Consider the following 101,347-nt stretch of genomic DNA (forward strand, 5'->3'; position numbering starts at 1 on the left):
TGTGACGACTTGTTTGTGCAGCGAAGTGTGTGTGTGTGTTCATAAGTGTTACACACTAATGAGAAACAGCATGTTGTGTGTCAGGCGGTGATTAGTCTGCTGCATGCTTATTAGTGTGTGTGTGTGTGTGTGTGTGTCTCCCGCAGGCCCCGGCCCCACCCCTCCTCACCGCGGCCCCCCCGACAGCGCTCAGCAGGTCCAGCGGCTGATGGAACAGGAGCTGAGGAAGGAGAAAGCCAAACTCGGAGGCAGCAACAACAACAAGGGCTACGTGTTCACGCTCATGCCGCTGTACGCCGTCGGGGTCGGGCTGTTCGCCGCGTACAAGTTCCTCAAGGTCACCGCAATGTCATTCAGCATCATCATCATCATCATCAGTAATAATAAATACTAATAGTGATGAATAAACACAGAGAGTGGTGACTGTGTGTGTGTGTGTGTGTGTGTGTGTGTGTGTGTGTGTATGTGTGTGTATACAGATAAAGTCTGCAGACGACACACGCGCTCAGAAAGAGAGAACCGCCCGAGGACTCCGCAAATCTGAGGAGACAGGTGTGTGTGTGTGTGTGTGTGTGTGTGTGGATAGTAAACTGTGTGTGTGTGTGTGTGTATTTATGTATGTGTATATATGTGTGTGTGTGTAGAGAATCAGCTGAATGAGCTGGAACAGCGTTTGGCTCAGACGGAGAAAATGCTGAACTCCATCCTCACACAGCTCGACCCTCTGACTAACTGGTAAGTACACACACACACACACCCCTACAAGTGTGTGAGCACTAAGTGTTGATGTTATTGGTGTGTGTGTGTGTGTGTGTGTGTGTGTGTGTGTGTGTGAAGTGTGAAGTCTGTAGCGATGGAGCAGAAGAACGAGATCATGACTCAGCTGCAGTGTATCCGACACCTGATGAAGAAACGGGGGATGCAGCATGCACCAACAGGTACACACACACACAAAATTAAATCAATTAGTACACCATATGTGTGTGTGTGTGTGTGTGTGTGTGTGTGTGTGTGCTACAACGATTCAGAGCTCATGAATCACTGAATTGAATCTGATGTCTCATAAATGAATCAAATGTAACGGCGATTCAGTGAATTTCAGAGGGTGTCAGATCCGTTAGTCGAGTCCAGTGTGAGTCGAGTCTGACTCGGTTGCCTCGACCAGTTGTCGCTGTGGAACTGTAGAGGTGTTGTGTTGTGTGAGAGCTCTAACTGTAAATCAGGTTATTATTCCACCAAATACTGATTTATTAATGTTATTTAGCCAAAGCATTAACACCAAGTGTTTACAAATGATTTGCATTTAGTTTGATTTGAGTTATTAAAGTTCTGCAATTACAGCATGATCTCGGGAAAGGAAAGGGTTTCTGTTCTTTTTCTGTATTTTTTAAAAGCGCATGCTGTTGTTAGTTTTCACATGACGTTTATAAAATCTGAGTGAGGATCATCAGGTCGTGTTTATATTCGATTGGTTCATACCGAGGGAAGAAACGCTGAATATCAAGCGAATATCGAACATGATCCAACTTTATTGCAGTTAGCATTAGCTCCAAGATAGCAGTTTAGATCAGAGAGGCAACATAACACGTTCAGATGGGGGACTCCAGCACTGTGACTGTCATACACACTGACTGTACCAGCCAGTTCTCCACAACATTACACTCATCAGAATACCATGTGGTTTATGGAGAAGTGATTAGTGCTCCACAGACCGGACGCCTCTACTGTACGTCCTCCCTCAGACGCCTTATATCTGGAATTAAACTATTTACAAATATATATTCTATAGTACTGAAGTTTCACTGCATCTCACACACACACACACACACACACACCAATTTTTCACCTCAGATTCAACTTTAATCAGCTTAGATTAATAGAATAATGTGTGTGTGTGTGTGTGTGTGTGTGTGTGTGTGTGTGTGTTTGTGTGTGTGTGTGTGAGAGAGAGAGAGAGAGAGACTTTGTGTTTGCACTCTGTTTTTTGTGTTTTATACACTCTGTTGTGTGTGTGTGTGTGTGTGCGTGATCACAGACACACACATCCCCTCTGATTGGTCGAGGTGTCTGCCCCGCTTCCTGTTTGTGCTTTTCAGAGGCATCATGTGAGCGTAACCTTGACAACCTGATCGAGTCGCTGAGCGCCATGGAAACCCACGGCACGGAAACGAGCACCAAACCACAGACGGCAGGAGAGAGAGACGGGGGAGAGGAGAGCGACTTCAGAATGCCGTCTCTGGAGGAGGAGCATGGGGACAGAGTGGGCGGGGCTATAGAACATGGCAAGGACAGAATGGGGATGGAGGAGGAGCATGATGGTGTAATGGGAGTGGCCACAGAGGATGAGGAGTTGTATAACGAGGGGCAGGAGGAAGGAGACTCGGGTGAAGAAGAAGGAGTGGCTACGATGCGTCCAGACGACTTGGGGACGGGGCTTCGCAGACGCAACAGACAGGATTAGACATTTCTGTCTTTATTTATAAACGATTAATTTATTGGATATGACTTGCTTGTGCAGTTTTTATTTTTATCATCTTTGATCTTTTGAGGGACACAGTGCTTTGATGAAGCAGAGGCCAGCCACGTAGCATGCCGGAGCGAGCTGTACGATAAACCCTAAAACATCCCTTTATTTCTCTTCACACTCACTATTTCACAGAACATTAGTCATTTTATTGCACTTTACTACTTTATTGTTTCAGCGTAATTGGTTTCACCAGGCTCACTGCGCACTCATCTCTACAAGGAAGTCAAGGATGAGAAAGTGGGTGTGGCTTAGGATGCGTCAGGGTAGATGAGAATGGGTGTGGCCTGTAATTGTCTGCATTATTTGTAGGCAGACTTCAGGTAGATTTATATTTATTGGTCCAATCGAGTCTCAGCATTTTTGTCTCAGGTTTTGTTTCAGAGTCGGGTGTATGAGAGCCGGTAACATTTAAAGAACGTGTGCGTGTGGCTGTGATGTGGAAAGAGCATGCAGATATAATGGAGTCATGACTGGGCGTGGTCAGGAGGTGTTGTGGGCGGGGCTTCATGACACCTTCCTGACAGAACATCAGCTTTGAGTTATTTATTCTGTTGTTTCTTTCTTTTCACTGTAACCTTTGACCCATTCTATTACCTTTTCACATCTCACTTCATGAATCAAAGAATTTAAATCGCCAATGTTTCTGACGTCTCGTATCGAGCTTGTTTTGCTAATTAGCGACGTATGCATGTGTAGTGTGAGCACTGCATGTCTGTTTTATGCATGTAAGTGAATTACAATCATGAGACAAAACGATTAGCAGCCTTGTTGCTAGCGCTACCTCATCACGTTCTTATTTTAGAAAACGCATGCTAAAGAACACGGATGTGTCTCATTATGAATTAGATATTTGTGTTTTGATTATTTATACACAAACTCTCCTCAGTGTTTGTAGTTGTGATGAGTGTGTGAACGCGCACTCAATGCTAAACTGTTTTAGCATCGCTAATCACCTTACTGTGTAACAGATCAGAACGTTAGCGTAATTAATACACATTTCTTTTACTCCCTGAATCCTGTGATGCGAACACTAAATTTAATGACTAATGTTGTTGTCATACGTTAGCTAGCTTGTGTGTTTTTTTTTCTTTCTTAATATTGGCTAGCTATTTTTCTTATTGTACTAAACTTCACTAGATGGATTTTGGGGAGTATGGTCATTAGCTAGATTTTTCCTAGCTAGTTTAGGTTGGAATGTTTTCACTTAACGATAGCTCATTGCATTTTTCTTTGGGGATTTTAGCTAATGTTTGCTAGCTGTGCTTTATTCTCCTGTTAGCATTAATCATACTCATGGTGTAATTTAACATAAATAATCTGTGAGAATGAGCTGTGAGATCAGAAGATAATAATCCTACAACGTTGTGTTGTTACACACAGAACCATGTATTTTTTTACTGACTTTTTTTTCTGTCTGGAGTGGTTTTATTTTTATTCATTTTTTTAGATGACTGGGGCCTTAAATAAAATAAAATTAGAATCAGAAAGAGTTTTATTGCCAAGTGCGCTTGCACGTACAAGGAATTTGTTTTAGTGACAGAGCTTCCAAACCAAAAAACAAATGACTGACAAAGCACACGACACACACACACAGAAAAAAAAAAGATACTTTTTTAAATAAGTTATATAAATATCTGAAATCTGTGGTATTATACAGTATATTGCACTGTGGTACTGTACACAATATTGCACATATATTTATTGACAGAATGAACTGTTCATGAGGGAGATTGCCTGGGGGAAAAACTGTTCTTGTGTCTGACTGTCCTGGTATTTGGTGCTCTGTAGCATCGACTCGACGGCAAAAGTTCTAATGGAAGGTGGCCTGGGTGTGAGGGGTCCAAAGTGATATTCCGAGCCCTTTTCCTTACTCTGGATATATACAGTTCTTGCGGCGTGGGGAGGGGGTGCCAATAATTGTTTCAGCAGTCCGAACCGTCCTTCGTAGTCTTCTGATGTCTGCTTTTGTAGCTGAGCCAAACCGGACAGTTACTGAAGTGCACAGGACGGATTCAATGACGGCTGAGTGAAACTGTGTGAGCAGCTCCTGTGGCAGGTTGAACTTCTTCAGCTAGAGAAGGAAATACAACCTCTGGTGGGCCTTTTTAACAATGGAGTCAATGTGAATGTCCCACTTCAGGTCCTGAGAGATGGTCGTGCTCAGGAACCGGAATGACTCCACTGTTGTAACAGTGCTGTTCATGATGGTGAGTGGGGGAAGTGCAGGTGGGTTCCTCCTGAAGTCCACAATCATCTCCACTGTTTTGAGCGTGTTCAGCTCCAGGTTGTTGTGACTGCACCAGACTGCTCGACCTCACTTCTGTATGTAGACTCGTCACCGTCCTGGATGAGGCCGATGATTGTAAATCATTAAAGAAATGGAGCTTCATTTTTTTGTTTTCTTAAACATGTGACAGAACTCTTTGTGTAGTTCTATGCTGTGCAACAGTTAAGCAGTTTTTAGGGGCCTCAAAGGTGCTGTACCTGATCTTGCGGGGCTGTACTTACCCCTGTAGGGCCATTCACAACACTGAGGGGCCGTAGCTGACATTGAGGTGCTGTATGAGACATTGAGAAGCCAATTCTGAGCAGCCATACTTAACCCTGAGGGGCTGTTCCTGATGCCGAGGGCATTGACTGAACACTGGGAGGGTTTACCCAACGCCAAGCTGTCAGGCATTTTATTTAACCGAACAGCACAAAATGCAAAAAAATGCATGTCCATTTTGAAATCAACTTTATGAAATAAAACTTCTATTTTGTAAAACTACTATTTTGATGAATGATATGCAGTAATAACATGTAAACGCTGCAAAATATTTTGCCACAAACTGACAGGCAATTAATTGCACAATAAAATTAAATAGTATAAATAAAAAATAAATAATAAACAACACAAGTATCCCTTTACGTGCAATTAATCATAATAAGTGTAACTATCAAAGTAGTGCTGTCTTAAAACTCAGAGTGCAAAACAATGAACAAAATTTTCTTAAGCATGGAAAAAGAGCTAAGACCTAGGTAATGAGGTAATGACCTATACAAAACAACCTAGGATATGGTCATGTTCTTTTTTAAGAATAAGGGATGGCGTACTGTGTGTGGATGAGTCGCTGAAATCCCAGATTTTCCACCACAGAAAATGGTCTCATATCAGCTGCAACGAAAACGCCGATGTCTCTTGTTATTGCTGTGACTCTTGCATTGGATGGTGGAAGTTTAGCTGCAAAGGCATTTGTTATGGTTGTTTGCCCTTTTATGCGAACTGAATTGCTTTCCGTTTTCTTCACAGGCGCAGCTTTTAGTAACGAGCTGTGGTTGTTTTCTAAATGCTTTTGCATATTGCTTGTGTTAGCAGAGGTGTACGGTATTCATTTCTTACAGTGTTTGCAAAACTGTAATTTCTTCACCATTTCTTATTTTCACAAGGAATCCAAAATGTTGCCACAATGATTTAAATGTTGCGGGCCCATCTTCTATCCTTACTTCTCACTCACACTCCATCATGGCAATAACGCAAGGATATCGTCACGTTCTCGCGAGACAAATCTGATTTCGCGAGATCTCGTACCATGAGATCTCGTCACACTCCTATTAGCTACTAATTCAAACATTAAGTGACATGTTAAATTGATAACTTCATGGATAATTAATACTAATGTCGATCACCAACATCAGCCTAATAATACTTATGTTCCTGTCTGATTTTCCGAAGATGGGGTGGAGAAGAGGTTTAAAGCAGTCTCTGAAAGGACTATAACAGTGGTCCAGAGTTTGCTCTTCTCTGGAGGGGGAAAAGTAATGTGCTGTTAATATTTTGGAGGCACCTTTTTCATATTAGCTCTGTTAAATTTCCACGACACAAACAAACAAAAATATCAGCATCTGGGTGGGAGTTTTCCAGACTATTTATGGTCTTATATTGATTCCTGCAGCTAGTTTAAAGGTACAGTCATGTTTAAGGTAGATGTTGCATTAAAAGCATCCAAGTATTTCAAAATTCAGCCAAAGTGGTGCTCAGAAACAGACTGGCCACTTCAGGACTCTCTTATTACCACTGGGCTTATTACCTGAGGATCCTGCCCCTGGATCTGCGTCACCTTGTTGTCCTGAAAATTAACTTTTGAATCCTAGCAATACCAAAGCCAGAATCTCTCTGGGTGGGGGGGGCACAACCTCTGCCCCATGTAAATCCCAGCAACACTCAAAAATACTAGGCATCTGTAAGATCTGGCATGTCAAACCGCCAACCTATACTGTAATTATAGATGTCTACTGCCTCCTTGAGACACATGGATTGTACTACAGTACATTATTTGACTAGCAAGTGTAGGGCTTGTTCAACTGCAGAATTCTAGAGATTGGAAAATGAGAGGCAGTTTTGACCACCATGATGTTATATAAAATACTAACCTAGTGTGATCACTGTAATCTTTTTAAAACGCATTTGATGCAAAAAGTTTCACCTCCAGGTCATAAATATCAAATATCCCTTAATGTCTGTGGTGAGTGTATGAGCTCTTACTACCTTTTTAAAGACTAAAATTAACAGGAAGTGCTCAATACTGCGCTCTTACGGATTTGTGTGATGCACATAAGGGGCAAGAGAGCTAAGTGTAATAAAATAAAAGGTTATTAGTGCCTGACAGTCAGGCACTAACTGTCAGACACAATTTATTGTTCAACAGACCCTCTCTGCCCTCCATACTGCTTGCAAACATCCAGTCCCTAGTTAATAAGTTAGATGAGCTGCATGCACGGTTTAAATACCATTGGGACATCAGGAATTGTTGTGTTTTTGCACTCACAGAGACATAGCTTGAGCCCAACATTCCAGGTTATGCCGTTACATCAGACAACTTTTCCATATGGATATAACAGCAAACTCAGGCAAGTCGAGGGTGGAGAGTAAGCTTTATGGTAATTCTTCATGGGCTACAGATGTCTGTGTGCTAATAATTCCCTGCTCACCAGACCTAGAGCTGCTGACCATTAAAGTTAGATCATTCTACCTCACCACAGGATAATAAATCACAAGCATTGGAGGAACTGTATAAGATCATAAATAGACTGGAAAACTCCCACCTAGATGCTGATTTTTTTTGTTTTGTGGGACTTAATCAGAGCTAATATGAAAAAGGTGCCTCCAAAATATCTACAGCACTTTTCCCCTCCTGAGAAGATCAAACTCTGGATCACTATTATAGTCCTTTCACAGACTTCTATAAGCCTCTTCCCCAACCCACTTTCGGAAAATCAGACCACTGCTCAATTTTGCTGTTACAAGCATGCAGACAAAAGCTAAAACATGGTAAACCGGTTATCAGAGACATTCACAAATGGACCAGGAAGACTGACGAGGCATTAATGGACTGCTTTAAAACAACTGATTGGCAGATTTTCAAGGATGCAGCAACTTCAACTTCAATGAATACACTGACTCTGTTATATGCTATGTCAGGGAGTGCATTGATGACATTGTCCTATGTCCACTGTCTGCTTCTACCCCAACCAAAAGCCTTCGGTGAATCAGGCGATCCGCACTAAGCGGACATCTAAACACGGACATCTACCTTCAATTTAGGGAACCCTGATGACTACAAAGCTCCCAGGTGTGACCCAAGGAAAGCCATCAGAGATGCTAAGAGAGAGTACAAGGGGAGGGTGGAGTCCACTCACCATAGTCAAGACCCCAGGCACCTGTGGAGTGGAATATGCTGCATCACTAATTACAAAGGAGCAAGCAAGAATGTGACACCACTTAGCGCAACACTTCCAGATGAGCTTAACACCCACTATGCTTGGTTTGATGAAAAGAATACAGTGCCTGACTCTAGACCACACTTAAATAGGAATGACGCTATACTTATTTTGAAGATGGCCGAGGTGAGACAAGCACTCAAAAGAGTTAATCCACACAAAGTCCCAGGTCCTGAAGGCATCCCAGGCCAGGTCCTGAGAGCATGCACCAACCAACTTACGGAGGTGCTCACCAGTATCTTCAACCTCTCTCTGAACAAGTTAGTGGTCCCTATTATCTTTAAGGCATCCACCATTATTCCTATTCCAAAAAAAAATGAAACATCTCTTGTCTCAACGACTATCGACCAGTGGCGCTAACATCAGTCATCATAAAGTGCTTAGAACGACTAGTCAAAAGACATATTTGCTCTGCCCTTTCTGACACCCTAGACCCCCAACAATTCACTTACAGACCAAAGAGGGCCACAGATGACGCCATCGCCTAAGCTACACACACTGCTCTCATCCACCTGGACAGAGGTAACACATACGTGAGAATGCTCTATGTAGACTACAGTTGGATATCTCCATGTGCAGCTGGATCTTTGACTTTCTGACTAGCAAGTCACAAGTGGGAAAAATCGGTAGAGACACTTCACACATCAATAACCCATAGTACAGGTGCACCACAGGAGTGCATTCTCATCTGTACTCTCGGTTCATTTATGACTGCACTGCTAAACATAATTCAAACTACATCTAAAAGTTTGTGGACGACACATATGTCGGGAACGGGATAAGACTGCCTACAGAGAAGAGGTCTGGGAACTAACCATCTGGTGCAGGGACAATAACCTTCTTCTGAACGTCAAACAAAAAAACAAAGAAGATGATGGTGGACTATAGGAGGCAGGGGGTCGGACAGTCCCCCATCTACATCGATGGCATCGAAGTTAAGAGTAAACAACTTCAAATTCCTTGGAGTCAACATTACAAATGACTTTTTCTGGACAACACACACTGACACCGTCATAAAGAAATCTTACCAGCAGCTCTATTTCCTGAAGAGGCTGAGGATGTTTGGCATGAAGGCCAGCACCCTCATAAACTTCTACAGGTGCACCATCGAGAGCTTGCTTGACAGAATGTATCTCACTGTGGTATGGGAACTGGTTTAACCAAAGCACTGCAAAAAGTGGTGAAAACAGCACAGGACATCACTAAAAGCGCGCTCCTGTCCATTCAGGATATGTACGGCATATGTAAAGCATCATTCAGAACCACAACCACCTCGCACACAGACTTTTCCCTCTGTTGTCATTTGGCAGGTGGTACAGGAGCCAGTCCACATGCACCAAGAGACTGAAGGACAATTTCTATCACCAAGCTATCAGGATTGTTAATTCAAATGGATTGTTAAATGATGTAATAATTACATAACACACTATGTTTCTGGACATTTAAAACCTATTAAAATGTATAGCTCTAAGCAAAATTCAGACACTAAAAATCACTCACTCACTCATTGTCTATACCACTGTATCCTGATGTTAACTGATGTTATTATCAATGGTTTCTTGTTGTCAACACTTGCTTGTCTAAATGTCCCCTCTGTTTTTTTCTGATTTATCTTGTTTGTCAATTGTCATTGCTTGTATTCTTTTGTAAAAGTGACCTTGGGTTCTTGAAAGGCACTACAAAAATTAAACATATTATTATCCTGTATTCAGCGTCGCGGGGACCTGGAGCCTATCCCAGGAGGCTTAGGGCATAAGGCAGGGTACACCCTGGACAGGGTGCCAATCCATCGCAGGGTGCATACACACACCCATTCATACACTACGGGCAATTTGGGAACGCCAATTAGCCTAACCTGCATATCTTTGCACTGTGGGAGGAAACCAGAGTACCCAGAGGAAACCCACCAAGCACGGGGAGAAGATGCAAACTCTGTGCACATAGACACGGGAATCGAGCCTGGCCGGGAGTTGAACCCAGAACCTGAAGGTGCAAGCAAACAGTGCTAACCACTATACCACCGTGCCACCTGACACTAATATCCTTTTTTTTTTTTTTAAGAAATGACTGCACTAGGACACCTTTAAAATAATTTGTCAACATTGTGCAATATAAACTTCATGTGCAGGTTCAATGTACAGTATGTGACCATCTGCAATAACATATACCCACACTTTTGCAAATACATACATATTTACACACACACACACACACACACACACACACACACACACACACACACACACACAGTTGACTGGCTCTTCTCATCCTAAACATTACATTGTACTGTTGGGCCTGTGTAGACATGCATATGACAAATAAACAAAACTTGAAACTGGAACTTAAAACTTACATAATGATCTAAATTGAAACTAAGAAAGGGTTGAAATATTACATTTTATATGTAATGAGTCCAGAATGAATGAGTTTTACTTCCTTGTAATAAATTACAAAAATTATAAATGTTTCCAGTATTTATGTGCTGTACTGTATGTACTTGTCTGAGTTTGAGTGTGTGTGTGTGTGTGTGTGTGCCCTGCGATGGATTGGCACCCTGTCCAGGGTGTATCCTGCCTCGTGCCTTAAGCCATGAATACAGGATAAAGCGTAGAGAAGATGAGTGAGTGGGTGAGTGAGTGGGTGAGTGAGTGAACGTATGTATTTGTGCTTTATAACCAACAGATGGCGCCAAAACATGGGAAAACTGTTGTGCATCAATCCTGCAGGATATCAAAGGAAAAGACAAGTTTGGAGAGAGGACAGACTTCTACTCACATGCTAATAGGAGTGTGAGGTCAGGCCAGGCACTGGGTTAAAGAGAAATTCTGCTTAAAGCATCAAAATGTCGAGTAGTTATTATTTGTGTATATACACTACCTGGTCTCACATTGTAAGCTCCTTTAGCTCTGATTTACAAAATGTAAAGTTAGTACAGTACTTAGCAGCACTGTTGTGGTGCCTGAAGAAGTGAGTACTGTTCATTTATCTCACAAAACATTCTTAAAGTCCAGCATAGGGGGACAAACCCCTGTGTTATAAACAGTGAGACATTAGCGTAGTCTTGTATATTCAGTTCACATTAGATAGGGCCGGTCGCTCGGCTGTGGGTAGCTGAGCTGCTGCACTGATGTAACTCTCAGCATTTTTTTCTAGAAAAGTAATTTGTATTCAGATACTGTAATTCACTTCTTCTTCCCTGGTAACTTTATTATTTTACTTTTCCATAAGATTATTTTGGTATATGTGGTAAGTATTACTGTGTACATGTAGTAAACCCATAAGTATTTCCTTTTATCAGGGTTAAAATTGGATCCTTGACAGATGTGAATGTGTAAGATTTGCTTGCTCTGACATTACAGCCCAATGAAATGAAAATAGTTGTTTTAATCTCCTACTGCAACTTGTTGATGATTCTGCCACTAAACATTGGCTCAGGGGGCGGACCCTATGGGTATATAGTGACATATTGAAGATTTAAATACATCAGCCACTGTCCTCACTTCCTAACTTGAAGACGAGTGAAATTTGAGCAAAATTTTTAGATGCACTTTCTGGTTTTCTGAGTTTTGAGGAACGCACCTGCGCTCGTGGAGTCTCGAGACAAATGATGGAGAAGTGGGTTTATGTGGTGCAGACTGAGGTATACCTAGATATATTCATAAAATCGCTGTAAGGGAGTACTCACACATTAACACAATGAAAAGTCAGCACAGGCTGAGGGAACTAAACAAGTCTGTGGAGGTATGTGTGATGTTTGTGATCGTAATCATCAGCAGGCAATCGACCTTGAAACAAAATATCTAACACATAATTATACCTGTCCGGTTAAAAATATCTATGAATGTAATGTTACATTTATAAATCTGACGTATGACTTGAGATGTAAACTGATTTACAATTTACAGTATAGGATCTCATACAGTTGGTAAAATATTATAATGCATATAACAGTATATAATTGCTTTAAAAGTTCATGTTTTATTGGGTAAACACATAGACTTTACAGCATTTTTGTTGTATTTTTTATTATAAAACATTACATCTTGGCTGGAAGGTGAGTCAACTGGACTTGCAGGGATTAGGGGAAGGAGCAACACCTTATGAGATCAACACCTCAGGACCAGATACAGCCGTGGACCTTCATCTAAAGTACAACCTGCACACATTTTAACCAGAGAGTTCATGGTTTGAGAGAATAAAAGTCATCACTACATCTACAGTTTATTTAGTGAGTTATCGCAGGTGTAGAGTTATCGCAGTACTTTTCACAAAAACACCTGTGCTCACATCATGAGCTCAATATATTTCATGATTTTATTGTTTCATGATTTATCTTTTCTGGTGGTTTAGTAGGTAGTGTTTTGTATATGTGTGATTTTTGCCTATATTTTCCTTCCTTTACCTATATTCTATTAAATGCTGTGCTTAAATGTAAATTTTATACACACACACACATGCACACACACACGCACACACACAGTCTATTGGTATATGTACTGGTGAGTTTAGAGGAAGCTACAGGCCCATTGTCTTTAAATCTGAAATTGTGACACATGCAGGTGTGTGAATGTGTAGAAGAGTGTGAATGGGGACAGGTGTTAATGAGAACAAGTGTGTAAATGTGTAAAGTTTCTAAGATCTTTGACTCGGGGCACACCACAGACACTTATTGGAAAGTTTACCGTAGTGGCCAGCAAGCCCCGCCCAATCCTCCTTTGATCGGCCACAGGCGGGAGTTTGCAATTCGGGGTGGGGGAGGGGGCCCTAACATCGAGGCGGTGGCATTGAGTCGCGGCTGAGTCGAGTCTGTGTGCCTTTAAAGTCCCTGGGGCACATGGCATCGCCCATCTCACAGGTGTGTACATGTGTGTAATCTCTGTATTATTGGTAAATGACTTGTCAGGGTTCGTGCATTGATGTTCTGCAGTGATAAAAACTAAACCCGAGTGAGCCTGGAGGAAATATTCTGTGAAATAAAATTAATGTGCTTTAATGTGTGTGTGTGTGTGTGTAGAGTTTGTTTGCTCTTGACACGACCACAACAGACAATCTGTATGTGTGCATGCATGTGTGTACACGTGAGCCTGAGCACGTGCATGTGTGTGCTTTTGATGTTAAATGGGCACAAGGTCCTCCGTGCTGTCTCTCTTCATCTCACTCTCACCTGTTCTGCACACTGGGCTCACCAAGGCAACAAGCATGTCTCCGAGATCACCTCACGGCATGCTAAGAGTGCGATAAAGAAAAATAAATAAATAAAGACAGAGAGAGGGAGAGAGAGAAGGAAAACATTCCCCACCCCTCGGCTCTCAGTTGCCTGTAGTTGATCGAATCGCTTCAGACTGCTTCAGACTGTGGGCTCACACAGAGGAGAGTCGTGAACTAAGAGCGTGCATCTGCCTGCACTTTGGTTTGGTCTTCAGAGATTCACTTGCTCAGGATTGCAGTGAAAGAAATGATGAAAGAGAACATTTTCTCCTCTGTGAGTTCTGTGTAGGCTCTGTGTGAAGAGATCGGACTAAGACAGAGAGAGACTGTGAGAAGAGTCAGAGGATTGTTCTTTAACTTTAGTCACTCAGCGGAGGAGCAACAGAATGAGGAGAAGGAACGAGTGCCTTCAGGCAGATGGAGCTTTCACACACTGAGAGTGAGTGTCAAGTCATGGACATGTGTCAACTGTGCCGGCGAGGATGGGCAAACTCGAGGATGACCACGAGAGGATAATCCTCAACGTTGGCGGCACTAGGCACGAGACGTACCGCACCACGCTCCGGACGCTGCCAGGTACACGCCTCGCCCTGCTCGCCTCCATCCCATCTGCCGCCTTGTGTGGTTCTGGTTCTGGATCGGATGCAGAGTCTGCACTCCTGGACCATCACCATCATCATCAAAATCAACAGGTGTGCATTGGCAATGAGTACTTTTTTGACCGTCACCCTGGTGTGTTTGCATATGTGCTGAATTACTACCGCACGGGGAAGCTGCACTGCCCCGCCGACGTGTGCGGGCCACTGTTCGAGGAGGAGCTCGCTTTCTGGGGCATTGATGAGACAGACGTGGAGCCGTGCTGCTGGATGACCTACCGCCAACACCGAGATGCAGAGGAGGCACTGGACGTCTTCGACATGAACGTGATGGACAGTGGGATGGGACATGAGGATGATGAGGAGAATGATGAGGTGGACAAGCATGAGGTGGGAAAGAGGATGAGGGTTGGAGAGGCAGAGCATGCAAGGGGGACGAGTTTGAGCCGCGGGAGGAAGTGGCAACCCGTCATCTGGAACCTGTTTGAGGATCCATACTCGTCTCGGGCTGCTCGGGTAAGACATGCAGAGATAGTCCCACACTTATAGACACCCGTCTCACTGTCCCGCTCTCTAACTTACAATCCCCTTCTTCTACTTTACTCTCAGTTTTACTCTCAGGTTCTTTCTCAGTCTCTCATGTTCTTATCTTCAGTCTCTCTCCATCAGTGTGTCATGATAATTATGTTTATAAATTTGTCTTACTCCATCTGTTCTTTCCACAATTTCCCTCACTGTTTGTTTTACCATTCTTCCCACTCTTTGTTTTACTCTGCATTACCGACAGCATATGACTATCTCTCTTTCCGCCTCTCCTAATCTCTTATAAGGAGGACATTTGGTTTAATGTGCTGTGAAATTACTTCCGACTTTCACATAACAAGTAAAGATGTATTTCATTTGTTTTTAATGTCACATAATAATTGCTGAATGTAAATCTGCTGTTTGTGAATCTGCTAATAATTAATTAATTATTTTTTTATAATGTGGACTCAGTTAATACACAACACACAATGAGTAAACATTTTCAGCATTTTGTGTTTGTAAGTTACATTCTGTAGTGTTTGCGTTGTATATAAACGCCTTGATGTTTGCTGTTGGTCCACTTTTGTACAGTGGTTATATTACTTAGCAAACAGATAATAGCATCAGATGGTGTGAATTAGGGACCGCTACCACATTTCTGAAATTTTTGCTAGAGCATGCCAAATTGTCCTAAATTTATGTTGTTTTAGTTCTTGGTTTTTGGATATTTATCTATGTAATATAACCTATAAATTGACTCCATATTAGCTATGATGGTGACTTGATAATATTAAGTCATAATAAGGACAAATTATGCCAAACTTGTGCTGATCCATCAAGAACTAGCTAGAACTATTAAGTTATCAAAGAACTGTTAAAAAGTACCTACTACACCTTATGATCTTGGACAGCTGTAGCTATAAATGCGATGAACCTGTGGCACACTTCCATAGACAGGCCATATGCAGTCTAGTGTCTATTAGAGTACACTACACTGTGTGCCCCAACATTTCCCACACTCTTTGATGGCTTGCTTTGATGATGCTCCCTAACAAACTGAAGACTTTTTTTTCTGATGAGTTTCACTAACAAGTGGACACACAGCTGTTTAGTCCCAATCCCATGAGTTCTCATCACATTGTGTGTGTGCGTGTGTGTAAATGCTCTTTTCTTCACTTTAATTACTTTAATTTTCTGATTAGCTCTGATTTCTACTGAACATTCTTTACCATGCAACTTGTAAGTGATGTCCATCACACTCATTCAGGATGTATTTCTGATCACATTCCTCTTGTGTGAAGTACACATATCCATCCAGGCTTCAATAACATGCTGCACAGCTCTTAACATAGGCCCAGTCCTCTTTATTTAAAGCATTCTGAAATAAACCATTGGTAGTCATGGATTAGAGTGCACTATTTAGTAGTTTAGCTGTGTTGAATGAATCTATTTTAGGATTTGCTCCGCCCTTGTATGAGAGCTCAAAGCTCTGTCCATGTTGTATGAGAGCTCAAAGCTCTGTCTCATATTTTGGACTCTGTCTATCCATCTGTCATGAACATACACAAATCACCCACAAACTTCTACAGTCCAGCTTTAGATTATAAGAACAATATTTGTAATTGATGACATCACTCTAACATGAATAGCGTGTTGTATTTACGGACATTATTTCTCCTGAATAGCGATACTGCATGCTTCCCCTAACACACCTCCAGATTGTGGGACAGCCCCATTTAGGCCAGTCCTGTCCTCATGCAGGACACCTGTAAATAATCCTATTACAGATTCAATATACAAATGTGTTCAGGTCGTGTGTTATTCATTACAGTGTCAGGGTCACACTAGTTTACTCTGCTAACACACACACAGAAAGAGAGACATAGTGTGTGTGTTTTAACCTCTAAAGTGGTGACACGCTTATTCTATAAACACACACACACACACACACACACACACACACACACACACACAGACATGTCTAAGGATGTTGCACTCAGACTGTTCCCATGGCAACTCGATTGCTCATCGCCTCCTTTCATTCAGAGCTACGATTGATTTCACTGTATGTCTCACTGTCTCTCATTATTTCTCATTGTTCAATTATTTATTCCGAATTCAGTTACACTGTTTCTTTGACTGCCTGTTTCCCAATCACTACATCTTCCATTCTTTCTTTCCTCCATTCTATCTGTGTCTCAATGTGTAACTGTTCCTCAACATGTAGACAGTTTGAAGGTCATGTCGTCCCACACACACACACACACACACACACACACACACACACACACACACACACACAAATGTGTGTGACAGATGAATTTTCTAGATAATAAAGCTGCTATGCTTAGTGCCATAAACTTACAGAGAATAATCTGTGCATGGCCCAAGGTGGAGTTTCGTCTATTTAAGATTTTGGCTAAATACATTTGGTTATATCAAGAAGCTATTAAAGATATAACTTCATATCCTGATGAATTAGACAATGGATAAATCAGCCTGCAGTTACATTACAAGGAGTGTTGAACATCTTGAAACACTATCAGTTTCAGTTTCACTTCTACATCAGAAGAGACATCAGAGCACTTAACAAGGGCACATGTAGTTTGAGTTCTTTGATATATGTTTATCAGATGTTCATATTACAGAGCAGAAGGCACAATAATAGAGTATTGATACTCAGTATTTATCCAAATTCAATAGTCAGTACGTCGTCACAGACTACCATCTTTCTTTAATCTTTACATGCTCACGTATTTACGCCACCTTAACACCAACTTTACAGTGACCTCCTTCTCCAACTCATAATGTTTGGTGGATACACAGTGTGACTTTCAGAGGACAGCTTAAGCTTTTAATTGGAGGTTCGTGTTCTCCATTGTGTTACCAAAAATTGTAAGTAGAGGTGCAATAGAGTTTCTGGGAGCCACCCTGCTGCTCATTCTGATAATGAAGGAATCCGGTGGGATGTTTTTTATAAGTGGGGTAAACTAAATTTTTAATGGTTAATGTATGAGGAACAGGCAAAGGATATAATAGCACTTGTAGTTTATTTGTCTAGAAGCTTCCACCTATAGAACATCCACAGAGGGGAAGTACCAGATCTCACAGGATTAATAAATCCTGCGTATGTGGCACACGTCCCTTAAACTCCTGATCACATGGGAATCAATCATAAGAAAAACAACCAGATCAAGTGCACATGCGTCTGTGCAGGTCTGAGAAAAATTCTGAATCAAGTTGATCTATAACTTATTCATTATCAATATCTTAGCAAGAAAAGATCCTCGTGTTCACAGGACAACATTCAGCACATGCTATTTGGGATTTCAGTAAAATAGAAGCAGGTAGACACACAAGTTGTCAGGTGAATGGTGATTTACTGCTTCTATTCTCTTAAGGTTTGCTCTGATTGGCTGAAGAGACGCTTCTTACTTATCACATGGTTTCTATTTCTATTGATGCAACTGCACTTATGTGAACGAATAAATAAATGAATAAATGTGTGTGTGTGTGTAAAATGTGGACCTAATAAATCATGTATGCTGATATTTTAGGGAGGGATTATGGGTAATTTGGCTAAGAGGATCTTCTCCCCTCTATGCTGGATTAATATTATTAATAACAGCACAAGAAGATGGATGGCGAGAAAGAAAGAGAGAAAGAGGGGAGCAGTGGTGTGTGTGTGTGTGTGTGAGTGTGTGTGTGAAACACAACAGTTTTTTAAGTTCAGGTCCAGTGTTTTTTTGTGTTGTTGCTGTCCTGAATACCAATCTATAAAGAGAAATCGCATGTGCAAATTAAACTCGAGAACTTGCCCCGACCCAAACAACACATACCTGACAATACTTAAATTACTGCAGTGTTCACATATAACCCTAGGCCACATCACCTTGTCATGCCAGGCCTTTTTAATACCTATTATTTAATGCACATAAAAGATTTTTCTTGCAGCAGCAATAATCATTCTATAGAACAGTTATGGATAGATCGTCCCCCAGGGTGTCAGTTAAATATGTTGGGGTTCTTTTCTTTGGTAATTTCTGGTTCAATCGGCCACCTGTGACCCTAAAAAAGATTATTAATAGGAAATAATTATGGAATAAAACAAGACATAAAATACAGAACAAGTACAGTATAGCTGTATAGCTACAGTAGGGCAAAAAAGTATTTAGATAAAAAAGAATATAATGTTGCTATTTAGCCAGAGAGTTGGTAAACTACAACAAGCCCAGGTGTTTAGCACAAAGTCACCAGGGTCCCAAGAGCAAGTTTAAAATGGCCACAAGATCAAAGATAAGGAGGTAAGAAAAGTGGCAAGAACAAACGACTTCAACATTGGTCCCATAAACGAAGCAGAAATCACGCTGTCCATTAAAGCCAGGAAGAGTGGACAAGCTGAAGGCTTCCATCCATCCATCCATGCTGAAAGCTGACATCTTCAGGAGGAAATATTACCTGTTGAGTGAAACAACTGTCTTATTGTCTGGCACTACAACAAAGGCAACTCCCCCACTACTCACAACCTACAAGTTAGAAATGCCACGTAAACTAATCTGCATGGCTTTGGACTGAGGGGGGAAACTGGTGTACATGGCAGAATCTCACCAAGCAGGGAGAGAACATGCAGACTCTACACACACACACACACACAGAACTTCACACACACAGCTCCGAAGGCAAGACTTGAACACTCAACTCTGGAGGTATGAGGCCACGGTGCTAACCACTACGCAACCATGCAACAATGATGCAACCATCTCAGTGAGTATTCTTAAGACTTAAGTAAGTCAGTAAGTACGATGCAGTACAAAAGGACATTACTGTAGGGCTTGGAATAACTCGGTGCAGTCGACATGAACAATTCCAATGCCTTACACAATGGATGCTCCTTGTGAGACCACACTGAATATCTGTTGTTTTGTTTGTTTCTTTTTTTCTTTCTTTCACATTAATCATGAATAAAAAGAAGTCTATTTAAAGAACTATTTAAAACAAAGAAGTAAATGAAACAGTTAACAGTTCGCATTGAAGATATTCTGTACTATTTCTTGGTCCCCAGTATGTGATAGTGAAGTATGTGTTACAGGTTAGATTTTCCTCATGTCTTTTATTGAAGCATGTGGGCAGGTGATCATAAGACTTTGCACACACTCTTGGAGGCCATACCAGCTCAGGTCACGTACAACTTGGGGGTGTACCACATATTATTTATAACTGCTGTGTCTCGTCCAGTTTTAGTGTTTTAGCTGCTTTAATTTTACTGGCACCATTTTATATTCAAACTGTATGTATCAGGATAACAGAATACCAGTATTTATTTATCACCTTCTATCACCTATCAGACTCCATGTGAAGTCCAGACTATGTGTATATTACTGGCTTTTGTGGTTAAAACATTGCACATATCACCTTCTTCGATTTTGAATGTGAATAATTGTATATAAACAGCAACACAGTAACACGATCCACACAATGTTACAAGAAGTGTGCTTTATTATAGCGATTAATCAAAAACTAACGCACTGGCCTGATAGTAAAGAGTTATAAAACACACACACACACACACACACACACACACACACACACACACACACAACCATTTACCTTAATACCATTGGACTGAACTGATAAACACACATGCACAAACACACTGATCAACAACCGTTAATTGTACAATTGTACACACCAACCTGAAATTGCTCTTTTGCACAATATTTGCACATTATTTGTTATTTGCACAAAATACTCTTTTCTGCTGCTATCTACAGGTTAATGTTTACTGTTTCTCATCGCACGACCTCATTTAAGATTCAAGATTCAAAAAACTTTATTAATCCCAGAGGGAAATTGCTTATGCTCGGTTACAGGTGCTCACAGTTGTTAACTAGGAAAGATAATAAAGAATAAAGGTAATAAATAATAATAATAATCTTTAAAAAATAAAAAAAAGTTCCCAAAACAGTAAGTACCATCAGAAGGCCACTTGTAAGTATTGCACAGTAATCTAGTATTGTTTATGTAATATTGTATTATTGTATGTAATCTTGTATTCCATATTTTATTGGGAAGTAGTATTGCAGTAATTATATTATTAATATGGTATGTGATAATGTCCTGTTGTGTAACAGTTAGTGAAAAATCCACATACATGTGTGTATGAGTTACAGGGAAGAGTTGTAAACTTTTATGGTCGTTGTGAGAAAGGATCTCCTGTGGCGCTCTGTGGAACACTTGATAGTAATCAGTCTCTGGCTGAAACTGCTCCTCTGTTCAGCGAAGGGACTGTGTAGCGGGTGAGAACACACTAAAAAGCGCTGGGTTGTTTTTTCTACCCAAGCGCTGGGTTTCCTCTGTTGGGTCATTTTTCTGGGTTATTTCCAGAGAGTTGGGTAGTTTTTGTGTAACCCAGCTGCTGGGTTGAAGTTTGATTGGCTCCTCCCCCAAAGGTCACCGGTGGATTCAGCGGCTGTCAGTCAGAGCTTCGTGTCTCTCTTGAGCTCCCACACCGCTGATGACGGTTCATTTAAGGGAAAATGACGTTAAATACAAGGTCTGTATTCACATGTTCACTCACCTAAGTCACATATGACTGAAATATTATTACTATATGTGAGATTTATTACTGTTAGCGTGTTAAGGTTACACTTAAACTTTCAGGCTGGTCTGAGGTAAGATAATTTAGCTGACAATAGCTGCTATAGTTAGCCACAGAACCCCACCTGTGTGTGAAGGAAACGGATAAGATGTCTGAGCTTTTTATCTTTCTCTGTAGAATGTTTGCAGGGTGACGAAACTGTAACTGTAGTATTAGCATGACGCTAGCATTTAGTTAACATTAGAACTTTATTAATCTCACTGTTTGAGACAATAAAATGCTGGTGTGTTACAAAACACTGACCCTCTCACAAATATACACACCTGCTAACCCTCCCGTTTTTCACCAGCTAGTAATTTACTCCGCGGTCAAAAGTCGCCCGCGTTTCTCCCGAGTTATAACAATATTTTACACCTTTCCCCCTTTGGCAAGTAGTATGTAAATATGACTGCTGCATGTAAGATAACCAGGTAGCCCTCTTTAACCAAAGTTGCTTGTGACTATCAGCTTTAATTAACTATCAGTCAGCTGTACAGATAACTACTAGATGGAAGTATTAATATTTGGGTGATTGTAATGTGCCAGTATGACCCCAGATATGACAATGCATCTCCTCGGTAATTATATATATATATATATATATATATATATATATATATATATATATATATATATATATAAAATTAGCTTTATCCCAAAAGCCATGCTTATTTTGCTTATTTTGCTTATTTTATTTTTGGTAGTAGCTGTCTCCATGTTTTTGTTTCATGTTACCTATACCCTAGCTTTGTCATTTTTTATTTAGTATAAATCCTATTACACATTAAATTGATAGTCTTATTCAGTTTAATCTTTGTTATTCAACAAATTTTTAACTTTCTTTCATTTCTTTCTAAGGTTGGCACCAACATGGTGGAATACCTCCAGCAGGCTGAAGGGTCAAGGCCGTACCCCTACTTTACATCCTGAGAAGATCACCAGCGCTGCTCTCAGGCATTCGTCATTCTGGTGGGACAGGCTCTGGAACAATGCACACTACTTGGGGCGGTTGATGTGTGCTTCAAGGCATTTTATATTTTTGACATTAACTATTTAAAGTAGTGTGCACCTGTATAGGACTTTTTGTAATGTTGCTATGAAATAGCAAGGCCTACTTAAAAAGTCATAGACAGTGTTTGTATGTTAAAACGGAACCAGGGCTGGATAGTTTTGTTCTGCAGAAAAGATATCTAATGTCACAAAGAGATCCTGCTCTGTAGAAGCTGCCTCAGCCTATTTGTGTTATTACTCCATTCTGCCCTTGTGAGTAATAGTATAGTAATGATGTCGCTGTTGATTATCTGTTCTTGTGCTTTTGAAAAATAAATGTTTTTTCTATGAACATTTAATAGGATGTTGTTTATTGCATATATGTATGGTTTGCAAAACTTTTTAAGTATATATTTTTTTGTAATAAACCAGTATATCAAAGTAATTTAACTGTTTAATAGACGTGGGTAGTTTTTTTTTTCTTTTTACAGATTCACTGTAAAACATGAAAATAATAATAACCTATTTGTGAGGTAGAATTAACTCAACATTCCAGTTAAAATGAACCAACATCTGGGTAGAACATTTAACCAATTTATGTGGTAGAATTAACCCAGCATTATAGTTAAATATGACCCAGCATTTGGGTTGAATATTTAACCCATTTTGCTGGGTTAAAAAAATAACCCATTTTGCTGGGTTAAATTAACCCAGCATGTATTTAGTCCAATAGTTACCCAGCAGCTGGGTTAAAAACAACCCAGATTGGGTTGTTTTTAACCCAGCATTTTTTAGGGTGAAGGATTGTTCAAAATGGATTGTACTTTGAATAGAATCCTCCTCTTCGCTACTACATTCACAGAGTCAAGCCCCATGCCTAGCACAGATCCGGCCTTTTTAATTGACTTGTCCAGTTTGTTCTTATCAGACACCTTAATGTTACCACCCCAACAGACCACAGCGTAAAAATGACACTCGCCACAACGGTCATATTACTACCACAGGGCATTGAAACATAGTATGTTGTTATGTTGTCACTTGTGTCTGCACATTTGTCTTTGTCTTTTCTGTATAGGACTTTAGATAGGATCATTTCTGTTCATTGCTCTGGACCGTCTGTCAACGGTCCAGAGCAACGGAGAGTGTGGAAAGGAGGTGAAAAGGCGGGTACAGGCAGGTTGGAATGGGTGGAGAAAAGTGTCAGGTGTGTTGTGCGATAAAAGAGTATCAGCGAGAATGAAAGGAAAGGTGTATAGGACAGTGGTGAGACCAGCGATGCTCTACGGCTTAGAGACAGTGGCGCTGAAGAAAAGACAGGAGGCAGAGTTGGAGGTAGCAGAGCTGAAGATGTTGAGGTTCTCTTTGGGAGTGACAAGGATGGATAGGATTAAGAATGAGTTTATCAGAGGGACAACCCACGTTAGATGTTTTGGAGATAAAGTCAGAGAGGCCAGATTGAGGTGGTTTGGACATGTTCAGAGGAGAGATGGTGAATATATCGGTAGAAGGATGCTGAGGTTGGAACTGCCAGGCAGGAGGTCTAGAGGTAGACCAAAGAGGAGATTTATGGATGCAGTAAGAGAGGACATGAAGTTAGTTGGTGTGAGAGAAGAGGATGCAGAGGATAGGGTTAGATGGAGGCAGATGATTCGCTGTGGCGACCCCTGAAAGGGAACAGCCGAAAGACAAAGAAGAGAAGATTTCTGTTCATTTCTAATGTTAACCTGGTTTGTCTCTTCTTAGTTAGTTAGTTAGCTGGTCAGTTTTGTTCATTTATGTTGTTAATTTATGTCGTATGTACTCAGGGCTGGTTCTAGACCAGACCGTGGGGGGTGGGGGGAGGGAACTCAGGAAAAGTGTGTGTGTGTGTGTGCTGCAGCCTGTGAATGAATACACACAGCATAGGGACAGAGACATGAGGGACATCTAATACTGTATTGTGTAGTGTCCCCCTTTTTCGGGTATATTGATCAGTTTATCAACTTGTAATATATTAATTTTGTCAGTATATTAACATGTGCTTTCTCAACATTTAAAAATTTTGAGGGCACATTTGAGGGGGCAAGACATTTATCTTGCCCCCCAACAACCCCCCTTCCCCCCCCCTGGTTAGTATTAATCAGGCTAGTATTAATCCCCAGACTTGGGTCTAAAACCACTCCTCTGTGTGTGTGTGTGTGTGAGACTGTCTCCCTTCCTGTAAGTGCTGAAGTAACACTGAATTATTGAGACCAGCCTGAGAAACCTCAAATTCTATTTATACACGTGTGGAGCTCAGAGCAGACAAACAGAGAGAGTAAATCCATCACATGGTGTGTGTGTGTGTGTGTGTTCTATTTGTATTCACTGTCAGATCTGCTCCATCTGTATTTATTTGCATTTTGTGTCATTTCCTCAAATCTCATCTTTCTACACACACACACACACACACACACACACACACACGCAACCATCAATCTGTCTGCTCCTGAGAGTGAATATGTATATATGTACACAGAAATGTGTGTGTGTGTGTGTGTGTGTGTGTGTGCGTGTTGCAGTATATTCCCACAAACATGAGAATGCTTTTAGGGACGCCACCAAGCTACACACACACACACACACGCACGCGCGCACACACACACACACACACACACACACACACACACACACACACACCCTGTGTTGTTAAGACTGTTAATTCGCTACATTTCACTAACTTTTCGAAAAAAAAATTCCTAGCCTAATTTTTTTTGCCTCTCATTTTGTTTTTTGCCTACCAATTTTTTTTCCTTGCTTGTTTTTTTTTTATTTTTTTGTCTCACATTTTTCCCCCGTTATTTTTTTCTAAAGTGGAATTTTTTTTTCCTCAAGTTTTTTTTTTCCCACCCATGTCCCTTTAGGGTCTCTGTAAAATATAAATACCATTATACATACAATATAAAACCTCATTATTACATCAGTTAATGACTGGATCTAGTTCTTTCTGCCATATACCACCATTTCCATTCAGTTTAAAATAGAACCCTGAACCATTCTTTTGCTGTATGGCCCAACCCTAGACTGGGACGGAACACCTTATTTAAGCGACCACTTTGATTTTCAAGCACAAGAAAGACAACAGCTTTATTATGTAATGGTGTTCCTTCAGTTAGTTTGAGATTTATATCTGCTCATCTTTTTTGAACTACGCTAGAATGCCTCATCCCCCCCCCACACACACAACAACTGTTAAAAAAAAAAAGGACCTCTGTAACTTTTACTCTGAGTAAATTTTTTATGAGTTACTTTTACTTGAGTAGATTTTCATAATGGTAACTTTACTTGTACTTCAGTAAAATTTCACTGAAGTAACAGTAATTGAGTCCAAAATTTTATTACTCTTTCCACCTCTGGTCAAGAGTGTGAAGTGATTTTCTGGAACACATAAGGAAGACGCACACACACTTCAAACACATGTAATGTTAAGAATTGTTCAGGTGTGTGTGTGTAGAATGCATGTCTTGTGTAGTTGCCATTTGCACAGCCCTGGGAAGCCTGAAAGATTTGAAAAGAGGTGACACACACACACACACACACACACACACGCACATGTAAAATTGAGAAGTGAGTCACTGATTCAGGATAAAGGTCTGTATTTTCCGCAATTAGCATCCGTGCTAATGCTAATCGCAATGTCAGTGCTAAATACAGCATTGAACACGCACTTGAGTGTTTGCACAGATGCACAAGCACATATACTCCCCGCCCACCCCCCGTGTTGCCATATCACTACACTGAACTTACGTTCAGCATAAATTATTAAAGAGAATTATTGAAATCTCTCGTCTTTTTTCTTCTCTCTGCTCTGGACGTTCAGTGGAAGACTTAAGGGTATTTAAAGCAATCTCAATGCAGAGAGCGAATTTCAGAAAACTCTAAGTAGAGGTGATCCTAAAGCATGATGAAGTGCTTTACAAATGTGTTCATGCTCTATAACCTGCACCTGGACTGTGAGAACTTGTGAGGTTAAAGAGAGACGTATATACACTGAGGAGAGAAGTGTGTACTCTGGGGAGAGGGGCGTGTACTATGAGGAGAGACGTGTGTACTATGAGGAGAGACGTGTGTACTATGAGGAGAGACGTGTGTACTCTGGGCGTGTAAAGATCTGATTTTTGGGGTTAAAACCTCATGTGTTTAAATTTAGTAAAACCAATGACATCGTCTCTCTGGACTGACCTTGATCATTCTTATTCTGCATTTAAATACATGTGTGATAAACATCTGACAATAAAACCCTGTAGATGAAAAGAGCGCTAGACATTTCATTAGCATGTGTTTAATTAGCAATATAACAGTGACGTATACATGTTTCATGTGCACACATATTAAAGATATCATCAATGCCTTGCTGCAGTCTGTGAAACCTTATGTACAGTGTTACCAAGGTTACCACTTCTTGGATCTGACACCCTGCTGAAATCAAACGCTCCAGAATGCATGTGCACTGAATTTGCCTTGCTAACTGCAGAGTGCACCCAGAAACATCTAAGGCTAACAAGAGCGACAAGATCATTAGCGACTGTTTACACATCTACAGCTCACAGTGGACTGTGGACAGACAGCAGGCAGACAGAGGCGGATAAGTAGTTAGACAGAGATACAAACAGGAGGTACTCAAGGTGGATGTCTATTACCGCCGTGCTCTCTGTCGCAGCAAGACGACAGCGGCCAAATTTAATCAGTCGCAAGTAATTTGTGAAATGACCGCCAGGTGGCACAAAGGGAAATTTTCATTGGAAGCAGTTTTCAGTTTAAGTTATAGACAATTAAAATGTTGTATCAAATAATGCCTAGTGATGGTAATTTCCACATCCGAGTACTTTATACAACATACAAACATGAAAAATCAAAACCATAGCTACTGACATTTACTGTACAATAATAAGTAAAAAAAAAGAAATGGCTAAATATTATTTAGACAAATGATCAAGTTCACTAGCTAACAATTTTATTTGTACGAAGAATGAACTGTTATATAGCCTATCTTTGTTTGTATTGGTTTATTGTTATTATTTAAAAAATATTACATTTGAAGAGAAAATAGACTTTCAGAATAAAATTTAGAACAACAAAAAAATACACTCTAAAAAATCTTGGGTTGTTTCTGTAAACACCTGCTTGGGTTATTTATTTATTTACTATTTTTCCCAGATTTTCTCCCTAATTTAGTCGTGTCCAATTCCTCCCCGTCACTAGGGGGCTCCCACATTAAGGCTACTACTACCATTACTACCAAATCCTGACTGATTAGCAACCCATTCTTTCATAATCACTTCTTGGAGTTTGTCAGAATTAGTGGGTTTTCGTTTGTCCACCCGCCTCTTGAGGATTGACCACAAGTTCTCAATGGGATTAAGATCTGGGGAGTTTCCAGGCCATGGACCCAAAATTTTAACGTTTTGGTCCCCGAGCCACTTAGTTATAACTTTTGCCTTAAGGCACGGTGCTCCATCGTGCTGGAAAATGCATTGTACTTCACCAAACTGTTGTTGGATTGTTGGAAGAAGTTGCTGTTGGAGGGTTGTTTTTTGAAGGGTGTACCATTCTTTATTCATGGCTGTGTTTTGGGGCAAAACTGTGAGTGAGCCCACTCCCTTGGATGAGAAGCAACCCCACACATGAATGGTCTCAGGATGCTTTACTGTTGGCATGACACAGGACTGATGGTAGCGCTCACCTTTTCTTCTCCGGATAAGCTTTTTTCCAGATGTCCCAAACAATCAGAAAGAGGCTTCATCTGAGAATATGACTTTGCCCCAGTCCTCAGCAGTCCATTCACCATACTTTCTGCAGAAGATCAATCTGTCCCTGATGTTTTTTGGAGAGAGGTGGCTTCTTTGCTGCCCTTCTTGACACCAGGCCATCTTCCAAAAGTCTCGCCTCACTGTGCGTGCAGATGTGCTCACACCTGCCTGCTGCCATTCCTGAGCGAGCTCTGCACTGGTGGCACTCCGATCCCGCAGCTGAATCCTCTTTAGGAGACGATCCTGGCGCTTGCTGGACTTTCTTGGACGCCCTGAAGCCTTCTTAACAAGAATTGAACCTCTTTCCTTGAAGTTCTTGATGATCCTATAAATTGTTAATTGCAATCTTAGTAGCCACAATATCCTTGCCTGTGAAGCCATTTTTATGCAACGCAATGAAGGCTGCACACGTTTCTTTGCAGGTCACCATGGTTAACAATGGAAGAACAATGATTTCAAGCATCACCCTCCTTTTAACATGTTAAGTCTGCCATTCTAACCCAATCAACCTGAAATAATGATCTCCAGCCTTGTGCTCGTCAATATTCTCACCTGAGTTAACAAGACGATTACTGAAATGATCTCAGCAGGTCCTTTAATGACAGCAATGAAATGCAGTGGAAAGTTTTTTTGGGGATTAAGTTAATTTTCAAGGCAAAAAAGGATTATGCAATTCATCTGATCACTTTTTATAACATTCTGGAGTATATACAAATTGCTATTATAAAAACTTAAGCATCAACTTTTTCAATTTCCAATATTCATGTAATTCTCAAAACTTTTGGCCACGACTTTTTACTGTTGACTGTTACTACCAGCTCAACAGTAAAAGACCTGGGCGTAATATTAGACAGTAACTTGTCCTTTAAAAATCATATTTCCAATATCACAAAAACAGCCATTTTCCATCTTAGAAATATTGCCAAACTTAGGAACATTCTATCCGTATCTGATGCAGAAAAGCTAGTTCATGCATTCATGACCTCCAGACTGGACCTCATGGACTGCCTATTGCGGACAGTCAGAGCACTGATGGAGGGATTGTGTGTTCCTGGTGTGACTCGGGCAGTTGTTGTGGCCATCCTGTACCTGTCATGCAGGTGTGATATTCGGATATACCGATCCTGTGCAGGTGTTGTTACACGTGGTGTTCCACTGCGAGGATGATCAACCGTCCTTCCTGTCTCCCTGTAGCGCTGTCTTAGGCGTCTCACGGTGCGGACATGGCGATTTATCGCCCTAGCCACATCGGCGGTCCTCATGCCTCCCTGCAGCATGCCTAATGCACGTTCACGCAGATGAGCAGGGACCCTGGGCATCTTTCTTTGGGTGTTTTTCACAGTCGGTAGACAAGTCTCTTTAGTGTCCTGCGTTTTTAGAACTGTGACCTTAAATGCCTACTTTCTGTAAGCTGTTAAGGTCTTAACGACCATTCCACAGGTGCACGTTAATTAATTGATTATGGTTAATTGAACATGCATGGAAAACATTGTTTAAACACTTTACTATGAAGATCTGTAAAGTTATTTGGATTTTTACAACATTATTGTTGAAATACACAGTCCTGAAAAAGGGGCGTTTCTTTTTTTGCTAAGTATATATATAAAGACAAAAAATAGTATTTTCTTTTTATTTTAAACTTTTTAATTTTCATAGAACACACTTTAAATGTAATATTTTCAATATTTGCTGATCTTAAACTTGTAAGATTTTTAGAAATTATTCTAAAAATCAAAGTACGAACAGAAAAATCTGTCAACCACTAACAGAGTTGACAATAACAGAGTTGTCATTTTCCACCATTTTGTGCTTTAGCTCAAGATGCTAACCTCAAACCAGATACCATATGGCATGTATAAAACAGAAAATAAATGTATTTTTTAATTACTAAAATTACAAATAATACAGAAAATAGATGTTTTATGCAACTGTTTACATAAATTAGTAGCGTAAACACACAAAAAAGATTAAAATTAGACGTAATTATTTCATGATAATTAAAGCTGAATGTATGATTCAGGAGGCATAGACAGTCAAAAATAGAGGGAGTCTTTAATTTAATATTTTCATGACAAAATGTTCCTAAATACACATATAAACATTATTTTTAGTGATAGCTTGATATAATTTGTGTAATTTTTCAAAACTCTTTCAATAAATTTTTTGTTTTTGAAAAATAATAAAAGGTTTATCTCGGAGACGCAAAATGTATCCGCAATTCTAGAATGACCCATATACTTTATATATATATATATATATATATATATATATACAGTGGTGTGAAAAACTATTTGCCCCCTTCCTGATTTCTTATTCTTTTGCATGTTTGTCACACTTAAATGTTTCTGATCATCAAACACATTTAACTATTAGTCAAAGATAACACAAGTAAACACAAAATGCAGTTTTTAAATGATGGTTTTTATTATTTAGGGAGAAAAAAAATCCAAACTTACATGGCCCTGTGTGAAAAAGTAATTGCCCCCTGAACCTAATAACTGATTGGGCCACCCTTAGCAGCAATAACTGCAATCAAGTGTTTGCGATAACTTGCAACGAGTCTTTTACAGCGCTCTGGAGGAATTTTGGCCCACTCATCTTTGCAGAATTGTTGTAATTCAGCTTTATTTGAGAGTTTTCTAGCATGAACCGCCTTTTTAAGGTCATGCCACAACATCTCAATAGGATTCAGGTCAGGACTTTGACTAGGCCACTTCAAAGTCTTCATTTTGTTTTTCTTCAGCCATTCAGAGGTGGATTTGCTGGTGTGTTTTGGGTCATTGTCCTGCTGCAGCACCCAAGATCGCTTCAGCTTGAGTTGACGAACAGATGGCCGGACATTCTCCTTCAGGATTTTTTGGTAGACAGTAGAATTCATGGTTCCATCTATCACAGCAAGCCTTCCAGGTCCTGAAGCAGCAAAACAACCCCAGACCATCACACTACCACCCCCATATTTTACTGTTGGTATGATGTTCTTTTTCTGAAATGCTGTGTTACTTTTACGCCAGATGTAACGGGACACGCACCTTCCAAAAAGTTCAACTTTTGTCTCGTCGGTCCACAAGGTATTTTCCCAAAAGTCTTGGCAATCATTGAGATGTTTTTTAGCAAAATTGAGACGAGCCTTGATGTTCTTTTTGCTTAAGTGGTTTGCGCCTTGGAAATCTGCCATGCAGGCCGTTTTTGCCCAGTCTCTTTCTTATGGTGGAGTCGTGAACACTGACCTTAATTGAGGCAAGTGAGGCCTGCAGTTCTTTAGTTGTTGTCCTGGGGTCTTTTGTGGCCTCTCAGATGAGTTGTCTCTGCGCTCTTGGGGTAATTTTGGTCGGCTGGCCACTCCTGGGAAGGTTCACCACTGTTCCATGTTTTTGCCATTTGTGGATGATGGCTCTCACTGTGGTTCGCTGGAGTCCCAAGGCTTTGGAAATGGCTTTATAACCTTTACCAGCCTGATAGATCTCAATTACTTTTGTTCTCATTTTTTTCTGAATTTCTTTGGATCTTGGCATAATGTCTAGCTTTTGAGGTGCTTTTGGTCTACTTCTCTGTGTCAGGTAGCTCCTATTTAAGTGATTTTTTGATTGAAACAGGTGTGGCAGTAATCAGGCCTGGGGGTGACTACAGAAATTGAACTTTTAACTGTGATAAACCACAGTTAAGTTATTTTTTAACAAGGGGGGGCAATTACTTTTTCACACAGGGCCATGTAGATTTGGAGTTTTTTTTCTCCCTTAATAACATAATCTTCATTTAAAAACTGCATTTTGTGTTCAATTATGTTATCTTTGACTAATAGTTAACGGTTTTTGATGAGCAGAAACATTTAAGTGTGACAAACATGCAAAAGAATAAGAAATCAGGAAGGGGGCAAATAGTTTTTCACACCACTGTATATATATTTCTTATGTGAAAATTAAATACGAGAACGAATTATGCTCTTAATCCAAGGGTACACTGTATTTACTTTCTATTTTAAATTTTTACTGTAATTTAAGTACTGTGATTGTAAATTCGTTTAATGTTTCACTTGTATTTTATAAGGTTTTGCAGGCAGTGGTACATGGGGGTGTACTGTGATTATGAATTTATTTAAGTACAGTGTTTCACTTGATTTTAGGGCTTGTTTCATCTCTGACCTTTTATCCTGTAGCTGAAATATATAATGATATCTCTTTATTTTTCTTTCTCCAGTTTGTGGCCTTTGCATCATTGTTCTTCATCATGGTCTCCATCACGACCTTTTGCCTGGAGACTCATGAAGCCTTCAATACCATCATCAACAAGACAGAAACTTTAAGGAACGAGAGTGTGCTTGACTTAGTGCCTCAGTATGAGATCGAGACGGATCCGACGCTCACGTATGTGGAGGGCGTCTGTGTCCTCTGGTTTACCTTTGAGTTCTTGGTGCGAGTGACATTCAGTCCAGATAAACTGGAATTTGTCAAAAGCGTGCTGAACATCATCGACTTTGTAGCTATCTTACCGTTTTATCTTGAAGTTGGACTAAGCGGTTTGTCATCTAAAGCAGCAAAAGATGTTTTGGGGTTCCTTCGAGTGGTCCGATTTGTACGTATTCTCAGAATCTTCAAGTTGACTCGTCACTTTGTCGGACTCCGGGTTCTTGGACACACCCTGCGTGCCAGCGTGAACGAATTCTTCCTCCTTATCATCTTCCTTGCCCTCGGTGTCCTTATTTTTGCCACCATGATCTACTACGCAGAGCGAATTGGCGCTAATCCCAATGACCCGACCGCCAGTGACCACACCATGTTCAAAAACATTCCTATTGGATTCTGGTGGGCCGTGGTCACCATGACAACTCTAGGGTATGGCGACATGTACCCTCAAACATGGTCTGGAATGCTGGTTGGGGCGTTATGTGCCCTAGCAGGGGTGCTAACAATAGCAATGCCTGTTCCTGTTATCGTCAATAACTTTGGCATGTATTACTCGCTAGCCATGGCTAAGCAGAAGTTACCAAAAAAGAGGAAGAAGCACGTTCCACAGGTGGTACAAACTGCATCTCCATCTTTCTGCAGGACTGATCTGATTTTAGCCTGCAACAGCAATCCTGTAGATTTACGTTTGGGACAGAGCCGAGGACTTGAGGGCCACCGATCAGGTGAGTGTTGAAGAAGAAATGGATCTAGTACCACTGGGAATAAAATTATTTATTTTTCCTAGAGACACTGAAAAAAAATTAAAGCCATTAACATTTTAATTAAAAAATGTATTGGAAAAAAAATATTCCATATAATAACAATACATATAATTACGCCAGGACAGGCATCTTTGAAATGGTTGATATGTTGTTTTGTGGTAAAAGTATCAATACATTTACAAACATAAGAAAGTCCTGTAAAAGGTCAAATAAAATGATAAAGTTTTCAATAAAACTAAATCAGACTCAACACACATCTGCTAAACTAATGTGTAAAAAGTTTACATAATTCCTGTTTAGTACATATATCTTTTACTGCACTAATTATAATTAGACATCACAGACATCAGAGGTTGATGTCTATATGTTGGGTCACAGGTCAGAATTGAGTGTTCTCACTACCTAGAAGGCATTAATAATCCTTTCAGACAGAGTGGTATTTTAAGATTCAGCCTACTTTTCACACATCAAAACTTTCAAACATCTAAAACACCTTAATGCAGTTCTGTGCTGGGAATGTTCCTGAAAGTGGTGGTGTTTCTGTGCAAACAACTCTCTTTCTCTCCCCCTATTTTATTTCTTTATTTTCTTCCTTACAAATTTTTCGGGCTATTGTGGCTTCTGACCAGTGTACAATTATAGTTTGGTCTGTATGTGTTTTTGTGAATTTGCTTATATGAACCATTGTGTTGGGGTTAATATGCTTGGGCCAGTGTGTTTTTGGATTCAATTCAATTAAATTTTATTTGTGTAGTGGTTTTAACAACTGTCATTGTCGCAAAGCAGCTTTAGATAATGTATAAAATGTGAATGTGTATGAATCAAAATGGTCAGATGGTCCCTGATGATCAAGCTGAGGGCGACAGTGGCAAGAAAAAACTCCCTGAGATGGCAATAGGAAGAAACCTTAAGAGGAACCAGACTCAACAGGGAACCCATCCTCATTTGGGTAAAACAGATAGCAGGAATTGATCAGCAGTCATACTGTGTGTTAGGTGACAGGCAGTTCAGCTATATCAGTTGATGTTAATTGATGTTAATAGGGAGTCCAGGTAGTTATTAGAGGCTCAGGTAGACTTGTAGGAAATTGCAGTCCTGAACTATCGGGCAATTGCAGCCAAGTCAAGCCCTAAGAGAACCAGCTGTCAACATCAGTCTCCATTCACTGGAAAACAAACTCGATGACCTCAGGGTCAGGGTAAAGTTCCAGAGAGACATTCCAGACTGAAAAATCCTCTGCTTTACTGAGACATGGCTGAATCCAGCGGTGCCGGACCATGCCATCCAGCCAGCCGAGTTCTTCTTGGTTAACCGCATGGGCAGGACACGGGACTTGGGGAAATCAAGGGGAGGCGGCATGTGATTAATGGTAAACAACAGCTGGTGCAACAGCACAAGCGTTGTTCATCTTACACGCTTCGGCACACTCCACCTGGAACTACTGTTTATCATGTGTCGTTCCTTTGACCCCTTCTCGGGAGATTACATCGGTCATAGTCAGCGCCGTTTATATTCCACCACAAGCTGACACACACACTGCCTTATGCAAGCTACATGAGGCACTTACAAAGCACCAGACCAAACACCGGGATGCTGCGCTTATTGTGGCGGTGGACTTTAACAGCGCCAACCTCAAACGTGCAGCGCCAAACTTTTATCAACACATCACCTGTCCCACCAGGGGGGAAAGTTATACAACGGTCAAGGATGGCTACAAGGCACAATCTCACCCTCTGTTTGGGAAATCCAACCATGCAACCATCTTCCTCATGCCAAAATACAAATAAAGCCATCTCTCATCTCCTCCATAAATCTCTAACTCACCTGGACATTCCGAAAGGGAATTATGTTAAAGTGCTCTTCATCGACTACAGCTCAGCATTTAATACCATAATTCCCTCCACACTTACCACCAAGCTGGAGCACCTGGAACTCTCTGTGTCAGTGGATCTCCAACTTCCTAAATGGCAGACCACATGCAGTAAGGATGGGCCTCCCTAACTCTCAGCACTGAAGCCCCCCAGAGTTGTGTTCTGAGCCCCCTGCTGTATGCATTGTACACCTATGACTGCATAGCCACTACAAACCACCATCAATAAGTTTGCTGACGACACTGTTATGGTGGGTCTGATCTCTGACAACAATGAGACAGCCTACCTGGATGAGGTTGGAAATCTGGAGAACTAGTGCCAGAGGAACAATCTTTTTCTGAACGTCAGCAAGGCAAAGGAGTTGATAGTGGACTTAAGTATTAAGCAGGAGAGGAACTACCAGACCCCCGTCATCAACAGGTGCCCAGTGGAGAGAGTGGACAGCTTCCAATACCTTGTTCACATCATGCAGGACCTGTCATGGTCCTGTCACATCAACACCGTGGTGAAAAAGGACCGGCAGCGTCTCTACCACCTTAGGCGCTTGAGAGAATTTAGACTGCTCTCCAAGGTGCTCAGGAACCTTTACTTCTGCACTATAGAGAGCATCCTTATGGGAAACATTACAACCTGGTTCAGGAACAGCAACATGCAGGACAGATGAGCCCTACAGAGGGTGGTGCAATCAGCTGAGCGCATCATCCGCACTGACCTCCCACACCTGCACTCAATCTATAGCAAGCGGTGCTGGACCAAGGCGAGGAAGATTGTGAAGGACGCCAGCAATGAACTGTTCTCTCTGTTGCGGTCAGGAAATCGTTTCCGCTTCCTGAAGACTAACACAGAGAGACTGAGGAGGAGCTTCTTCCCACAGGCAATAGGGTCTCTAAACCAGATCAATACACAGGACTTATCATCTCCGTGTTTTTACACACCGCACAGAAATGGACACTTATGGACATTATTCATCTGTTCACTCATGCACAGATGCACATACCCCAGTACACTGTACACCGGACAATCATGGACATTGCACATTTGCACACACATGCACATTTGCACACTTTCTGGACATTGCCATTAATTTCCATTTTTATTTCCATTTAAATTTGGAAGAGCCATCTAAACATACCAGTTCACCGTAAAACTCTACGTCCATAAGTCCCACAGATCTGCTCCTTTCCCTAAGGCAAATCTATTTACAATATTGCTTGATTGAATAAGTAGGTTTAGGGTTCGTAAGAAAAAGCTCTGCCCCTTGCTGTAGTTTTCATAATATGTGGTACTGACAAGCAACCTGCATCCTTTGATCGAAGTAGGCATGGCGGATAGTAAGACACCAGCAGTTCACTCAGATACTGTGGCGCGAGATTATTTAATGCTTTATATGTCAAAAGTAGTATATTAAAATCAATGAGAAATTTCACAGGGAGCCAATGAAGTACAGATAGAATAGGGGTGGTGTGCTCGTATCTTCTGGTTCTAGTGAGGATTCTCGCTGCTGCATTCTGGAGTAGCTGAAACTTGTTTATGCACTTAGTTGAACAACCAGACAGTAAGGCATTACAGTAGTCCAACCTAGAGGGCATGAACTAGTTTTTCTGCATCGTTTAGTGACAATATTTTCCTTAATTGGGAATATTTCAGAGGGGAAAGAATGCTATCCTGGTGATATTATCTACATGAGCTTCAAATGAAAGGCTGGAGTCTATAATCACACCGAGGTCTTTTACTGTTGCACTAGATAGAACAGAAAGGCCATCTAAAGTTACAGTGTGATCTAAAATTTTGCTTCTAGCTGCATGCGGTCCTATGACTAAAAATTCTATTTAATCAGGATTAAGCAGAAGGAAGTTAATTAGCATCCAGTCTCCTATATCCTTTAAGCATTGCTCAACTTCAGCAAGCCGTTTTTTATCATCTGGTTTTGCTGAGGCATATAACTGTGTGTCATTAACATAACAATTAAAACTAATACATTTACATTTAGGCATTTGGCTAATACCATGCTTACGGATTACGTTGCCCAGAGGAAGCATGTAAAGGGAAAAACGCAGTGGGCCTAAAACTGAACCCTGAGGAGCACCAAACTCCACTAGAGAGCATGCAGAATAATCACCATTTAAGTCTACATACTGATAACGATCGGTCAAATATTATCTGAGCCAGGAGAGGGCTGTACCCTTAATTCCTACTAGATTTTCTAATCTGTGAAGAAGAATACTATGATCAGTGGTGTCAAAAGCTGCACTGAGGTCGAGTAACAAAAACATAGTTACACAACCTTGATCAGAGGCCGATAGGAGGTCATTTACTACTTTAACGAGTGCCGTCTCTGGGCTGTGATGAGGCCTAAATCCTCATCACAGCCCAGAGTTTATGTATGCTATTTCTATGTAGATATGAGCATAGCTGCTCCGCGACTATCTTTTCCAGAATCTTAGAGATAAAGGGGAGGTTTGATATTGGCCTGTAATTGGAAAGCTGACAGGGGTCGAGGTCAGGTTTCTTAATTATCGGTTTAATAGCTGCTATTTTAAAAGATTTTGGAACATACCCAATGCTAAGTAAAGAGTTAATTATTCTCACCATGGGTTCTGTTATTTCTGGCACCAACAGTTTAACAGAATGTGTCGGTACAGGATCTAATATACAGGTTGATGAATTTGCAGAAGAGATGAGTGAAATTAGTTCATTCTCTTCAAAGGGAGTAAAGTATTCTAGGTTCCGATCTGACATGGTTAGTTTAACATCTGCATCAATTACATTGTCCGGTTTCAAAGCCTCAATAATTGTAATTTATTTACAATTTTATATTTAAAATTTAGTCCTCACTATTGCACAATGTTGTTGTGGAGATTTCTGCATTGTTCCTATTACTGGTTAATTTGGCTAAAGTATTAAATATTTTAAATAATTTATTATTTTTGTTATTTTCTATAAGAGTGGCGAGATAAGTTGATCTAGCTACACTAGAAGCTTTTCTATAGTTCAGGATGCTTTCAAATTCAAATTTTATTTGTCACGTACACAGTCATACACAGTACGATATGCAGTGAAATGCTTATACAACTGACAGTGACCTTAAAAAAAATTAAATAAAAACTTATACGTAAGGAATAAATATGAATAAAAAAAACTGAAAAAAAATACATTTAACTAGTAAAATAAACTGTACAAATAAGGGCATAATAAAAATATCACAAAATATAGAAATATAAAAGATTGAAATACTAACAATTTAGGTTAATGCCCTTTACGTTCTAATTTCTGAGCGGTCTGTTTTAAAGTGTGCGTGTGATTATTATACCAGGGAACAAGTTTCTTCTTCTTCTTCTTTGTCTTTCGGCTGTTCCCTTTCAGGGGTCGCCACAGCGAATCATTTGCCTCCATCTAACCCTATCCTCTGCATCCTCTTCTCTCACACCAGCTAACTTCATGTCCTCTCTCACTGCATCCATAAATCTCCTCTTTGGTCTTTCTCTAGACCTTCTGCCTGGCAGTTCCAACCTCAGCATCCTTCTACCAATATATTCACAATCTCTCCTCTGAACATGCCCAAACCACCTCAATCTGTCCTCTCTGACTTTATCTCCAAAACATCTAACGTGGGTTGTCCCTCTGATAAACTCATTCTTGATCCTATCCATCCTTGTCACTCCCAAAGAGAACCTCAACATCTTCAGCTCTGCTACCTCCAACTTTGCCTCCTGTCTTTTCTTCAGCGCCACTGTCTCTAAGCCGTAGAGCATCGCTGGTCTCACCACTGTCCTGTACACCTTTCCTTTCATTCTCACTGATACTCTTTTATCGCACAACACACCTGACACTTTTCTCCACCCATTCCAACCTGCCTGTACCCGCCTCTTCACCTCCTTTGAACACTCTCCGTTGCTCTGGACTGTTGACCCCAAGTACTTAAAATCCTGCACCTTCTTTACCTCTGCTCCCTGTAGCCTCACCGATCCTCCTGGGTCCCTCTCATTTACACACATGTATTCCGTCTTGCTGCGGCTAACCTTCATTCCTCTGCTTTCCAGAGCATACCTCCACCTCTCCAAATTTTCCTCCACCTGTTTCCTGCTCTCGCTACAGAGCACAATGTCATCTGCAAACATCATAGTCCATGGAGACTCCTGTCTTACCTCATCTGTCATCCTGTCCATTACCAGAGCAAACAAAAAGGGGCTTAGAGCCGATCCTTGATGCAGACCCACCTCCACCTTGAACTCTTCTGTCACACCTACAGCACATCTTACCACAGCTCTCATACATGTCCTGCACCACTCTAACATACTTCTCTGCCACTCCAGACTTCCTCATACAATACCACAGCTCCTCTCTTGGCACCCTGTCATACGCTTTCTCTAAATCTAAAAAGACACAATGCAACTCCCTGTTACCTTCTCTGTACTTCTCCGCCAGCATCCTCAAAGCAAATACTGCATCTGATGTACTCTTTCTAGGCATAAAACCATATTGCTGCTCACAAATTCTCACCTCTGCCCTTAACCTAGCTTCCACTACTCTTTCCCACAGCTTCATTGTCTGGCTCATTAGCTTTATACCTTTATAATTGCCACAGCTTTGCACATCTCCCTTGTTCTTAAAAATTGGCACCAATACACTTCTCCTCCATTCCTCTGGAATCCTCTTACTCTCCAAGATCTTGTTAAACAAACTTGTCAGAAACTCTACTGCCACCTCTCCTAAGCACTTCCATACCTCCACAGGTATGTCATCAGGACCAACAGCCTTTCCACTTTTCATCCTCTTCAACGCCCTTCTCACCTCACTTCTACTAATATTTGCTACTTCCTGTTCCACAACAGTCACCTCTTCTACTCTTTGTTCTCTTTCGTTTTCCTCATTCATCAACTCCTTAAAGTACTCCTTCCATCTTGCCATCACCCTCCTGGCATCTGTCAGTACATTTCCATCTCTATCTTTAATCACTCTAACCTGCTGCACATCCTTCCCATCTCTATCTCTCTGCCTTGCCAACCTGTACAGATCCACCTCTCCCTCCTTACTGTCTAGCCTAGCATACAAGTCCTCATATGCTCTCTGTTTGGCCTTTGCCACCTCTACCTTCACCTTACTCTGCATCTCCCTGTACTCCTGTCTACTCTCTTCAGTCCTCTCAGTGTCCCACTTCTTCTTAGCTAGCCTCTTTCCCTGTATACACTTCTGGACTTCCTCATTCCACCACCAAGTCTCCTTGTCCACTTTTTCCCTTACCTGATGATACACCAAGTACCCTCCTACCTGTCTCCCTGATCACATTGGCTGTAGTTGTCCAGTCAACTGAAAGCCCCTCCTGACCACCCATAGCCTGTCTCAACTCCTCCCTAAAGACTTCACAACATTCTTCCTTTCTCAGCTCCCACCACTTTGTCCTCTGCTCTGCCTTTGTCCTTTTCGCCTTCCTCACCACCAGGGTTATTTTACACACCACCATTCTGTGTTGTCTGGCTACACTCTCCCCTACCAACACTTTGCAGTCACTGATCTCTTTCAGGTTACAACGTCGACACAAGATGTAGTCGACCTGAGTGCTTCTGCCTTCACTCTTATATGTCACCCTATGTTCCTGCCTCTTCTGTAAGAAAGTATTTACTACTGCCATTTCCATCCTCTTTGCAAAGTCCACCACCATCTGTCCTTCTACATTCCTGTCCTAAAGGCCAAACCTGCCCATCACATTTTCATCACCTCTATTCCCTTCCCCGACATGTCCATTGAAGTCTGCACCAATCACCACTCTTTCACCTCTGGGGATGCTCTGCATCACTTCATCTAACTCACTCCAGAATTTCTCCTTCTCTTTTAACTCACATCCTACCTGTGGGGCATAACCACTAACAACATTGAACATTATCCCTTCAATTTCCAGCTTCAGACTCATCACCCTATCTGATACTCCCTTCACCTCTGGAACATTCCATACAAACTCCTCTTTTAGAATAACTCCTACTCCATTTCTTTTCCTATCCACACCATGGTAAAACAATTTGAACCCTGATCCTAAGCTTCTAGCCTTGCTACCTTTCCACCTGGTCTCCTGGACACACAGTATATCCACCTTCCTTCTCTGCATCACATCAACTCTCTTCCCTTCCCTGTCATAGTCCCAAAATTCAAAGTCCCTACTATCACTCCTAAACTCTTGCCTTTCCTCTTCTCTCTCTGCTTTCGAACACGCCTTCCTCCTCTCCTTCTTCGACCAACAGTAGCCCAATTTCCACCAGCACCCTGTAGGTCAACAGCACCAGTGGCGGTCGTTGTTAACCCGGGCCACGACCGATCCGGTATGGGAATTATATTCGTGATTTCGCATCATTGATTTGATTTTACGTGAGATGCCCTTCCTGACACAACCCTCTGCATTTATCCAGACTTGGGACTGGCACAAGAAGACACTGGATTGCGCCCCCTGTGGTTGCATTAGGGAGCAAGTTTCTTATCTCTAATAATTATTATTTTTTTAACTGGAGCTATGTTATCTAAGGTATAACAGAATGTCGACTCTAAATATTTAGACGCCTGATCAAGTTCTGTGGGGTCAGATGGCGATCCAATCAAAGTAGGTAACTTTGGGAGATTACTGATAAAGCTCTGTGTGGTAGTTGATGTGAATGTACGTTTAATATGGTAGCGCCGCACTGTGTGTACATTATTACTATGACACACTTGGATTGAGACTAGATAGTGATCTGAGATAAATTTACACAATGGAATTTTTAATTAATTTTTTATATTTACTATCGACTGAGCAGATTTAATGTTTGTAGCTACACTTGTTATGTTACTATAGAGAACTTTAAATGCATGAAGTTTTTCCGTGTTTTTGTATGATAGTCAGATTATCATTGTAATGCAACCACGGGGGGTGCAATCCAGTGTCTTCTTGTGCCAGTGCCAAGTCTGGATAAATGCAGAGGGTTGTGTCAGAAAGGGCATCTGATGTAAAATATTTGGCAAATCAATGATGCGAATCAAAAATATAATTTCCATACCAGATTGGTCGGGGCCCGGGTTAACAACAACCACCACCGGTGCTGTTGGTCGAAAAAGGAGAAGAGGAAGGCGTATTTGAAAGCAGAGAGAGAAAAGGAAAGGCAAGATTTTAGGAGTGATAGTAGGGACTTTAAATGTTGGGACAATGACAGAATCAGAATCAGAAAGATTTTTATTGCCAAGTACGCTTGCACATACAAGAAATTTGTTTTAGTGACAGAGCTTCCACAACAAAAACAAATGACAAGACAAAACAGCACGACAAAAAAAAAAGGTTGACATTAAATGTCATTAAAAAGTAGGGTGTGAGATGCTTTTAAATAAGTTATATAAATATCTGAAATCTGTGGTATTATACAGTATATTGCACTGTGGTACTGTACACAATATTGCACATATATTTATTGACAGTTAGAATGATGTTTAACTGTTCATGAGGGAGATTGCCTGGGGGAAATAACTGTTTTTGTGCTCTATAGTGTCGACCCGACGGCAAGAGTTTAAATAAAAGGTGGCCTGGGTGTGAGGGGTCCAAAGTGATATTCCGAGCACTATTCCTTACCCTGGATGTATACAGTTCTTGTGGCGTGGGCAGGGCAGTGCCAATAATTTTTTCAGCAGTCCAAACCATCCTTTGTAGTCTTCTGATGTCTGTTTTCGTAGCTGAGCCAAACCAGACAGTTATTGAAGTGCACAGGACGGATTCAATGACGGCTGAGTAGAACTGTGTGAGCAGCTCCTGTTGCAGGTTAAATTTCTTCAGCTGGTGAAGGATATACGACCTCTGGTGGGCCTTTTTAACAATGGAGTCAATGTTAATGGCCCACTTCAGGTCCTGAGAGATGGTCGAGCCCAGGTACCGGAATGACTCCACTGCTGTCACAGTGCTGTTCATGATGGTGAGTGGGGGAAGTGCAGGTGGGTTCCTCCTGAAGTCCACAATCATCTCCACTGTTTTGAGCGTGTTCAGCTCCAGGTTGTTGTGACTGCACCAGATAGCCAGCTGCTCGACCTGACTTCTGTATGCAGACTCGTCACCTTCCTGAATGAGGCCGATGATTGTAGTGTTGTCTGCAAATTTCTGAGGCTTGACAGTGGGGTCTGTAGAGGTGCAGTCATTGGTGTAGAGGGAGAAGAGCAGTGGGGAGAGAACGCATCCCTGAGGGGCTCCAGTATTGGTGGTGTGGCTGTTGGACATGAATTTCCCCAGTCTCACTAGCTGCTGCCTGTCTGTCAGAAAGCTGGTGATCCAGTGACAGAGCTAGAAACAGAGAGCTGGTTTAGTTTGGTCTAAAGCAGTGGTGGGATAATCATATTAAAAGCTAATGAAAGGTCTATAAACAAGACCCTTGCATAAGCCCCTGGTTTGTCCAGATGTTAAAGGATGAAGTGCAGTCCCATGTTGACTGCATCATCAACAGACCTGTTTGCTCTATAAGCAAACTGCAGGGGGTCCAGTAAGGGTCCTGTGATGGTTCTCAGATAGGCCAATACCAGTCTTTCAAATGACTTCATGACCACAGATGGTAGTGCGACTGGTCTGTAGTCATTAAGTCCTGTGAATTTAGGGTTTTTTTGGAATGGGGAGGACTGTGGAATGTTTAAAGAACAAAGGCACTTCACATTGTTCCAGTGATCTGTTAAAGATCTGTGTGAAGATGGGAGCCAGCTGGTCAGCACAGGATTTCAGACAGGCTGGTGCCCTGCCGTCTGGGCCTGGAGCTTTCCTTCTCTTTTGTTTTAGAAAGATCTGGCGAACATCCTTTTCACGGGCCTGGAGTGCAGGGGGGGAAGAGATGGTTCCAGAGGAGATAATGGTGGTGTAGAAAGAGGGTCAGGACAGGGGTGTGGTGTGAGACTGGTTAATTCAAATCTACAATAGAACTCATTCAGGTCATCAACCAGTTGTTGATTCTCTACAGAGTTGGGGGATGGCATCTTGTAGTTAGTGATGGTTTTCAGGCCTTTCCACACTGAAAACTGATTTGAAGATTTAAAGATGGTCAGAGTCTCTGCTGTACAGACATCTAAAGGAAGTTCCAGAACAGAAAAGAGTCTGGATGAATGGCGCCCTCTATCCCTGAGAGATAGTGGGATGAGGTGGTATAACAAGGTCTTGACCTGGGGATGAGTCACAAGGGATGAACAACAGTTCTGTTTTACTCAGATTGAGCTTCAGCTGATGAGCTGCCATCCAGGATGAAATGTCTGCCAGACATGCTGAGATCCAGGTGGAAACTTGAGTGTCAGAGGACACCAGTAGAGAGTCTACGTGGGGCAGATGTAGATCCCCTCCATGTTACCTCATATGACCTATCTTCTAGGTAAGAAGCAACTGCAGCTGACAGGTCCAGAAGGATGAGAACAGATGACAGTTTAGCAGATCTAGCAGCATGGAGCCTCTCAGTGACTGGCAGTCTCTGTGGAATGTGCCCCTTTGAATCCAGATCAGTTGGGATCATTAAGATTATTCTGTGAGAGATAAAGAGACATCTGGTTATAAACAGTCCTTTCAAGAATTTTGGAAATAAAAGAAAAAAGTGATACCGGGCGATAGTTGTTAACTTCTGATGAGTCCAGTCAGGGTTTCTTGAGGATGGGAATAACCCTTGCCATCTTCAAAGCAGCAGGAACATGACCAGATATGGAATGGTTGATAATGGGTATGATGAAGGGAAGGAGGTCTCGTGAGATGGCCTGGAGCATTGTGGAAGGGATTGGGTATAATGAATAGGTGGTGGGGTTAGATAACTAAATGATCTGCTGAATCTCATCAGATGACAGGTTGGAGAATTCTGCTAAGGAATGCACAAGAAACGGAATGAGATCGGTATTGTTGTGAGTCCAGGGAAAAGTAATCCACGGCAAATCCACACAATCGCTCTTTCTCTATCCAAAAAACCAGCACGCTGCTTAAGTGCTATGCCGTTTCCAGCTTTATACCGGCACACGTGACCCGATAGGTCATGCCTTAACCCTGGAACTAAAACACTGTCGTCTTGGAGACAAAAATAACTGTAAAGGTGTGTTAAAAAAGGCCTGGTGGTTTTACTTTTTAGTTACCACTTTATTTTAGCCTAGATAAACTAACCCCTTATGTGGCTGCGCTACATAGACATAGAATGTCTTCGGATATTAGTAGTTGTTTGTCATCTATGTTACTCAGATTTAACTACTGCAAACTTGTTTAACAGGCCAATTTGACATTATTGCTTATTTGACTCACATAGTCAAGGCAGCTGTTAGTCCCTTTTTGCCCTTTGTAATTGTAGTTGACGTATAGCAATAAGAAAATAGTCAGGTCCATAATCCGGCCCTCTCATTGCTTGTATGTCCTAGCATGCTGACCAAAATTGGGAGCTGATCAGAATGTAATCTAACTGAACAACTGAACCACTGAATCTTATCCAGGTCCTAGTGTAAGCAGCCAACTGCAATTGGAAACACTGTGGCCAAACCGTCTCTTTGTATCTTCCCTTGCCGATTTATCTATAACAATATGGGCATTGCAATCTCCAGCTAGAATGATTAAGTTAGTCTGCAGGATCGATCAGTTGTAAGTGCTGCTAGATGGTCCAATATTGGTTGAAATACAGGGAGACTTGTCAGACTGACCCAGCTGTGAATAATAAAAACCACCCCAGGTTTTTGTTTGTCATCACCCCATGATTGTTACATCAGTATTTAGAGTTGAATTTGTAACCAGTAAGTCTAAGTGCAGATAATACCTAAATAATTATTTTTTTTGTACATTAAAAGCAGCTATTGGAAATTCCATTTTTGGATCGTAAAGCTACTTATTTTTTCTTATTTGTTATATAGGTTTTCTGTCCTTAGAGATATCAGGTTTAATTTTAAAATGAACAGCTGGTGACTTTGGAGATGTTCTTCTGAGAGAGGAGGAGGGCTGGAATCTGGAAGCTGACTGTGTGTGTGTGTGTGTGTGTGTGTGTGTGTGAAGATAGAACAGTGTGATTCTAGGCTGTGGATAATTTTGGCTTAAAATGTTTGCTGCTTTTGTCACAGATCTGAGGATTTAGCTATGTCTCAGTCTGGCATGTGGGGCATTAAATAATGTTCCAGCATCTTGAGTAGAGCACAAAGAGATTTCAAAAACATGACATCATAATGTGTTTAATGTAAAGCAAAATCATAGAGTATCATAGAGTAAATGGCACCAAGTACAACCTCTTCTACATTAAACCACATATAACCATTATATTTACCAGTGAATAAAATGTAACAGTGAATGAATATAACATATTGCTGTTGTTCAGGTTAGCTGCCATCAGTTAACAGGTTGAAGATTTTACTTAATCAGAAGATCAAACCTTCAGTTTGCTTGTTAGGTGACCTAGAGGGTGTCACTACAGAGGTCAACATAATCCACATGGCTTTCACCGCCTTATGCATTGCTAAGAAAACTGTCCTCATGAACTGGAAAAATAGAAATAATCTTAATATCAACCAATATAGAGATCGTTTGTTAGACTATATTAGTCTTGACACGGCGTCTGCTGCCACATTAGATCAATCTCTCTGGGCTCCTTTGATCGGCTCCATTACCTAGTGTGGCTGGGGGCCGCAGTTCTGTCCGGTTTTGGTCCTGGTTGCTGATGCGGCGGGGGGGCATGCTGGCCTGGGGCGTCTGGGCGTTCTCGGGGGGTGGGTTTCTTGGGGGGTCCGGCGCTGGGGCTGCGGTCCTGGCCTGGAGGGGGCGTGGGTGGCTCCTGGGCGGTGGTTTTTTTATTTTCTTATTTATTTATTTATTATAATTTATTTTTTCCCCCACCCTACCGTCCGCAACGCGGCGCTGCTGGGGAGGCCCGTGTCGGCGGACGTAGGTTGCCGGCCTGGCGGCCGTACCGCTCCGAGATAGGTCCGGGGGGGGTTTGGGGTCCTGGGGGCGCTCTACCTCTGGGCTGGGGTTCCAGCTGGGCCTGGGGGGCCTGGGTCCTGGCTGGTGTGCTGCCGGGATGTGGCTTGGTGCTTGCCCTGTTGCCCGACCCTGGGCGGGGACCTTTGACGCATCGGTGGAGCTGGGGGGCCTCTTCAGCTGGTGAATGTGTTTCTACCATCTGCAAGTGTCCTCTTTGCAGGGGGGGTCCATTACAGGAGGAGGACGGGCCTAACTTGGGTGTCTATTGTTCTATGTAGTCTGGGAGTCGACTGAATGTGGGGGTGGGAGTATTTTTATTTATTTATTTTTTATTTTTTCCTTTTTCTTCCCCTCTGTTGTGGGGCCTGGTGGACTGCCCCGGGCTCTGCGGTGGCCAGTGGGGCCGCTGCCATGGGCCCTGGTTTGGATGGGCCTGGGCCCCCGGCCCTGGGCGGTTTTTTTTTTTTTTTTTTTTTTTTGGGCAACGGGGGTGCCTATGGGGGTCAGTAGGGGAGCTGGTCCCAAGGGGGGGGGTACTTGCCCCCTCCGATTATTTTCTCCCCATCCCCGATGCTTCCCTCTTCCCGCTCCATCACAACACCATACAGGTAGGGCTTTGGGGTGCGGGGGTGTTGCTGGGATGCAGGGGAGGTTTTCCTTCCCTGTCTCCTTGTGACCACCTGCATCTCAATTTTATATCACATCTTAGACACTCTCATTACTTACTGTCATGTTACACATACATATAGGGCCTTGGGGGTGGGCACACTGAATGGCGTCCAGAGGGCGGGCTGTTTAATCAGCCTTACCTCTGGTGCCAGTGCCCACTTCCCAATTTTAAGGGGCATGTAGACATTTAGGGTTATTGGGAGGGGCAGAGCTGACACGAGCTGCCGGAGGGTGGTTAGTGTTTTGCCCCTCCCTTGTTTTAAAGCACTTTAGAACAACACACACCAACACTACATTAGAGCGGGAGGAGCGAAGCGGGGGTCTTCCTTTTTTCCACACCCCCGTTCTCTATCCGCGGTCCAGGGCCGGGGGCTGAGAGGAGGAGCTGGCCGTTCGGTCGGGGTCTGGGCTGGTGGTCCTTTCCGCTGCTGCGGGGACCAGGGGGGGGTCTTTCTGTCCCCACAACCGAGGGAAGTGGGTATATGGGGAGTGTGAGTGTGTATACTGTCTATTTTTGTGTGTCTACATGTGTGAGTGTGTGAATATTTGTTTGTGTGTATGAGGGTGGGAATGTATGTTTGTGTATGTGTGTGCCTGGCTGTCTACGTTTAGGTGTCAGGTCAGGTCCTAGACTCCACCTCTCTCAACATCCCAGGCCCCCCCTGCTGTGGGGTGCCCCCAGCCGCTGGTGGGTTGTTGGTTTCTCGCTCCGGGGCGGGGCGCTCGGGTGAGCGCTGGCTCACTCACGGCGGTCGCTGGGCGGAATCTGGCTCTCCTGGCTTGGCTGGGCACCGGCTGGTGGATGGGGGGGGCCCTGGGATCTCTGGACCGGACTGCCTCGGAGTGGACGACCACCGGCGGAGCCTGCGGTCCTGTCACCACGGCCCCCTGGGGCGTCTGCACCGGGGCTGCTAGATGACCCCCCTCTGGGCTCTCCGCTGCCCCTTTCGGGGTGGGGGGGCTGTCCCTGCGGTGGTTCTCCTGAGACTCCTGTGCTCTGGGGGGCCTCTGGATGTCTGGGACCCGTGTCTCCGCTGTATCTGCTCCATGCCTCGCGAGACAGGACTGTGGTCCCCCACACACACTATTAAACATTTACATGGAGGAGCCCTATGAACACAAGTGCGCTCACACACACAGGTGTGCACACAAACGTTCACACTGGTGTACAAACAGGTGCTCACACACACACTGTCTTTGCTGTTGCTTCAAACCAATATTATTATTTCAAAATATTTTATTAATCAACAGGTTTTGGGATTTGTGGTTTGCCGCGAGTCGTGCAGGTGTTGGTTGTGGCTGCGGTTTCTCTGCTGTTGTGTCTTCTGTTGTTTTTTTTCTCTTTTTCTTCGGCAGGTGCGGAAGCAAATTTTTATTGTATTCTCTCCCCCCTCCCACCCCCCCTCCCTTTTTTTTTTTTCTCTTTTCCCTTTTTTTTTTTTTTTTCCCTCAATTGTTTGTTTGTTTATTTATTTTTATTCCCTTTTTTTTTTTTTTTTTTTACTCTCTTCTCTTTTTTTGGTCCCCAGGTCTTGTCTGTTATAATATGGGAAACAAACAAAAAAAAATAAAAAATAAAATAAAATGGCTGTGAATGATGATAGAACAGCTACACATACACTCTGCTATGTGTTATCTGTGATACTGACAGGCCGAAAAAAAAAAAAAAAAAAAAGATCACTTATTGCGCTTTGACATTGTGCTTTGTAGCCAGAGCAGGGAACAGGTGGAGGAAAATTTGGTATGCTCTGGAAAGCAGAGGAATGAAGGTTAGCCGCAGCAAGACAGAATACATGTGTGTAAACGAGAGGGACCCAAGAGGATCGGTGAGGCTACAGGGAGCAGAGGTAAAGAAGGTGCAGGATTTTAAGTACTTAGGGTCAATGGCTCAGAGAAACAGAGAGTGTTCAAAGGAGCTGAAGAGGCGGGTACAGGCAGGTTAGAATGGGTGTCAGGTGTGTTGTGCGATAAAAGAGTATCAGCGAGAATGAAAGGAAAGGTGTACAGGACAGTGGTGAGACCAGCAATGCTCTAGGCTTAGAGACAGTGGCGCTGAAGAAAAGACAGGAGGCAGAGTTGGAGGTAGCAGCGCTGAAGATGTTGAGGTTCTCTTTGGGAGTGACAAGGATGGATAGGATCAAGAATGAGTTTATCAGAGGGACAACCCATGTTAGATGTTTTGGAGATAAAGTCAGAGAGGCCAGATTGAGGTGGTTTGGACATGTTCAGAGGAGAGATTGTGAATATATCAGTAGAAGGATGCTGAGGTTGGAACTGCCAGGCAGGAGGTCTAGAGGAAGACCATTTATGGATGCAGTGAGAGAGGATATGAAGTTAGTTGGTGTGAGAGAAGAGGATGCAGAGGATAGGGTTAGATGGAGGCAAATGATTCACTGTGGCGACCCCTAAAAGGGAACAGCCGAAAGAAGATCACTTATTGCCTAAAAAGTGTAATGCACATTGGGAAATCAAGACTTTTCTTATTTCTAAGATATTTCTCATGGTGTGAAGAATTGAGCAGATAAATCCAGTGCTGTTACAGTATGTACTGTAGCCCCGGATAAAGCAACGATAGAAGTTCGCAAACCCGAGAAACCGTTGAAGCTGTTTGAGAGTCCTGGGTAGAGGCCAATGACGAACAGCTTCCAGTTTCTGCGGATCCATGGCCACACCCTGGGACGAGATGACAAAACCCAGGAACGTGGTGGAGTGCTGGTGAAAGGCACACTTTTCCAACTTACAGTACAGTTGGTGAGCGAGCAATCTCTTAAGAACCGCCCGTACATGTTGGATATGTTCTTCGGTGGTGCGAGAGTAGATGAGGATGTCGTCCAAGTATACAAACACCCATTGGCCTAACATGTCTCTCAGGACATGGTTTATGAATTGTTGGAAGGCCGAGGGTGCGTTGCATAGTCCAAAGGGGATGACCAGGCTCTCGTAATGTCCCGTGGGAGTGATGAAGGCCGTTTTCCACTCATCGCCCTCTCTGATGCGCACCAAGTTGTAGGCGCTCCGGAGGTCCAACTTTGTAAACACGGTGGCACCAGAGAGGGCGTCCAGGGTGGGTTGGTGAGCGGCAACGGATGTCGGTTTTTGATAGTGATTTTATTCAAGCCCCGATAGTCGACACATGGACGAAGTTCACCCCCTTTCTTCGAAGAAGAAGCCAGCGGCCGCTGGCGACGAGGAGGGCCAGCTGGTTCCATGGCGAAGGGCACTGGCGATGTATTCCTCCATCCCCCGTGTCTCAGCAGCCGACAGCGAGTACAGATGGGGGTACAGATCCTGGCTGCAGCTCTATCGCCAGGTCGTAAGGGCGGTGTGGTGGAAGGTGAGTGGCTCTCCGTTTACAAAAAACTGCAGCCAGGTCACGGTAGGCAGAAGGAATGGCGTTGGTGTCGACATCGGGGGCCTCGGACTCCGTTCCCAGCTGGGTCCCGTAGGCACAGCTCAGTGCAGGTCGGCCCCCACTGGAGGATTTTATTTCTGGTCCAGGAGATGAGAGGGTCGTGCTGTAGCAGTCAGGGGTATCCGAGGATGATGGGAGGTGAGAAAATGGATGTGAGCTGGAATTGAATGGGTTTGTGGTGTTGATTTATGATGAGGGTGATGGTCTGAGTCTGATGGGTGATGGGGCTGGATGACAGGGGCCGACCGTCGACAGAAGTGATTTGCACTGGCTGGGATAACGCCTCAATTTTTACCCCCATTTCTTTGGCATAAGTGGAGTCAATGAAGTTGCTGTTGGCATCGGAGTCAATGAATGCTGCACTTCTGACTCATTTGTGGCCAAATTGGAGGATTACCTGAATAGTAAGCCGAGAGGTGGTTGTGTTGGTCGTGCTGGAGATTTGGAGGGAGCCCGGTGAGTCTCTCCTCCGGCTCACCGGGGCTGCGCATTTCCCGGACGAAAAGGGCAAATCGCCCGGTGGTGTGCCGCGGACCCACAGTAAGCACACAACCCTCATCGCCCTCTCTGATGCGCACCAAGTTGTAGGCGCTCCGGAGGTCCAACTTTGTAAACACGGTGGCACCAGAGAGGGCGTCCAGGGTGGGTTGGTGAGCGGCAACGGATGTCGGTTTTTGATAGTGATTTTATTCAAGCCCCGATAGTCGACACATGGACGAAGTTCACCCCCTTTCTTCGAAGAAGAAGCCAGCGGCCGCTGGCGACGAGGAGGGTCAGATGGTTCCAACCTCTCGATACCAGCGTGCGCATTCTGCTGTGGTGGAGGTGCAGTATGGTGATAGGTGAAAGCATGCGGCAGGGTCCTCGGGGCTGGCTTCGGACGAGAGAGTAGGCGCTGGTCGATGCGGAGAGCCAGCTGGATTAATCCCTCCAGCGTGGCTGAAAGCTCTCGTCCGGCAAGCTCGTCCTTTATGCGTGACGCCAGCCCCTCGTAGTAGGATGTCCGGAGCGTGGCGTCTCTCCAAGATGTCTGCACGGCAAGGGTTATACATTCCGTGGTGTAGCGACTCACAGACAATTCACCCTGCCGCAGCTGATAGAGCTTGGTGTCGGTCTCCACCTCGCCCGCAGGGTGTTCGGAGATGAGTTGAAGCTGGAGTGTAAATTCATTGTATAAATGGGCGGTGTCCGAGTCTGATTTAAGAACTGCCGTGGCCCACTCTGCTGCCTGCCCAGTTAGCAACGAGACGAGGAGAGCAATGCGTAGCCGTGGAGTGGAGTATTTGGTGGAATTAAACTTCAACACCAGATCGAGCGCTGTTAGGAACACACTACACTTCCCGTCCATGCCATTCCATTTCTCTGGTAATGAGAGAAAAACACGGTGGGAGGCCAGCTCGCCACGCTAGCAACAGCCGCCCGGAGATCCGCGTTCTCCTGCCTGAGCTCCTCAACCTCGCGGCGCAAGGCGCCCTGGCGCAGAGTAGCAATCTCCCCGGTTAGCTTATTGATTAGCTCGGCATGCTGGTCAACCACGTTGCAGAGATGCGCGTAATCCGCTGGGTTCACCGCTTTAGGTTCAGTCATTCTGTCAGGATGAACTAACCTAGGCGACCAGATGACTTAGCTTTAGCGATTAGCCCAATGTAGCGTGGATGGTGAAACCAAACGCGGAAGAAAGCCAGTAGGTAGGATAACCACACGTTTTAGTTTAAGGACTCTCACAAAAGGGGAGCAAGGGAAAAACACAAATTTAACCCGCGTCCTATAAACACACACTCAATATCAGAAAGCGAAACCCAATAAAGTAAATACTCACAAATCGATAGATGGACAACCAGAACCGACATGGGCCGAACTCAATGACTGAGCGTTGAATTGTGGTTTGTTTACTCCTCTTATACCTAGTTCGCGACTGCTTTACTTTCGGGTCCTAGTGCCGGTCGCCGATTGAGTGTGCATGACAAAATCTTGGGGGCTTTAATCCCGGTTCTTGAACTACTAATATTTACCTAGTCTTAAATTTCACTTTCCATTAGTCTGGGTGTAAATTTGACTCTAGGTCCTGGAGGTACAATGGTATTAAATTTACACCTTGAACAGTATGGTTGTTTCTGCAGAAGTCAGTGCAGGAAGTGACATCACTACAACTCCAGAGGAACGAGTTCCTATGCAGGGTCGACATGGTGGAGGAACTTGCTTCCTGTTGGCTGCAAGTGATTACAGCTGCACTGCTGACTCCACCCTTCACAAATCAGGTATGTTCTAAATAGCCAACCAGTTCACCAGTTCACTTGTTTTTCTTAAATGGTCACAGCATGCACAGCTGTCTGTACATCATGGTAACAATCATCATCACCATCATTCAAAGCAAATGTCACTAGCATGCTATGCTTCACTACCATTACCATAAGAAAATGCTTGCTCCAAAATGAAAAAAAAAATAAAAATAAAATCAATTCGATTCTTTGTCACTTTCATCAGTAAGAACATCGCATAGTTCATGTCTACTGCAAATCCTAAATTCACATTATATTGGAGATTTTCAGAAGAGGAATCCAGAATTTAGAGAATAAGAGACAAAAATACTCAAGAAACCAAAAATGTCTCAGAAACACATTGCCAGATAGAGCTTCCTGTTTAAACAATTGGCAAAAACAATGGCAAATGCACCTTAAATTTCCCCAAATCTTTGCTTATGCCCTGATTGTTTCTCCAAACTAAAGAAAAATCCAAGATGGCGCCGGTGATGTTGGCTGCCAACTGCTCCGACCTATATTACTTTATGTCTTTATTTACTTTATAAATAAAGTTTTTTATAAAGTACTTTATGTACTAAGTTATTTTTTAGTAACTTTAAACCAGCAAATTTATCAACGTGGAGTGCATTAAGTATAATAGAGATACTATTGTTTCTATTGGTTTACAATGTACTCACAATTTGACATTTTTAACTCCGGATCTGAGCTGGCCGAGTGAGATCCTAAGGGAGAACAAAGGATGTGACCCGAAGTGGCAGCCCCGAGGGAAACGAGTCGGCGTCAGGAACAGGCTGAGAGTTTGTGCACACCACACACCTCTCCCTAGCATCCTGCTTGCCAACATCCAGTCACTGGAGAACAAGCTTGATGACCTCAGGGCCAGGGTAAAGTTCCAGAGAGACATTTGGGACTGCAATCTCCTCTGCAGCGCCAACATCAAGAGTGCGGCGCCGAACTTCTATTGACACATCACCTGCGACTAAAGGACACTGGACATTGTTACACAACAGTCAAGGACGGCTACAAGGCACAATCTTGCCCTCCGTTTGGGAAATCTGACCACATTTTTATCCTCCTCATGCCAAAATAAAAACAAAGGCTCAAACAGGAAGTTCCGGTTCAGAGGGAGGTCACGCGCTGGACAAACCAATCTGTGGCCGCGCTACAGGACGCACTCAATGACGCAGACTGGGACATGTTCTAAAACAGCTCCGATGACATCAACATGTTTACAGAAACAGTTGTGGGATTCATTGGGGAAACTAACGGATGATACCATGCAGAAAATAAACATCAAAACGTTTCCCAATCAGAAGCCATGGGTGGATAAGACCATCAGTGAAGTTCTGAGATCTCTCACCGCTACCTACACTCTAAAAAATAAAACTGTACTGTCTTCAATTTTTTTGGTGAAACAATTTTACACTTAAAAATATTAAGTAAATATAAAAAGTCACAAAATTCAGTAAAATAAACTTCATAAATTGAGTACAAGTCAGTAAAAAAATTAAGTAGACCTGAATAAGTGTATTTAGTACAATGATGTACAAAATTGAGCAAATGTAATGAAAATAAGAAGTTAATGCAATGGTTGCCCTGAGTGAAAATGAGTAAAATAATTGAGTAGATATGATTGAAATGCAAGATAGAAGAAACTTAAAAAATTGACTATTATTTAACAAACAAAAGTGCTAGATTTACAAAATATTTTAACTGAATTTAATTCATACTGCTCTATTACAGAATTAATATGCTACACTTAAATTTAACTATTTTTACCCTTTACTCAAGTGGTATTTTAGTTTAGATCAATGTATCTAATAACACCAAATTATAAACAAAGAAACAATACAAACATTACCATCTCAATTAAACATTTATTTGTTAAATTTGATAAGACATGAAGTCTAAACTGAAATGACATTTAACAAGATCATAAACAATGAGCTGAATTGATCTTATTAGTAAACAGTCTCAGAAACAATACTTTTTCCAAGTATTATACAGTTAATATGTGGAAAGTTGACTTCTGTATTAGAATCTAATGAGTCACATTTTAAATCTGAAAGATTGCACACCTTCACACTTCAGTTTCACTGTGGGATCCATACAAATGTGTGTGCAGACCTTCTCAGGCAATGACAGTCTAAATGAACACAGGACACTGAATACCCTTGACCAACAGTACCATGCTTCACTCGATTGGAATTCACATGATTGGAATTCCTTTTGATGATGCGACAAATGTGCAGAGCTTCCACCGCCATCCCATAAGCTGGCACCTAAAAAAGGAACAATAGTATACAAGTAAGTACAAGTGTGACTGTTACTGTAAAGCCTACCAGGTCTGGTAAAATAGTACTTCCGTTCAAATACATACTTTTTGTACTAATATACAGTGGTGTTCAAAATAATAGCAGTGTGTTGAAAAAAGTGAGTAAAGCTCCATATCCATATAATACATTTTAATTTAAGTTACATAAATGCATTGGACCCCCTGTGTCACGGTTCCTCAGTCGGCGGCATAACTGCAGAGGCGAGCTGGCGGTTCAATGAAGGCTTTTATTTATCTTAATACACAAAAACAAAAGTAAAGCTCTTTCTTTAGAGCACGTATGACGCTTTAATGTAACTACTTAACAAAAACACAACCGACATAAACCTTAAGTATAATAACAACTACGACAACAGAAGCTGGACGCCTGAAGGAACTGAAGTTTCTCTTTAATCAACCTATAACACAACAAAAACGTCTCGGGTTACTTTGCTGTAACCCTGTTCCCTGAAAAGGCGGGAACGAGATGCTGCGTAAAAATGCTATGAAAACATCTTGTCATGTTGCCGGTTGTGAAGCATGTGTGTATCAAACACGCCAAATTTTGGCTTATATAACCTCGGTCGGGTGACGTCATCTGATGAGACGCACCTGCAGGTTATAAATAGAAGTGAACCGGAAACATTCCTCAGATTGATTTGTCTGAACGGATTTGGCATCTCGTTCCTGGGAACAGGGTTACAGCAAAGTAACGCAGCAAAGCTGCGCGAAAACGCTATGGGAACGAGAATACCAATGCTGCCGCACTGCAAGTGTCTGGACCCCAAGGTTGTGTAGCGTGTGCGCACAAGGCCGAGAAGGTCTCAGAACTATATTTGGGAAGCTGACTCGAGGACCTGTGAGCCCGGAGTGGCATGAACATCCAAATTATAAAATCTAACAAATGTGTGCGGAAAGGACCACGCACAAGCCCGAGGACAATTTTTCCTGCAGAGACTCCAGCACTGAAACATTTCGGCAGTGGACTGGGTCTACCTGCTTCGTCATGCACCAACTTTCAAATACATTTCATTTGAGGGCATAAGCTCTTCTAGGGGAGGGAGCCCTAGCACTTAGAATAGTCTTAATTACGCTGGCTGAAAGACCAGCTTGACTTAGTTGGTCCCGTTGTGGCAGGCTAAAATAACAGTTACGTACGTCCTGAGGGTACTAGGGCACAAGCCCGAGGACAATTTTTCCTGCAGAGACTCCAGCACTGAAACATTTCGGCAGTGGACTGGGTCTACCTGCTTCGTCATGAACCAACTTTCAAATACATTCCATTTGAGGGCATAAGCTCTTCTAGGGGAGGGAGCCCTACCACTTAGAATAGTCTTAATTACGCTGGCTGAAAGACCAGCTTGACTTAGTTGGTCGCGTTCAGGTACTGAACGTGAGGGTTCCAAAACTCAGGCCGGGGATGAAATATCGTCCCCTGCGCCTGAGACAGAAGATCCCACCTCATTGGAATCACCCATGGTGAGCCGTTGAAGAGGAATACTAGATCCGAGAACCACACTCTGGTCGGCCAACAGGGCGCTATCAATAAGAGGCGCAAACACTGTTGATGGACCCTCGCCAAGACTCCCTGGAGCAGAGCTATCAGGAAAAGCACATAAAGGCGTAACCAGGGCCATGTACGGGCCACGGCATCCAGAGCCGGGGTAGCTGGAAGAGTCAGAGAGTAGTAAAGGGGACATTTGCTGATCTTGCGAGGCAAAGAGGTCCACCTCTTCTACCTGAAATCTCTCCCAGATTGACTGACTATTTTGGGGTGGGGTTTCCATTCCCCGTGTGTCAGAGATTGACTGGACAGAACAACTGCTCCCACATTTATATGCCCTGGAATGTAATTCGCCCTGAGGGACAGGAACCTGGTGTGCTAGCTATTTAGCGCCGCGAGCACAGTCCGCCCTGGCGATTAATATATGAGACTGCCATAGTGTTGTCCACCCGCACTAGGACATGGTAGCCTCTCAACTGCTGGAGGAAGTGCTTTAGGGCCAGAAATAGAGCTATCATTTTGAGGCAATTGATGTGCCGCGCTACAAGATGGCCTCTCCAGCTCCCTTGGGCTGGACGGTCATCTAAGACGGCACCCCAGCCCATGAGGCGTCCGATGTTAGCATCTGCGGCGACAAGACGAACTTAGAGCGAGACCCAAAGTCAGAAACCGGGGTCTGAACTACATAGGAAGGGTACGAAACACCTGGCGCGTAACCTTTATTGGGGATTGGCCCTAAAGTGAAATCTTCTGGTTCTTAGCCACAACTAAAATGCTCTCATGTGCAGAAGGCCCAAAGGTGTCACCGTGGATACAGCTGCCATAAGAGCTAAGATCTATGAAAGTGATTGTCACTTTCCGGTCTAGCTTGATTTCCTTGAGGGTGTTGAGAATGGATTCAACACGAGCGGGAGACAGCTGTGCCCGCTTATGATCGAATCCCATGTGACACCCAATATGTTGTCCTCTGAACAGAAAAGAGCACGCTTTTCGTGGCGTTGGGTCTCAATCCTAAGAAACAAAGATGAGCTAGGATGACATGCTGATGTCAAAGCGCTAGCTACTGAGACTGGGCCAGCCAGTCGTCTATGTAATTCAAATACGGATGCCCTGGAGTCGTAAGCGCCAGAACTACATCCATGCATTTCATATATGTGCGGGTGAGAGAGCTAGACCAAATGGAAGGACCTGATACTGATAAGCTTCGCCCCCGAAAGCGACCTTAGGATCCTCCTGTGTTGTAGCAATATTTCTATATGAAGTAAGCGTCCTTCAATCGATTGTCCCAAATTAATTGCTTGGTAGGATTTGAGAGCAATCACTTGACAGTCAACATTTTGAAGCTTAGATAGCGGAACAGCCCGCAAAAATCTAAAAATTGGACATAGCCCCCCGTTCCTCTTGGGAACTAAGAAATACTGACTGTAGTAGCCTGACTCACTGTCTGGTAGGGGTGAACATGTTCCATGGCGCCATTCCCCAGCAACTTCTGTCAGCAGATGCGCACTTTCCGGTTTTACGGAAGGGTGATGTGAGAACTGCATCCTGTAGTTTCTCTCTACAGTGCTTAGTACCCAAGGAGATATGCTTGGCAGTAGTTTCCACGGGGGGGGGGGGGGTCAATGTTAGATGTTCGGCATCCTGAAACATGGCAAAAAACAACGAAGAGCTAACACTTTATTGGAGACTGGTGTTGCCCGAAACACCAGTGGTGGCGGAGCAAAAACACCGACCTCCTGGGGTGCCAGGGAGAACACTTCATTCTCGAAAGGAACTCTGTGTGCCTCTCCCCATTGGGGGGCCACCCCCATGGTCCTGGGCACATGAACCTCAGGGCTTCTTTGTGAAGAAGACAATATGCCAGTCTGAGCTCTTTTGAGGCGGATTGCGAAGCGCAGGCACGACGCACTCCAATCTTTACGAGGGGGTGCCTGGCTCAAAAACACTCTCCTTGTGTGTTTCACGCCTTGCAAGCGTCAGACCCGGTCGAGACTGGGTGGCCGACAGTCCCGACTCCTGAGCACGCGGGGAAGGAATTTCCGAAGGCTTGTTCATATAACTTTGCCTCATGAACCTAGTGGCGAACGAGTTAACGACATCGCCAAACAGGCCGGAAGGCGAAATAGGGGCATCAAAGAGGGATGCGCGATCCTATGCTTGATGCCGCTGAGATTCAAGCCATAAGTCTGTGGCCCGGCGTAATTCCAGAACGCCCTATCTTGAAAAGCCCCGCCAGTACTCAAGTCTCTCAGCAGGTCAGCCTGGTAGACCTGCATAACCGTCATGGTGTGCAATGGAGCACCAACCAGACCTGCTGCCTGAAAAGCTTTTCCCTTCAGGGAAGATAAAAGTCTACACAGCTTGAAAGGAAGTCTTAGCTTTTCAGGGAGGATGATGTCCCAGGAGAGAGATAGCCTGGAAGCGTCTCTTCTATCTGGGCGTCATTATATAACCCCGTGCTTCCACCTCAACTATATTTAAACAAATAAATAAAGTAGATGGCAGGAAAACACAGGATAGATACAGCTTACTCCATGAAAGGGTCAACTCATATGGAGATTGCTAAGAAAAAGGGAGAGAGCGTTGTTGAGGCTCCGCCCCCCGGTCACCCAACAGAACCTGCCGTCTAATGTTTTTTTTTTTTAAGTGCTTGGGTGCTATTTCCATCTCCGCGGAGCGAGAGAGAATGTTTATCCTTGCCCATTCACTAAAAGCGCAGCGCGCGCTTGCGAGCAAACAGAGGGATTTTCCGATCCAACGAGGAAGTGAGAGATAGGAGTTTTAAATCCGTCTCTCACAGCTCTGCTGGATACACGCGTTTTAAGCCCCAGAAATGCGCCGCGGCCCGGTGTTTCTCAAGGAATGCGGGGCGCGCGCGAGCACTTTATTCGAAGCAGTAAAGTGCAGAGATCGCCCTCCGATATGTATTTATCAGACACGGAGGGATATCTCAATTAAAACTCTGCCATATCGGTGAGTTAAACACTTTCTTATTTTGCTGGTTTAAACACACAGGCATACACAACAAGGTCAGTGAAGACAAAGCGGCAACATGACAAGATGTTTCCATAGCGTTTTCACGCAGCATCGAGTGTAGCCTTTGAAAGGGAACCAGTCTTTGGGCGCCCTCTAGGGGTTAACCCTTACAGTGAATTTGTATGAATCAAAATGGTCAGTTTGTCCCTGGTGAGCAAGCCGAGGGCGACAGTGGCAAGGAAAAACTCCCTGAGATGGTAATAGGAAGAAACCTTGAGAGGAACCAGACTCAACAGGGAACCCATCCTCATTTGGGTGAAACAGAAAGCAGTAAATGATCTGCATTTATACAGCGTGTAGGGTTTGAGGCAGTTCAGCTATAATAGCTGATGTTAATTGATGTTAATATGGAGTCCAGGTAGTTATTGAAGACCCAGGTAGACTTGTAAGAAGTTCCAGTTCTGAACTATTGAACTGTCAAGTCCCCAGAGAAACAGTTGCCAACACCAGTCAAGGCAAGAACCATTTTCTAGGTAGAGAGAATCATTCCCAGACACCAGACGCATCCCAGAGAGACACACGGGGCATCCATGTGACGAGATCTTCAGCCAGAAGCGGGGCACCAGGATGGGTCAGACAGGTCCGGAGGGCAGAGGGAGTCTGGATCACTGGCAGCTCAGGAACGACATGTGTAGCTCGACAGAGAGAGAGAAAGAGTGAAAGGGGGAGGCAGGAGGAGAGAGGAAAGAGGGGGAGAAAGAGAAGAAGAAGAGAGATGGCAGTTAGGTATGGTCACAGTCACACAATGTATAATGTGAATGTATATTAACTGTAAAGTGCAAGCAGAGACTCCGGCAGGACTAACTATGACAGCATAACTAAAAGGGAGAGCCAGAAGGAAACACAAACATAAGGGCTTCCTGCATCCAAACATACCAGTTCACCATAATACTCTACGTCCATGAGTCCCCCAGATCTGCTCCTTTACCTATGGCAAATCTATTTATAAAAATGCTTGGCTAAATAAATAGGTTTTTAGCCTGGACTTAAACACTGAGACTGTGTCTGAGTCCCGAATACTATTTGGAAGACTATTCCATAATTTTGGGGCTTTGTAAGAAAAAGCTCTGCCCCCAGCTGTATTTTTCATAATACGTGGTACTGACAAGCAGCCTGCATCCTTTGATCGAAGTAGGCGTGGCGGATCGTAAGACACTAGCAGTTCGCTCAGGTACTGCGGCGCGAGACCATTTAATGCTTTATATGTCAAGAGTAGTATTTTAAAATCAATGCGAAATTTCACAGGGAGCCAATGCAGTGAAGATAAGATAGGGGTGATGTGCTCATATCTTCTGGTTCTAGTGAGGACTCTTGCTGCTGCATTCTGGACTAGCTGAAGCTTATTTATGCATCTAGCTGAACAACCAGACAGTAAGGCATTACAATAGTCCAAAATTTCTTATCCTGGCAATATTTCTGAGGTGAGAGAATGCTATCCTGGTAATATTATCTACATGAGCTTCAAATGAAAGGCTGGAATCAATAATCACACCAAGGTCTTTCACTGTTGCATTTGATGGAACAGAAAGGCCATCTAAAGTTACGGTGTGATCTAAAATTTTACTCCTAGCTGTATGCGGTCCTATGACTAGAACTTCTGTCTTATCCGGATTTAGCAGAAGGAAGTTAATTAGCATTCAATTTCTTATGTCCTGCACATATTGCTCAATTTTAGTAAGCTGTTTTTTCTTATCAGGTTTTGCTGAGACATATAACTGTGTATCGTCAGCATAACAATGAAAACTAATACCATGCTTACGGATTATGTTGCCCAGAGGAAGCATGTAAAGGGAAAAAAGCAGTGGACCTAAAACTGAACCCTGCGGAACGCCAAACTCCACTAGAGAACATGCAGAATAATCACCATTTAAGTCTACATACTGATAACGATGGGTCAGATAGGATCTGAGCCAGGAGAGGGCTGTACCCTTAATTCCTACTACATTTTCTAATCTGTGAAGAAGAATAGCGTGATCAACGGTGTCAAAAGCTGCACTGAGGTCGAGTAATACAAGCATAGTTACACAACCCTGATCAGAGGCCAATAGGATGTCATTTACTACTTTAACGAGTGCTGTCTCTGTACTGTGATGAGGCCTAAATCCTGACTGATACAATTCATGTATGCCATTTCTATGTAGATATGAGCATAGCTGCTCCGCTACTATCTTTTCCAGAATCTTAGGGATAAAGGGGAGGTTTGATATTGGCCTGTAACTGGACAGCTGACAGGGGTCGAGGTCAGGTTTCATAATTATTGGTTTGATAACTCCTAATTTAAAAGATTTTGGAACATACCCAATGCTGAGTGAAGAATTAATTATTCTCAACAGGGGTTCTGTTATTGCTGATACTATCTGTTTAAGAAAATGTGTCGGTACAGGATCTAATATACAGGTTGATGAATTTGCAGAAGAGATGAGTGAAATTAGTTCATTCTCTTCAAGGGGAGTAAAGTATTCTAGGTTCTGATCTGACATGGCTAGATTAACATCTGCATCAATTACATTGTTCGGTTTCAAAACCTCAATTTTATGCCTAATATTTACAATTTTATTATTAAAAAAGTTCATGAAGTCCTCACTATTGCATGATGTTGTTGTGGAGATTTCTGCAGTGGTTTTATTTCTGGTTAATTTGGCTACAGCATTAAATAAGAATCTAGGATTATTTTTGTTATTTTCTATAAGAGTGGAGAGATATGTTCTTCTAGCTACACTAAGAGCTTTTCTATAGTTCAGGATGCTCTCCTTCCATGCTATTTGAAATACTAGCAATTCAGTTTGACGCCATTTACGTTCTAATTTCCGAGCGGTCTGTTTTAAAGTGCGCGTGTGATCGTTATACCAGGGAGCAAGTTTCATATCTCTAATCATTTTTCTTTTAACTGGAGCTACATTATCTAAGGTATAGCGAAATGTCTACTCTAAATATTCAGTCGCCTGATCGAGTTCTGTGGGGTCAGACGGTGATCTAATCGAAGTTGGGAACTCTGGGAGATTACTGATAAAACTCTGTTTGGTAGTTGATGTGAATGTACGTTTCATACGGTAGCGCGGCGCTGTGCGTACATTATTACTGTGACACACTTGAATTGAGACAAGATAGTGATCCGAGATAACTTCAGATAGTGGAATTGTAAATAAATTTCTTATACCTTATCCGAATAATATTATTAAATCTAAAGTGTGACCTGCTTTATGAGTGGGTCCTACTACACACTGATTTACTCCTACCGAGTCCAGTATGGACATAAATGCTGTTCTCAGAGGGTCTTCTGGGTTTTCAAAATGAATATTAAAATCTCCAGCAATTAACACTTTGTCTACAGAAACAACTAGGTTTGAGAGGAAATCTGCAAATTCACTAAGAAATTCAGAGTATGGCCCTAGAGGTCTGTAAATGACAATGCTGGAAGCCCTCATGTTTGTGTTTCCTTCTGGCTCTCCTTTTTTAGTTATGCTGTCATAGTTAGTTCTGCCGGAGTCTCTGCTTGCACTCTGCACTAAATATACATTCACTTTTTACATTGTTCGACTGTGACCATACCTAACTGTTATTTCTCCATCTCTTTGCTCTCTCCTTTTCTGCTCTCTCCTCTCTCTCTCTCTCCATCTCTCCTTTTTCCTCTACCTATCTCTCTGTTGAGCTATACATTTCGCTCCTGAGCTGCCAGTGATCCAGACCCCCTCTACCCGCTGGACCTCTCTAACTCATCCTGGAGTCCTGCTTCTGGTTGGAGATCTCATCACATGGATGCCCCCGTGTGGTCTGCCTGGAATGCATGTGGTGACTGGGGTTGGTTCCACTTTTCCATGAAGGTGGTCCTGTCCTCGACTGATGCAGACAGCTGTTCTCTGAGGACCTGTGACTTCAGTCGCTCAATAGTTCAGGACTGGAATTTTTCACAGTCTACCTGAGCCTCCAGGAACAAACTGGACTTTAATCTTACACATCTCCTCTTATACTGAACTTCCAGTCTCGCATATTATTATGCACATCAATCCCTGCTATCTGTTTTCACCCAGATGAGGATGGGTTCCCTGTTGGGTCTGGTTCCTCTCAAGGTTTCTTCCTATTACCATCTCAGGGAGTTTTCCCTTGCCACTGTCGCCGTCGTCCTAGGCTTGCTCATCAGGGACAATCATATAATTTTGATTCATACACATTCACATTTCATACAAACTTAATTCTTTTGATTGTGTAAAGCTGCTTTGTGATGATGTAAATCGTTAAAAGCACTATACAAATAAAATTTAATTAAATAAATTGAATTAAAATTAGCGGGATCGACTGAGCTGACTTAATATAGTTAAATACACTTATGTTACTATAAAGAATTTCAAATGAATTAAATTTGTGTCCATGTTTTTGTACAATAGTCAAATTATCATTGTGAATAACTGCGACGCCTCCTCCTCTACCAGTTAACCGAGGCTGGTGTATGTAGCTGTATCCAGGAGGACTAGCTTCATTTAGAGCTACAGATGGAGCCACGCCAAATAGCCGCGGCCGTGTGAATTGCGTACGAATGGCGTACGGCTGCCCTATGCACGCCGTAATCCCCCCTCCTTTTTCTTCGAGAAAGGCGTGTCAAGATTTCACAGTAAACACGCCCATTCAAGCCCAATTTATGCATTTACCTGGTTCCACCACTAGATGGCGCTTCGTTCTCAAGGACACGTTAACACAAGCCAGCAATTTAGCTGCGCTGAGTTGCAATCAAGTGATTTTAACAACTCCCCCCAACCCCCGCCGAACTGACGCTACCAAACTGCACTAGAGATGAAGATGGCGGCTTAATGGACTATTCGCGGTAAGTGGTGTTTTAATTTATAAAATTTGTTTGGGATTAGTTTAAAGTTTATTTCCCAGTTTAGTTTTTTTATCGGCCATTTTGAAAATCACTGGCAGCACCAGCAGCGGTCAGATGTAACTTTAGATAACTTAATTATCTGTTTACCAAGTCTGGAGTTAACATTACAGCTTACTGTCAGTGTCACAAACTCACAATGTCACTCCTCTTTAACTAAAAAGACACTAAAGCTTCGAAAATACTCTTAATGTCCCTATTACAAAAGCTGCACTACCGGATGAAGAGTGTTTGTGCTCTATAAAAATGCCTTTAGAATCTGACCGCGTGTTGTCTGGATAAATTCAGCATTTATTTATTCTTTGGGTAAGAGTTAATCTGCAGGTTATATCTGTGAATATAATGTGATGCAGTTCATGAAGAACACAAGCTGAGGATAGATGTACAGGAGCTCGCGAGCTAAACGCTCATAACGCTCGGTTTATATTTTTCTCAGTTTGGCCGTGACTTTGCGCGGTAGCGCGAGCGCTTAGTTACCGAGATGGATAAAAACTCTGAAGTGTTTATCAGTTAAGGGGGAGGGGGAGGTGTGTGCGTGTGGGGAGGTGAGGTGTGTGTGTGTGTGGGGGGAGGTGAGGGGGGCTTCAGTACTGGGTAAGTTATAGTTTGGCTTCAGAGATGAACTAATATATACGAGCGTTATATCGCCTAACTTATTTGTATGAAAAGCGCATTTTAATTTAATGCAGACGATAATACAGACAAACCGGGGTTAACACTAACAAAGTTCACTGGTTAAAGTTATCCCAGTATTTACATTCCAGAATTCCCCAAAACAGTATTTCACCCACTCTGTGGTGTAGGTTTACTAATATCTTTTATATTTATTACAACTAGATATTCTGTAACGTTTATTTATCTTTGTCTTCACTAAATACTCCTGTTTTCTTTAATCAGAGCTCCGCCCTGGAGGATTGGGGGGTCAGACGGATGACGGTTGGCCTTTTGGAGCTAATGGATGAGCCTGAACAAGCTGTTGAGGGAGCTGTAGGAGCTTTAGAATGATGTTTGGTCAGGTCTACTGTATGTTCTGAACATAGAATTGCAAAACGTCTGATACTTTAGGGGGAAAACAAAGAATTAAACAGTTCCATCTTTAATATATTTTTTTTTAATGATATTTTAATATAAAAGAACCAGATAGAGACTGATAAGCAGCTGGTGTTATCCGGGTATTTTAATGACCTTTAAGCAAAAATTTAACATGTTTTTACATGTTTTATACAAATTATTGTTTTACCTTTGACTAGTTTTGGAAAAATAAATTTTATTTTTAAAGTCATGTGTGCGTGTTTTAATTGTTGGGGGATTGTTTGTGTATTTAAAAATACATTTACTTAAACCAACAACTTCAATGTGCAAAAATGGGACCCGACGTTGTTTTAAATAGTCAAAGAGTTAGGCTAATAATAATAATAATTATTATTATTACTGGTTATAGAAACAAATTAAAACAACAGTTAAACACTTGATCATATTTATCTGTGCTAGTTTGTGACTATGTGACCCATAATAATTTTTTCTCAGTATAAAAGTTTTGTGTTTTTTTTAAGAACTCCATTAAAAGAGCAAAGACAAACTTAGAAGGAGTGGAAGGTAAGAAACCTCAGTGGAGAATACTGACTGTGACATGGTGCTAATTGCTCTGTGTGTGTGTGTGTGTGTGTGTGTTTGGCGGGGGAGGGGTACTTCAGACTTACTTGTCTCTGCCCAAATGTTTGTGTTAAAGCAACGGAGAAATGCCGGAGCGCGCACACACACACACACACACACACACACCTCTCATCCACAAACGCTTTAACTGTTGTCTTGTAAATCGTTGATTAAACCTATGAACACAGCTATTCAGCATCAGTCCTAAACACAAGCACAGGGTCTGTTTGTTGTCCTTAATTAAAAGACACCAATATGTTAATAATTTACACAATGATAACATGTTTATGTTTAATGTTTATTTTGCGGGAAAAGGTAATAAGCAATATTTAAAATAAAACAAACCAGGAAGTAAGTGTTTCATACATTAAGGTGCTGTGTATAACCAAGTGCCCCAACAGACATAGCAACAGTGTAGAGAGTGTGTGCGCTGTGGGGGATTGGAAGGTGAACGAAGATAATCATTTACAAGACAAAAGACGTTCAGAGGTGTGTTATGCCCTAACCCCCCCCCCCCCCCCCCCCCCGGCACGGATTGCCCCCTATTACGCAATCACTATCTTCAAAGAAAAGCCGCCGCCCCTTTTCATTTAAACGCGTTAGCGAGTGTTTTTCTTTCCCTCCGCTCGGTTTTGTGAACACAGTTGCGTTCAGTAACACAATGGAACCAATTACCTAAACAGCAGCAACAACAACCACTATGATCACACTTTGTTGAATTTATATTGCTTAAATATTTCGCAGCTCTGTCCTCTTTGCATTGCTACGTGTTTATTTACTTCCTTTTCGCATCGCACGTATAATGCGCTCTAAAATTGACACTATCAAACTTGGAAATGATATAATATCAAATCAAACATCACGTTATTAAAATTAACGAATTTGTCACTACTCTTCTCTCATGCAGCACGGCTAAAAAGATAATAAAAATTACACCAAAGTGCTGCAGGTTTGGTGTCTGTGGGCTTTTCCTAATCAGAGTTACACGGGGGGCATTTTGTGCCTGATCCAGTTACACTCTACTTAGATATTACACAGAGGGGAGTTCACTTCTGTTCTCTTCATCCTAGCTTAATTTCATCTCATGAAATAATAGTAAGTTTTGGAGTTTTGGTATGAGTTCATCTCCCCAGCCAGTGTTGGGACAGGGTATATCGTGGCAGGATTGGTGTAACTTTTCTTATCTTTTTAGCCGTGCTGCGTAAGAGAAGAGTAGTGACAAATTCATTACTTTCGTTACTAGACTATTTTGTCTGCAAGTGAAATACATCGATACGTTAATAATTTACACCACGATAACATTACTGCAGACGGATCTAGAGACGTGACTTTGAGACGTTCACAGTATATTCGAACCGTAGACAGTGTTTATTTTGCAGAACATTACAAAACAGCCATGTCCAATAAAACAGTGCATCTTTAATAAGCCACATTGGTTTCCAGTCAGTAGTAAAATTAACGAAAGACTGAGAAGCCCCGTAAACTTGACAATAATAGTCGATCTTATATTTATATATATATATATATATATATATATATATATATATATATATATATATATATTATTATTATTTTTTTTTTAATTTAATGTTCGAATTAACGTTTTAGAGTAGCCTATATAATTTGTCTTGTCATCTGTTTACAGCGTTGGCTGATTTTGTGATTGAGACCCATGGGTTACATTGAAATATTTTTTATTAGTAGTAGTAAGCCAGGCTTTAGTAACCCTGGATAAATCACAATATAAGCCCTCTCACGCGCACGCTCTCTCTCTCTCTCTCTCTCTCTCTCTCTCTCTCTCTCACACACACACACAGACACACGTACACACACGAACAAGTAAAACATGAAATCGCGTAAAACCAAATGAAACTATGGCAAAAATATATAAGCAGTAAAAATTACAGTAGTATCCTGTAGGTGATTCCTGTCCTGATAACAGGCGCTGACCCTCTGGAACTGTTTAGGTTTGTTAGTTTTGATTTCAAGTGTGAATGTTTATGGGGATTTAATCTGTCTCTGCTGCCGCATCTATTCACAGTTGTGATAAGTGATTAATGTCCCATCAGATCTTTGATGGGGAAACGTTATGCTGGTTAAATGACTAAAGACAGACTGATCTGTATGGGCAGATATTTGTTCCAGATATTATGCGTTATTAATCGATTTGTTATGCCAATTTTTGACTATCAGCGAAAAAAACATCAGCGAAAACATCAAAAATATAACGAAAACAAACTCAAGCAGAAGTTAAATTTTAAATTTTACTTTGCAGTAAAATATGATCTACCAGTGTATTAAACGGAAATAGATAAAAACACCATAATGTAAAATACTGTACATAGCCCGCATTTGTATTCCGTACCTACAACGACTGGTATAGATAAATTACAGATGTTACCGTCTTTAAGTATTATTAAGGATGTCGTGAAAAATATTGCAATAAGTAGTTTTATTAATTAATTTAATCATTAATTAAAATAGCATAAGCATCATGGGTTGTGTATTGAGTGATTTAAATCTGTTTTATGACTCGTTTTTTATCCCTCTTTTTTACCACATCATCTTTTTATGAAACTATGTTGACGTAAGTTATGTTATATATATATTAAATATAGTAACCGGCTGCTTGGACACTGCAGAAGCAGTCAATGCTCCATCTGGCGGAATTATACAGCATTGCAACTATCTTTTTAGAAAGCGCATGGGGGCGTTTATGGGGTGGGGCATCGTTAACTACGTCATCGCGGGGGATCACATTCCGTGCACGGATCGATCATGGTCCTGTCACGGTCCTGTCATGGACCTATCATGCTCCAAGCGGCTGTTTGACGTGGCTCCCACTGTACATACTCGTCCTGTTTAATCCAGGTTTCTGTTAAACAGAGTATATCAAACTCCTGATCTGTGATAATTTTATTAACTATAACTGCTTTAGATGCGAGAGATCTAATATTTAACAGTCCTAGCTTCAGATCAGAGGTGCCGGCTGCGCATTCAGTCTGATCCAAGTTTGTGGTCTTTATGTTAATTAAATTACTAAAACAGACTTTCTGAGTCTTTCTAAATTTGTTTTTAGCTCGGGTAACAGACACGGTCTCAATATGATAAACCCTAAGTGACGACTCTATGCAGCTAGCAGACGGTTGGTTTAGCCTGTCTGTCTGCTCCCTGTCCTGGGCTCTGGATTGTCACCGATTAACTAGGCCTCTTCTGAGACTATGAGCTATACTGCAAGAAATGAGAGCAGCACCTTCCCGAGTGGGATGGACACCGTCCCGCCCTAACAGGCCAGCTTTGCCCTCAAAGGTCTTCCAATTATCAATGAAGCCCACGTTGTTTTCAGAGCACCACCTGGACATCCAGCGGTTCAGCGACCATAACCTGCTGTAAGTTATGTCACCACGTCTCATTGGGATGGGACCAGAGCATACTACTCCATCGGACATCGCCTTCGCTAATTTAAACACCTCTATAAAGTTATTCTTACTAACCTCTGATTGACGAAGGCGTATATCGTTAGCTCCAGCATGTACTACTATCTTATAGAACCTGTGCTGTCCTAGAGCCCTAAGATTACCTGCTATGTCCGGTGCTCTGGCTCCCGGGATACACCTAACCACTGCCGCTGGCGCCCCTAAAGGCCTAGCTAATTTCACGTGCTTCATTATAGAGTCTCCTATAACCAGAGCTCTTTCAGGTTTCTCAGCGGGTGCATCACTGAGGAGAGCGAACCTGAGCGGCACGTGAAGCGCAGAAGAGGTGTGCTCTGGTGGGCTAGCCTTAGCGTTAGCTTTGGCTGAACGAGTATGCCGCCGAGTCGTCACCCACTCTCCCCGCTGTGAGGGCTCTAATGCCGGAGTCGGGGGCTGGTTATCTCCGCCTGCGGCACCCAGACTGTCCGCTACAGGAATAACACTGCTCTTACACTCTCTAACCCTCTCTAAAGTCTGAATGCGCTCCTCTAACGCTGATATCTTCTCCGTCAGAGTGCTCACTAACACACACCTATCACAAATAAAATTACCACTAACGACGGAGGAAGAATGTCTAAACATCCTGCACTCCACACACTGAACAAGCTGAATATTAGACATGATAACGTACCTGAGTCGGAGTTTTAGTTGTTTGGAGCTGAATTCCGTTTGTTGTTCTTAGAAGAAGAAACTCGCGCGTTCTCCGAAAAGCGCAGAAAAAGGCGAAGCCAAATAGTATGAGATGTAAAAACTAGTTGCTATTAATATTATTATTGTATAAATTAAAAAAGATATGGAATTTAAACGCTAATACAAACGCAAAACGAGAAGGGCAATGATACAAAAACAGGAAGCTACGTCACCAACAGGAAGCTCATTCTGATGTTTACTTGGCTCTGCCGGATAAATGGCATGGATGGAAAGTGTAGTGTCTTTCTAACCGCACTGGACCTTGTTTGAGTTTAATTCCACCAGATACTCTACAGACCGGTTGCGTATTGCCCTTCTCGTCTTGTTGCTGTCCGAGCAGGCAGCTGAGTGAGCCACGGCGGTTCTTTTTATCAGCCTCAGATATAGCTCATTCCTTTAACGAATTCACCCACCAGTTGAAGCTCACTTTCGAACATCCTGCCGGCGAGGTCGAGACCGACACCAAGCTGTACCATCTGCAGCAGGGAGGGTCATCCGTGAGCCGCTATAATGCCAAGTTCCAGACCCTTGCAGTCCAGACTACCAGGGGAGATTCTGCCCTCTGGATGGCCTACTATGAGGGACTGGCTTCTTGCATTAAGGACGAACTCGCCAGACGAGAGCTGTCTGCTACGCTGGAGGGTCTAATCCAACTGGCCCTCCGAATAGATCAAGTCTGCTCTCTCGTCTGATGCCATCTCCCCACACCCTGCTACGCTGTCACTATCCCATACCACGCCCTGCTCCTCCACTTTCTTTTAACACACCCCGGTTCCTGAAGCCCAACCCTTCTTCACCACAACAGCCACCAACATTTAGAGCAGATCCGATTTCCCCTCACTTCCACTTCCCTCTCATCTTATGGACCCAAAAGCGAATTCTGCAGTGGGGCCCGACCTGCACCGAACTCTGCCTGCAGGCTTCGGCTGGGACGTGTTCTAGGGAGTCCGAGTCCCTCGATGTCGACACCAAAGCCATCTTCGCCATTTATTGGGACCTGGCCGAAGTCTTCTGCAAGAAATGTGCCACCCATAGCTTTTGTCCTATACAGACAAAAGCTAAAACAAGGTAAACCAGCCCTCAGAGACATTCACAAATGGAGCAGTAGACTGATGAGGCGTTAATGGACTGCTTTGAATCAACTGATTGGCAGATGTTTGAGAATGCAGCTGATGGCCTTTCTGACAACCTAGACCTCCTACAGTTTGCCTACAGACCAAAGAGAGCGACAGATGACACCATTCTCTTAGTTGTGGTTCATCAGTCTCTACTCAACCACATCTCTTCCTACAGTTATTTTTTATAGTGTGTATGTATACCAGTAAACATAATTTATAAATAAATTCTAAACCAGGGTAGTGGTTAATGTACCGGTTAATGTCAATTTAATGTTAATTATGTGTCTAAAGGCTTTGGGAAATCCGCAAAAAAAAAATCCGAAAGTTTAAGCAACATAGCGGTGACGTCACAATTCTGCTCATCCTGTCCAATCAGACGCATTTGCTCGTCGATTCCATCCGTCCAATGAAACACCGGCATCTGCATACTGTATTATGAACACTCCTTAAGTGGGTGGGGCTATATTTGCATTACATTACAGCAGTATTATAGGCAATAAATTAATAGACTTTATGCAACATCAGCTTTTATTCAGGTACGTAATGTACAAATACATCCTTAGATATGATACACATAACCTGGGCTTTCATTTATTTATCTATTACCACTTGCCCTAAATGTGAGGTTTTGTTTGATCTGTCAAGGTTATTGTAAATGCAATACAGGTAAAGGTAAAGTGGGTGGAGCCAATATGGACCAATATGGACAACAATCTGGAATGTGGAAGTAATTTTGATGACAGTATTATGTTTAGACACCTGATACAGTGTACTGAAGCAATGCCTGTAACTGTGCTATTAATCTTAACCCAAATGCACCTGGCCCATTTCTGCCCCACCCAAATCCAAAACATTCATTTTTGCCACATTTAAATCTGACTTCTTCCTCTCTGCTCCACTCATCTGTCCCATTTCTGCCCCACTCATCTGTCCCATTTCTGCCCCACTTAAACGCATATATAATATTTGCATATTATGGATTGTTTTGTCTTTGAAATTGTCTGACAGATGAAATTAAATGTTGCTAGGCAACTTGGATTATTTATACTTATGTTGTTTATTTCTCATTAAACTACTGTACATTTCACATCATGCTTAATTTACTGACTCGCTGTGTGTCAACACACACACACTGTGTTCAGAAATGTGTGTTTTTTTTATTATTAATCCTTTTGTAATTGTGTGTGTTGTATGTCACTGCCTGTGTGATGTATGTTAATGGTGCTGATTATTCAGAATGTTGTTGTTCCAGCTGCGACCAAACCTCTAGCTGAAATACAACTAATATCAGCTAAAAATGGAGAGGGAGGAGCCAATACAGACTCAGATGGATTTGACGACCTGGATTGGACAGTATGGAATAGAATAACTTTGTGATTGGGCACTGTTGATTAGCACATTCCTGTTTGGATGGAGCGGAGCCACAAATTACTCACATTCCTGTTTGGATGAGGTGGAGCCACAGGTGACAGAATGCACTTGGAATAATGCACATCCTCTGATTGGACAGTCTGAACCAGCACAATTGTATGATTGGATGCTGGATTAAGCAGTCCAAAACTGTCTGTATGTCTGGAGACCATAATTGTGACTGGACAGTTGGGATTGGCATCTCTGATTGGACAGTATGGATTAACACATTCCTTATTGGATGGTTTGGATTTGCACAATCTCTGGACAGTATGAAATAGCATTTTCAGATTGGAAAGTGGCAGACAGTTTGGATTAGCACATGTCTGTGATTGGACAGTAGGGATAAGCACATGTCTGTGATTGGACAGTATGGTTAAGCACATGACTGTGAGTAGGCAATATGAATAAGCACATGTCCGTGATTGGACAACATGGATAAACACATCTCTGTGATTAGACAGTATGGATTACCACATGTCTGTGATTGGACCGTATGGACATCTTTTTTTTTTTTTTTTTTTTTAAATCTCTGACTAGTGAATATGGAGTACCATGTCCCTGATTGGACAGTATAAATAAGCACAGCTCTGTTTGGACAGGATTAGTGTAATATGGATCTCTGTTTAGACTGTATGGATTGGTACTTTTCTGTGATTAGATAACACATATCTGATTAGAAATTTTAGATTAGCACATCTCTATGATTGAACAGTATGGGTTAAACATCTCTGTGATTGGACAGTATGCGTTAGTACATATTTGTCTGGACACTATGGATTAGCATAACCTGTTTGGACAGAATAAATTAACATTATTCTGATTAGACAGTATGGGTTAGCATATATCTGTGGTTGGACAGTAAGAGTTAGCAAAACAGTGATTGAACAGTATAGATTAGCACATATTTGATTGAACAATGAGGAAAAGCACATCTCTGTAGTGGGAAAGTATAGACTATTGTATTGGACAGTACAGATTAGTGTATCTCTCTGATTGGACAGTATGGATTTGTTTATCGTTGATTGTATGGTATGGACTAGCACATCTCCTGAAGCAGCTTCATGGATAAACACTGTATGTTTACAGAGAAACATAAACACATACCTGCCCCCAGCTAACCTTGTTCCCATTCTGTCTCCATCCCTATTGCCCAAAAGCCACTGCTCCTCCATAATGCTGCTGTTGTTTGTTCCCAAAAGTCTAATCCTTTTAGATCCCTGAATGTTCACTCCCCCCAATGACTCTCTTTATTAAACTGGCCTATAAGCTTTAATCACTGCATCTGTACAGAGAACCACATTATAAAATAACTTAAACCTTCCCCAGATCACCACTAGTAACAGTGTTTGTATACACTGTGTGTAAAACTGAGTGTTAGTGTGTTACAGAGTAGCAAAATAAAATGTTAACAAATGTGACCAGGAATCATAAATATATGCTGTTTATCGTTCTGTGTGGTGATACATTTTACATTAAAAAAGTTCTAAGGACAAAGGAAGTCTGACATTTTGTGCAATAATAATATAAACCGAAACTGCACTGTGATTAGCCCCCACCGCCCTCCTCCCCTCCCCCGCCCCACTCACACACTCGGGGCCCATAGGCATCAACACTTTTATTGGGAGATTTAGCCATGTAGAGATTAAAGCTGTTTTGTGTGCGTGTGTGTGTTTTTCCTTTTACCACCTAAACAGCTGTTTATGTGTTATATAATTATATAATTTTACAACGTGCTGCTCTTAGAATCCAGAGGTTTTAAATGCTGTTTAAAGTAAAACCACTTTTTTGATTTATAATTTTTGCGTTAACAATGTTGTATAATGTTGGTGTGAATATGTATGTGTTTGTAATATGAGATGTGTGTGTACATGTGTATTGCTAATGTTTTGTGTTTTTCAGTGTATATTGTTGATATTTTGTAGTGCATGCTGACACAAATGTAAATTAAATGATAACTTGATGCAATTTTACAGGTGCTTTATTTTGTGTATTGTCGAATAAGTAAACAAAATGAATAATATTCTTAATAAATAAATATATCATAAACATGCTACGTCATTTGTAATAATATGGAGTGTAGTTGTTGAGGTTATATATATTTAAAAAAAAAACAAATGTTAACAGGTTACCATTTGGTATGTCAATCTCACTCATTCACTCACTGATCATCTATACCACTTTATCCTGGTTGCAGGGGGCGGAGCCTATCCCAGGAGACTTAGGACGCAAGGCACAGTACACCCTGGACAGGGTTCCAATCCATCTCAGGGCACACCCATACTACACGCAATTTGTGAACACCAATTAGCATAGTCAGCAGGCTAGGTAGTTTTTTATTTTATATTGTTCTGCTCCGCCCTCCATATGAATGAGTATGACTGTAGATTTTAGGCAAGATTTGCAGTTTTAAAGTTTGCAGTACTGATTGGCAATGATAATAATAATAGTTTCTAATAATAATATTTTCTAATAATATTAATCATTATCATTGTTAAATTCAATATTATTTATAAAGCTCTTTTTTACATTATTTTTTTTTTAATTTTAAAGAAAAAAATATTATTATTATAATTAGGCTTTCCAAGAATGATGATAACAGACAGTAACAGCACTGTGAGGTGTAACTCTGTGTACGAGTGGGCGTGTCCCAGGTGTGGTCCAGTGGTTAATGACACTAACTGTGTGTCTCAGCGTGGGTGAGAGTAGGTCTGTACGGTCCGCAGTACTGAGGAGAGAGCAGCTGTCTGACTAAACCCACATTCACACCCAGTCACAGAAGCACTTTCAGTAAGAACACACATCTGATAACGTTATGGCGTCTTAAACAACACGCCGTCTCTGCACTAATCACTTCTAAGTCACTCTAAATCGCTTAGCTAACTGCTATTGCTTAGCTACAAAGCTAACTAGTGTCTAACACAAGGCTGAATCCTAAATCCCTCTCTAACCCCTGATCAAGGGCACTACTTGGTGTGTGGAACAAGGGATTGTACACTCTACATTACGGCACTGCTGTAATATCTTGAGCTCTTATGCTTTGCCCACCTTGACCACATCACGGCTGTGCTGATATTCAGTACAACAACATGACCTTCAGTGTGATATTGTTTAAGTGTAATCTTTTAAAATACAGTTTGTTCTCTAAAGTTATTCTCTAAAATGTATAAAAAAATCTTTGTTCAATAAACTTCATTAAATCTGAAGTTTTTACTGTGCTGATGTATCTAATAATGCTCTGTGTATGTGTGTGTGTGTGTGTGTATGTGTGAGAGAGAGATATTTTGGTGTATGAGGGTGTAACGATGTTTTTAGCCACTAAATTCAGCTTCCCACTCTTCCCTTCTCAAACTCGGGGCCGTACTTGCACCGTCACCATGGAAACTGTTGCCGTGGCAGAGACGTAAACAGGAGGGATGAGCATGTGTTTTGGCCACACACAACACCCCCACCGCCGCAGCCCTGTCTCTATGACAACCGGGGATCCACCATATCCGTGTGAAAATCAATTCAGTTCAGGCTTCGTCTCCGATCCCGCGCTCTCACCTCACACACATATACAAATATATTTGTTTAATTTATTTAAAATGATTCTATTAATACTTTAGCATGGGGTAAACAAAGTGTGTGTCTTTCTCTAACCACACATCCCTGAGTGTTTTATTCCTCTTACACCACAGTAGCTCATTTGTATTTATTGTTGGTGAAGCGACTGAGTTCCTGTTCTCACATACGTTAAAGCAGCTATAAAAGTTTGCTTCCTCACCAGCAGCTCTTTATTTCTTAGGACGCTTTCACACTGCGGTCTCAGGCACGGATCCCTCCTAAGTCGACTTCCTTAGTCTCATCTTCTCTTTGTGCTTATTTGTCTCATTGTTTCCTTTTTTTTTTTACTCTTTTCCTTCTTAACTGTCATAATAAAAGTCTTTTCTCCTTCTGTTTGTGTATCCTGAGGCTTTTGGCAAGATATTTTATTTTTATCTCATTTCTAAAAGTTATTTACCTTTATTTGTCTTTGCACTTTTTTATTTTAAATATATAATCTAAATCAACTTTAGATATGTTATTTATTAATGTTAGTGTGTGTGTGTGTGTGTGTGTGTGTGTGTGTGTGTGTGTGTATGTGCGTGTGTGTGTGTGTGCGAATAACGAAGAGGACAATACTGTAGCTAGTGTAGTGTACACTGTGAGTCACACTTTCAAATGAATGACATGTCAACACACACACACACACACACACACACACTGTCTCCCTCTGTCTGTTCTGACTTGTCACTCAGTGGAGTATAAACAGTGTGTGGAGTCACGACTCGGTCATGAATAAGACGTGAGTTTGGTTCAGCTCTTTCTTATGTACAGTAGACTGCAGTTTACCCAGAATACACTGCTGCACTCTGTACTGTACTGATTCATAATTCACATCAACTCTAACATCTGACTGGGTTTGATGTGTGTGTGTGTGTGTGTGTAGACTCAGCCCCTCCCCTTCCTCGCATTGCCATGGCAACACCCAGACCGCAGATTTAGGTGTGTGTGTGTGTGTGTGTGTGTGTGTGTGTTTGTACGTCATACTGACTTCTTCATTTTTAAAAAAATAATCTTTAATATGGTCATATTGGAATATACATATTAATAAATACAAATGTTTTATTCGTGAATGAGGTAACTATAATTGAATGCATAAAATAATGTTAAATTGATTCAACAATAATTTTTTTAACATTAATTATTAATCCGTTTGTTATAATTTCTGTATATTGTAGTTACAATAGGACTTATTTAAATGTAATGATTTTACAAATTATTTTATATTTAAAATGTTCAATAATTTTTTAAAATATTTTTATATTTTTATAACATTATAAAATCATTACTATTTCTATTATGAGTTGAAATTTTTTTTCTTCCTCTTAAATAATAATACTTTAAACTAATTTTAGTGAGCTGAGTGTCTAATCCACACCCACTGGAGCCGGTCGCTAAGAAACGACCAGCTTCGTTAGCATGTGTGTGTGTGTGTGTGTGTGTGTGTGTGTGTGTGTGTTTGTGTGTGTGTGTGCGTGTGTGTGTGTGTGTGTGCGTGTGTCTTTCTCTCTTCAAGGTCAGATCTTTAGTATAGCCATACACACACACACACACACACACACACACACACACACACACATGTGGTATCTGTGTGATTAGTAAATCAGATAACACGCTCCTCTGGTTCTGCTGTGGATCCTGAAGATGTTGTGCTCAGAAACACGATGCAGAAGAACCTGAGTGTGTAGCGGCTCTAGAACCCAACCCCGAGTTGTTTCAAGTTTAACAAATCCAGGACTAGGAGCAGAATTAGAACATAATCATTTATAACTGCAACTAGAGCCAGAAATACTGACACCAGACCCAGAACTGAGCTAACCTGAAGAACCTGAATCACAACCAGAACCAGAAGAATTCTAAGAATAATAAAAATAATAATAATAATAATTATTATTATTATTATTATAAAATGTGTGTGTGTGTGTGTGTGTGTGTGTGTGTGTGTGTGTGTGAGAGAGAGAAAGAGAGAGAGAGAGAGAGAGAGAGATCTCCATCTGATTGAGGCAGAACCCGTGGCAGAGAACCGAGTGTGATCTAACACAAATGTAGGAGAATACGGTTTAACAGATGGCAAGTCAAGAATAAACTTACTGTCTCTCTCTCTCTCTCTCTCTCTTTCACACACACACACACACACACACACACACACACACACACACACACACACACACACACACACAAACATGAAACATACACAATGAAAAATTAAATTAAATGAAACCATTAAACTGAGACCTTGACTGTAGAAAACATTATGAATAACCACTGATCTGTGATCATTATCTCATTATTATCTTAATGAGATAATGAGATTATATCTCAAATATAATAAAACATATAACCACAATTCCACTATCTGAAGTTATCTCAGATCACTATCTTGTCTCAATTCAAGTGTGTCACAATAATAATGTACACACAGCGCCGCGCTACCGTATGAAACGTACATTCACATCAACTACCAAACAGAGTTTTATCAGTAATCTCCCAGAGTTCCCAACTTCGATTAGATCACCGTCTGACCCCACAGAACTCGATCAGGCGACTGAATATTTAGAGTCGACATTTCGCTATACCCTAGATAATGTAGCTCCAGTCAAAAGAAAAATTATTAGAGATAAAAAACTTGCTCCCTGGTATAACGATCACACGCGCACTTTAAAACAGACCGCTCGGAAATTAGAACGTAAATGGCGTCAAACTAAATTACTAGTATTTCGAATAGCATGGAAGGAGAGCATCCTGAACTATAGAAAAGCTCTTAGTGTAGCTAGATCAACATATCTCTCCACTCTTATAGAAAATAACAAAAATAATCCTAGATTCTTATTTAATGCTGTAGCCAAATTAACCAGAAATAAGACCACTGCAGAAATCTCCACAACAACATCATGCAATAGTGAGGACTTCATGAACTTTTTTAATAATAAAATTGTAAATATTAGGCATAAAATTGAGGTTTTGAAACCGAACAATGTAATTGATGCAGATGTTAATCTAGCCATGTCAGACCAGAACCTAGAATACTTTACTCCCCTTGAAGAGAATGAACTAATTTCACTCATCTCTTCTTCAAATTCATCAACCTGTATATTAGATCCTGTACCGACACATTTTCTTAAACAGATAGTACCAGCAATAACAGAACCCCTGTTGAGAATAATTAATTCTTCACTCAGCATTGGGTATGTTCCAAAATCTTTTAAATTAGCAGTTATCAAACCAATAATTAAGAAACCTGACCTCGACCCCTGTCAGCTGTCCAGTTACAGACCAATATCAAACCTCCCCTTTATCTCTAAGATCCTGGAAAAGATAGTAGCGGAGCAGCTATGCTCATATATACATAGAAATGGCATACATGAACTGTATCAGTCAGGATTTAGGCCTCATCACAGTACAGAGACAGCACTCGTTAAAGTAGTAAATGACCTCCTATTGGGCACTGATCAGGGTTGTGTAACTATGCTTGTATTACTCGACCTCAGTGCAGCTTTTGACACCATTGATCACGCTATTCTTCTTCACAGATTAGAAAATGTAGTTTTCTACATTTGAAAACTACATTTTGAAAAAATTAATGATTGATCAGCATCAGTTTGTAGATTTAAATGGTGACTATTCTGCATGTTTTCAACATTTCACTTCAATTAATTTTTATTTGCATAAGTCTTTTAATAATCAGCTTTACAGCTTTACGTTTATAAATTTGTCCCTAATGAATGAATGAACCAAAGACCTGTGTGTGCAATTCAAGTGCAGTGAGAACTAGGAAAGTGTGTATGCGTGTGCGCGCGTGTGTGTGTGTGTGTGTGTGTATGATTACAGTGCTCAGGTGTATATGGTGGTGATATGTTTCAGTGTTTCCATGGTAACAGGTTTTGGACCAATATGCAAATGAGGTCTCAATTTGTAATGCACATTAGCTTCTGAGAGGGTGTCGCCATATGGCTCCTCTCACTCACACACACACACACACACACACACACACACACACACACACACACACACACACACACACACACCTACTACTACACACACACACACACACACACACACACAAACAAACAAATAATCAAACTGTAAAAGAATGTCTTATAATGTGGATGAGGAACACCCATCTCTCCCTCTCTCTCTCACACACACACACTCACACGCACACACACTCACACAAAGCATATATAGATTTCTCCAGTGTATATTATTATTAATATTATTATTAATACATTAAACATATATATCACCTTATATAGATCATCTTTGTCTTTCTGCTGTTTCCTTTCAAGGGTCGCTAGAGTGAATCATCTGGCAGTTCCAACCTCAGCATTGGACCAATATGCTCACAATCTCTCCTCTGAACATATCCAAATCACCTCAATCTGGCCTCTCTGACTTTATCTACATCTACATCTAACATGGTTGTTGCTCTCATCAACTCATTCTTGATCCTATCCATCCTTGTCACTCCCAAAGAGAACCTCAACATCTTCAGCTCTGCTACCTCCAACTCTGCCTCCTGTCTTTTCTTCAGTGCCACTGTCTCTAAGCCGTAGAGCATCGCTGGTCTCACCACTGTCTTGAACATCTTTCCTTTCACTCTTGCTGATACTCTTTTATTACATATCACCTGTCCATTACTATAGTGAACAAGAAGGGGTTCAGATGCATCATTGATGCAGAACCACCTCTACCGTGAACTCTTCTGTCACACCTACAGCATATTTCACTACTGTCTTACAGCTCTTAAACATTAAATGTCCTGCACCACTCTAACATACTTCTCTGCCACTCCAGACCTCATACAATACCACAGCTCCTCTCTTGGCACCCTGTCATATGCTTTCTCTAAATCTACAAAAGACACAATGCAACTCCCTGTTACCTTCTCTGTACTTCTCCATCATCATCCTCAAAGCAAATACTGCATCTGATGTACTCTTTCTAGGAATGAAACCATATTGCTTCTCACAAATGTTCACCTCTGCCCTTAACCTAGCTTCCACTTTCCTTTCCCAAATGTTCTTTGTATGGTTCATCAGCTTCATGCCTCTGTAGTTGCCACAGTTCTGCACAGCCTTGTTCTTAAAGATAAGCACCAATACGCTTCTCCTCCATTCCTCTGGGATTCTCTTACTCTCCAAGATCTTGTTAAACAGACTAGTCAGAAACTCTACTGTCACCTATTCTAAGCACTACCTCCACAGCAGTGGCGGCTGCTAGCTTTTGAAACAGGGGAAGCTCATATTAGGCCTCCATCAAAAAAAAAAAAAAGCAGATTAACAATATTAGCACCGTCTGCATCTGCCGTTATGCACAGCTTGCTAGCTGGCTAGTTTTACCTTCCACGAGTTACTTAAATTATATGAATGAACTAACTTTACAATGCTGAAACAAGGAGCAAAGTCAAGAACGCTATAATATGTTTTTTTTTTATTATTTAAAGAATGATTTGTACAAACAAAAATGGTTTATATCACCAGCAAACAATACAGAGTGCAGCATCGTCGTACCACTTCACCTGCAAATCAACATGGGACTGAACTCGAATCTCTGTAGCACTGATGTATACTTAAGACATGCTGTCAATCAAAAAAGGGGTTCCGCCCTTTAAACAGGTCCTCCAATCATCATGCAGCAGCCCAGCGTCCTGGCCCGCCCACTGCTCCATTCACCCCCAGAGAAGCACTTGAAGTGATGATTTTGGTGCATTTATCCAATTACCATCCAGCTTTTCTGCAGGTTTAACGCGCTGTGCTGCACAGAAATGTATGACAAGAAAATCGTGTTAAACAATTTACAATAAATACCTGATTCTGAACGAGCTAGTCATAAAGTTACGTGTTCTAGCGCACTTTTATTAAAACCAATATAAATACAACAGTGCATATATGAGCATTTATTTTCTGACATAGTAGTCTTAGAGCAGCCACCACTGCTCCACAGGTATGTCATCAGGACCAACTGCCTTTCCACTCTTCATCCTCTGATACCCCGGAGTTCACATTACGCAGAACCTGTAATGGTCCTGTCACATCAACACCATGGTGAAAAAGGCCCGGCAGCATCTCTACCACCTTAGACGATTGAGAGACTTCAGACTGCCCTCCAGGGTGCTCAGGAATTTCTACTCCTGCACCATAGAGAGCATCCTGATCGGAAACATCATGACCTGGTTTGGAAACAGCACCATGTAGGACAGACGAGCTCTACAAAAGGTAGTGTGATCAGCTGAGCGCATCATCTGCACCAAGCTCCCTGACCTGCACTCAATCTACAGTAAGCGATGCTAGACCAAGGCCAGGAAGATCGTGAAAGACCTCAACCACTTCTTCCCGCAGGTGATAAGGTCTCTCAACCACAACCACAACACCACACAGGACTAATACCATTTTCCAAAAAATCCACAAGCATGACATTGGCTCTCGCACTTATCCTGGACACCCATGGACACATATTTATATTTATGTTTCATTCTTGGATCATGCACACAAGTCATTTTAATAATAAGTCACTTTCATGCATATTTGCATACCCCTCAGTCATCTTTCCTTATTTACAAAAAATTCCACATTTTTTATACTGTATTTTTTCTATTGCACAGAATATTTTATTTGTACAGAAATATTTTTACCCTATTTTACCTAGCTAAATTTTATTTTCTGTTGTATTTCTTTTTATTTATATTTATTTCTTATAAATAAGCTTTTACTTTTAATGTTACTGGCAGTCGTATAAGCATTTCACTGCATATCGTCCTGTGTATGACTGTATGTGACAAATAAAATTTGAATTTGATTTGAATTAGATCTTAGCCCTAAGACTAGCTACCAAAGTAAAAAATTGTTAAGAGTAGAGATGAGGACTTGTAAGAATTTTAAGAGTTGACAAAATGTCGAAATTTATTTATAACCTAACTCTGCTTTAAAGTTCTCCACAACTTTATCTCTGACCTGTCTAGTGTGTTCCAAGATGCTGTTTGTTCACTAATGTTCTCTAATAAACCTCTGTGGTCTTTACACACAGTTAAAATCTGTTTACTAATTATGTGACTTCTGAAGGCAATTGGTTCCCCCTGGATTTTAGTTAGGGGCATTAGAGTAAAGGGGGCTGAATACAAATGCATGGCACACTTTCAAGATTTTTATTGGTAAATAACTTTTTGAAAATCATTCGTCATTTTCCTTTCACTTCACAATTATGTGTCACTTTGTCTAGGGCCTTTCATTAAAAATCTCAATAAAATACATTTACGTTTGTGGTTTAACATTTACATTTGGGCATTTTGGCAGACGCTCTTATCCAGAGCGACTTACATTTTTATCTCATTACACATCTGAGCAGTTGAGGGTTAAGGGCCTTGCTCAAGGGCCCAACAGTGGCAACTTGGTGGTTGTGGGGTTTGAACCTGGGACCTTCCAAACCGTAGTCCAATGCCTTAATCACAGAGCCACCCCTGGCATGACAATACTTTTGCAAGGCACTGTATGTGAATCGGTCCCTAATTGTGGTGACGCCTCAACAGGAGCAGCAGAGAGACGAACAACAATTTAATGATAATTCTGTATAAGTGTGAATATACACACATGTTCTTTTTTCTTCAATAATGTCTTTTTTTGCTTAGATTTTTCATTATATTTCTATACATTTTTTTTATTATTACTTCTTACAATGTCACAAAAGTATGTGATAAATTACATCCTTTCTGGAAGGTCAGTCTTATGATGGACCATGGACTCTGAACCATGTATACACCAACAGGCTACCTCCCTCAACCACTTGGAACAATCAGATCACCTCTCTTTGTTTCTCTCCCCTGCATATTCACGACTTATCCAACGCATGAGACCAACAGTAAAGACAATCAAAGTGTGGCCAAAGGGGGCTGTTAGGGGTATCAGAGTAAAGGGGGCTGAATACAAATGCATGGCAAACTTTCAAGATTTTTATTGGTTATTGGTTTTATTTTTTCAGGACAGGTTTCAACAAACTGACTGGTATGCAGGCCACTTGTGGTTCCCACTTGGATATTGCGATCTACGGTTCCTCTATCTTGGACTATATCAACACCACGACAGACAGTGTCCCCACCCAGACACAGGTCACTATGTACCCAAATCAGAAGCCTTGGATAAACGATGAGGTTCGCCTCTTACTGAAGGCTCGCAACGACACATTCAGATCCGGCAATGCACAGGCCTACAGTACAGACAGAGCCAATCTGAGACAGGGCATTAAGATGACCAAGTACTGCTACAAGCTGAAAATTTAAGAACACTTCTCCAACTACAATCCCCAGCCGATGTGGTGAGGTATTCAGTCAATCAGTAACTATAGGCCCATCAAACACTCACCCCATTTACTGATATCTCCTTTCTCAATGAGCTAAACAACTTCTATGCTCGCTTTGAGTCTGGTTCCTCTCAAGGTTTCTTCCTACTACCATCTCAGGGAGTTTTTCCTTGCCACTGTCGCCCTCGGCTTGCTTACCAGGAACTATCTGACCATTTTGATTTATACACATTCAAATTCCACACATAAAGCTGCTTTGGGACAATGCCAATTGTTAAAAGCGCTATACAAATAAAATTGAATTGAATTGAATTGAATTTGAAAGGAATAATCTGGACCCAGCAATCAAATTCGAGCTCCCTGCAGGCTACCAACCACTCACACTCTTCATCAATGATGTCAGCACAGTTTTGAGCTGGATAAATACACGGAAAGCTGCAGAGCATGTGCTGGAGAACTGGCAGAACTTATTTAACCTTTCTCTAGCCCAAGCTATTGTACGCACCTGCCTTAAGACCATCTTCATTGTGCCAGTACCCACAAGCTTGACTGCAAGGCGCCTTAATGACTACCGCCCAGTAGCGTTACCCCCATCATCACCAAGTGCTTTGAGTGGCTGGTCCCAGCACACCTCAAAACCTGTCTTCCTGCCACTTTGGACCCTCATCAATTTGCTTACTGTCAGATCAGGAGTATGTAGGCCGCAGTTTCCACAGCGCTGCACTCAGTCCTCCCACATGGACAATAAAGACACATATGCCAGATTTCTTTTCCTTTTGCTCTTCTTTTAGTTCAGCGTTTAACATTGTCATTCCCTCCCTGTTAGTCACTAAACTTGGAGACCTGGGAATTAATGCATCACTACATTTACATTTAGGCATTTGGCAGATGCTCTTATCCAGAGCAACTTACATTTTTTTTTAATCTCATATACATCTGAGCAGTTGAGGGTTAAGGGCCTTGCTCAAGGGCCCAACAGTGGCAACTCGGTGGTTGTGGGGTTTGAACCTGGGATCTTCTGAACCGTAGTCCAATGCCTTAACCACTGAGCTACCCCTGGCTCACTATGCAACTGGCTTCTGGACTGTCTGACCAACAGGCCCCAGCCTGTCCGAGCAGATCACCACTGCTTTCCCACCCTCATCCTTGGCACCGGAGTATCACAAGGCTGTGTGCTTTGTCACTTTCTCTACTCTCTCTTCACCAGCGACTGCAAGCCTATACATAATTCCATCACAGTTATCAAGTTTGCAGATGACACCACTGTGATTGGACTCTGAAGAAAACTACCTCTCTTCAGACATTCTGGTGAACATTATGATTAGCTGTATCACAGTCTGGTATGGGAACTGCACCATGATGGACTGGAAAACGCTGCAGAGGGTGGTGAAAACTGCAGAAACGAATTGTAGAAGCTTCAATACCAAAGATTAAGGACATCTACAGGAAATGGTATCTCAGCAGAGCACACAATATCACAAAGGACTCCTCTCACCCTGCTCTTTGCCCTCCTGCCTTCTGGGAGGTGCTACAGAAGCCTCCAGACAAAGACAAGCAGGTTCAGGAATAGCTTTTTCCCCACAGCTGTTTCGTTGCTGTACTCTGCCTCCCCCAAGGACATACACATTGACTGGATACATTACTTTACCTTGCACTACGTAACTGCTCACTACTGGACATAAACTGAACACTCAGGAATGCACCATTCACTACTTCTGCACATATTGTATACAACTACCTACCTCATACCTCACTCCACTTCCAATAACAAGTTGCACAAATGTATATAACCCTCTCTGCTGTAATATCATAACCACGGTATACAATGTATAGGTATACGTTTCCTCATCCACAACCATTGCATTTACATAACCCTTCTCTGTGTATACAGTATATATATATATATATATATATATATATATATATATATTGGTGGGACTTCCTGTTGGTAACGTAGCTTCCTGTTTTTGTATCGTTGCCGCGAAAGTTTCACGTTTGTATCAGCGTTTAAATTATATAGCTTTTCCGTTTACACAATAATAATATCGATAGCAACTAGTTTTTGTTATGTTTTTCATGCTATTGGACTTTGCCTTTTTCAGTTTTTTGCGCTTTTCGTAGAACGCGCAAGTTTTTTCGTCTAAAAACAACAAACGGAATTCAGCTCCAAACAACTACAACTCCGACTCAGGTACGATATCATGTCTAATATTCAGCTCGTTCAGTGTGTAGAGTGCAGGATGTTTAGACATTCTTCCTCCGTCGTTAGTGGTAATTTTACTTGTGATAGGTGTGTGTTAGTGAGCACTCTGACGGAGAAGATATCAGCGTTAGAGGAGCGCATCCAGACTTTAGAGAGGGTTAGAGAGTGTGAGAGCAGCGTTATTCCTGTAGCGGACAGTCTGGGTGCTGCAGGCGGAGATAACCAGCCCCCGACTTCGGCATTAGAGCCCTCACAGCGGGGCGAGTGGGTGACGACTCGGCGGCTTACTCGATCAGCCAAAGTTAACACTAAGGCTAGCCCACCGGAGCACACCTCTTCTGCGCTTCACGTGTCCAACAGGTTTGCTCTCCTCAGTGATTCACCCGCTGAGAAACCTGAAAGAGCTCTGGTTATAGGATATATTATTTTGTTCTTCACAATGATAATTTGGCTATCGTAAAAAAACACGGACACAAATTTAATTCATTTGAAGTTCTCTTTAGTAACATAAGAAGTGTAGCTACAAATATTAAGTCAGCTCAGTCGATTCTGCTAATTGTCATTTACAGACCTCCAGGGCCGTACTCTGAATTTCTTAGTGAATTTGCAGATTTCCTCTCAAACCTAGTCGTTTCTGTAGACAAAGTGTTAATTGCTGGAGATTTTAATATTCATTTTGAAAACCCAGAAGACCCTTTGAGAACTGCATTTATGTCCATACTGGACTCGGTAGGAGTAAATTAGTGTGTAGTAGGACCCACTCATAAAGCAGGTCACACTTTAGATTTAATAATATTCTTCGGATTAAGAATCAATTCAAGTGTGTCACAATAATAATGTACACACAGCGCCGCGCTACCGTATGAAACGTACATTTACATCAACTAACAAACAGAGTTTTATCAGTAATCTCCCAGAGTTCCCAACTTCGATTAGATCACCGTCTGACCCCACAGAACTTGATCAGGTGACTGAATATTTAGAGTTGACATTTCGCTATACCTTAGATAATGTAGCTCCAGTTAAAAAAAAAATCATTAGAGATAAGAAACTCCCTGGTAGACTCAGTATAAGTCTGAATACTCAAATGTGCTTTCTCAATTTATTCATTTTTAATAAATTTGCAAAAATCTCAAGTAAACTTTTTTCATGTTGTCATTATGGGGTGTTGTGTGTAGAATTCTGAGAAAAAAAAATAATTTAATCCATTTTAGAAAAAGGCTGTGACATAAAATGTGGAAAAAGTGATGTGAATACTTTCTGGATGCACTGTATATAGTTTAAACCATTTTTTCTTTACATTTTAACCTTAAATGTTTTACAAAACATTTTCATTAACATTCTTTCATTTGTTCTTCTATGAGTTTGTCAATTTCTTTATTTTTCTTAATTATAATTTTCTTAATTTAGCATTGTTCATTTCTATTTATTAAAAATAAATAAATAAAAAATTGTAACTTTGATTTTTGACAAAATTAAAATGGAAATTAAATAAGAAGTAGAATGGCACATAAAGTGCAAATGCATGTTAAAGAAAAAAAAAGATCATCCCCAAAGCAATGATTTTTTTTATGTTTGATAAATTTATGATGCTTTGCACTTAACCCAACACATCACTTCCTTTAGTCCAAACTCTTTGATCGTTGCTAAAATGGAGAAGATTGTTGTATCCAAGCAACACTGCGGTTGCCAGGTGACACATACGAAGGTCTTAAGACCAAATTGTGTGTGTGTGTGTGTGTGTGTATGTGTGTTTGGCAGAGAGACTTTAAAAAAGATACAAAGTAACACAAAAATTCCAGCAGAAAAATGATCATAGAAAAGATTAATTTTTTCCAGTTTAAATCAAAATCATCTGTATTTTTGGGTCGGGTGTTTTTAATCTTCCTCTTGACAATAACTCATAGATTCTCTATGGGGTTAAGTTAAGGTTAGTTGGCTGGCCAATCAAGCACCTCCATAAAGCTGGTCAGCAGAAGGAAGCAGGAAGTGCTCTAAAATCTCCTGGTAGATGCTGTGTTTACTTTGGTGTTAATAAAACAGAGTGGACAAACACCAGCAGATTATATGGCTCCACACATGATCACAGACTATGGATCTCAAGCAACTTGGACTCTGTGCCTCTTCACTCTTCTTACAGATTCTGGAAGCTTAATTTCCACATGAAATGCAAAATTTACTTTCATCTGAAAAGAGGACTTTGGAACACTGAACAACAGACCAGGTTTTTCCCTTCCAGTCAACTTTTCATCAATGTGCTTTCATATAGCACCAATGGGTTTTAGTTATGAGTATCAGAGTCATTTACGGAAGGGCACAGTGTCTAATGACACAAACACACACACACACACACACACGGTGCAGGCTGAGAGAGAGAGAAAATGGATCTTCACCTCTCTAACATACACATACACAGTGCATGTGCACACAAACACTGATGAAAACACCCTAGTTTAAATTTATTTTTACTTTTTTCAAAGGTAAAGTGCAGATTAATTTGTTTTATTTCTACTTTATATTTTTGTAATAAATCATATATATATATATATATAGATAGATAGATAGATATAGACATCCACGCAAGGCATGCTGGTCTCTGTTTCGCAGGAACACGCCACACTATATATATATATATATATATATATATATATATATATATAGTGTGCACGTTATTTTCTTCCTGATACTATTAATTTTTTTTTATTGGAGAAGTCCATAAAGTCTTCACTTCTAAACTGTGATGTGATATGCTCTCTGTGAGCATCTTAGGTTGTGTTAGGCGAGCCACTGTACTAAATAAGAACCTGGGATTGTTTTGGTTTCTTGCTATCAGTTGGCTAAGATGCTCGGTCCTAGCAGTTTTTAGAGCCTGTCTATAGCTGCACATACTGTCTTTATACGCAATTCAAAAAACTTCTTTACTAAGATTTAGTCCTTCTGAATTTAAGGGGAAATTCTAAGAAAATCTCATAATTCTAATAATTTTTTTAGAATTTTGTCACTGAGAGCAACTTTTAGGCTTAAGAATCTTTGTGAATACAGGCCCTGACCTTTAGGTGTAAATAACTTAAAATAAATAAAATAAATAACTTAGTAAGAATACTACATAGTGGTTAAGTGATATTTAAGACGAAGCCCTAAAATGTCTAGAACTTGAATAAAAACTTAGCTAACGATTAGCTAATAATACTTTGCGTTAGCATCAGCTTTGTGAACTTTAAACATCAGTAATTTTTCTAACACCAGTAGATTATTACACACACTACATAACCCATGATACCTGTGTTAGCTGTGATGCTAAGCGTAATTACAGTAATTGAGTGATTGTTGAACACATGAGGTAAAGGTTATGGTTCGGGTTGGTTCTGTGTTGGTTTGGCTATAGCTGTGTCTTTACACTCTCTGTATAACGCACTGAAATCGTTAACTGTCTTTAACTAGCCTACACTAAGCGGCCATGATGCCTAGCAACGGTGTTCTTATTACTTTATCCTTTTGCTCTGTGAGAATAGATCAAAGTCATGAATTCACAAGTTCATGTGACTGCAGCGATTATTACATAGAGATCAAAAGAGTGTGTTTCTGCTTTATGTGGATTAATTCTGTTGCAAATAAAAAACAAAGTTTTACATCAAGACATGGGGTTCAGAACTGTTTACATTTCAATCGGAATCTATCTATCTATCTAAACAGAAGACTCATTTATTTTATAAAGTTTCAGGTCATTTTTCATGAACAAAAAAAAATATTTTATATACACTGCAGTTTAATGTTTAATGCATGCATTCTAAAATCTTACTGTTTCCATATAGCAGTAGATGTTGTGAAGTTTCCTGTAAGGGGAGATGTGTTTGTGTATCATTAGAGAAAGGAGTCTCCAGTGTCAGTGAACAGGAACCAGAGGAACACAGGACTTCTAGTCTGCAGAAGGCTGGATATCCTCAGGGACACTGAATTTGGACAGACCTCTTGTTCTTCCGCAAGAAAAAAACAAAAGTTTCTGGTTCCTCAAAGCTTCCTGTCATGACAACTGATTTAAGTAATGCTATAGATATGACTGATGTCATGCCTATATGGTGGACAGAGCTCTTTATGAGGCTGAAGATCCAAGAGTCAAATACACTACAAGAACATCGACATTTTGAAAACAACTATTTTGCTAATGAAAGATTATTAAAGTTTCATTGTTGTATTAATGTTTTGATTTACGCTGAAGTCACAGGAAGAAAAGCTAGAAGTGAGTGCCAGTGGATTTGTGGAATCTGTCGCACATCTCAGCTTCAGCCTCTTCCAGTTTAGTTCCTTAGTTTCAGAACCCTGCTCCTATTCAGCACCTTGTGTAGTTCAGTGGTGTCACTGCCCTCTAGTGGAGAGACATTCAATTACACTTACAAATATATAAACAAAATTAATTGTACGTTATGGTTTAATGGCATGAGACATGCTATAAAAAATATTTTAATGATACAAACAGTACAAACAATCATCTAAGCATTAAAGACAAACGGAAAAACAGAAACACAGAGCCTCAGGATAAATAAAACAGCACCTTCTGTGGATTAGGAACTAATTCTCCAGGTCCTCAGGTAATACTGCAGGGTTCAGCTTTCAATCACATCAGATTCAAACGCTGATTGGTTTACCCAGAATATTGTCTACCATTAATATCTAATATTCTCCACAGCTCTGAAACGCAACACGGACGACCTGCACAGTTTGGATCTGACTAGAGATGAGATGTAACACCAACAGTTCTACAGTCCAGTGTAGAAATAATGAACATTTAAAAGAAAATCAAGTTCATGGAGTACAGAGAGGTGATGAGACCCTCACAGGTAAAGGTGTGTGTGTGTGTGTGTGTGTGTGTGTGTGTTAGTGATCCTTTAGCTGGTCCTCCTCCTCCAGTTTGCGGATCTCCTCCTTCAGGAAATTGATGTTTTCTCTGGAGGCCTTCAGCTTCTCCTTCAGCTCTGTGATCTCCAGACTCGTCTTCTTCTTCGCCGCCTCAAGTTTCTCTCGCGTACGCAACTCCAGCTCTGCAACTACCACACACACACACACACACACACATTAAGTATTCAGCAGTAACCACGGCCTTGTTTCGAACCCCATCCTGCCTGTCAGATGAGTGTGTGAACATGCACTCACACTCAGTCTCGTGTTTGTAGGCTCCAAGCGTGAGCTGCCTCGTGGTGTTTAACAGCTGCTGCATCATCGCTGTGGGATCCTGGAAGATCTACAAACCACAAAACAAACGTTATCTCCTGCGAAATCACTACGACTGTGATAAACGATACAGAACATGTAGATGAGGACTCGCTAAGAGGGCGTGGCCTGATCGGGTCGTACCATCTCATCGTAGAACTCGGAGACGACGGTTTTCTTAGGCATGGCGCTGGAGTCGGACTGGAAGAGCTTCAGCAGGTGATACAGAGTGACCTGAGACACACACGGGGCAAACGGAACAATAAGGATCAGAACCCTAACTATTCACTATCAGACACTAGTTCCAAAGGTTCCTGATAAATGGAGCACGGTTCCTGTACAACAGAAAGTGCTGGTACTTAGTGGGTGGGGTTGGTTACAATAGTTACAGCACATACCAAATGTCTCAGATTTGACCCTTCAGAAGCTCCGCCCCCAAACTCATGGAGACACATGGGCAAGAGAGTAAGACGAACCACTAGGCTAGTTGTCTAACATTAACATGGGCCGGGGTTAGCTCAGTGGTTAAGGCATTGGACTACGGTTCGGAAGATCCCAGGTTCAAACCCCACAACCACCAAGTTGCCACTGTTGGGCCCTTGAGCGCGGCCCTCAACCCTCAACTGCTCAGATGTGTACTGAGATAAAAATGTAAGTCGCTCTGGATAAGAGCGTCTGCCAAATGACTAAATGTAAATGTAAATACACAAACACCTCCCCTGCTGCTGATTGGCTGGAACAGTGTCGTGTGAAGCGTCCTGCACCGCTGTTTATTTCAGAATTCTGTTTAAACACCAGACTGTTTGCCAGGATTGATGAATGTGAGATCAGATTAGAATTAATGACTGCTCCTTTAAGTCCCTTACTGCAACAGTTTTCACTGAAACACCTCTTGGAGTGTTTTTGGGTCTCAGAGCTGTAAAAGTAAATAAATAAGTAAACAAATAAATCTCAGCCTTTAATAAAGTTTGTTAATGAGAACTGATGTGCTTTATTACTATTGTATAAAACTCGACATTGTTATTCTTGAAAATTTCTTTATTTTATTAATCCCTGTTACTATAGCAACCATTTTAAAGTACAAATTAGAGCGTTCGCGTCTAAGATCCTTAAAATTTTACATAAATTAGGGATGCCTACTATTACTCATTTCTTCATCAATTGCATTTTACAATATATCTGATTAAAGCCTTATTACCTGATAATATTTTATAACTGATTTTACGTTTTATATTGTATTTCTTACATATACTTTAAACTTTTGCACCACAAAGGGGCGCACTTGCAGTATGGGCAGTGCACAGTTTTGGACATGGAATTGTAGCCTCGTTTTGTTTTTTCTTCATTTTTAAATTTTATTTAAATAAACAGCTTTATTCATTGTTTTTACTCTGAATTCTGATAAGGGCTCCCATCTGTACAGTCTGTCAGAAATCTACAATGCTAAGATACAAGTGCTTAGAATCTTTCTGCATCAGTTTAGGGCAGTGGTTCTCAAAGTGTGTGGCGCCCCACTAGTGGTGAATACAGACATGACAGGTGGGGCGCAATGAACGGGGGGGAATTAGTGGAAAATAATAGGAAAGTACCTATTCTAATTCATGCTTTTCTTTATTGACAATAAAGATCGGACACTCGAAACTAAACAATCACACGCAAAGAAATGGATCATTAATACAAGTAAATTAAAATAACATCAGAGAAAAAGTGGAACCATAGTGCAACAATAACGGTTTAACGTCAGCATGTTAATTGCAGAGGAACAATATATAAGGAAACATTCGGTATTATATATGTCATTTCATTTATTCCAATGTGTATGCTGATGTTTCTGTATTTTTGTTAAACATTAATATTTTATCAGGCAGTACTAGTCTGGCGTTTCTAGTTTCCAGTGTGGTAACAAAGTTGCTTTTTGATCCTTCAGGCGCTGAACAGAAGGGAAGATCAATATCGTTCTACGCTTTTTGTTGGCATTTTGCGATGATCCCTAAATCATTCGTTGCGCCGTAGAGAATAATGGTGTTTATGCTTTTAAACATGTATAATTTAAGGCGGATGTAGCTGAAAGACAATGTAGAGAGGAAATATATCTGGGTATCTTATTCGCGGGTTTATTTACGCAGCTATTGAATTCGGAGATGCGAATATAAAACTAACTTTACCGCGGAAACAAATCGGTGTTATGCGCTAAAATGCCCCACTGCCACGGATTGCCCCCCTACATAATCTCTATCAAATAGTATATTAGGACATGCATTCAAAGGTTTATTATTATCAAATATATAATTACTATTATAATTAACCCTAGGCACGTGACAGCCGTCGAGACGATTAATACAAATCCCCAAAATGATTCTTTTATGGCACATTTACTTTGCAGAGGTTTGTCAATGTACAAATAAATTATTTATCCTAAATAGTAGTATTTATACTAAATAAATATTGTTTTGTGGTGAGAAATTACAGGAAACGATTTTTATTATAATATAAGCAATATAAAAATATACATGTGGTATATGAAAAAATATATAATTTATATATTTTGCCCCTATACAAAATTTTTTTATATTGCTTATTTTATAATTAAATTCATTTGTTATAATTTGTAAACGTCAATGGGTACATTTGTTAAATGGACCACAAAAAAGCAGGTGATTCAGCATCATCAGCCTAATCAACCAAAAAGCCGAAAGGAAAACATGATGAACCCCACTGTATGTTGCGTTTGGATTGATGGTGGGGATGGTGGGGGCAGAGGAGAGACCTCTGTGTGTTTTGTGTTCCAAACCACTGGCAGCAGACAGCATGAGACCCAACAAAGTAGGAAGACACTTAGAGACAACACACCCCAGTCACGTTAATAAGCCACTCGACTTCTTTAAAAGAAAGCTCTAGATAAGTGATGAAGTAAGGCTGTTATAACAATAGCACGTGTATTTTATCTTGGTGTTATTTGATCTTATTGGTTTAGAAATTGATATTTCAATAAATAGTACACTTGGCTGATTTCGTTATCATTTTGTTGACAAGTGAGATTTGAAAATTTGCCCACCACCTTAAGTGGGGAATGACAGAAAATGTTTGAGAACCACTGGTTTAGGAAAATGTTCTGTGTTAAACAGACTCTGAACAGAGGTGTGTACTGGGCGTGTTCCACCCTGTGCAGGAATAAAGCCCTGAGGGTTCTGTCTCAGTCTCTTACACACTTCTCTCATTGATCTTATCGATTATTCAGAATAATTAGTGCAGTGCTTCAGTGTAAAACGACAGATCAATACTGACCCCAGGCCTCATTCATCACACTGAAGAATGTTTACACAGAGGAGCCGGTATTTCTACACATCCTGAAATGTAATAAAAATATTCACATCCTACTACTATATAGTAGTGCACTCTGATAGTATGTACATTTTAATATTCAATTTAATTTTATTTGTATAGCATTTTTTAACAATTGTCATTGTCTTAAAGCAGCTTTACACAATCAAAAGAAATTATGGACGTTTGTATGAAATGTGTGTCTGAATCAAAATGATCAGATAGTCCCTGATGAACAAGCCAATTCAAACAAGTACCTGCTAAATCTGGAACAAGGGAAAAAATACACACACATATAAGCAGAGTATTTATAACACTACGCTATTTACAGAATTATAAAATAAACTCAGTGTATAGGTATCATGGTAATATGGTGTTGGCTGCTCCCTGTGACTCCGGGCTTTAGTTTCCCAGTTCACACAGTCACGTTTCTGTATTTACAGAATCTCACACACACTGTGATTATGTTAATGTTTCAGTCAGTCAGGATGAAACGCCGCTGTATCAGACGAGGACGTGCTGCGGCGTCTCAGGATATAAACCAGGTTTGTGTTTGTGTGCACTGGGGAACTTTGCCTTTTATGGTTTTGTGGGCGGAGCTAATTGTTAATTGCGTGTACTGTGGACAAGACTGAGGATTTACAGCATAACAAAATAAATAATAAATAAATTTAAATATTTATTAATAACTCCAACATCATAGTTTTAACGCTCTTGAGTCTGAACATGGCTGAGGGTTACACTGATCTCCAGTGTATGTGTGTGTGAGTTACTCACAGGTCTCTCATTGGGGTCGATGAAGAAGATCTTTATAATGATCTCAAACTCTCCCCAGCCGGTTTCTGTGATCTCATACGGAGGCTTCGTCACCACTGTCACACACACACACACACACACACACACACACACACACCATTACACACTGGTACATTCCCACTGCTCGAAGCTCTGTGTTATTTCCACAGTAAGTTATCTTTAACCATTAGAGCTCAAGCAGTGTGACAGACCCGACTCCGTATATAGATGTAATGTCGGTGCGTGTCAACAGGGGGCGGTCTCTGACATCACACTGTGGCTGGGTTTTCAGGTATGTCATTGTATTTATGTGATTAATAAATACCTCGTAAAGGGTTGCCGTAACTCTCATGTAGTTTAAACTGGATCTTCTTTACGTAAGCAGACATGTCCTGAGAGAACACACACACACAAACACAGGGTTAGTTTATGGGTCACATGACCTCAGGCGTGTCAGTGAATTACTCTCGCACCGCGTCACTGTGAGATCCGACTTTACCTCGTTCCTGTATGGTTTAACGTACACAGTCCACTGGTGTGTGTGTCCGTCCTCTTCGCGCTTCTTCCCAAAATAGCGAGCGACATTACCGAACACGATGGGCTTCACAATGGTCACGCCCTGAAAACAAACAAACACACAAACACACTCACGTCACGGCCCGAGCAGATAATCCTCTATCTATTTAAGTAAAAGAAAGGTTTAGTCTGTTCTTTGGGTCAGAACCCACTCTTTTAGTAATATCTGTACTGTGATATTTACAATTATAGTTACAATAGTTACAATATTCGAAATATATCTACTTTATCTGATAATACTTTTCTGTGGAATATTATATTAACTAGTGCAATTTGATTTGATTGAAAGTGTAAATACTGTATATTTTACATTTCTACACTGTGCTGTGTATAAATATTTGTTTTTGATGTTTTTCTTTCTTTTGTATTTAGACACAGTACTATCACTACTAGGGATGCACCGAAATGAAAATTCTGGTCCGAAAACGAAATTTTTGGATGCACTTGGCCGAAAACCGATACCGAAAATGGCTTCATTAAAAAACGTTTAAAATATTTTCTTTTTTTTTGTATTAAAAAAATGTTGCATATTGCAACTTTGCTGTCCTCATCTGAAACTTTGAAGTGCTTCCAAACCGCCGACATACTCCGTGTTTGATGCGTAATGACAGCGCGAACGAGACGGGAGGATGGGAGAGGCGTGGCGACAATTTCGGCTTTTATTTTCGGCGCTTTCTTGCGCTTCGGCCGAAACCGATAATGCTATTTCGGCCGAAAATTTTCGGCGGCCAAAATTTCGGTGCATCCCTAATCACTACTTTATGTTTGCACATTTTTCTTTGCTGCTGTAAGGTAGAAATTTTTCCACTGTGGGATGAATCAAGGTACATCTTATGTTTTATACATTGAAGGACCAGAAACTGTCTGTCCAAATTTGTGTGTCTCCAAAATTTACTGAATCTCCTGCAGTCCTTAGATCTCTGCCTGAAGTTTAATCTGCACCATCAGTGAATCTAAATGTGGAGTAAAAGTGATGTTATGAACAGTTATGTGTGGGATTTAATAATCTACTGTAAAATAATCTACTAATGCGCTACTGTCTCAATGTAAACAAACACCTGCACCAATAGATATTAATTAGAAAAGATAAAGTGAATATTTTCACTTTGGCTGAAATAACAGCGCTGAAGTGGTATAAGTGAATTTTAACACGCTGGAGTGGTTTTAAGACAAAACTTCATCTTTATCCTTTTATCTACTTTTTCCATTTCTCATCTGTGATTCACTCTCCGATTACCGAACAGGGAGTGTATTTGTCTGAGCACCAAAGAAGGACAACTTAGTGTAAACAAGGCGTAAGATACTCAACCTTACAGAATGGGATTTCTTTGTATTAATAAGTTAGACAGAGAGTTCTGCTGTACAGAGAGACACACAGACATGGACGTGGGCTTCAACCTCAAATAATAATAATAACAACAATAATAATATCACTGATTACAATAATGATCAGCAGATTATTATTAGATTTAACATTTTAAATATTTATACAAACTCTTTACCAATCAATGACACAAGCCACATATTTAATAAAACAATCCAATATCGCGTTATTGATTTATTTAGTTTATTTAATAAAATAAAAAGTCAATGTTACTTTTATGCTTAAACACAAGGTTTACCATATATCATTTATATTTAGGTGTAAAGTTTATTCATTACTTTCTAACGCTTTGATTTTCTCAAACTTTATGGTACATTGTGTGTTTTATCTGAAATAAAATGAACTAAGCAAAAGCAAGTCGTTTTTATCAACAGTAATAAAAATCGCCTTTTATTAACACTGTTATGGACCCGTATGAGCTCTCTGGGATACCGTAGCTCTGTTTCCATGGCAACTCTGCTTCCATTCTTTCACTACTGTCGTAAAATGACAACGCTAATGCGAAAAACAAACATCCAGTTTAAACTATACAATCAGAATTTATAAAACACACACACATGTATATATAAACATTACACAGATTAAACAAACAAGACAAACCGCTAAACTTTATAAACAGCCTAAGCTAACGCTAGCGTTGTGCTCCCTATGCTAAGCTAACTGTTTATCGTCAGACCTTGACGCGGCCTCCAGAATCCGGACCGAATTCAGCCATCCTCTTAAACATAGTACAGCCAGAGGGAGAGTTAAATCCGGGGCTGTTTATAACGGAGTGACTCTGAGCTGTGGAACTGAGTAAAGTCTGAAACTGCCATGAAGCGATGTTAGCTCGAGCAGTGGGAAGCGCGCGCCCGCTGTGGCGAGACCCAACACGCATGTGCGCGGGTCTTCATAATAAAAGTCCTGTCTCCTGTCAGTGAGAACTGAAGTGAAATATTACCACAACCACAATATCACCACAACACTATAAGAAATAATGAAAACTCAAATTATCCGTTCCACAGACAAAAAAAAACACAAATAATCAATACAAAATGTAAAGTAAAAATAAAACAAATCAACCTGCACTAAAAAAAAATAAAAAAAATAAATCCAGACAGATAAGTGTTTCCATTTATGCGCGCAGGCACTGTGTGTGTGTGTGTGTGTGTGTGTGTAATGTGCGTGCACACACATTAACGTAAAGACATTAGGAAAAAATTAGCAAGTAACATCGCTAATCACACTTGCGTGAGCGCTTTATAACGGAATACTCTGTAACTTTAAAACAAAAACAAACAAATGAACCTGCACTTTACCTTTGAAAAGAATTGCGACAGAGCAGAATTTCTGTGCAAGGCAGAGGGTGTGTGTGTGTGTGTGTGTGAATGTGTGTGGGAAGCTGAGAAGAGGAGGGGGTGGGAAGGGGGGCTGTAAAGGCGAGTGTGTGTGTGTGTGTGTTGGTGTGTGTGAAGGAGCACGGTGTCGAATTACGCAAGCACACACATAACGACTAACTACAGAGAGGGAAAGAAAAAAATGAATCTTTAGGTTTATTTATATAGCACATTTACAACACCCACGAGACTGACCATCCACATCATAACATCATAAAAAGGCTAAAAGTACACGAAAAAGCACGTTCACCTCTATGCTTGAGTCTGAAGTATGGGATAAAGAGGAGGTTCTGGTCACAGGATCGCAAACTTCTCAGGGGTGTATGATGGTTCAGCGATTCAGATAAGTAGATGGGTGCTTGCTGGTGTAACGATTTAAAAACAAATAGTCTTCTTCTTTGTCTTTCGGCTGTTTCCTTTCAGGGGTCGCCACAGCGAATCATTTACCTCCATCTAACCCTATCCTCTGCATCCTCTTCTCGCACACCAACTAACTTCATGTCCTCTCTCACTGCATCAATAAATCTCCTCTTTGGTCTTCCTCTAGACCTCCTGCCTGGCAGTTTCAACCTCAGCATCCTTCTACCGATATATTCACCATCTCTCCTCTGAACATGTCCAAACCACCTCAATCTGGCCCCTCTGACTTTATCTCCAAAACATCTAACATGGGTTGTCCCTCTGATAAACTCATTCTTGATCCTATCCATCCTTGTCACTCCCAAAGAGAACCTCAACATCTTTAGCTCTGCTACCTCCAACTCTGCCTCCTGTCTTTTCTTCAGCGCCACTGTCTCTAAGCCGTAGAGCATCGCTGGTCTCACCACTGTCCTGTACACCTTTCCTTTCATTCTCGCTGATACTCTTTTATCGCACAACACACCTGACACTTTTCTCCACCCATTCCAACCTGCCTGTACCCGCCTCTTCACCTCCTTTCCACACTCTCCGTTACTCTGGACCGTTGACCCTAAGTACTTAAAATTCTGCGCCTTTTTTACCTCTGCTCCCTGTAGCTTCACCGATCCTCTGGGGTCCCTCTCATTTACACACATGTATTCTGTCTTGCTGCGGCTAACCTTCATTCCTCTGCTTTCCAGAGCATTTCCTCCACCTGTTCCCTGCTCTCGCTACAAATCACAATGTCATCTGCAAACATCATAGTCCATGGGACTCCTGTCTTACCTCATCTGTCATCCTGTCCATCACCAGAGCAAACAAAAAGGGGCTTAGATCCGATCCTTGATGCAGA

At 41.4% G+C, this 101,347-nt stretch overlaps 3 protein-coding genes across 3 annotated transcripts in view; 2 read left to right on the forward strand and 1 right to left on the reverse strand.

Moving 5' to 3' along the window:
- ccdc107 (coiled-coil domain containing 107) overlaps nucleotides 1–3,880 on the forward strand; it is a 7,759-nt gene extending 3,879 nt beyond the window's left edge. Inside the window, exons 2-6 of the mRNA XM_053508283.1 lie at nucleotides 147–337; nucleotides 480–552; nucleotides 645–735; nucleotides 838–938; nucleotides 2,097–3,880. Coding sequence (XP_053364258.1) covers nucleotides 147–337; nucleotides 480–552; nucleotides 645–735; nucleotides 838–938; nucleotides 2,097–2,461 — 821 coding nt within the window. The 3' untranslated portion in view covers nucleotides 2,462–3,880. The remainder of the gene's footprint in view (nucleotides 1–146; nucleotides 338–479; nucleotides 553–644; nucleotides 736–837; nucleotides 939–2,096) is intronic.
- Nucleotides 3,881–13,623: 9,743 nt separating this feature from the next.
- On the forward strand, nucleotides 13,624–73,328 carry kcnc2 (potassium voltage-gated channel, Shaw-related subfamily, member 2). Its single transcript, XM_053508170.1, has 4 exons — nucleotides 13,624–14,607; nucleotides 32,206–33,136; nucleotides 53,147–53,284; nucleotides 73,204–73,328. Exons 1-4 carry the CDS (start codon nucleotides 13,978–13,980, stop codon nucleotides 73,326–73,328), a joined length of 1,824 nt encoding a protein of 607 aa, XP_053364145.1. The 5' UTR covers nucleotides 13,624–13,977.
- An 18,518-nt stretch (nucleotides 73,329–91,846) lies between these two features.
- yeats4 (YEATS domain containing 4) lies at nucleotides 91,847–99,584 on the reverse strand. Its single transcript, XM_053508187.1, has 7 exons — nucleotides 99,396–99,584; nucleotides 97,259–97,378; nucleotides 97,085–97,151; nucleotides 96,742–96,836; nucleotides 92,788–92,877; nucleotides 92,587–92,674; nucleotides 91,847–92,480 (listed from the first exon to the last, which is right to left on the reverse strand). Exons 1-7 carry the CDS (start codon nucleotides 99,444–99,446, stop codon nucleotides 92,311–92,313), a joined length of 681 nt encoding a protein of 226 aa, XP_053364162.1. The 5' UTR covers nucleotides 99,447–99,584; the 3' UTR covers nucleotides 91,847–92,310.
- Nucleotides 99,585–101,347: the final 1,763 nt, after the last annotated feature.

Source organism: Clarias gariepinus, chromosome 12 (genome assembly GCF_024256425.1).
Source record: "Clarias gariepinus isolate MV-2021 ecotype Netherlands chromosome 12, CGAR_prim_01v2, whole genome shotgun sequence".
Lineage (NCBI taxonomy): Eukaryota > Metazoa > Chordata > Actinopteri > Siluriformes > Clariidae > Clarias > Clarias gariepinus.

Bases quoted from the DNA above. Each gene is read 5' to 3' on its own strand.
- kcnc2 (XM_053508170.1), top strand. From the start codon at position 13,978: ATGGGCAAACTCGAGGATGACCACGAGAGGATAATCCTCAACGTTGGC. The intron at 14,608-32,205 runs GTAAGACATGCA...TTCTTTCTCCAG, and splicing joins ACTCGTCTCGGGCTGCTCGG to TTTGTGGCCTTTGCATCATT. The intron at 53,285-73,203 runs GTATGTTCTAAA...TTGTTGTTCCAG, and splicing joins CTCCACCCTTCACAAATCAG to CTGCGACCAAACCTCTAGCT.
- yeats4 (XM_053508187.1), bottom strand. From the start codon at position 99,446: ATGTTTAAGAGGATGGCTGAATTCGGTCCGGATTCTGGAGGCCGCGTC. The intron at 97,379-99,395 runs GTCTGACGATAA...GTTTGTTTTCAG, and splicing joins ATTCTGGAGGCCGCGTCAAG to GGCGTGACCATTGTGAAGCC. The intron at 92,878-96,741 runs GTGAGTAACTCA...TGTGTGTCTCAG, and splicing joins TCGACCCCAATGAGAGACCT to GTCACTCTGTATCACCTGCT.